At 45.2% G+C, this 123,309-nt stretch overlaps 3 protein-coding genes and 3 long non-coding RNA genes across 19 annotated transcripts; 5 read left to right on the forward strand and 1 right to left on the reverse strand.

Annotated features, from left to right (window-relative positions):
• The first annotated feature begins 203 nt into the window (after positions 1–203).
• Positions 204–47,603, forward strand: PARD6G (par-6 family cell polarity regulator gamma). 2 transcript variants are annotated; one of them, XM_072034851.1, is made up of 4 exons: positions 204–409; positions 8,067–8,289; positions 22,092–22,229; positions 44,716–47,603. In XM_072034851.1, the coding sequence occupies exons 1-4, from the start codon at positions 338–340 to the stop codon at positions 45,573–45,575; spliced, it is 1,293 nt and encodes a 430-aa protein (XP_071890952.1). In that variant the 5' UTR covers positions 204–337; the 3' UTR covers positions 45,576–47,603. The 2 variants fall into 2 exon arrangements, with proteins under 2 accessions (XP_071890952.1, XP_027307666.2); XM_027451865.3 differs by lacking the exon at positions 22,092–22,229 and having other exon boundaries at positions 207–409.
• A 999-nt stretch (positions 47,604–48,602) lies between these two features.
• Positions 48,603–54,954, forward strand: BLOC1S4 (biogenesis of lysosomal organelles complex 1 subunit 4). Its single transcript, XM_027451866.3, has 5 exons — positions 48,603–48,886; positions 49,087–49,158; positions 50,106–50,207; positions 50,952–51,086; positions 53,996–54,954. Exons 1-5 carry the CDS (start codon positions 48,635–48,637, stop codon positions 54,089–54,091), a joined length of 657 nt encoding a protein of 218 aa, XP_027307667.3. The 5' UTR covers positions 48,603–48,634; the 3' UTR covers positions 54,092–54,954.
• A 4,382-nt stretch (positions 54,955–59,336) lies between these two features.
• On the reverse strand, positions 59,337–63,024 carry LOC110354148 (uncharacterized). The gene is made up of 2 exons (XR_002405724.4): positions 62,439–63,024; positions 59,337–61,475 (listed from the first exon to the last, which is right to left on the reverse strand). It is a non-coding gene; the product is annotated as an uncharacterized lncRNA (long non-coding RNA).
• Positions 63,025–63,885: 861 nt separating this feature from the next.
• Positions 63,886–86,951, forward strand: GLIPR2 (GLI pathogenesis related 2). Its single transcript, XM_005027714.6, has 5 exons — positions 63,886–64,096; positions 74,608–74,716; positions 76,791–76,894; positions 84,281–84,358; positions 85,385–86,951. The coding sequence occupies exons 1-5, from the start codon at positions 64,084–64,086 to the stop codon at positions 85,543–85,545; spliced, it is 465 nt and encodes a 154-aa protein (XP_005027771.1). The 5' UTR covers positions 63,886–64,083; the 3' UTR covers positions 85,546–86,951.
• An 8,476-nt stretch (positions 86,952–95,427) lies between these two features.
• On the forward strand, positions 95,428–101,968 carry LOC119715976 (uncharacterized). Of its 7 annotated transcripts, XR_011807633.1 has the most exons (5): positions 95,428–100,201; positions 100,486–100,606; positions 100,862–100,958; positions 101,317–101,521; positions 101,605–101,967. It is a non-coding gene; the product is annotated as an uncharacterized lncRNA (long non-coding RNA). The 7 variants fall into 7 exon arrangements; XR_011807630.1 differs by having other exon boundaries at positions 100,486–100,958; positions 101,605–101,968; XR_011807631.1 differs by having other exon boundaries at positions 100,862–101,521; positions 101,605–101,968.
• Positions 101,969–103,230: 1,262 nt separating this feature from the next.
• Positions 103,231–109,746, forward strand: LOC140001898 (uncharacterized). 7 transcript variants are annotated; one of them, XR_011807640.1, is made up of 5 exons: positions 103,231–108,004; positions 108,289–108,409; positions 108,665–108,761; positions 109,120–109,324; positions 109,408–109,746. It is a non-coding gene; the product is annotated as an uncharacterized lncRNA (long non-coding RNA). The 7 variants fall into 7 exon arrangements; XR_011807637.1 differs by having other exon boundaries at positions 108,289–108,761; XR_011807638.1 differs by having other exon boundaries at positions 108,665–109,324.
• The last annotated feature ends 13,563 nt before the right edge of the window (positions 109,747–123,309 follow it).

Here is a 123,309-nt window from a genome sequence, read left to right on the forward strand (position 1 = left end):
TTTATTTATTGAAACTACAAAGTCCAACCGCAGAACGACTACACCCGCCCCCCCCCCCCCCCCCCCGGCTGCCAGGCTGCCATTTTGAGGGGGGCGCAGCCACTGAGGGGGCGGGGGCGGGGCTAAGACTCGAAGGGGGCGTGGCTTAGCGGCGAGTGGGCGTGGCTTGTGGTGCGGTGGGCGTGGTCTGGCCGCAAAGGGGGCGTGGCCTGGGGCGCGTCCCCGCCCCCGCCCCGCCGTTGTCCGCCGGCCGCGCGCGCGGGGCGGGAGGGCTCGGGGCTGGCAGCGGCGGCGGCCCCGGGAGGCGATCCTGCGGGGCGGCCGCGGCGCCGGGAAGATGAACCGGAGCTTCAACAAGTCCCAGACTCTGCGCTACCTGGAGTGCAGCGCCGTGGAAGTGAAGAGCAAGGTGAGAGCAGCGGCGGCAGCGGGGACCGGAGCAGAGCGGAGCGGGGCGGGCGGGCGCCACACCACCACCAGCACCGCCGCCGCTCGATCTTTTGTTTCACCGCCCGCACCCCCAGCGCTCGGCGTGCCCGGGCGGTCGGGAAAGCGCCCCCCGCGCTGCCTCGGGGAAAAACCCCAAATGTGGCCGGCTGGGGGGGGAAAGGGGGCGACTGCAGCTTTTAGGGAGCCCCCACGGGCGGCAATGGGGTCCTGTGCCACGAGCTGGGAGCGAGTTTTTAAGCGGAGGGTGAGCTCCAGGTGTGGGGAGGGCTGGTTTGGGGGGTTAAAGGGGTTTAGGGGACAGCTGGTGGTAAGGGGCCATGTGGGGGGCATCCTGCCTGTGGGAGCATCGTGCCCTGGTGGGGCTGGTGACCCTACAGCCACCTCGTCCCGCACCGGTGGTCTCGGAGCCAGCCTCTGGACATGGCAACAGATCGGATGGACCTGGAGAAACGAGCAGGGAAAATAAAATAAAATAATACAAAATAAAATTAAACCGAAATCAGCAATAAACCCAGCGAGCTGTCGTGCTGCTGTCGGTATCCAGCCCCCCCAGCCCTGGGCTGCGCTGTTTGGTAAGCGCCAGGCCTGTCCCAGCCTGCCCCAGAACGAGAAAGTTGAGTCCCAGAGCTCGCCTGGGCACCCACCCGCCGCCAAGCCCGGCCCCACAGCCCTGCTGGGCAGCCCCCGGGGACAGGGGATTGGGGTCTGGGGTCTCTGGACTCTCCCCCAGCATGGAGGAGCCCCTCAAGGTGCAAGGGTGCTGCTTTGGAGCAGCCCCTTCCCTCCTGCACAGGCATAAGGGAACCCTGTGTGTGATATTATCAGTGGGCAGTCCGGTGGGTGATGGCCTGAAAACGTGATTTTTTTAATCATTTAGATGTTTTTGACAGGATCTTACCGTAGCTGGGTGGTTCCCCCGTAAGGGTAAGCAGCCAAGCAGCTGGTGCAGCGCGTTGGTCACCAGGCAGATGTGGCGCCTCTTAAAAACTGGCCGAACTTTTTCCAGGCTCGTTGAGGATTAGCTGTACCTGGATTTTATTTCTCTCCTTCAAAGGAAAGTTCTTAAAAGTGCCCTTAGTTACTGGAAGGAGGGAGATTGTGAGGTTCTCAGTACCAGCCCGGATGAGACACTTCTTTGGCAGTCCCCGGTAGCCTTAAATCTCGTGATTTCTGATGCGTGTCAGGGGATTACTTTAAAACGTAAATGAATACAAAGGGAAGGAGCATCCTGGCAGCCAGCTCTGATTTATCAGCGTCTTTCTTGCACGGTGTGAGCTTCGTGTGTGATGGGATTACAGCTGGTGCAAATGGACTTGTACCTCTCTTGGACCGAGCCTCACCCATCACTCCAGCTGGGCATGGGGCCCTAAAGGATGTGGCTGCTCCCGATACCTCTGTCCATAGATATTTTGATGCCTTGTGATTCTCCCAGTGGGAGCATTCGGAGTGACATATTCCCTGGCTCCAAATCTTTGCCAAAAGACTAGTTTTGTGGCTCTCTGTAGTGCTTCTTGGTGTATGCCAGGTCAGCTTTTTCCTCTGGGCAAATGGAAGGTGCTTCCTGAGTCTCCTGCTCATTGTGCTGCAGTAGGTGCTGAAGGTGAAGTTGGAGCACGAGCCCTCTGCGTGCATTTGTTCTCAAGCATGGCAGTAATTGTAATTGCAATAGTCTTCTGCTTGAAGCAGTCATCTTCCTTCAGGCTCTGTGCTTTCTCCCTGCCTGTCTCCTCCCCTGAAAGCCGGCCTTATAATCAAAACACTTAAGAGCTTATTGCTGGATGGGAGAGCGGAAGGAGAAAGAGAAACCTGCTTAGAAATTGGCACATGTCATAGGAAAATAATAATTGAATTGTAATTATATCTTATCCCTTTTCTCTTCCCGAGTCTTTCTCAACAGAGTGAATTAGAAGCTCGGTTGTTATCTAGGTGTTGTCTGCATAGCTCAGAATAAATGTTTCAGCCCGTTTAGGCAGGATCTGAAGGCACATTATCTTGCTGGCTTAAAACAACTGTGTATTCTCATGTGCCTAGTGCTCCATGGCTCCCTTCCCCAGCCTGGTGACAAGAGGAGCGAGTGTCTGTTCCCTTTGAAGAAATTACCTCTAATCTCTGAAAAAGGTTTCCAGATGACTCTTTCCCTCCTCTTTACCAAGAACTCCAGAGCAAGCAGCGTGTGGGGATTTTTGTTTGTTTTACTGAGAATCTGGCATGCTGGCAGGAGATTGCAGCCCTGTTTTCATCTTCTCTCTCTAGCTCTGCAGAGAGGTTGAAGGCCCCTCTCTCCATGAGTAACCTTCCAGAAGAACAAAAACTTAAAAAACGAAAATTACCGTACATTAATGCTGAGGCTTCCTCTTTAATTAGCTCCATGCAGTCAATTTTACCTCACCCTCCTCCGATCAAGTGAAAAATAGAGAGATGATTTTCTCAATTGCATGTGTAGCTTTACGAATAGGAGGGTAACTCAGCTGAAGTGTACACTTCTTTTCCAGTCACTTGGATGCTCTGGAGTGGTAGAGGTATGAGATTCCCTCAGGCCTTTAAATGGTAGCTCTCTGACTTGGTTGTGGGGGAGTTTTTGCATTTTAAAGCTGACAGTGTTATGTTTCTGGCTTAAAAGCAGTGCAGAATTATTTTTTTTCCCTTCTACTACATTATTCCCTGTAAGGTGTATATACCAGCACGAATTAACTTTCAGATTTTCAAAAGGACTCTTGGTTCCCTCCAAAAATAGTCCTTTAAAAAAAACCACACTCTTGTTTAGTTGCTAAACCTTCTTCAAGAATGAAAACTTTCAGTAATGGCTGAGGATTATAAAAGCACAGCTACCTGACTCAAGTGCAATTTTGGATACTCGGTGGTAGATTGTGGCATTTCTGCCACATTAATAGTGTCATATTTTCTTGTATTAACAACTGATTTACAAGTTAACAATATGACTAACATCCTTCTACTATAAACAAACCCATTAAGATAAATACATCCAGTTAACTATAACCATATTTCTTGTGCTCTCTCCTCCCATCCTGTTTCTTCCCTGTTCCAGTAAGTGGTGGTGTTCGGCTGAGTGCTGCTACTGGATTTTGAATAAACTTTTGGTCATATTTCCATGGGTACAGGATATAGATGTGACAGTGGTGTGGTCCTTGAAGACAGAGGGCATGCTTGGGGTCAGCTGTGCCCTGTGCTTTTAGAAGTGCCTCACAGGTAAAATGGTGTCTTTGGGCCTTGGACATGCTGAAGCATCTCCTGACTCACACACAAGTCTCTTCCCACCTGCTTGGTTGGAGTAACAGCCAAACACCTTGTGGGTGCCTTGTCTGGTGTACAGGTCATCATGCTTCATATCAGAAGGTTAAAAATAGCCGTTTTAACCTGAAATGCCCCTTTTTTTTCCCTCCAGAAGTTGCTGATGCAGTTCAGGTAACCTTAGTGATGTTGCACATACACGTGACACTGCAGCTCTTACCTTGAAATGTGTGACACCAAGCGGTGTTTTACCTTTACCATTAATGGTAAGAGCAAACTTGCCTTTACCAGTCCCCTGCAAAGCGTTTGTAAAGCTCTGCTTCTCCTCTGCCTGGTGTTAACCAAGTGAGAGAGGTCTACAGATCATCTTTTCCAGCCTCTTGTACTTTGTGTGATTTCACTCTAACCCTGAAAGTCATGCAGGCCTTCTGCAGTTCAAGACATGTTTTCCATGTGTTGCACTCCTCAAAACTGTTTTGATGTCCTCTAGGTTTAAAAAGATGTCGTCTATTTAAGTTTCTAAGCAGTACTTTAGTTTCTTCCCAGTTCGGATCATGCTTGCCATACCTAGAACACCAGGAAAATAACTGCGGAGAAAAGCCCTGTGACCGGCTGATGGTAACCGCTGGTTTTGAGCTTCAAAACATGGATTGTATGCAAACCAAATGTGGCACGGACTGAGAAAACCGCAGTGCTTCCCCTCGCAAATGAAGGCAATATGCCACAGCAATATCGGCTTGAGTCACTCGGGATTTTTGCAAAACGTGTCAGGAGGAAGATGTCGGGCTGTAAACATTAACCTCTTAAGAGGTCTTGTGCTTGCTCTGTTCCTTCTTCTGATGGATCCCACCTCCAGCTTTGCTTTCGTAGCCACTCTTATCCTAATGGCTCGGGAGTTTCTGACCTGCTCGAAACTTCACCCAACAAGTCTGTCTTTTGGAGTCGGCTTCTGAATTTGAGCCTGGGCACACTGAAACAGCCCTAAAGGGCACTAAGCAAGGGGCCTTTAATTTGCTGAGGTGCCCTGTGAAGCTGAAAAGCTGCTTACAGGCGGAGCCAGAAAGGAATGTCTCCTCTCCGAGGTTAAAATACCTGCGGAGGCTCTGTGGGTCCGGCAGGCTGCTGGGCCAGCCACCTCTAAGGAGTTTTTCGGGGGGCAATGAATAGTGCTGTCCTCAGTAGTCCCTTATCACGCCTCTGTAAGAGGCTTTGCGGGTGCTTAATCGGGGCTCTTGGTAGCCGAGAAACACTTCCATGGACGGATTGCTCGTCCCTAATTACATTTACGATGCAGGCCAGAAGTTGAGGATGAAACCTTCCTTCTGAGCCATTCCCTGCCTCTAAGGGCCACCCAGCCCGGGGCCATCCCTCTCCCTTCCTCCCGGGCTCCTGGTCCCTGTCAGGGCTCCAGAGACAGTCGCTGTGGGACTGGGAACAGCACGAAGGAGTGCTGGGGGAGACATGGAGAGGGGAGAAAGGGAACAGCAAGGTACAGACAGAGGTGTGGCAGCAGAGCTCAAGTCCCAGCTGAAAAAACCCGGCACAAATCCATTTACCTCGCGTCTGCTCCTTCTCACCCTGATCAGGTCTGCCTCAGTCTGAGGAGCTCGCAGGTAGGCAGAAATTACAGTCTGCGAGGCTAGGAGTGTTTGTTTTTCTTTCTGTCCCCGATACTCCATGGGAGAAGTAGGTGGCTAATGTAATTCATGTTTATTGCTAAATGTTGCCCTTTGATGTCTTCTTATTACAATAGCCTAAACTCGACTCCAGCAATGAGCTAGAGGGATGGCACCTCCTGAACATAGCGCTTCTGTTTTCCACCCTGTAAAATTTCTGAAACTTAACCTTTTTCAAAAAGAACAAAAGGTCTGTTTTGCTGGCAGAGACCTCTTCCCTTTTATTTCTACAGAACAGCAGCCCTCGAGGTAAACAAACCTCAAAATCCTGATCCTTCCTCTCCCCCATCCTCTCTTCTGCCCTCCCTGCTGCACCCAGAATTTCTTTCTGAATTTCTTTTCCCTTCAGTCACGATGAGCTCTGTCAGGCTAAATTCTCTTTAAGTTCCCTCGGACCCTCCTGCCCTCTGACTCCTGCAATAAGGGGGTGCCGTATTTGCATTAGATAAATAGGTCGGAGTGATTTACTTCATGATGGAGGGCTAATCGGCTTGTTAAAGCTGTTGGTTTGTCAGGCGGCGTAACACAGTATTGTTCTGGCAGAGGCTGTTGGCAGACGCCAGTCCTTGTGTCTCTGCCTTTCGAGTGATACACGAAGGATGAACATTGTTTATGGCTCAGGAAAGCAGACGGTCGTCTTGGCTGTCTTGGCAAAGCCCTCATTGAATCTGTAGTTTCTGGAAGATCCGTGGCAGGGGTTATCTTGAAATCCCGGCTGAATACAATGCAGAGCACCGGGTCCTGAGCCGTGTGGCACTGCGAAACCTATTATCACCGCGATACTCGCTATCAGCCTCATTAGGGAGGATGAATGAACGGTCAGTGCTGAAGCATTTTGTTCCTCTTCTGAAAAGCCCCGCTGACAGTGGCTGCTGCCCTGGGTAAACTCATCAGCTACGCCAGGACTGCAGCAGGACTAACCTTTAAACAACACGGCATCAGCTGCGCTATCTGCCAAAATCCCTTTTGAAGAGGCTCCGTGTTTTCCTACAAACGAACATTTACCAGGGCACATAGCCTGGCACGATGCCGTGGTGCCTAAAGGAACCCCACGCTCCTGCCAGGCAGGAGCTGAAGCCTCCAGAGATATTGTTCCTGCCTCTTGGGTTTGCCATGTAGGTGCTATGCTTGTCACGGGAAGATAGCTTCTTCTCTTTTGAATCCATGAGAAAGAAAGCTTTAAGATATTTCTATTTGAAAACTACGTCAGCTTTCTGTTGGTTTAAAAAGTTGTCGCTCGGATTTTTATTTTTTTTTTGGAGAGGAGCAGGGGGTGGAGGACAAAGAGGGACTGTTTCTCCTCCATTGGAACCAGCTGTGGGTTGCTCAGCTTTTGTGCCTTTGGATGGGCATCCCGAATTGAAATCCAAACTGGAACCAGCCGTCAGTATCACAAACAAGCGGCATAGTTTGCCTAAACAGGCTTTCAGATGATCACAACTAGGCTTTGATGCTGAAGAGTGGGATTTTCATAACTGCAGAAGTAATTTGAGAACATGCTTGCACCCAAAGCCAGTAGGGCTTTGCTTTTTTTTTTTTTTTTTTTTCTGGTCGAAGATGTTCCTGGTGATGATTCAGGCTTTTGTTAGTCTCAGCAGAAGAGTGGCTTGCATTTGTAACTTGATTTAACAACTGCAAACCTCTAAGTGAGGTTTTATGTATATGTTGGATAAGCATGGATTTATGGATATGGTTCTTTGGGACTGAGTTAGCGTGATGTAGAGCTTCAGCTGGTGAACAGTAGATTACCAGTACTAAACCATCTAAGCTATGGAAAGAAATGTACCAGAAGGATGATTTCAGCTACCTAGTTTAACTGCCTGATTTCTCTTACATGCCTAAAAAAAAATTGAATGAAGTTTCACTTCATTCATTCCCATGGTTGGAGAATCTCATTGTTTCCTCCTGCTCTTAGTAGCCTGCTTGGTTTCTGATAGCAGAGATAAAGCTAACTGAAGTCTTTTCTGCGATCAGTTCCTGACTTAAATACATGAAGTTATTTTAAATAAAACATTTTCAATTATCTTGTGCCACCCCCCTTCTTTTTTTTAATAGTCACTTATGAAGCTTCAGGAATAACAGCTGGTGCAGTGGCAGAAGGTTTAAACCTGTAAAAACTCATTTAAAATAAGAACTTCCCTCATCCTACATGAATACAAGGAAATTCTGGGGGCATGGAGAGGGAGTGTAATTTGCTAATAGCAGCCTGTGCGCTCGCATACCACACTTCTTTAAAGGTCTTGTGGTTGGGATCCTGGTGGTATTGATAGAAAACGTGTAAAGAATTCTTATTAAGGTGGTTTGAATAGCTGAGTAATTTCTTTTGAAAGCAGTAGGGTGAACACTTCTGCTTCAAAGAGTGGTTCTGTGGATGCCCGAGATGATGGTAGTGAATGATGGAGCTTCAAAGCTAAATCCTGCAAATCCTCTGGGATGGCAACTTAAAAGGAAGCATATGCTTTAAATATTAAGGTGGCACATGGGAGCATACCTGTTGTCAAGCAGGGTGGTGTCTTGGTAGCCATGGTTTTATTCTAATGGGAGGACTTTAAAGGGTATTTGTAGACTTGAAGGCACTGATACGTGGCTGTATTTCTCATAGAAAGAGATGTGTACCACGATCAAGTGTCAAACTAGAGCTCTGGGCTGTGAAGACGTGTGATAGCAACTCTTTGTTGTTTTCTCTTGCAGTTTGGGGCAGAGTTCAGAAGGTTCTCCCTGGACCGCTACAAGCCGGGAAAGTTTGAAGACTTCTATAAACTAATTCTCCACATTCACCACATCGCCAACCTGGAAGTGATGATCGGATATGCTGACGTGCATGGAGACCTCCTCCCCATTAACAACGATGACAACTTCTTCAAGGCCGTTTCAAGTGCCCATCCGCTGCTCAGGGTTTTTATACAAAGGCAAGGTAAGACACAAAATTCACTTCAGTGCCTTGGCCAGTGCTGGGACAAGGTGAAGAGCGGATCTGTGGCCTTTATTTAAAGGCTGAGATGACACAAGAGGAATGTGGGACCCCTTCCACTTCTCAGGGTCGCAGGCTGTTCTTTCAGACACCTGAATGGTGATAATTTCTCCTCTGTCCTTAAATAAAAGAGTGCTGGTTCTTCCCTTTTTGAAATCATCAGCCAAGTGCTGGGCAGAGTTGCCTGAATGTCAAGGTGACTTCAGATTTGAGTGACTGCGTTGTTCTTGTCAAGCTTTTATTGCAGATATCTGGAAGTAGACTCTGCCTTCCCCCTAAAGGCTGTGTCTGACAGTTGCTTCAGACGAGGGTTGCTTTTTATAACGAGTTGTCTTCCTGCAGAACTCCTTCAGTCCCAGAGGAACCCGGCGCTGTGTTAACACTGCCTCCACAGTGTGTGCAGTCAGGTAGCGATTTATAGCACAGGGTTTGGAATTAAAATCTGGTCAGTGGCAGAGTCAGAAATGAGACTTGATCTGTGGCTTTGAACAGTCATGTAGCTTTTTGGGGCTGGGCTCTCTGCTGTGTGCGTTTTTGTATTGACGGGGATTTAGCAAGAGGCTCCAGCCTGCTCCCTGATAGGAGCTGGTGTAGCCTGTGGTTTGCTTCTGTGTCATCAGATACAGGCAGAGCTGTGTGGCCCTCCCCATCCAGAACATGTTGTCTGCCTCCTCCTTTTGGATGAAAATAAATGCTCGAGGGGGCAGTGGAGAAGAGGATCCAGACCAGTTTCTTTTGTTTGTGTGTCTGTCAGATGAGTGGGTACATCTGTGAAAGAGGACTTGGGTTGGTAGCTCTCCTTTCTGGTGCAGGAAACACCGAGCTGGGTGACAAGTCCTATTACATCTCTTTCCTGCAACGCCTGTTAGGGCTTGTGAGTGTTCGTGGTGGGTCAGGTCATGAGAAATTGCTTGCATGACTGTCATGCCTGCATCAGCTCAAGTTTATTCATGTGTCTCTGGATCAGTCCTGTTCCGAATGCAGCAGTCCTTGCTCCGAGCAGACCGCTGGAAGCCTTGAGTATCCCTAGTGGCACTGGGAGAGGAATTGCCACCAAACTGGTGGTCACACAAGCAGGCGAGTAAGAGAATACTGTTGGCTCCGTGTGGGGAAGATGCTCCCTCCTCTGCTTCAGCAGGAAATTGTGTGCTACTCAGGGAGGTTTCTAACTTGTAACCTTAATGGAAAAGGCGCCTTTAACACAGGACTCCTGTGGCTAATGCTTGTGGATGCTTCCAAACCACCTCGTACATTTCCTTTTTTGAGAAGAGACTTGGAGAAATTGTTCCCTTCAAAAATAGCAGGAGTTGCTGAAATTTTATCAAACCTTGTTTGTTTTTTCCTCCTGTGCTCCACCATAAACCCCCGCCCCGTGCACACACAAACACAGTTTTCCCTTTCTTCAGACTGAGGTGCTGGTCCTTCTGCTGGAGAAGGAGGGGAGCAGCCCCTTTCCCAGCGAGCAGGAAACCATTGTGCCATCCTGGGGAATGCGGCGTGTCCGCTGTGCTTCGGCTCACACCCTCAACTCGGGCTGCGGAGGCGGGAAATTAAGTCGACGGGGATGCCAGTAAAACACGAGGCCGGTCCTCCGACTTCAGTGGAGGCTGCAGGGCACGGGCTGTGCGGCTCGCTGGGCTGTAGATCGCTGCTCTTCCGTAGGAGAAGTCCTCGGGGGTGGCTGCCAGAGGCTGTTCCCGCAGTGCTGTGGAGCAGGGAGGAAACTGGGCAGAAGCGTGTGGATGTGGAACAACTGAGTAGCCCAATCTGAGGTCCTTTTCTAGCCGAGCGGGCTGCTTATCAGCTGCGTGATTAGTCATTTGGGCTGTTCTCACAGCTTATAGCTGGGCTATCCTTTCTCTTGTCAAGGGGGTTATATAACGATGATAAACCAGCTTAACTGTTTGTTACCAGGGGGACAGAACTGGGGACAATAACCAAGCAACAACTCGCTAGTTTGATTTATTTTATTTTAAATCTGAGCTTAGTCTTGCACCTAAATTCAAAAGCACTTCCCTCATTTGTCCTGAGGCTAGCCATACACCTGCCAGGCTGGTGTCTAGGTACGGGATAGCTGTCTTAATCTATGTCCTTGTTTTTTTATTTTATTTATTTATTTTATTTTCCACACCTGAGCCCCCAGATTTTCAGGATCACAGTAGCCATTCTCTCTTCCCCGCAGGGAAATGTCAGTGCTTATAAGCCAGCCTTTTTATTAAGAACTGGCTTTGCTGTTCCCAGTGTGCCTGTGACAATCACTGCAGATGCTTTTTGGGGTTTTGAGGTCTCTGGGACATCTGAGGGTTACATTTGAGCGCGCTCAGCTGAGTCAAGTTTTTATAGCTGGTAGTGATCCATCTGCACAAAGTATGTGTTGCTCTTCCTTCCCCCTCCCCTCCAACACCAAATTACAAAGCAGATAAAAATCCTAATTAGACAAGCAGGCTATAAAAAGAAAAACAAGCCAGTTTTCTTTCGACTTGCTTTCCCAGGCTACAGCATGGGCTGTGTCCTCAGCTGTTGTAAACTGATGTGGCTCTTGACTTCATTAGCACAATAGCGATTTATATCAGCTGATGCTTCCAGCCCAAGAATTTACTCACTTGGCTGTGACTGGTGTCAAACATACCCAGAACCCTGCGTGGAAGATGCCTGCTGGTGGGGAAAGGACGGATGTACCAGCGACCTCAGAACAATGCGAGGAATTATGGATGTGTTTGACTTGCTCCACAATAACTGAGCTCTTGTACTCTGGCCAAGACCTGCATGAAGGAAAGGCTTATCTGTTGATGCAGTTCTTCATCAGTGTTTCAAGACTTCGTTTGTTCTGTGTCTGTTTTAAGCTCTTGAGAGACACAGTACTTAATACAGAAAAAATTAAAAGAAAATGTAAGCTGGGAATTCAAGTAGAAACGAACTAAAAAAAACAAATGGGTCAGTATTACATAGTGTGACTGCATTACATTTTTTCTTCTATGATTAAATGGAATGACATTACTGTCAAATCTTGTTTTAATGCCTGTCTCCTGGAGGCAGAGTGTGTTCAAATCAGGCTGTTTTGGGGGCTCTGAAACAGAAGGGAGTGGCCAACAGCAGAAGCATTATGACTCCTTCATCGTAAACCTGCCTGAAATGACTCCTCAGACTTCGCGAGCAGATCATAAGGATTTAAGTGAAGGTCTACGAGACAACAGATCCCAGATTTCCCCTCTTTTGCTTGAGATACCAGCTATGGTGTGCTTAACCTAGTGAGGTTAGGAGCTCTGGGAGGTGTTGTGTGTAAGGACTGAGATGGTGCTTGTTGCTGCTGCATGCGTACAGCTGCTGATAATCTGAATCAGCAGGTGTATTGCTGTGGTTCGTAAGCAACTTCCATAAACACAACAGTAAACTATGGATGTTGGGGAGCTTTATTAAGCCTAAAACAGAATCCAGATCAAACTCACAGTCTTTCCATTAATACAATTCATTTTAAAGCTTCCTAAAGGTTTGAATGGTTATGTCAGTATCCTACAGGTAGGAAACAGGTGAAGAGCTGGAGTGTCAGATGCTGGAGCTGTATTTCTGCATGTTTCCAAGTATCAGGCTTCCTACGGGAACAGAAAAGAAAAAGAAAGCCCTAAGAAGCTGAAGAGCATTCGAACAGAGCAACTAAACCTAAAACACTCTATAAAGCTAACCAGAACAAGGCCTAACATAATAATTTAGTTAATGCCACAAATGAACTGCAGCTGTTAATTGAGGTGGCCTGAAGCTAGAGAAGGCTGGTGTCTTGTAGTACCTTTATTGTCTTGTATTTTGCAGTCTGGAAAACTGATAGTGTGTAAAAAGCCATTAAGTCCCATCTTCAGAGACTCGCTATTAAGTGTCTGCTCTTCTGTAGTTATATTTTAATAGCCTATTACTGTAACAGTAAACCAGCACATCGAACACCAGACCTTGCTTTTCTCCTGGAGTGGTTAGCGCTGCTGTCTACCATCAGTTCTCACTTAAAGCTCAGTCCAAAATCAACAGGGAGAAATGTGCGCTGACCAGGCTGCCTTTTGGATCTGGCCTTGAATTTGGCTCATTTTAATGAGTTTGGAAAAAGCTAATTTTCCTCTGCAGCGTGCAGTGACTGATGTGTTTAAAACTGCTGTGCCATGCAGCAGAAAGTTTCTTCTCTGTGTGCAGAAGCAGATAAATAGCTCTGCAGTTTTTATTTTTATTTTTATTTTTTTTTACCTGGCAAAGTTCTGTTCTGCTTGAGGTACCCACATCTGTGCTTAGCTGTCTTGTTTTAGAAAATCGTAGCAATCACAGCTATGAGTTTTAAAATAAAAATGTGCTAATGGGAATCGTGCCCAGGTCTGACTGCAAAACTGATGGTGGGTTGTTTTATTGTCTTTCATACTCTAAGCAGATAATCCTCAGGAATGGTGGTTGGCTGTCTAACCACATGTGTTAAACATGAGAACTGGCTTTGAGGCAGCAACTAAAATTAAACCTATTTTCAGCTATCTAAAACCCTTAACTCTCGGCTTAGGCTTCCAGAGGAAAAGTTGAAGTCTTCCACGTCTTTTTGGTTCTTCAGTAACCTTCCTGTTTATTTTACAGCACAGGCGTTAACTTTATCACCTCGAAAGGCTGTCCTGAACAAGAGCAGGGTGGTTTTACTGCTCTCAGAGGCACCTGATATATTAAATGATAAAGCAGGTAGCAGCACATGTGGAGGGGAATCCTGAACTGCTTCTGGTCTTGCACTTGATTGGGCTGCGCAGATTTTCAAAATGTTCTTCTGCAAATCAGAGGGAATAAAATTAAAGGTAAGGGTGCAGAGAAGGTGGCTTGAGACTTATATGCCCTTGTAGAAGAGGAGGGAGGAGAAGCCACTGCTGTAGCACTTGGTGCAGTTCATTGATGAAACAGAAGATGCAGCTCTGCTGCTCTCCGAACTGTCCTAGGGCTGCCACCGCGTCTCCTCTGCCCTGGCTTGGGTGTGACCCAGTGTCTGAGCTCTCTGAGAGAGCTCTTTGGCAGAAAACCAGTTGTTCTTGTGAGGCACCAGCGTGGGATGGGCAGGATGGCCGATTGAAGTTGCCACGAAGCCTCAGCTTCCTGGGAGGAAGCAGTTAGCAGCAGCGTTGCCTGTTTCCAAAGTCTGCAAGCACTGTAAAAGGAGGAAAAAGCTTCTTGCCTCAGCTTTGACGAGATTAGGGAAGGGTGGTAGATCTCATGCTAATATAATAGGAATTGCTGCTGGGCTTAAACCCTTTCATGATTTTTCTCAGAAACATCTCTGTGTTTGAGCTGGAGGGGTCTTTGCTTGTTAAGCCAAGTAATCTTTGTCCCACTCGAGTCCTTTGATATCTGAAGATAAGTAAAATGCAGCTGTTTGTTTCACTGAAGTCTGGCAACAAATTACTGGAGCTCCATTGCCCCACCTTTCATGTGCAAATGATGAGACTGGGTAATCTTTCAACTACTTTATTAAGCATCTTTGAAAGCATTACGTTTTATCTGGCTTGTCAGACATAAACACAAAACAGCCCTGGATTTTGGTTTTGGCATGGTTAGCAATACCTGGTGGCTGAGCAGAGCCAGCACAAGGCTGCTTCTCTCCTCAAAAACTCCCTTTTTGGAGTACGTGGATATTTGGTTTTCATCTGCAGCCAGAAGAGGTGGTGAGCAAGAATTGTAGGTGATAGGCGAGGAGAGCACGTGGAAATTGCGTTGCCTGCAAATTGGGTTTCTGGAGTAAATCTGAAACCGGTGTTTTACAGTAAAGGTTTCACTGGGCGCTGTATAAATGTTGGTAGCTGCACCATACGCTAGGGAGGGAGCAAAAGCCTTGTGAAAATGCTGCTGTGCTGTAACTGGCAGAAAAAACTTGTGGCACTTCTGTATTAAAGCTACATGGGGCTTGCTTTTAGTTGCAAAGTTTAGTAGCTTGATAATGAAAGCATATTAATAATAAAAATTATACTGTAACTGCTACAGCTGATTGCATTTAAATTGCCTTTAGCTGGCACCGGCACCACAAGCTCAGCTGAAGTTAGGCTGAAGGAACTCATTTACGGGGAAAGCTCGTGCAGCCTTTAATAAGAAACCCTACACAACTCCATGCTTGGCTTTCGCTGGTGAGCCACGTGAGAACAAGTAAATAACCAGTCTTTTCTTTCATTCCTCACCGCCGTGCGTGTTGTCTTACAGTTGCAGATTGCTGCTGTGACAGTGCTTAGAAAAACAAGACAGGACTCCCCCAGTTATTCCCAGTGATGTCTACACAAAGACAGTCTCCAGGAAAATTATCATCTTGTTTGTACTGTTACGATCTTGTTTTCTTCCTTGGTCTGGCCCTTTTAATTTGAGATGGTGAAGCTGCTCCAACAGGTGGCTTGACCGTACAAAAACATCGGAGAGGAAGGCTTGTCAGACGATCCTCTCCCGGTGAGGTCTCTGCGAGGGAATTTTCCACTATTTATATTTCCCTACCTTAGCAGTCAAAATACAAGATTCTGCTTCCTGCACATGGCTCAGGTTTTTTCCTGTCCTGCCTAGCTGTCATTTCCGTTCCCAAATGATGGAAACAAGTACGACAGCGTGCGGATAATGATGAAAGGCACTTGCCAATCTCCTCTTGACACAGGAGTTCACCTGAAGAGACCTCGCATGCTCAAAGCAGCTTTCATGTGGCGAGGGAGGATAGATAGCACAATACAGATGCTTATGTTACCTCGGGATTCAGGCCGCTGGGAAGAGGCTTTCTGTTGAATTTCTGAAGTGCTCTAAAGGGCTTCTGACAACTTAATGGGTGGGTGCACTCCTGCACCGCAAGCAAGTGTGCGGGGTTGGATGCTTCTGCGAGCTGTTCATAGCAGGCATCGAAAAGCTAACTTACCTAATTGAAAATATAACTCTCAAAACCTCAAAAATACATGCTTTTTAAAAGTGAAAGCTCCTCTTTTGTCTTCTCACTGCCTGTGTTGGGATTGCGCTTCCCCAATGTGACTGCCAGCTTTAATAAACCTGCACCAGAACTCAGGATATTCAGTTCCAAGGGGGAAAGTGGTGTGGGGACAGTTGAAAGACCTCTTTCTTGAGCCTGTCCCTAACGAAGAGCTGTTTGGATCTTATTTTTTCCTCTGTGCTATGTTTAGAGTAGCAAAGAATCCTGGGGGAATACTGAGGAAACTATTAACCTAGAAAACTTCACTGTTCTTGCTCTTCAGTCCCCTGCTATATCCTAACACCAAGTAACCTCTAAAAGCTTCACATGAACAACGTCCACACCACTCCTCTCCTCCTCCTTAATCCCTCCTTCATTTTCCTGTATTTTTTCTGTCTCTCTGGTTTCTCCCCCTTACTGTTTTTTTTTTTTTTCTTTTCCAGCTCTCTGCTTTCTGCTCCTTATCCTAGTTTTGATTTGTTCTGCAAGGCCAGTGTGTTTGTGGGGCAAAAACAGACAGGTGCTGGTGCCTGGTATTCCAAGCATTAGAAGAAAGCTTGGAGAGTGTTAGTAGCAGTGGAGCAGCAGTGACAGAGCAGGTAAGGGAATAAGAATTAGTGAGGAAAAACTGCCCGCAGTCGGGGTCTTAAATTTATTTGTTCTCTGCTTGTGCCTTTGGATTAGAAATAATAGAGAAGTTGGGGATTTAAAAATAAGCAGCATGGGACTTTGAAGGAGAACACTTATTCATCAGTGAAATAAATGTAGATAAGAAATTCTGTAGTTCCTGGTCACTGTGAAAATTGGAGAGCTGGTGGAAGGCAGTGTCCGAGCACGAAGAAGTTGTGGAAGGTCTCCAGCAGCAGCAGGCTCTGAGGCTGAGTTTCTGCCTCCTCCTCCACTGCAGGTGACCACGGCTGCTTCTATTGAAGTGGAGGTACGAGGATTTGAGAAGGCTTAAACCTGTTTTAGTCCTCCACAGGTACCAGGGAGGTGTGATGAGAGGAGGTCTGTCACTTCTGACATCTCGTTGAACGCTGATGACAACCGGTCTGGGTTGTGCCTTAGTAGAGAGTGGAGCTAAAGGTGTATAGACACACACATTGGTTTCAGAGCAGTTCTTAGCTGAGACAGAATATCAGCAGGAGATGTGACAGTCTTGTTATGCCCGCATTATTTTTGCTCACTTAAAAGTGCACTGGGAACGTGTGCAATGTAATCATTGATTTTCTGTACCCACCTCTGGCTGAGTATGGCTGAGTATTAGAGAGGAGAGGGTAGCTTACAAGGAGCCAACTTAACATTTGTGCATCAAGCCCTTGGGACGTGCTCTCTCCTCAAGCCTGAATCATCTTTACAGCTACAGAGGACCTCTTTATGGTGGATTTGACCTCTCAGAAAACGTGAGATTCTTGTTTCCAGTGTTAAACTAATCTGGATCCTTCAGTGTTGTGGCTGAAAGGCTGCTTCTTCATCCGCTAGGTTGCTTCACGAGGGAGTTAACTTTTCCATGTGGGTAACCACATCGTGTCTTCTTTTATCGGGCTGTTGTACCTCAAAGGTTGTGTCCTAAGGGTTCCCCCTAGATAATAACTGAGGCGCAAAGAGTGCTGATGACCTGCTAGCGAGCTTTACATTTGCAAGGGTAACTGAGCTAATGCTGGTCATGATTTCCATTAGGTCTGCCTAACACCTCTTCTTGTGTAAATAGGACAAGCCTGGGGGTACATCAGGTTCTTCTTTGTTTTAGTTGACTTCAGTAGTGGTGTGGCTGGTGCTTTTGTGACCTCTTGGAGGTATCTGGCCTTGCACTGGGCCATCATTACGAAAAACAGGAAACTTTGTGTTTAGCTTCACTCCTCTGTCCAGGTCTCGTGTCTTCTGCTGTTGAAAGCAAAGGTATATGAGAGTATTGCGAAACTTCCCCTTCCCCGTTTTTTGGCTGATTTCAAAAAACAGAGGGGCTTCAGAGGTTATGTGACAGCATTACCTGGCAGCTCTGGTCACACCATAGAGTTTGGGACCTTAACTTTTCTTGCATTAAACCTGTTGGTTGCAGGGATCTGTTACTGGCTTGCCCCACCTGGAGTGGAAGTTCAAGCAGCTTGTGCGTTGAAGGCCTTGCATGCTGTCTTCACCATACCTCAGAGGCATGCAGTGTAATGAAGAAATGCAGTAACTGGGGCATTATCCAGGTTCTGTGCTAGATCTCTGCTGTGCCTGTGCCGCAGAGCACTCTGAGGTGGCTTGCCATGTCATCCAGAGGGGGATGGAGAGCAGAGGGGGAGCACTGAGAGAAGCCTTGGCTGGATATCCACGGTGGCTTAGCATATGCTGCTGTGGGCACAGTGGTTTGGCAGCGCCCCAAAACCCACGTCCCCTCCCCGAAATGTTCCCAGAAGCAGCTGGCCACAGGAGCCAGCTCCCGGGCTGCAGATCGCAGGAAACAGCTTGCTGCAACAGCCGCGTCTTCCTTTGCTCAGATGACCCTCAGCAAGGGTCCGAGCCACCTGCATCATCGCTGGGAAGCGCGTGGTGTTGGCAAGCACCAGGAGGGATGTTGCTAGTGCGCACAGAGACCTGCCTAACTGTGGGCTTGCACCAGCAGCCAGCCCCAGACAACGCCGAGAGATGGTATTTGAGCATCCCTGAAACCAATTTTCCAGCCCTCCCTCTGGCTGCCTGGAGTAAAGCCGTGCAGCAACATCTTCCTGAGTGTGTAGGTTGGGATTTTTGTTTGTGTTGCCTTTTGTTTTCCTGTTTGTTTTTTGTTTTTTTCCCAGCGCCGTAGCTCGGTCGGTCCGTGGCGGCTGTGTCCCACACCCTGCTTCTCACGCGGTGCGTCCCGGGTTCCCAGGGCCGTGTTGCATCACGAGGAAGTGCTGGAGCGGCAGCGCGGTGTGGGTGCCTTTCTGCCCCGATGGGTGTCACACGGTGCGTGGGTAGCACGCTCCCTCCGGAGTCCTGTCGGTCTGGTTTATGGGTGTGGGTGCTTATCTTGGAGGATCGCAGCTACCAGCTCCATCGGTCTTCAGAAGTGGTACTGCCTCTGCCCCAGCCTTTCCGTCGGCTCCACGTGGACGTCCCCGGAGAGCTGAAGCAGAGATGTGAAGGAGGTGCTTCTATGTCCGCATTGGCAACCAGGTGTCCCTGCCTCGCAGACCTCCTGGCACTCCAGAGGCTGCCTGCATTGAGCTGCTTGTGCGTAGAAATAAGTAGCGGAAGTTGCATCCCTGCTGAGGAGGACTCACAGCAGCAGGGAACACTGTTAGAGGTATTTCTGGAGGTGTTCACCCTGCCCGAAGTGCCATGGATATTGGTCCATGCGTGAAGGAGTCCCTCTCCTCTCAAACGTGGTGCCTGTCTACAGTGCATGCAGATAGCTCTGCGAGCTGGCCCGATGTACAGCTGCCAGAAGTGGCACACGTGGTTCAGAGCAGCAGGGAGGAAGAGTTCAGGAGGTCTTGTCACCATGCAGCTGTTAACTCACACTTAAAAAACGGGCTCAGTAAGGACTCCAGTTCCAGATTCACACTCTCTGTGTTATTTAGCTTCCTAGGTCTTTTGCCACAATACGTTTTTTATATGGTTAAAACACGAATAATTTTAAACCAAAGGTGTGAGTCTGATGATTACCAAGTTCCCAGTTCATACAAGTGGTGTGTGTGCCTGCCACTGGTGGCACAGTCACTGCCACTAGCTGCTCCCGTGTAACATAGTCACCTCCGTGATAATGCGTGTGAGCTTTTGTGATGTGCAGACTTCTGCCTTCCCAACAACACGAGGCAGGTAGGCTTTCTTTTTTCTTTTTCCCCCTATTTTTTCTCTTGTGGTGGGCAAGTTATATGCCTACCTTCTTACCATCCCACTCAAAGGTAAGTGAAAAACTTCTGCACTGGCCTGATAAACTGTGCTTTGTGATATTTTGGGGTCTTAAGGACACTTCAGATCCAATGAGTCTCCTTATCCATTAAAACTGGGGTGCCGAGTTCAATCCAAACCTTATAAAAACCCCAAGGAGCAGAATAGTTCTGCCAGCTTTATTTGGAGGATTCTGCGTGCTTCTCTCTGGAAATGCTGATTTATAGGAAGGAAAGGAGTACTATATTTTGACTCTGGAAACAGTGGATTTCTGCCTTCTTTATTAGAGAAATATGCACAAGAAGTCCAGGGTAAATGCATTACCCCCTGTTGCTCTGTGGGGTAAAACTGGAGAGCAATGTCACTGTCCATAGCCACTCAGTAAGCTTTTCAGCCAGCCCCTCTTTGAAGAACTTTAATTTTTAAATGATCTTCATTCATCTAAAAACAAAACAAACAAAAACCACCCCAGTTTTTTTGCACGTTCACTAGCTTCTGCTGGGAGGTGAGATACCAGCACCTCAAATAACAACCCTGGCCTTAAGCAAGCATTTCCTAATGAAGTTGTTTGACTCACCAGCTAGTGGGAATAGCAGCCTACCTCCACTTTACTTGCAGGGAAAGGGTTCCCTGGGAGAGACTTTACAAAGGCTTAACGAAATTCTCTGGATTTTCACTAGTCTGCATTTTTCTCCGGTGGCTGGGATGTAATGTGCTGGTAAATTGGGTAAACTGGGGGCTTGAGGTCCCCTCCTAAAGTGCTCTGTGCAGCTCTGTGGTCCTTCCTCAGAAAGGGGAGAGAGACCTTATATTGGAGTGCTGCCACTGTGTCTGCTGAATCATGACCATGAAAACCGCTGAAGGGGGTCTGTGCTAAATAACAGGTGTTGTCTGCCAATGGTTATTTTTGGTGGTTTCAATTACAATCCTCCTTTCTCCAGCGACCGCACTGGTGTTTGTGTAAGTGGATGCTGAATTGCAACAGCGAAGCCACTGAGTACCTAAGCCAAATCCGAAGAAGAGTGGACACGTTTGCAGCAATGTGCCTGTTCTTCTCAGCTCCTCCAGCCCGTGACCCTGAACCTCTTCCTTGTATAAACATGGATGTAAGCAGTCAGGATATTTTTGTTTAGGAGCAACATCAAGAGGTTTAACTGGGAAGAGGCAGCGCAAAGGATGGAGCAGTGGTTAGGCTTTTGAGTCTTTGTCTCAGTGGGAAAGTATGAATGCATTTAATACTGAATTTGCACTCTTGACTGGCTGGGACCCAGCCCTGACCACAGCGCCTGCTGATGCTGCAGGGATTGCTTTGGCATTTAGCATCTGGACGAAGGAAAAGCTCTTAGGGGAGCTTATTAGTAGGCTGAGAAGAGCAACCGTGACTTTTTTTTTTCGCATCCTTTCACTCTTACCCTTTTTTTTTTTTCCCTCCCCTTTCAGCAAACTCGATGTTTAGACGTCTTGTGAATGAATGGCGGAAAGTCTTTGACTTCTGTTTTGAGGGGAAGCCAGGAGTGACTAACATTCCTTAATCTGATTTTATTGCACATTCTTGTCTTGGATATGTTTTCTCTTTCTCTCAACCAAAAGAAGAAAACAATTCCTGATGCAAGTGGTTTCTAAGCTCTGTCTTCCTGTAGCTCCACATGTGGCTTTCTGTATCCATTTGGGAACTGACTTTGTGTATTGTTTAGTTTTCGTGCAGAAGATCTGTCTCCAAATTCTGACTTGAATAAAAGCAGGAGGGAGTTCAGATGCTCAAGTCCATGATGCCAGCTGTGGCAGACAGCAGATAAATGCTGCTCCGTTCATTAGCATTCTAGAAATACCTGACTTGTCTGTTTCCTGATTAGGAGGTCTCTAGACAAATGCTTGTGTTTTTCTTCCCCCCCCCCCCCCTTTTTTTTTTTTTTTCCACAGGAAACAAAGTGTTCAGAACTTCTCTGGAAAAAATTAGGGATGCCTTTCCATCGACATAACTGTGGCATTCCTTCATTTGCACGTGTTGCTGGCCCCGGTTTGGTGGGGACCTCTCTGCATGCTGGTAGAACATTTGGCACAGAAACAAAGCGCCCTAGCTCCCCCTCTGTGCCCCCAGTAACTCTCATTTCTGCCTCTTCCTTTAATCGGCAGATGCAGGGGATGGGTTTGACAGGAGTTGAGTTGAAAATGGTGTTAAGGGGAGTGGGGCTAGTCTCATGAAACTTGATCAAAGCCTGCTATTATCACTGAAAGATGGGTGCTGTTATTGATGCGTGTTTGTAGCTCGTGAAGTCTTAGGTGCTTGTACAGCTTCATTTTGTAGGCAGATGGCTTTTAGGTAAAATAATGACTTCTCAGTGTGCTCTCCTGAAGTGAAACACCGCTTCCTTCCTTCCCCCCCACCCCACCAAAGTAAAGCTTAAAGTCTTCAGTGACCAGGAGTGTTCGATTCCACCAAAGACAAAATGTATCCTGTTTGTTTAATAAATAATCAGCTGGCTTTGATTTTTTTTGGCTTAATTTAGTCCCAGTGCCTGGGGGCGGATAGATGGGAATGCAGCCTTGGGGGTGGAGACTTTCAAGGAAAAATTCAAGGAGTAGAAAATTAAAGTAGCAGGGGATGTATCCTTCAGCCAGGCTCTGGGAGACAGCCTTGTGGCACGTGTTGTTGCTCGTAGCTTCAAAGACCAACACAGTGATTCCCGAGAAGCTATAACGTAGTTAACATGCTCCCCGTTAGGTACAGCTTCACTTGCACTATTTAGCTCTGGCAATGCTTTACGCTTTTATTCGCAAAGGCCTTGTTTCTACAGCCTGTGGTTGACTGCTGATGTGGGTCTGCAAGCCTTCCAGGTCTCCCAGTTACCAAGGAAAATCTGAGACCTGAAAACCCGAGCGGAGTATCTGCGGGCCTAGCTGCACAGATCCTGGTACAGGCAATTGCATTTTGGCTCCCTCTGTGCTCTCTTGGCAGGACATGAACCACTTTTGCTCCAGAAGCCACATAGTTGTGTTAGCGTGGTGCCAAGCTCGGATTCCTATGCCTGGTGTCTGCAGCAGGGTGGGCGCGTCTGCAGTGGATGGGATAGCCCTGGGCCTTGGTGCTCCAGGGGTAAGCTAACAGAGCTCTGTGTGTGTGTATAAATATTTTATTTGTATATATATACATAGATATAGATTTATTTTTTTTTCCTATGCTATGCCCTTTTTTGGGGGAGGAAGCGGAAGAGGGGAATTACATGGGGCTCCACCAGATACTCGTAGATACTATAAGCAGGTACTCACTGTGTACTACACCTAAATTTCTTTGAATTAGGTACTATTAATGGTTCTTTAGCAGTGTTAATATACATATCTGTGCACCATGCAGGGTCACCAGGTGACAGCTAGCAAAGGCATGCCCTTTAGGGTCACTTTTCTGACCACCTGGGGACAATGGTACAGTAGTTGCCATCAGCCTTGCGACATGTCAGAAGAGCATCAGCGACTGGGGTGAAGGAGGGAGGAGGTGAAATGCCAGTGTGTTGAGGTAAATCTGCCTCTGAAAAGGAAGAAAAGTTACTTGCTGAAGCTTTTCTACTTCAGTTTTCTACAGCAGTTCTTTGCCTGGAAATGCCTTGCGCTTTGCTGTTGCGCTACGGCCCATAAGCCTTTGAATTACAGTATGCATGCTAATAAGAATTTATTGTTTTTGTGCCCTTGAAATGAACAAAAACACTCCCACTCAGTATTAGCAGTCAGAGGGAAAGCACACAGTTGCCCTTGTGTCTTGCTCTCCCCTTTCCCAGCCACTCTTCTGTGCTGTGAGGGGTTGCAGCAGGTCGGCCATGTTGTGCTTTGTGCCAGAAGCATGGCCCCTGCCTGCCTTCACGCTGCCCAAAGTGGATTTAAGGGAAAACTGGGGAGGATGTGTACATGGGAGGGTGAAGGTGTATGGGTCTGTTAAGCTGAGACAGCAAATGAAAGTCCCGGGAGTGTTTTGACTAATGCTCACAGCTCTTAGAGGCATATAAAAGTGGAGGGGAGGGAAGGGGGAGGAATTTGCATTCTCTGCCAAAGCTTCCCACAAGTCGCATCCCTTTTTGAAAGGGAGTTTACAATGAAGGACCAAACTGTACTTTTAGACCCTGAGTACTTTTTACTTTTACACCAGCTCTGTGTGGTGTCCTCTTCCTCCTTTACCTCTGAGCCCCTGTATTGAGGGGCAGGCCGCTGCTGTGAGAGCTGCTGCTTGGCTCAGTAGTTTTGGCCCCGCGTTATCACTGACAGACCTAGAGAACATCTCAGAAAAAAGTGCTGCAACGACTGACGTGGTGGGGTGCATTCATCAATAAAATCAGCACATGGGCGTCTGAAAAGCAATCTGGCACAGGGGAGCCTCTGTTCAGTGTGTTGTGTCCTGACCCTTTGTCTCAGGAAAGAGAGGCTTGGAAAAGTCCAGAGGTGAGCAGCGAGAGGAAGAGGCTTATGAAACTTTTCCTCTGTATTTTTCCCCATGTTAAATGGACAAATCGAGGCAGGAAGAAAGGTCTGACGCTGCTGTGGGGTATAAGCACTGGGAGTTGTTAGATATGTTTGTCCTTGTGCCTTGGTTTGGGTCAGGAGGGCACTCGTGAAGTGTCAGAGCACGCAAGCCGGATTCCTTCTGCATAAAACCAGAAGCTGCTTACCCAAAGCCCACCCAACGTGCCGTGGCAAGAGACCAGGCCTCATGTGAAACAAAAACCTTGCCAGCTTTTAGTCTGATTGTTGACACCCTCGGTACTATTGCCTTACGGAGAGCCCACCTGGGGCCACCTCCAGCGTGGTGGTGCAGCAGGACAGACTGCCCCATGATGGCAAACCTCAGCCCTCTGTGGCTGCAGGCACCGCGTGCTTTCCAGTGGAGACGTGTGGCAGACTTTCACGCTCTCTGACAGCAGGTTTGATGATATACGTATATGTATTTTTAAATAGCTGCCTTTCACGCTGTCATGGAAGGTTGCCAGGGGCCCTTTTCTCATCGTCTCGCTGCTCTCCCTTCCCGGGAGATAATTGGTTTGTGTCTCACCGTGGAGGATTGCACTAAATGGTCTCTTGAGGTCCATGCATATCAAACTCCTGTACAAGTGGTATGTGGTAAGAGGCTTCCTCAGCTGTTGTGTGCTCCTGCAGAGTTATTTAGAAATGCACACACACCTTTCACAATCAGTGTATGCTTTTGTTGCAATCTTAAAATGTTTTGCCCAGATTTAAGTGCTTTGAAAGGTATGTAAGAGAAAATTAAATGTCAAGTGGAGAGGAGGGATAGGAAAGTGGCTTGCTTTTTTCCAGAAATGGGTAAGAGAGGGTAGTGTGAGGAAGACTGGAGCCACCAGAAGCGAAATGCTAGCTTTCCTCACGGGCAGTGCTTCTCTGATGTCGGTGAGGTGCAGGAGGAGTTAGTGGAGTATGTCCTGTGTATGCTGAAGTTTGCCAGTTTCTGGCTGAGCAACTTTCTTACCTGTATGCGAGCAGGTGAAGCAAAATAACAGGACAGCTTCTTTGTCCTCTATTTGGAACCGCTGGCATTTTTTGTTCCCAAACAGCCCAGTTTCAATATACAGCAGAGCTCCCATGGTGAAGTCTCCTCTGTTCTTAGAGGCGGATCTCCTGACCCTTTGCCCTCCATGTGTCTGGGTGACTTTGTTTTCAAACATGCTTGATCTAAGTATGTGTGTTATTCTGGCCCTCTGAAGTCCAAATCTACTGTTTGCCTCATGTAACAAATGAATGGCAAGCGGGAAAATGCAAGTAAACTTGTGCAGTGCTGTTGCCCTTGGATTATGAACTCCCAGATACAGTTCCCAACACCAACCATGGAAGTATTTGCTTGCAACCCCAAAGCTGTAAATCCCTTTTTTTTCACCTTTTTTAAGAGATGGGAAGAAAGGAGAGTGTATTACTTCCTCTCCTCCCCACCCACCTGTGTTTGAAATTTCCAAAGATGGGAGAGGAGGGAGCGTTTTTGACTTCTGTGAACAGTCAATACATAAAACCTTATCCAAACTAAGGGTGCAGCGTCGTAAATGGCTCTCATCTCTCATACGCTCATAAGACTGCATGCTTGGCTTTCTTGGCAAGCTCGGGAAGCCGTTCTGACTATTAACCAGCCATTAATTATCCGTGTCCTTGTGGCTGGGATGCGCGGGCATTCCTGACATGAGAGAGCAGCACATTACAGGCTCGCCGGCCGTCTTGTTCTGCAGCTCCACGGTGGATGTGTCCGTGCTCCGTCAGCCCTTGGCGTGCTCCTTCAGCCCTTGGGCACATTGGTGTTGTGGTACAGTCGCACAGCTCGGTGCCATGTTTTATCACAAGGGCTCTCCCATTACTGAATTATTTTCTTATTATCTTCTTTATCTCACCTCTTCCTAGGGGTCTTGCTGCTTGCAGTGGTGGTTGGCCGTCCTCTGCTCCATTCAGGCACTGTGAAGTAGCTGAGTGGGAGAAAAGCCTCCCTCTTTGGTGGCTAGACTGGTTTTTGCACTGGCGATGACTTCATCTTTTGACTATGCAATGTGTCTGAGACTAGGTCTGCTGGAGACACACCTGAGTAACTTTGGTTGTAGAGATTATTAAAGAAAAATGCTCCCCCTCTAGTTATAATAAAACTTCTGCCATCCATTTCCTGAGTCCTAGCACAAAGGTAGTCTCCGAGTGAACTATCACGTTACACTTTTTTTTTTTTTTAAAATTGGTTTTTCCTTTGTTGTTTGACCTGCCCTCTCTGCCAGCGTTGCTGGATCAAGTTAAGTTCAGAAGACCTAGTTTTGCTGCCTTTATTTCAGGGAAGGAAATCATATCCTAGTCTGTCCTAGAAAAGGAAATCCTCCCTGGATCGAAGCATGAATACTTATTTCTTTTAAACATGGCACATTATAGCAGGAAAGGGCTGGAGTGCCTTGAACCTGCTTGGTTTTAGACTTCTAGTTGTCCAGCCCGGTTTGCATTAACTTCTTAAAATGTTTTCTGCTGGAGTTCAGTCATGTAGGAGCCTCCTGTTCCCCTCCTTGATCTTTGTATTTAAATCAGCTATCGTGCAAGTTAAGGAATTCCCAGCAGACTCTCAATTTACTTTGGGAAGCAGAAGAGACCTCAGCAACCTACTGTGAATCTCTGGGTTAAGGATTAAATTAATCCTAAATTAAGGTTACTTTGCATTACAACCTTGTGGCCATCTGCGTTGGGTTGTGTAGCAGATGCTGCTACCCCTCCTTTGAACGAAGCATTTCCTGGCTGTCGCCTCCGTCCTCAAGCCTGTGGGCTCTGGCACCAGACAGTGTTTGTGTTCATGTACGGGGATGGAAAGGGAAAGGTGTGGAGCTCATCCTGCTTAGCAGCATCTCTGTTTCTGCTCCGGAGCCAGATGTTTTTGCATGTGGCCTTGGGTGCAAAGTCGTGTTGCAGCAGGTTGGATGGAGGGATTAGCGAGACCCAGCTGTTGGCAGGAAGGCTTCTGCTTGTCAGCATCACGGCGTGAAATCGATTGGATGAGTACAGCTCTCCTGTCTTACCAGGGGACTTTTACAAACTCTGCTAATCACTGTGGGAAATCTAGAATCAAATACTGTCTTTTCTTTTTCTTCCCCAAACTGAGGCTAAAATCCCAGGGAGTTTTGGTTTTGCTGACTGCCAAATCGGCTAAGCAGGAATGTTGCCTTGAACAATGCAGTGGGCACTGCCCTGCTGTGTCTCCACCAGGGCTAACCAAAGGTTGCTCGTTCAGACCCTGAAATTAAGTTGCAAACTTGCTGCAGAGAGAAATGGAGCACCTCACGGACTGCAAGATTTACAGGAGCCTGAGATGTCTGTGGGGAACTGCTCACAGTTGGAAAACTTCTCTTCCTGGCAAGCTCAGCTGGTGTATGCCAGCTCTTCCCCCAGGTGTTGCGGGGTGGCTGCTGGCACACATGAGGAGCTCTGCCTTTCTCACGTCTGATACAAATCAGCGTGGCAGCGTGTTGCAGAACTCTTGACCTTAGCTAGCAGGCAGCAAGACTGCGATTCATTCTGCACTGGCAAGTTTTCTCAAGATAAGACATTAAAAGGGCTTTGAAGCTGGCTTTTCAGATGCCATTTCAATAGAGCAAGGCAATGGTCGTGATGCTCGAGTACAAATCTGGCAGCGTGCTTTCCAGGGTAACTTGTTGAGTTGTGTATCCTCTATAAGCAAAATATTTTTATATGCTGCATCGAGTAAAATGAGCTAGGACAGGCCGATGCCAGGATATGACTATGGCAGAGGCAGTGACTCAGGTGGAAAAGGAGTGGGTCGCTACCCTGTGGGCTCTCCTTAACAGAGCATATTGTTTTTGAAAAGTTCTCGCATTGTGCACGCTGGGGTGTTTATCTTGCTTCGCAGTTATCAGTGATTTTCCTCGTAGATAAGTGACCAGCAGCTGAGCTGTCGGGCAAATGAGTTCATGTGTGCACGGCCCAGGCCGAGCGCCGAAAAGAAAACCAAAAACACAAACCCAGGGCTGAATGTTCTGGGGCTGCTGCGTTTCAAAAGTGCCATAAAACAATCGCAGTGGGGCTTTTCCTTTCCAAAATATCGAGACAATAGAAAACAAATCTTCTAAAGAAAGAACAAATGGAGGAGGAAGGCTCTAATTGCCCTTTAAAAACAAAATCCCTATCTTGCTGAGCCGCTTCTGGTCCAAACTTAAAACATGGGATTAATCTTTGAAGCAAAGCAAGAACCTCCAAGTGGTTTTCCTCCCTCCACCCAACACGTGCCTGGGTTTCCCACCCGCTTTAGGAGCAAACCCTTTTCCTAGGGATGAGCTGAGCTTCGCTCGTTGTTGCCAGGAGCAATGAGATGCACTCAAAAATTGGGGAGGCGAGGGGAGCAGCCCATTCATCTCCTTCCTCCTCCTCCAGAACAAATAAGGGCTGGATTTTTTATTAAAGCCATGACTAAGTTTTGCTTCTTAAATGAAAACATATGCTTTATTGACTTTTATTTTTTTCAGGCCCATGGAAGCCCTTGCTGTCATGCTCTGTTATTAAGCGTGCCCTTCTCCCCATCTCCCTGAAATCACTCACAAGCGGAGCTTTTTGATAATGAGCATGACAGTGGTGTGAGCTCTGCTCCTTCCCCAGGTGTGGCTTTATACAAGGAATATTTCCACCTGGGGTGTGGGAGGGCAGGCTGGCTGAGGGGTGGCAGCGCTCATTTGAAACTGCTCAAGCAGAGTCTTGGAGCCTTTCATGCTCAGGTCTGGTGTGCCAAGAGATATCAGGAGAGCCAAGGGGGAGAAATGGATGCTGATGCCTGGGGGCTTTTTTGGGGGTGTGTGTTTGTTTCTTTACTCCCCTTCTCATGCCCTACCTCCAGAAATGTCCTCAGAAACATGGTAAAGGACTTTATTATCTTCTGTTAGTTCCTGTGAAAGCGCAAGATGAATGTCTTCTCAATTAGATTTAAAACTTCATATTTTCTATACTTCACTGTTCTTTTTTTTTCCTGCTTGCCATTACCCTCCACTCATGTTTTCAAGCCCCAACTTGTCAGAGCACACGTGCCCGTTCTTATTCTCACTGTAGACTCCTGACTCTGGCATAGGTGAAATAATGGGATGTCGGCACTGAAATGCATCCTCTTGCAGGCAGATGCCTCAAGATGCCTCGTTCTTCAGGGTTTTCTCATCCAGAGACTGAAAATAGAAAAAGGGAGCTCATTAGATGGCAGAGACCTGGCTGTACCACTCCAAAGGTACAGCTCCTGTTGAGTCTGGTGGTGCTGAGTTAGGAAAGGCCCCTTGGGAACCCTCAGTCACGTCCGTATTTATCATGGGGCAAAGTTTTACAAAATGAGAGACTTTTTGAGTGAGTGCTTTCAGCCCCAGCCACCAGGATGGTGGGAGAGGAGCGAAATGGCTGGTTAATGCTAATCAGCCAGCTGTTAATGAAGTGCATGTTCAGTTTTTCAAATTATACAGAAGAATTTTTAAGTGGGTTGAATCCCGGACTTGAACGGGCATGTTTGGAGGCGAAGCGTTGGGTACAGTTGTGCTGGAATACCTTGTAGCAGAGGTAGGGTGGAAGATCTTTTGCCTTAATTACCTAAACAAGCTTAGGCTGGAATATGTTTTCGCAAGGCGGTGTTGATTTTTTTTTTTTTGCAGGATTAAGTCTGTAACTTAGGCTTGCTTCCTTCCCTGGGAAGCGAGTTGACCACCGGCCCTGGGTCGTTACCCCCTGCATGGATTGTTATCCCCTCTGGGGAAAAAGTGGATCAGAAGGTGCACGATAAACTAATGTGGTAGTTCGGCGTGTCTGTATGCATCTAATTCTTCCTCTCCCTTTTCACAGAGAGTGTGACTTCTTGTCGTTTGACTGAGTTGCATGATTTTAAGTCAGCTGAAGGCTCTTTGCTTCCTTCCTCCAGCCTCTGCTTGTTTCATGTGCTGTAGCCTCGCAGTCACCACTGCTGAAGAAGAAGGGATGCTTTGGGGGAGTCTGTAAGTGGGAATATCAAGGCACTGGTTATGCAAAGGGAGATAGGAATCGTTCCAGGCAGCAGCATGGCTTAGGGGCATTTTGTATGCCTCGGCTTTTCCCAAACGTGGTGTTGGCACCTCTTCCACGTTGGCCCTTCTGCGCGTATCAGCTTTCCCCTTCTGAGACTGGGAGCCTGTCTGAGTCATCCTTTGATTCTTGTCTTCCACGTTCTTTTTTTCTTCAGGGGTTCAGTAACATGCACGAGCAGTTGATAAGCCAAGTGCCTCCAGTTGCAGAACTGCTTTTACTTCCACTGCTCCCAGGAGGCTGTGCTGTGGTTTTGGGCCAGCCCTGTTCGTGTTCAGACACCTCTCGACATGTCTGTCAGGTGTGCTGTCTTTCCTCTCCCTCCCTCCCTCCTGTTTTTCTTGATAGCTGCATGAGATCATCCTTCACCAACACCACCCCCTTAGCCCTCCTCCCAGCACCTAACATTACAGTGCAGACTTTTAGTTTTTTTTTTTCTCTGTGGTCCCAGCTCTTGCTCCCTGCACAGACCTCTGCTGGCCCAGTTTCATCCCCCTGCTGCCTTGAGTAGTGTTTCTGTAGCAGTACCAAAGAGGGGCGATGTGTTTCCTGCACTTTTAAGCTGTTCTTTGCAGGCCTGCAGATGTGATGAAAACAGCAGCACCACAGAGCCCTGAGGTACTTTCCCTAAAGGTGAGAAGGACGGTGGCTTGAAGAGTTTGGGCCATCCTGGTTTCCTCAAGAACCCATTTTCACAAAGTGGGTGAGCTTGAAGTAAGCGTTGCCTGGAAGTGGATGTCCCTAGTGTTTAAGAAGCTGATGGAGAGAGAAAGGAGGAAGGATTGCGAAATGCAGTGAGGTTAATTACATGGTGAAGTGCCATCGTCAAACTGCGGCCTAGTGGAATCGCAGTGTGAATCCCAGTGCTGTAGCTCAGACCTGGCTTCATGAAAGTCCCCCCACTCCCTTAAGCGTGCTGAGGGACAGATTAGGAGGAAGATCTCAAGGCTAGACCCTGACATTGAAGGCTTGACTGCAAACAAAAGCCAGGACCCACTGTCTCCAGAGAAAACAGATAAATCCAATAGCTTGTCCAGGTGAGCCGTGGTACTGTCCCCTCTCCAGGCCCCTCTGCTCCTGTCAGTTCTCTGCAGATGGGGCCGGGGGTGCTCTGCCACGCTTAGAGCAGGATCTGTGCTGTTGCCTGTGTGTGGATCCTTCAGATGACATCTGCAAGGGCTAAACCCACAGGCCTTAACCCTTTACCCTTAGACTTGAGGGCTGTGAGCAGCCGTGGAGGCAGCAGCCAACCTTTTGAAGCAGGCTGCTGTTCGGTACCATGAGGAGCTGAGCACGTCACGCAGCCAGCGGTTTGACTTTTAAAGCTTTTTTTGTCCTATGCAGATGCATTCACGTGGAGTTCACCGTCCCTCTGATGTTAGCCACATGGCCTGGCTTCAAGACTTACTCCGCTGAGCTTTTCATTATCTGTGCCCCGACGTGTGTGTGTACGTGAATGTTTCTTTTCCCAGGAGGAGCTTGATGAGGGCAGAGCTGCTTCGCTGTCCTTTTGATCTTGGGCTCCTTTGGGATTGAAAGAGAAGCTTAAAAGGTTTATTCTGAAGCCAGGGAAGGTGGACAGCCGCTTGCTAGCTCGCTATCATTGGGATTTTTGTTAACGATCCTTCAAGTGTTTCTCCTCGAGTCCCTTATCTCCAAAGCAGAAGTTGTGACTCGATTTCCTGCGTGCTTTCCTCCGTCGGTCCTTTAGATGTGGTGCCCGTATTGTCAGGTGATAGCACCCGTGAGGTGGCTGATTGCTCTGAAGGCCTACAGAACATTAATAGCTGATGTAGAGTTGATTCAGAATTGTGCCCGTGGAGCAGGCGAGGCCCAGGCTGTTGAGTTAGGACCACCTTTACCCCTAAGGACCAATCTTTTCAGCCTGTCCTATAACGTGTTGGTCATGAGTTCATCACTTGCTGCTATAAACGTGACTCTCTGACTATCCAAGCACATATCCTGCATGAAATAATCCTGTCTTCCCAGGCTATTTCTGTGATTTTTATTTTTATTTTAACTTTGTACTCACAGAAACTTCTTAGGAAGGGAGCAGGAGGACAGCGAGCTTGGGGGGGTTGATAATTTCATTAGTAATTTTGAGAGAGGTCTGACTGAGTTGGCTTGGCCTGGAAACTTCTCCGTATTTAGCTCGGAGAACTGAAAAGTGCTTGTTAATGCGTTTGGTATCCTGTAGTTAAAGACAGGTTAGGATGAAAATAATGTTGTTACTATTGGTCCGTGGCACTGCTGGTAGCCTTGCTGTTGTTGCACTAACCGGATGAATCCCAAACCTCTAAGCTACCACAGGGAGAGGCAAAAAGCCATAGTCAGTGACCTACAGGAACTAGCAGTGACTTCCAATTGCTCAGAGGCTCCCGAGGAAGATTTTACTTGGCCACAGAAACCACTAGCCTCGCTGGAGAAAGATACAGCAGTGGGTCTGGATTGCTGTAGCAAGGCTGAGATCAAGCTGGGGTCACGCAGTGGCACGGCTCGCTGCAGCCCTGAGCACAGTGTCAGGGCCTGCCTGATTTGGCCACAAAAAACCGACCAGAAGTCTACCCAAATTCACGCTTGGGTAGAGCAGGTAAGTCTCAGGTGTGTTTCCCATACTGCTTTTTCTACCCTTGGTGGGAAGAGCATCAAAGACTTCATACCGACAGTTTTTGTGGTCGAGGTGAAATGTAAAGCTGAGGTGGGCTTTCCCTTCAGCTGCCTCTTCGCAAGCAAGACCAACAATAAAGTTCGGTCAAGGCAAAGTTGCTTTCTGAATTAAGTCCAGATTACATTTTTTTTGTTGTTGGTTTTTGTTTTTAATTCCCTAGGCCCTTTTGGCCTAGATTTGGAAAGTGTGAAATGTTTGATACCGCGTGGCTGTCTCCTAGACCACAGTGGGCTGAAATAAATGAAAAGGCGTGATCCCATCCTCTCTTGGGGGGTAACACACATTGGTTCAGTTTAGGGTAGAAAATCTTGTGTATTAGAGACTGAAATTTAAGTACTTGTTTATTTATTTATTTATTTATTTATTGGAAAAGGGAATGAGGGACTCTGTTCTGCCACTTTTCTGTGGGGAGGAAGGCTTTTAAAAAGGTGTTTTATCCCGAATCTGGTTATGGGTCCAAACCTTTGAAAGCTGCGAGCTCCATCTTTTTGTATACAGATACATATACATACATGTACATGTACACCAGTCCTCTGCAGGTATCCCCCAAGCTTAAATCTCTTGAATTTGAAGACAGAGTGGACCAAAAAAAGTGGACACAAGAGGATGTCTGTGGAAAGAGACTAGAACAGAAAGGGCAGCTGTATTAGCAGGGTGAGTCAGGTCAGTAGCTGGCAAAATATTTGGTACCCCAGGTGGTTCACCTACCTGTGGCCCCATTTTTGATTGGTGTTTATTATTTTTTCCTTCAACTTCTCTGTGTTGTGTGGAGCAGCTGCTGAAGGGCTGCTTGCATTAGTGTGATCAGCAGCGCTCGGGATGCTCCAGGCTGATAAGCAAGCTCCTCTTGGACAACGCAGTCGCTTGTCAGGATGAAAGAGACGTTGAGCAACGGCTTCCTGCCTGTGCCATTCCTCTCGCATTAGTTGCTGCTCAGCTTCTGCAATGGCTCTTAATCAACAAACTCCAGGTTAGCCTTCTAGATAAACACGAGCTAATGACTCAAAAACCGGTGGGGTACTTCAGGTGTTAGCTTGTAATTGGAAGTCCCCTCCCAAGTAAGTTTTCAAGTCGAAGGGTAAACAGGAATTCCTCCATTTTCTCCACCCTGCTGACAGCATGACTTCCTCGGATGGAAATTATCTAAGGGGTGCAATCCGGATCTTTTTTTATTTTTTATTTTTTGCATCAGAGGTGTTGACAGGTTATAACAAAGCCTGTAAATGTTAGAGCTGGAATCTGTTGACTGTGTTGCTGCCACAGAGCACATGGGACAGAGCAACAGTTTTTACGGCCCATTGGAGATGCAAAGAGTGAAAATATTGGTGGAGGAGGGAAAAAGCCTGATACAGTTGTTTTATTTTACATCTATTTAAATGCTTTTTGGGGAGATGGTCCCCTGAATCCATTTGTTTCCATTCTAACAGGAGTGATTTCTTCAAATGGGCACAGTGAGAGCGCTGTTGTACAAGGGCAGGCTTTTTTTTGAAGAGTCTGCAAATAATTGTGGTTGGTGATATGTGTGTGCTGACAGCTGGAATATCTGCACGAGCAATTAGCAGGATCTGCAACAACTGCAAATGCCAGCTCGGGACACTATCTAAGCGCTGCCCTGCGCGCTGAAATGCTGGAAGTGGGAATTTTAAAGCTAATTTAAGAAAGCTGTTTCCTCCTGGGAACAAAACAGGTTTCATAATGATGACTCGCGTTTGCAAAGACACATTTTCTGTCTACTGAGAAAATAAGGTCATTTACAAATGACCTATGATGCATGCAGCAGAGACCTAGTGTTTTATTAAAAGAAAGTGAGACCCTGGCAAGGCTTTTATTTTGTGTTTTTTTGGGGTTAGGGTGTTAAAAACGTAAGCCACCTTTGTTTCTGCCTGCTAACCAGTATCAGCAGATAAGGCACGGACTGTACACTGTGAAGGAGAAAACACGAGGATTGAAGTGCCTTAGTCAAGCTGTTCTACCTTATTTTAATGCCTTCTTAGGGCATCTATAAATCCCAGAAGAGAAAGGGAGGACTGCGTGCTGATGGTTATCTTCCTCTGTTTGAGGCCTTAAGGAAAGCAACCTGGAGACTTGCAAGAAGAGAATTAAACAGGCTAGGAAGGATGCTTACAGAGTTTTAAAGTGCCAGGGTACGTCTCCTGCTTTCTGAATCCATGTGGTAGAAGGGGTTTGTGTCCTCATTTTTTGCACGTCGGCTGTTTAAAGGCATGCAGTCGTTGCATGTGATCCTCATGCAAATATCCAGCTTTCACCATTTCTAAAGCATTTTTGGTAACAAAGGCAGTTTGCATACTCTGGAGAGAAGAAATCCTCTGGGGATAATAGATCTGTTGGAAGTAGGAAGAGGGAAACCAGCTTGAGGACCCTGCTGAGTGACTAGACTTCCTCTCAAGTGGCTGCTCGGTGGTGTTCCCAGCCTGCTAGCCAGCCTTTTGGCTGACACTTGGCCTAACTCCCCCGTGCGTGCCAGAAGTCTGGTTCAGGGCCCTCCCCTTCATGTCTGCTTCAAAGGTGCAGTTAATGCGGCTCCATTAGCCATTCTGGAAAGGAAACTTTGAGCTCAAAACGTAAGGTGCGTTAGGGTTTTTCTTTGAAGTGATGTAAGGAAGACTTCCCTAAGCGTCAGCACTTCTCACCGAGCTCAAAAGAAGCTCGGTGCTGATCCTGAGGTGGTGTTTTTCTCCAGCAGCTGGGACAGCTGTTGGAAAAGCCTGGTTTTCAGGTGCACTTACGTGTAAACGACTTCTGAATTGAGGGTTTTACGGCCTCTGAACTGGAGGCTTGCTGCTGGCCATGCTTAACTCAAAGTGCTGAGACACCGACTTGTTAGAGCTGGTAAACAGAGCTGCTGCCTCACCGGCTGGTGACATTATTTCCTTCTGGATATTCCCTGCTGCCTTGCGAGCCACTGCCAAGGTATATAGAGTGACTCACTTCTTGTAGTGCTTCCAAGGTGGAATTTCTTCAGTCTGAGCTCGGGGCTGACAATGGTGGTGTTTTTTTGCCTACTTGCTAGGTTAGGCAAGGCTTCGTCGGGGCGAGCCCAGAGGTGACACATCCCGCACCCAGCAACCCAGCAGCTGCCTCTCGTCGATGGAGCAGATCTCACTGGTGAAGCTCGCTCAGAGGGCTCAGGTTCTGGGGAGGATTTCATGCTGCGCTCCCGCAGAAAGCCCCCTTTGTGCAGGAGCTCAGGCTGACGCTGCACAAGGCGGCGAGGCTCCCACGCAGGCAGCATCCTCCCCTGTACACCACCACAGCCAGAGCGCTGGGAGCGAGTGCCTGCCGTTATTACAGGGCCAGGAGGCTCCTCCTCGCTCCCCCTGGGCTGCGCAGCACCAGAGGGAGGCTTTGTAATTAACGCAACCATCTGAAGCCGGAGAAAGAGCAGAGCTCAGCTAAAACGGCCTCCCCGGTTGTTTGGGCAAGCGGCTGATGTGAAATCTGGCCCGGGAGCTTTGCGTTGGCCTTTGGCTGATCTGACACGAGAGCAAACAGGTCGGTGGTGCTTTCCCAGGGGAGACACGTTACGAGCAAAGCTCTTGCTGCCACGGGCTGGCTTTCTGATAGCCACAATGCCCAGCTGCTCCTCAGTGCCATGCCACCCATTCAGTGTGTGTCAGTTACTGCTAGGATCAGGATTTTCCAGATTTCTTCCTTGCCCAGACAAGCAGGTGATTCATAGCCACTGCCTTTTTTTTTCTTTTTCCCTGTTTTCCTTCTGAAACTCTCAGCAATGTGCCTTAAAAGGTGGAGACTAAAGCATTACCATTACCTCTTGCAACTAACCCATCATTTCACTTGCCATGGCCAAGGGCTTGACTTGTGTAAAATGACCTAAAACAGGCAAAACCAAGGTGAGTTGTCTTGTTTAGTTCCAGCCTGGGGGTCTGGATGTTACACTTCATCCACCCAGCAGGAAAAACTGGAGCTGAGCAGCCAATAAATACGATCGGGATGGGTGAAGGGAAAAGAAACCCAGATACCTTTTTTTTTTCATACCTCTGTGTCATAAATATATTTTCCTCCACTGCAGCTCCCTGGATTAACGTGGAGTTAGCTGCCAAGCCAAGGGCAGGTGTTATGAGCTCTGAAACCTGTTCAGCCTGTCTCCTGGCTGCTCCATCCGCTCCTCCGAATGGGAGAAGTGCTCTGATTTTTGCGCAGGAGGTGTGCTGCCTTGTTTCCGTGCCCGTGAGTACTGTGCAAAACTCTCAAATTCTGCACTGCGCGTTTTTTGAAACACGTTCAGGGGGCTGAACACGAGCCCGGTGCAAACCTTGGTTCTTGACGTCCATCTCCACAGCTGCAAAACGTCATGGAGTTGATAGACTTGGAAGAAGGCGTTTTATTAGCCCATGTGCTAACAAGTGCACACCGAAATACAGCACAGCGCAGTGCTGAGCGTTTGTAGTCCTCCCCCTACCCTCCTGCCGTCCGCCCAGGAGCACCTTAGCAAAAACGTGCCTTGATCAACCTGTGAGCCAGTGTTTTTTCTGCTATGTAACCATTTGTCTTCACTCTCCACGTCCCTGGAACAGCGTGTTTTTTTTCCCTGAAGATGAGATGCATCATCAAACAAAAATGGTCTTGGTCACCGTTTGGCTCCCGCTGTGGGAATTTAGTATGGATTTAGTAATGCTGCCTGATCTTATTATTAAAGGGCTTGCCAGTTCCTGATGCTGTCTAGCAATTTAAGAGAGCGAGGTGAGGAAAGACTTGAAGAGGAACACCGGGCTCTTGTCACGAGAAAACAAAGGGGTTTTATTCGTTCTTCCTTTTGTACAGAGGGTGAGGATGTGATCCTAACTGCGAGCAGACAGAACCCAGAGGGAGCTGAAGGCAGAGGAAGGTGTCACGGTTAGGGGTGAGAAGGAAGTGGTGAGCTGAAGTTACTGGGAGCAGCTCGGTGTCTCTGGGCAAGGAGACAGCTTGCACTGAAGCTTGCCCGAGTCGGCTGCCTGTACGGGGGGATGCTGCTGCTGAAAGCATTCTTGGAAGCAAGTTAGGTGGCGTAATGCAAAGAAGCCCTAACGTACTGCATCTGTGCTTTCCTGCCTTTGAACAGGACAAATCCCTCCTCCTTCCTTTAAAGCCGCTGGGCTCTGCGTAACCTCTGATGTATTCTCCAGGCTTTTAGCTCGACCAGCGCAATGGGAGCGAAGTCTCGCTTCTATTTTCAGCTCGTCGGGATCCACCGATCAGAAGTGCTTTTTGTAATTAGGCTCCCTGTGTGGGATGCCTTTCCTTGAGCTGACTTTCCCGGAATTTACAGCGGTGCTAAATCACTCGGTGCGCACTAAAGAGCTGCACGTCTGCTCTGGCCGCAACTTAATTTTTTTTTTCAGGCACAGAAAAAAGCCCAGTGCTGCCCATGTTCTTCACCCAGAGGGACCAGGCTGGGAATACTCCCATCTTTTAGATACAGGCTAGAAGCAGGAGGGCTGCACTGCACAGGTGGTAGGGCTCTGCTGATGAAATGCAAGGAGTAAGCTGGGCTCCCCTGCAGGCGTATCTTCAACACCAATCTTCAATAAGGAGGCAAAACGTGAGCCCCAAAATGTTTCCGTCCATTCGAAGCAGTAACCGGCAGCTCCTCGTTGTTGTGTTCTGGTATCGTGGAAGCTGATCTAATTCTTTAATTTTTGAACTGTGGCTTCCTGCCTGCCACTCCCTTGTTTGTGTCATGTGCTCGGAGGAAGAAACTCCTTTTTAAAGGAAAAAGTACCGCGTCCACTAGGTCACCACGCTGAAATAGCGATGCAGCATCTCAAATGTTGTGTGAAGAAAGGAGCAAAGTTTTAAAGTGGTGTAAACCTCTCTGTATTTGTTTAATTTTCTTGCTTGCTCTCCAATTATGATGACAATAATGATGACAGTTAAGTGCTGCTTGCTTTCTGGTGATGGCCAGGACGGGGTATGGCTAATCGAACATTAAAAGTAACACATTTATTTATTTTTTTTGATGGGAATTCAGAAGTGTAACCAAAAAGGTTAGGGAAGCCTGCGTGTCTGAACTAGCTCGGGATGAATAAGGTGTTACTCAGCAAAAGAATGCATGAGAAAGGGGCAGCTTTCTGTGCCGCAGCCATTCCTTTTGGTGGCACCCGTGGATCTCACAGGTCCGATGCTCGCGGCAGTTGCATGACCCCATGGATATTCTCGCAGAAACATGATCAGCAGTTACCTCCACGCAGGATAGCAGACAACCTTGCTTGCCATCAGTTTTGCTTTTAGCTGTGGAGGGAGGATCGCTCTGGACTGAGCACAGGGGTATGTGCTTCAGGATCTGTGTGGACAGGGTGGCACTTCTCAGCAGGTTCAGTGCTGCAGCTCCCACAGAGCTGTCCCTTGGACCCACGGCTGTGTAAATAGCACAAATACACCAGTTTTATTCTGTGCCCCTTGCTGTGGTACCTTTCCAAGCTCCGTTTGCAGCTTCTTCTGAGCCTACTGTGAAGCATTTTTTTCCTTGTCAGAGGTATAAAGTTCATACTCTGAACGAACGTGACCCTTAGGTGAATTTTTTTCATTACTTGCAGTGCTTTTGCAGATGTCACAGCTGTGAGAAACACAACGGTGTGCACCCAGCTTTGCTCTTTGGTTTGATCTGTTTACCTTGCTTATCTGCCAAACTTTAGACTTCTACAGAAAGTAACTACTTCTCATACCAAAACAGTACTCAGCAAAAAATATCCACTGTGTTGTTTTTTTTTTGTCATTAATAAGATTTTTACCATAATCTTCTGAGTGAATAGAAGAGAGATTGTGTGTTTGTTACAGGTCAGAAATGGAGTGAAATAAAATAATTAAAGGCTGGCGTTTTAATAACATTAAATGGCACGGTTCATAATGCTGACTGGCCAAAGATACTGCGTGTAATTACAGGCTGGTGAGTGGTGGGGGTTGTTTTTTGGGGTGATATTTTTCCCTAAACACCTTAGAAAAGGTTTGTGGAAGGAAACAAGGGGAAAGGGACCCTTTCTGTTGCATTTTAGATAGTAGAAGTTGCACATGAAGCTTAAATAGGAAGAAGACCCTGATGCTTTTTACCTTTTCAGTGAAGATCGTACTGGGGCTGTTGCCTCAAGAAGGAAGGAAGACAGCAGACTTGGTGAAACAGCTTTAAGATCCTCACAACAAATCCTCACAGACAAGTGGCTGCTCAGTCTTGATCATCAGTGTGTGTGTGTACCCAGAACACTTCACATCTAACTACACATGCAAGATTTGGCATCTGAGAGCTGTTTTTTGGCTACCTAAGGGAGCTGTCTGCTGGGTTTGAATGTTTCTGAGGGTGAGGATCGCTCTGGGAGGTACAGACTCAGACGCTTGCTTACATTTAGTAGCATCCTCATCCTCCTGAAGTCTCTCATGTGTCATGGGGCAAGCTTGTAGGTCAAACAGCTCCTGCTGCTTCGGAGCTGTGCAGCTAGTCAGAAACAGGGAGCCTCCTCCTGAGGAGGAAGGAGGTTCAGCAAGGGAACAGTGGCCTCTGATGACAAGCAGAGGGAAGTGCAGGAGGCCACACCAGCAGCGTAGATCAAATTCCCCAGGGGCTGTCCTCATCATTCAGGCAAGTGGCCTAAAAATGTTCCTTACACATATCTGGTGTTGTAAAGACAGCCCAAATCTAATGCAATGATACTTTCCTGTGCTATAACACGTAAGATCCAGGGACAAATAATGTTCACCTTCTTGGAAGAGGGCAGAATGTGTTGAATTTATAAACAAATTGGGAAGAGAGACACATTTGTGTTGCTCAGATTTTAATCCTGATCAGAAAGCAAACACTTCCTCCATAGGAAAGCAAATTTATCTTGTTAATACTGAATTGCTGTAGAAGATTGCCTTTGAAAAACTGTGCCTTACTTGATTTTACTAGGGTAAGATGTTCTCAAATTTTCTTTCTAGCTCAGTTATTTGGTGAAATTTGTTTTGAGAGGTGTCATTGAGTTTACAGTCTGCAAAGTCCTTGGAAAGCTTTGTTTTAGAAACTCATGCATTAAGATAACCTGCTCTTATCTTAATTTGAACTCGTCCCTTTTGATCTTCTTTGTGCTTCCAAAGCACTGCTGATTATCACAGATAAGCTATGAACTGTAACATTTCGGGAGTCTTCTGAAGGGTGATGAGATTATGTCCGGTTCCTTGTGATAGAGAGAGAGAGAGGAACGAGTGTGTGCGCGTGTGCATTTACGGTGTGCTTCTGTTCCTCGACTCCTAAGGGCACGCCAGCTACAGCAGCTTTACCTGCAGTGTGTGTTTGGGGTTGGCTCACCACCCAGAGGTTGCTGGCAGCAGCTAGATTTTTTTTCAATGCTCCTGTAAGACACAAAACGCTCCGTTAGCATTCAGATAACCTTATTTTTCCCCCTGTTAAATGCTCCTCGCTGAGTGATGTTGGCACGAGGACCCCCCCAAGCCATAGTTCACTCCGTATCTGTTTCCTCCTCCATCCCTCTGCACGTGGTGGCTCAGCAGAGGCTGCCAGCTGATTGTTGTCCCACGCCTGTCGCAAACGCTTCTGCTTTTGATCTCTCCGAGGAAGGAGACGCCGAAAGCAACTCGTGTGAAGTACAGAGGCTGCCTGTAGCAGAGACATGGAAAGGTAGAAGGGTTAAACACGACACGTTCCCTCCAAATGGTTGTAGGCTGCTAGTTTGAGTGCTCGGTAATAGAGATCTGCTGGATTGAGGGGTTACCCTTCGCTATTAATGACTCACTGGCCTCCTTCCCAAGCTGCCTGAAGTGCTGCTCTCCCTAGTGGAAGTAATTTTGTCTTTGAAGTACTTTCCAGAGCTGTCAACTAATGTTCCACAGTTCCCAGAGGAAATAATAAGCCATGAGTGCATGTACACTGCAAAAGTAGAGGCTGAAATGAACTGTTCCTATAGGAGCCTGGCAGTCTGCTGCTCTGTGGAATTCAGCTTGTTTATACAATCTTATCTGGCTAAGCTTTGGTATTTCATCTGGCAGGCAATTCCTATGAAAAGCAGCTGTCCAAGCAATGGGAGTGGTGCTCCTGGTGGCTTTTTCAGAAGGTCTATAATTTCTTGTTTCATGTAAATTAAAGAAATACAATACTCTTTTGGCTGCAACCAGATGCTCTGAGCAGTTTGCTTTCCCTCGTGAATAGTCCTTCAGGTATGCTGCGCTGTGCTGAGCTCTGTGACTCAACGACAGGATTCCCAATGCCCACCAGGACGGTATCGCCTAGTTTGGAAAGTCACAGGTTGACTACAGGATTGTCGGAAGGGTATTTACCTCAAAGGTGTTAGCATGTGTAACTCTGTAGATAGGTTTTTGAAAGAAATTCTGACAGTAAAACATCCGTGCCTGGGAGTGAAAACCTCCTTTAATGGGTTTTGCTGCTGGACAAGTGGAGGTAGCTCCACAAATTAAAACAAATTAAAAAAACAACACACTGGTATGAAGAAATGCAGAGAGCTGTAGCATCTCTCTCTTCTCTAACAGCAAGGTTCTGATGGGTAAGTAGGCAGTGACAACTATTTAAAAGAAATGGGGGAAATAAAAAAGCACGAATATTAAACAGGAAGGATGCAGCTGAAATACTTAAGGTTTTATATAACTTATTGCCAGAAAACACATTGTACTGAAAAATGCAGCTTCTAGGGAGAAGAGGTGGAATGAGGCTCAGTGCCTCCAGATGAAGTGGAGGTATTTTTTTTGTGCAGCCTTGGGTTGTGGCTTCACGTAGGACAGAACTGGGGGGCTGAGGATTCCTCCAGTTGTGGTAAATGTTCTTGAATACCCAGGAATACATGACACCCTATAAAACAGAAGGCTTTAAGATCTTTCTGTTTAGATGCTCCATTTGATGGCACATCATTTCCCAGTGTGCATACAGATTTATGCAGGCTTTTTGCTCATGCTCAGCAGCAGCAGGAGAATTTGATACTGCAACAAGTGAAACATGAAAAGCCAGCTCTGTCTGCTTCATAGAGTTTATCCTTGTCTTCCCGGAGATCAAACACACCATTTTATTAGGGAAAATGGCACTCCCGCCTGGAATCCTACATGGCAAGGAAACTCAAAACCAAGTAACTGGCCTTCGTTAGCAGTGTGTCACTGCAAATTACGCTATGACACGGCTCCATTTCGCTCTGTCATGTACCACCTGAATGGTTCATCACTGAAAGAGGTGATAGATCACTGTGTGACCACCCCGGAGCTCTTAAAGGGCAGTGATGCTGCCTGACTTCTCCCACTTGCCCCGTGAGCAGGGACATTTTTCTTTCATGCATTCCATACTTAACACTTTTAGAAAACAGTTAATTGGTGTTTTTCTCCATTTCTCCAACTGATAGTAGGTTTTAATAGTTCCGCCTGTTAAAACTGGGACGTCATCTTTTTGTACGTAATCCTGTTTGGGATCTGAACTGGAAAATACTGAGTGACGATGTTTTAAAAACACAAACTGGTCAGTGGTCCAACACTGAATTAGCCCACATGACTTGCAATCTCTGCTTCAGCCTGGTTCATGTTTGGAGGCAAAAGATAACATTTTTGTGGTGAGCTGGGCTCTTTCTTATTAAAGGAGGTGGCTGTCCTGACGCTGCTCAGGGGTTAGGAATGCTGGCAGTCATCTGGGGAGGCAGATTAGTGGGCTGAGAGCAGGTGAGGAGGTCACGGAAGCAAAACAAGGACCTCTTTTGTGTGCCATTGCCCTGGTGATTGTTCAGCCCAGGGAAGCTGCTTCGGAGATGACCCACCTGTGTGTGTCAGGAGGCCCGTCGTGCTTCTCTGGCTCACCTGGGACATTCATTCTTTGTCACGACAAAGTTGCATGTTGTGAGAATCAACACTCCGGATCGTTCTTGTTGGTTTAAGGGGAAGAAAACATTGCTGGCAACAAAAAATTCACGTGTAATTTTAATTTTACCATCTTAAAAGTCTTAGGGTGAAGGCTGCCTCGGTTTTCAAGGCACAGAGCACTTCAACAGTGCTTATATATTTTGGGTGAAGAAGAATTGCAGTTCTAAACGTGAACCCCTAAGCTGTTTTTGTAGCCTTGTCACAGAAACCTGTCAGTGAGCTGTGAGAACGTAGGGTGCAAAGGTGGAGGCAGCGGTGATGGAAGAAATCTCAGGCAGACCCATACTTTGTCAGAAAAAATGGAAAGAAAAATTGTCAGAAATAATTATTGGTGCTGTGCTGATGAGGGTTAGCTGCAAGGAGACAGAGCACAGCACTTGGCAGGGCTCTGAACAACCTTTCGAGCAGAGGGGAGAGGTAGGTGTGTCTCTGAAGATGAGACCTTGCAAGAAATAAGAATAATTATAGGCTTGTTTTTTGCTAACACATTTTTTTCCAACCTTTATTGGATAGAGATTGACTTTCCCAAACATTGCTATGCAGGGTTAACTTCTAGGAGAGAAATTTCCTCGTGGCACTGTTGTAAACTGATTGTGCTTCTGCATCTCACTGCTGCCTTCGGCGGCAGAATGAACTGAAAGCCTTCGTCTGTAGCTGAAAAGTGTTAGCATGTTTAAACTCCTGGTGAAATGTTTTTCCAGCTAGTGCATGCTTCATCTTTAAAATATGCACAGTATTTTTAATGTGAGCTGCAGTGACACATTTTGTACACCAGCTCCTTCATAACTGCTTTAAGTGTTTTTCATGCAAAGCGCAACTTGAGCTTCTTCTCCTTTCAATCCTTAGCGTATGGGCGAGGCAACCGAGCACTCTCCTTCTCCCTGCTTTTATTTCTACCACGCTACTTCCACAAAACTTGGGATCTTGGCACTTTAGCACTTTTTATTTCTGGGAAGTTCATGTGAAATAAATTAAAATACTCCAAGGAGAAGAGTGCAGTACTGAGAGACACGTATTAACCTAAATCCCTTGGTGAAAACAGCTAGGCGAAAAACACACATCCCGTACCCTGCCTTCTTGTTTGCACCTAAGGTCTGCTATCAGTTAAGCCCATGTTGGATATTGAAATATTCTCCGATTCAGACTTTTAGGTTAGGAATGTGTATAATGCTTTTTTTTTTTTTTTGCACGTTTGACATGTATAAAATTACAATCTAACTCTGAAAATCTGGTGCCATGTAAGACGGTGTATCAGGCCTGCAGCTGCAAGTAATTGCGTTCTGTACGGGAGCATGGGATCAAAATGTGGAAAAAATACGGATAATTCATTGAAAGCAGCTAATTCATTCTGAATGGTGTGCTGATGGACATAGAACGAAACAAAGGTCAGGGTAAGCAGAAGAATTCACGACTTCTTCTGTATTATTAGGAATGTGGCTTCACTGAACCAGACTTAAGAGAACACCCCGTAGACTGAGTTATTCTGTGGTTGATTGACGTGGTGTTGCTGCTTCTCTTTCAGATGAAGTGGACTACAGTAATTTTGGGACCAACACGCTATCGAGGAAGAAGAAGGCTCTGGTGACTCTCCGCAACGACAATCTCCGCCGGCGCCCTCACATTAACATTAGCATGCCTCATGATTTTAGACCGGTGTCTTCCATAATCGACGTGGACATTCTCCCCGAAACACACAGGAGAGTGAGGCTGTACCGACACGGGTGTGAGAAACCCCTCGGGTTTTACATTCGCGATGGCACCAGCGTGAGGGTTACTCCTCACGGACTGGAAAAAGTGCCCGGCATCTTCATCTCTCGTATGGTTCCCGGGGGGCTAGCGGAGAGCACGGGCTTGCTGGCTGTCAACGATGAAGTCCTGGAAGTTAACGGCATTGAAGTAGCAGGAAAGACTCTGGACCAAGTCACAGACATGATGATTGCCAACAGCCATAACCTTATTATCACGGTCAAGCCAGCAAACCAGAGGAACAATATTATCCGAAGCAGTAGGATGTCTGGTAGCTCTGGCCAGTCTACAGACAGCACTGCTAGTCACCACAGCTTGCCTACATCCCACGTGCTGCAGAACTTCCACCCCGATGAAATGGAGAGTGACGAAGAGGCTGACATTGTCATTGAGGGCGGTCTGGAGCCACAGCACATTCCGAAACTGCACAGCCTTACTTCCAGTAGCCTCTCTCGAATCAATGGCAGCAGCCTTAGCCACAGACTTCAAAGGGACCTGGTGCTCAACAACAACTCTGGCCGAGAAAGCAACGGCAACATCCACAAATTACTCAGTTCCTTAAAAACTGATCCCCGGCACAGTCTGGTTATCCCCAGAGGAGGCATCGAGGAGGACGGGACAGTCATTACACTTTAGTAGCAATTCCTGCAACTCTCTTTTCAGTCTTAAGTGCCAATGAGGACAATTAAGTCTTGCAACACGTTATGCACAATTACAGAGAGCTGATATTCTCGTAGACCTCAGAGGTGCAGAAAATTGTTGCTGTCTAGGAAACGTGGCATCTGGAGTTAGACATAAGACTGTCACGCACTGCAGAATTTGTCAGGAGAATACCAGGGTGTAAAACCTGGTTGATATCCCAGCCCTGAAGTGAGAAGGCGAATTAGTTTTAGTTTGTAGAAATCTGAGCAGTTTTATAGGCCACCACTGGCAGTGCTACGTACTTGGGTTTGAATGCATGGGTGGATGTATTTATACATGCATGTATATGAATTAGGTTTTAATAGTAATAACAGACATGTCTATTTGAAGTGGAATCTGTTTTTCCTCTAACAGGAGTTCAAAAAGAGCGCTTCTTAATAGCTATCCGTTCTTCTAGCATCACAGACAGATCTTCCACTCATTTGTTTATTCCATATTTGCAATGTTATGTCTAATCCAGACACGCTCTATAAAAGGGGCGGTTTCCTGCTCTGGTGGTAACAGTGGTAGGGAGATGCTGCAAATCCATTTTCCAAATGAAAGTAGATTTTATATATATATTTTTAAAAAAGCCTGGGGTGCGGAGGTTGGAGGACGTTGACGTTATTGCTTTGAGATCAGCACCACCTGCTGGTCAGAGGCAGGCCTGCCTGCAACACGATTTTGGACTGTCCTGGAACAGAAAACCACGACACCGAGGGCTTCAAACCAGGTTCAGCACCATTATGTGTAAAATCTATTCCTTTTCTTTTTTTCGATATTTATTAGATAATACCTCTTTTTCATTTTTTTTTCATTCTGGTTTTTTGTTTTTTTGTTTTTTTTTTTCAATTTTATGGTTCATGTGAATTTTAGGGATTCATGCGAGAAGGCAAAAGTGGAAGAGTATGCTAGGACTGTCCCCTTCACCACCAAAACAGGTTCTTGCTACGTGTATGGGGCAACCAAAATCCCACAAGGTCTTTCCTTACAAAAGATTGGCCAATTGCTGTACAAGCTAGGGATGTCGACTCTCTTTCAAATCTAACCTTAGAGTAGTTCTCTTATTTTTGGACTCTTCTAGTAATCATAAAGCTTAATGTCTACACATGATTTCTAGAAACTTAGAGTGTACTGGGTGTTTGCGATGGCTGGACATCTCTACTGGATGCTGGTTAAGGGGTAACCAGCGACTGCTGAGTCAATAACCGTTCACTTCTGAAAATGCCATGGATTTATTAAAGTGGTCAAATCTAAAATATTTTGTTATACCTTGATCAGTGTAAGGAACAAAATATGTTTTACAATGTATTTTTCTACTTTTAGCTTGTGTCACTTTCTGTTTGTTTTTAACTTTGTAGTACATTAAAGCTTTTTTATATGGTGAACTAGACATTTCTTAAATATTGTATGGTTATGAAAATTCAGAAGTCTTGGTTTGAAAAAAGTTACATTCCATTTTGGAATTTGTAAAGGCTGGACAAAGGATGTTTGGACTAATTCATTACTGCTGATTAAGAATACCTGTGGAACAGCCAGTCTTCTGCTCGTTGTTAAATGTTTTGGACGCTGAACTTAGTGTGTTTCTTTTAGATTTGCTTTGAAAGTTTATTTTAAAATCCTTTCACTTATTCTAATTAAGCCTCTTCTAGGTGTCACAGCAGATATTGAGCTATCCTTATTTTTCCCAGCACAATAAGAACAGCACATTGATCCTGTTTGTCTTAAAAATGTTTGTACTTTACCAAAGGTTTTCATTTTTTTTAAAAAAATCTGACTATATCAGTGCAGTAAAAAAAAAAAAAAAAAGAGAGCTGGATACGCTTCAGTCAATCAGACCATCTTATCAGAGGATTGTGTTATATCTTAAATAAGACAACTTCTTTAAATAAGTGGATTTGTCTGGCTGAAGTTACTCATTTTGCCTTATTTAACTGATGAAATTGTGACCTCCTGTCTGCAATAAAACGTGCACTAATCTTACATCTATGCTATATCCTTTCCCCTCTCCTGAAGCACATCTTTCTGCAGAAGTGTTTTACCTCCTTGTTGAAACAAGACATGTTTTTTTGGCAACTCATTTTGTTGATACCTTTTTCTGTACTATTAAAGACTTAGCACAGGTAACAGCCAGAAGAGTGAAAATTTCCTCCCTGTGCTGCCTTTATTAAAGGGTCCAGCTACATGGATTTGTATGGGAACCAAGTAACTTGCAATACTCTTCATAGCATGACTTCTTCAGGTCTCCTGTCTTCCTTGAGTACCTCAGGTACTTCCAGAGCTTCAGAATAAGCTGAAGATACCCCTGTCGTGCTGATACGCTGCAGAGCCTTGCTTGCTTGGAGGAAGGCTCTGTGGCAGTCCAGGTGAAGCAGACAAGGCCCTTCATCCTCGGAAGGGAGAAACACGAGTTGCATTTCACACCCCAGAGCTTCAAGGGGGACGAATAAAAGCATTTCACCCTGGCTTTCAATCACAAGTTGAGAAGGGCAGAGCATTGACAAAACCAACTTTGGAGCTAACACTTTGTAACGTAACTCTTAAGGCTTGCAAATGTACTGCCCTTGTTTGCATCAGGTAAAAAACAAGAACAAAACAAAACAAAAAAAAAGCTTTTATTTTTGTATGTACCATTCTGAAAGGTCCCATGTATATATATACACACACATATTAGTTCTCTCTTTAGGATTAACTCTCTTTAGGACCCCTTTTTTGGTCTGTCACCTGGTTCTGCTCTACCAGGTGGGAGAAGCTCAGGCAGAAACCAGGGAACCTTTGGGCGTAGCGGGAAGTGTCCCTGCCCAGGGCAGGGGGGTGGACTTAGATGGTCTTTAAGGTCCCTTCCTGCCCCAAACCCATCGGAATTTCTGTGATAAAGCAGGCGGGTGGCTGAGGGGACAGAGACAGCTCCCACCTCAGGCACCCTCCACCCTCCGCTGTGGTGAGGGCGGGCGGGCGGCGCCAGGCGCGGGCACGGCCCCCTCACGTGATGGCGGCGCCTCCTCCCTCGCGTAATGGCGGCGCCGCCTGACGGGACGGGCAGCGGCGGCATGGCGGCGGCACCGGGGGGGGACGGCGACGGGGCCGGGCCGGGCCCCAGCGGGGGTAACTGGGACAGCGGGCACGTCTCCCAGAGCCACAGCAACGCCTCCGGGCTCGGCGAGCAGGAGGACGAGGAGGGGGACGCCCTGGAGGCGTCGCTCAGCGCCACCGCCGCCGCTTACACCGCCTACCTGCTCGTCGACCGCAGCGCCTTCAGCGAGCAGGTGGGGAGCGGCGACCCGCAGCGCCTTCATTTCGTTTGTTTATTCGCTTATTTATTTATTTCGGGGAGCCGTTGCATCGTCCCAGCGTCTCTTTGTTTTTGTAGTTTGTTCCTTTCTGGGCCAGGCGGGACGTAGCCTCGTCCCCCCCCCCCCGTATCCCTCCACCTCCCCATCTCCTAAGCTCAACCGTGTTTTGGCAGGTGGAGAGCCTGGAGAGGAGCCTGGACGAGCTGCTGACCAGGGTGGATGAGTTCGTGGGGATGCTGGACATGGTGCGTGGCGCTGGGTTTCAGTATGGGGTTGTATTTTGAAGTATGGGGCAGAAGGGAAGCGGCCTTTGGTGTTGGCCTGTGGGCTCCCGTACGGTAAGTCACTGGAGAGAGAACTTGTTCTGATCAATAATTCATGGATGAACATTACTGATCCTCCATGCACGAGCAAAACAATGTTCACATTTAGCTATATAACTGCTTTTGTATACGTTTGTAAGTGTACATACATGGAATCTCATTTTTGAATAGCACAGCGACAGACACTTAAAAGGACAATGTGATATTCATTCCCCTTTAATATACATACAGACATTTTACGTGGTTTTAATGATTAAAGCGTCTGGTTGGAATTGCCAGACTCCCAAAACTACACACGAGTTTAGGGCAGGCCCGCTCTTACCATTTTGTCAGAAAGACAGCTTTGTTTTTGCGTCCCCATGAGAGGAGAAGGGGGAACTCCGCGAAATGCCCATGTACAATGGCACTGGTATACAGGCCGCCTTTGAAAGCACAGTACACATGGTCCTGCAGCTGTAATCTAAGGGCAATGTAATTATGTTTTTTATTATATCAATAAAAGGCCACAAAATCTTGCTTTTTTTTTTTTTGGTGAAGATGAGGAAATGCACAAGGAGTAAAACTGAAGTTAGAACTTCAGTTCAATGCATTTGATTCTCCAGGATGTCTTGTGTCTTAATTCTAATAAGGTTATAGCAGCCTGTTTTTGATATAGCTATAAAATTATTTGCCTCTGCAAAATAAATTTTGTTCAAAGGTACTTGCTAAACTGTACAAAGAAGCTAGATTATTAGTTTTGATTTAGTGCTTTTAATCTGTTAGTTTTGATAAGTGTAATTGGAACACAATTCTAGCTTCAGAAGTGAAACCTGGTACATAATATTTTGTTTTATTAATCTCTTTCTATTATCTGTTGGAATCTTGTTTAGATTAGAAGCGATTCCTCCCAAGTCATCAATGAAAGCATACCCGAAATTTACACAAAAGCTACAGAAATGAGACAGGTATACAAGAAGATTGACAACCTAGAGGTATGTGCTTGCCATCTTCTACATGCATTCCGTTTCTCAGCAGGGGGAAAGAATCGATGATACGCTATAATCACGTGCATGTGCATGAACGTGGGGCGGGCTCAGATTCCTTCTTGTTCTTCAGTGTCCAATCCAGCTCTCTTTCCTCAGAGTGATGAAGACAAAACAGTTATGAGTTTGAGTTTTATTTCCAGAGACTGTTGATGTTCTAAAAACAAAATGCCTTTTTGTTCCTAGATTTGCTGCTCGAAGCAAGGCAACCGTCCTCTTTTCAGAAAGCAGTAGTACCACTTTTCCTTCTTTTTGTTATTGATAGCATTATTTTGATAGCGTTACTGTCTTCAAAGCTATTTTTAGACTAAAAGAAGGAGGGAGCTATTGATTTCTGATAAAACTTCAAAATTCTAAGTGATCCAGATTCTTGATCCTGCTTTTGGTTAGAAAGGCAGATAAAAATCTAAATCCTAATAAGTCCAAATTAGTTATTTGAAAAACAAACGGGAAGAGGAACAATAATTGTTTTATGAGATTTAACCTGTTTTTGTGGGCTACTAAGTATCTCATAAATAACTTTTAGCAATAGATTGGGCTTGTAGGTAGAAGGAAATAAAGTATGGAGTTTTTTGTTTTGTTTTTACTTCTCATTGTAGTAGCAGTACTGTTACCGCTGTCGTGTAATACAAAGTCCTGTTTCTATCTATTAGTGAAAAAGCTGTGCTTATTTATCCATTTATTTTCCGATAGGCTTTTGTGAAGATGATTGGAAACTGTGTGGCTGGAATGGAAGAACGGGTCACAAAGGCAGAAACAGACCTCGGAGCTTTCCCAAGCACATTCAAGAAAATCTTGCACACAATCAGCATGCCATCCTTCCTTAACGTAAGTAAGCTTTTGTTAGCATGTGTCCAGCTTAATTCTGTTTACCAGACAGGATTATTAAAATAATTGTAAATTTCTTACACCTATAACTGTATTTAAATGTAAACCTTACATACTTTATTAACACTATCGTGAAGTTCTCAGACTTAATTAAAAAAACAAAGCAAAACAAACACTCAAAAAATCACGAATTCTTAGAAGGATTTGAGTTGCATTCCAAAGGTAGTTTGAATATGTGTAGAAGAGAACATGAAGGGCACAAAAAAAGTAAAGAATGACCAAGCCTTTATTAAAGCACCTCTGATAACATGAAAGCAGGTAGAAAGAGCCTGTACAGCCTGTTAAAGGAGCATACTGCATTCATATAATCACTGACAAAATATTATCTAAAAAAGGAAGTAAAAGCTGTGCTACACAATATTTTTAAAATAAAGGTTCTATTTATACACAATCTGTGCAGTTTAGTAATTGTGTTAGCACCTTCTTAAAACTTGGTAAAAGGGGTGTGATTCTTTTCTACCTTTCCTCATGACTGTGTGTGGACTTTTTCCACTTCAGATAATGTGAAGTACTCTCTCTAGTATGTTTCAAGGAGATTCCTTATCTAGTCTTAGAACTAGTGCATAGTGTCAGTTTTTAAAATAAATTTTGAATTAAAAAAGAAAATCTTCTGGCCCTCATATGAACACCTGATGCTTCTTTGCATCACCTGCCAATACACCACACACAAGTGCTCCACCTTGCGTTTTGTCAGCACCCAGTATTGCTGCACTAGCTCAGGTCTCCATCTCATAATGCTGGGGAGAATGCTGAAATAAAGCAGGTTTGCGGAGGGGGCGAGGAAGGTATTTGTGACTGTTGAGGTGTTTGTGTTACATACTGTAACTGTGTGGTAGCAGAGAAAAATAGCTCTAAATAGAGTATGTATTGTGTTGGTAAGACTTGGTTCAGGAAAACTTTTCCCCTGCTATTTTCTGTGTAATCTTAAAGTTAGTTAACTTCCAGTTCCTCTGTAGTTTTTTTTTGTGTGTAAGTTCAGGGTGATGTTGCTTATTTTTTCTTTTAGAAAAACAGCCCTCCCCACTCCCTTAAAAAAAAAAAATCAAAGCTGCTATTTATAGGCCAATTACAAAAAAAAAATCAATCAAACAAAAAAAAACACAATGGCAGTTGTAGCTAGGAGTCTAGTAGCCTTAAACTTTGGCCTTGAAAAATATTCAACAGTATTTTCCATAAAATTAAAATCTTCAGCTGAGAAGTTTGAGAGTTCTAATAGTGTTTTTTTGCTGTTGCGTGGGAAGGCTTCGTCAGCTTATTTTTTTCCACAATCAATAGGGTGGAAAGTCTTTGAAAGAGTCAGCAAGCAGAACCTGTCACATCCAATGGTTTTGTGGTTTGGGAATGGATAGGAATATAATCAACACTCAGAACTGACTGGTATTAATTGATAAAGTAAATAAAAGCTAGGTGACTGTTCCACAGTGAGCTGAGTATCACATAGGAAAATATTTATTTTCATCAGTAAACACACTTCTGCATGAATGAAAATGCGTATAGAGATTTTTCCTCATGCTTGATGTTTAGCTAGCTTACACAATACACACGCCCTTTGGAAAAGAAGGAATCAATGTCATGGTTTTCATTGTGGCTGTTAGTTCACAGTTTCCTGCAAAAACTTTCATTCGATCAAGTCCCCTCACATTCTTCCCATTTGAATGTCCATTTCTTTACGGAAAGGGTATATTTTGTATTTCTTCAGCTGTGTGTTTGTAATCTCACCCTCAGATTTTGCCCCAAGTTCTTCCCTTGTGAATGCCAGGCAATATAAAGTACAGTACTCTCAGGCTTCTAATAGCACTAAGGATGTAGACACTCTCAAAAGGTAAAAATGTCTGCTAAGCAGCTGCAAACATTTGTAAACGTGTTCTTAGGCAACTGTGGGTACTGTGCCTGCCTGTGTATTTCTTCATTGGATTTAAATCAGCCCCTCCCTGCACACATGCAAATGCAACTTAGAGTGGTGAGCTGCAGAACACCTGTGACACTAGTTTTTCTTGCTTACAAGCTGTCTTCTTGTAGACCAGTGCAGGATAGGAAATGTTATTTTAAAAGGGAACTTTGATTTTCAAGATTGTTTTCTTCATGAGTCCATAGGAATTCTTAATGAATGAGATCTTGGCCTCAATCCATCTGTTTAAGGGCACGTACTGAAATCATACAATGGCTCTGTGTTGCAGTGCAGTATTACTTAAATGCACTAAGGCTGATGTGATAGTCGGTAGTGGTCCCTGCTGTTGTCCACCTACAGGAGACGTTTGGTATAGCAAAATAATGTACACATAATATTTAGGAGCGTATGCACTTTTCCTGAAAATTCCAAATTTACTACTCTATTATTTTAACAGCATGTCATAGAACATATATTCTAACATTTATACTTACTGAAGAAGCTCAGCAGGAGCAGCAACCTTCTTGAAAGAAACATCTGCTAGGTTTGTTTTCATATTTATTAAGCTAAAAAAAGTCTTTATGAGAACACAGGCTAGGGTTAACAGAGGGAGTGGCTGAGGAGAACTCAAAAGGCTGGAGGAGGAAAGGTAAAGGTTTGTGGGTTTGGGCAGACAAAGATTACAGTGACTTGACCCTTACATGTTTGGCTCCTGCAAAGTTGGCATATTTACTTTTTTGCAAGACTGAGTCTGTTCAGGTGATAGAATGGCAAAAGCCAAAGCCAGTTTTCTTTGGTAACATAAATAATATGCTAGACCCATCTGAGCTGTGGTTTAAAGTCACCTGAGGAAGAGGATATGCTGTTAAAACTCCTTTTGTCTTGCATTTTAGCTCTGTGGGTTTTGTTCTGAAACTTGTATTTTTAAGGAGGTGAAAAATAAACTTTATCTGATTTGCAGAAATCGTCTTCCTCACGACAACAGACCCCCTATGAACCTCCAGTCCTCTTCAAGACTGAAGACTATTTTCCGTGTCTTAATGAAGCACCTTATTGACAATTTTTGTTCTGGGATTGGAATTAATCAGCCGGAACAGAGAAAGCCAAGTGAACAAAAGAAATGCTAACCTCAAAACAGCTGCATTTCTGAGCGTTATTAATGGCATATTGCCATTCTGATTCTCATTGTCTTCCTTCAGGCAGTGTTTTCAGGTAATCTTTGTTTGTGAATATTCTTTGAAAAGTCTTCCTAAAACACAGTATACGTTTTCAGATTATATTGGGAAATGAACTTCTACAGCAGGGTTGTGTTTGTTCTGTGTTTTTTTTTTTTTATAGGGAAATAATAGGAAACATACTTTTATATTATATATCTTTTAACACTTCAGTATCTGTGCTGCTGCAAATGTAAATAGCCGTACCTCAAGGATGTCTTTTTTTTTTTTTTTAATATACTGACTGAGGTGAAAGAAAAGCTCTATGCATAAAATCATTGTAAGTTTTGGAACTTGGTCCCTGCACTGTGTGTAGACAAGCGCACCGCAGCAGGATGTGCAGGTGGCAAGGGGAGGACTCGGAAGATTGGTGAGGAGTCAAGGACATGGCTTGGCGTGTGGGATCCTGTCCCAGTTCACAACACAACATCCCGGCCCTCTGATGACCAGCAGGTCACTGTGGCCACACCTTCTAATTCCTGCAGCGTTGTGTTGATCGATGTGGAGTCAGGTGGGCATGGTATATATGATCTGCTGTCAGAAAGAAAAAGTGTGTAAACTGAGGCAGGGCTATCCCTGGGCTGAGCCTTTGTAGGACACCTGCCCTGACCTTACACTTCCCCCTTTCAAACCTCTGTGCAGTGACTGGTGCTGCTTGTGCTGACTGGAGTGGGAGTAAAATGTCAATAAACTAATGGCTATCTAACACCTGGTGTACTCTTGAATCACACCTGAGGGTCCTGAACTGCACAGTTATTTCTGAGAACCTTTTTGTTACAGCCTGCTGTAACATCCTAGCAGTTGTTAATCATTACTTGTTATGTTCTTAAAATCATTAGGCTTTAAAAACAGTTTTAATATAAAAGCAACACCTGAACTTCAACACAGAGTCTAGAACTTACACTTACATGGGAACACACAGGAAAGAGCAGACGCATTTCTATCAAGAGGAACACCCAAATACTCTCTCTCACCACTCCTTACTTTCTTCAATACCTAAGCATTTCGCTCTAGACATTCCATTGCAGCAGCAGTTGCCTTTCCAAAAGGCAGGGTACCTGTCCATTTATGTCAGAATAATAAAGGCTTATTAGTCCTTCTCAGTGAAATCTAAAGAAATGGTGTGCCTATAACTTAGTGTAAAAACCTAAGGCTGCAGTCAAATATTCTTAAGCACACCAAATACTCTCAAGCACACTGATACTGATGGTACAAAACCTCTTAATTTTAGAACCGCTTTCTAACTAATGGATCAACTGCTCAAATAACTTTTCCCGTTACTGAATGGAGCTGAATGAATTCATTGACAAATGCAAGGAGGAAAAACTGAAGTGGGCTTTTACGTTAAAACAGTTCCATGGAAAACATAATTTATTTTCAAAGAACGCCATAAACAAAAACAATGCAATTCCCATGACTCATAGTTTGTATGTTGTAAATGCTCCAGAATATTTTTAATTCTGACAATAATGGACAGAGCATTGAAGATTCACTAAAGAAATGCTATAACATGCAATGCTCCCAGGTTGGATGGGGCTTTGGGCAACCTGGTCTGGTGGGAGGTGTCCCTGCCCATGGCAGGGGGTTGGAACTGGGTGGGCTTTAAGGTCCCTTCTAACCCAAGCCATTATGTGATTCTATAAAAGTACTGATGATACCTAAGCTGTGGCTTTTTTATATATATATGGTACAGAATAACAAGGTTACAGCTGATCTGAGACCATAGTATTAGAAAGTTTAATAAACTGATGCATTTTTATAATACTAACAAGATCCACGCGTTCACTCTGGTATTGAGTGGGTTGATGCGTACTACCTTGCCCGTCTCTTCACTTGTGGTAACTCTTATCAAGCAGGAATAATGTAAAACCCAAGAGCTCACACTCAGTAAAGAAAGCTTATAGTTTCAAATCTTTTATTCTGTCTGCCATTGTTACCTTGTATTACTGTGAAACCAGTATTAGCTATATTATGAATTAAGCTTGATATTTATAATTTTCTGTACACTATTTATCTTTCTCCTGTTGCCTGGGTTTCAAGATCTGAAGCCAATAACAATAGCAATATGTTACCTATTTTTAACATGAAGAGTTCTTCATATAGCACTGATTTAAAACAACACATTTAATGAGCTGAGTTGCCAAAAGTTGGTTGTCAAGTGTATGAAACAAGCTGATGTTAAACAGCAACAGAATTGTCTACACACAAATCTTACTTTTCTTCCCTCACACCAAACGTTAACCTATCGCAGAAGAGAGAATGCTAAAAGTTTTTATATCTTTATAGTTAGGTATGGTTTGGGTTTCTATTTGAAAGTAGTACTGTGACTTGTCAAAATATATCTGCGTGCTTTAAGAGGTGTGTTCAGATATAATAAAAGCTGCATCCACAAGATACACAGGATGGGTTGAATGTCAGAGCTCCGCATTTCTCATAGCTCTTGGACAAAAATCAACGCAATCTGCCTTAACTAAATATTTACTTACATGATAAACTGTGCCTGCAGAAGGCAGATAAAGACTGACACTAGTAATTCATTATCTTGGGGCATGCATATTTTGTTCCACACTTGAGCAACACCACTGCAGGTGCTATAAAGTCTAGGGTAATTACTGCCATGAGAAGAAACAGATCTGATGATTTATCTAGACAATTAATAAATTGAGTTTTAAGATTTAAAGATGCATTGGATTACACTGATGTTATCAAAACTGATAGCAGTGCATGGCTTCTGCTGACAATAACCTTCAAGCTTAAGTAGTTTTACCTACAATGGTAAGAAATTAGTAGGAAGTTTAATTTGGATTCTGTCATGCACAGGAATTGTTTCCAAATGCTCAGATCCTGAGATTCAGAGAGCGATCCTGTGTGAAAACACCTTCCAGAATTAGAAGAGCAAGATAACTTGCATCTGTGTCTATGAAGAGCACTTTACATCTGGAATTTGTAAATGTTGCCAGGTTACCTTACAAGAAAAATAAATAAATTATGACACTTTTATACTTTCTTGTTTTTTTGTGGAAGAAAAAGAAAATCTAGTCTTGGAACTGCTACCAAGAATTTCCTGTGTGCCCTGCCTTGAAAAACCAAGATCCCTGCTGGGTTTGGCTATGGTCAAAGAAGCTGGTGTTTCCGTGGCTTGGGTCGGTAATCTCTGTAGCCACTGCAGCTAAATCATCAGGAATGAGAAGTCTTCAGCTGTGGAGATCCACAGGCTTGTAGAAGCACAGAGGGGATCAAGGAGTTCTTCAGTGAAACATCTGTCCAGGAGCTTGAATACTATATAAAAAGGATATATGGAAAACAGGATATATAAATGAAGAAAAAAAATAAAAGGGGAAGGGAGGGGAAGGGAAAGGATTAGAAAGTATAAGAAAAAAAAAAAGAAGTAGTAGCCAAAATCCCCACAATACTGTGACAGTAAATCAGAGCTCGCTACAACTGATGTGCACCTGAAATGTTTCTCTGTACATGAAAGGTTTCTCAGAATGTGAAAGGTTTGCAGAGAGCTGCAAACTGGCAGAAAAGCTAGTTCAGACTGAATCATATGAAAACAAGGAAAAAAAAATAGGAATGGTGAGACCATTCTGTAGAAGTGGACAAAGCAGAAAACAATGTACTAAGTAGAGCACCCAAGGCAAATGCCAAGAGGTAAAGCTGTGGGCCAAAGCCTCCGAAAGCATAAACAGCCGAGGGCAAGGTCCCTGAGCTGGGGAAGTACAAATGAAAATCCAGAGCGGACCTGAAATACACATGTGATTTTGCTACTTGTTTGCAGTTTAGGAGCTTAATTTTTTTTTTTTTTTTCCTCAGGGCCTGCTGCTGCCAGTCCCACAGCAGCATGAGCTCTCCAGGGAGGGGAAGAGGGGAGGCAGCAGCAGGAAAAACAATTAAAAAAATGCTCTAAACTGTGTCATCAAACAACTATCTCGTGTCGTGTTTTCCTCCGGGATTTATTAGCCTGACTTTTCCTGGATTTAGCTGTATTTCTGCAGCCAAGGGACGGGGAGCACAAGGCAGGCATGCCAGGGAAGTGTTGCCTCAGGAAAATCAGCTGGGATGTGGTTAGCACGCAGTGGATGCGCAGTGCAGCTGCGAGCTCTTTGCACGAAACAGTGAGGTGATGGTCAGCACCCAGTACTGGCCTGAACGTGAATCTGGCAAGGGATGTCAAGGGCAGCAAGGAGGGACTGTACGGGTGCACAAACAGCACGAGGAAGACCAGGGAGAGTGTGGATCTACTGCTGGATGCAGCAGAGACCTGGCGACACGGGACAGGACAAGGTACTCAGCGCCTTCTTTGCCTCATGGTGAGTTTTTACTGGGCTTCCCAGTACAAAAATGGTGCGGATGTACTGGAATGAGTCCAGTGCAGGGCCAGAAAGATTTTGGAGCATGTCATGAGGAGAGGCTGAGGGAGCTGGGACTGTTCAGTCTGGGGACAGAAGGATGAGGGGGGAACCTTATCATTGTATATAAATACCAGATGCGGGGGAGTGAAGAACAGAGACACTTCAGCAGTGTCCACTGGTAGGACAAGAGGCAATGGGAACAAAATAAATGAAATTCTGAAAAGAATTTCTGAAAAGAAAACACTTTTTTTTTTTTCACTGAGAGTGGTAAATACACATCCTAAGACAATTGATAAAATCTAGTAGTTATAAATTATTATATATTAAAGATAAAATTATTAAATACTTTTATTAATAATATTTAATATGTTAAATCCTATATTACTTTTTCCGAACGCTTCCTTTAATCCCCAGATGTGGGATTTAACACCCATCTGTGTTGTTGATCATCTCATAGATGTCTAACTTCCCTTTGCATGACCTCTTTCCCTGACTGAAGAAGTTTGGTGGGTTTGTGTGGATCTTCCATGCCCTTTGTTGCTTGTCTCTGATCTTTTTACCACTTCTGCTCTACCCTTTTGAGATAAGGAAACCAGCACTGTCCGTGTAATTCAAGGCACAAGCAAATCAAAGGTTTCAACAGTGCCACAATAACATTCTCTGCTCTGTTATTTGTTTCTCCTCTACCTCTGCCCAGTATTGGATGTGCTTTCTTATCTGCTTCTTATCGTGTAAACTGATGTTTTCAGGACCCATCATAACTGCATGATCTCATTCATGAGTAACTGCTCAGATTGACTTCCTGACTCATAAAGCGGTTCGGATAGAAGGGTATTTTAGTGTAAGAGCTAAATATATGGACATTAAGCAGGTGATTCCAGTAGGTAGAGTGATGGTTTTGCCAAAACAAAGGTGTAAGTAGATCTGGTACAAAAAGGAGTAGGTGGCCAAACCAAGACAAGGAGGCAAAGCCATGGATGCTGCGAGTCAGTGGGCTGGCTGTGGATGCTGACAGTGTGTTTGTTGTGGCTCTGTTTATATACATAGGGATGTATAGAGGCCAGCAGCCGGCCTAGTTGACCGATCCCTGTGTGCGTTTGTGCTCACCGGGGCTGGCACTTGGCTTTTGTCACAGCCACAGAGCAGCGGTCCTAAAAACGAGTTCAGTTTAACCTAGCCTGAGGTACAATGAGGAAGCAGAAAGCCCATAAGCATCTTCCAGGCACTGTGCAGGTCACACGAGCCTTGGAGGGGAGAGGTAACACTTTGCAGCACTGACAGAAACCCTCTTCCTTCTGAATGTCCTCAGAGCATTTCTGGTGCCAGAGCTCTTTCAGGGCACCATCTCCTCTGCCTCTGCACCATAACCCCTCTGTACCCTGCTCCCTGAGGATGAGCTCTCCCCTGCTCTCCCCTCACGGAGCAGCAGGCCTCCATGCCCTTCTCCATGGCACTGTGCTGGGGAAGGACCCCACAGAGGTGGGAAGTGACATGTCTGACAGAGGTTGTCCTATATCATCTTCCTCCTCCTGCTTGGAGATTGTTGAAAACAATTGGGAGTGTTTTCCTCAGGTTGGTAGCTCAACCATTCTGTGTTTCTGTAATATCCTGGGGCTGAAGTGGGCATTTCATGGCCTGGCTCTGGTGAGATTTGTGTGCAGTCGTGCTCACAGACATCTAGAGGGTCGAGGATTGAGCCTGAAGAACGTCAGCCAGGGGTGGTGCTGTCTTTCTTCTGTGCCACACTCTCCACCAGACAATGGTATCCCCACATTTTGTCTCCAAAGCCTTTGCTTTGAATCCAGCCACTAAGATTGTTGGTGGTGATTAATCATGCACTGCTTTTGTCTTGCTGTGTGTAGGAAGAAGTTAAAGTGACTGACTACTCTGCAGTGACAGTCTCCAGCTTTCTGTGAGGGTTTTATGGATGCAGCCACCCGATAACAGCACAGTGCCAAGAGAAGAGTAATGGCTTTGCTTTTGTGCTGTTGCTCTTTTCAGCTCAGTTCTTTCCATTCTCTCCAGAATCGTGGCCAAACTAGAAAACAGAGATGAACATCTCTCCTTGAAGGAAAAATAATGCCTCCAGCTGTGCTCAAGTTGATTTGTTGTGACCTGCCACACAGCCTGGATCACTGTGTTCAGTTCAGTTGAAATGGCAACACCAGTTTGGGTCCCATAAACAAAGTCTGGCAGAACTGGGACAGGAAGGATGTTTTCACGTCCTCTACCATCATTTTTGCTCCATCTTCATTTTACATCAATATGCATTTTTCTATTTTCATTGGTAGCGTGGTGCATTATTCTAGCGTTCACTCATGGTTCTTGTCACCAAGTATGATGTTATTCACAGATGATGTCTTCATATTGATACGAATACTGCTGGCCCTTAGGATCCCTTGTTAAGAGTCTCTGGGGAGAACAGATTTGTTATATTTAGTACTGCTCACAAGCTTTTTGTATGCGTGGCTTGACTTGCCGAGAAACTGCTGGGTGTTGTGTTAATAGAAAGCTGAGAGGCACACACAGCTTGGCAGGGCTTACACATGACAACATCATCATATGTCTGTCCCCATCTGTGCAAACACCTAATTGTACCTAACTCGTTCCAATTCATGCGCTGAATTAGTGATTCACAGCATTAACGATGACTGGCATTTGCATCAGCCGGGCCCATCAGAGCATGAACAGGTAAAAAGGTTCATCTCAGGCCTCCCTTGCCGTGTCTGAACGTGCCTACAAGCAGCTGGGGACCTGCACAGCCTGGCTGGCTGTTTCTTCATCATTTGTACCCCGAAATCCTCAGGCTGAAATTCACAGGGGAGATGGGTCCTTGGCTGTGCTCCTCAGATGTGTGTCCCCATACTTTTTCCTTCTAGCAAAAAGAGGGAACAATTAAAAATAACTCAATCCACACTATACTTTTTTTTTTTTTTTTTTTTTTTTTTTCCTGCATCTTTTCCAGAAACATCTAGGAGGTGTTGCTATAGGAGCCAGAGTGCTGGACCCGTGTCTGATTGTGTCAGGGCATTTCTGGTTCTGGAAAACAGTTCCTAGTGCCCACTAGTGGATAATGCCAGTGCCATTGTACTATTTTCTTTGTATAAAGGAATCATTCAGTAATTAAACAAGAACACAGTTGGGGTTGTTCTGATATATCATCAAGCAAATGGGAAATCCCATTTTTTTCCACTCAGATTTCAGTGTGTTTGATACTACCTGAAACTGGTACAGGCATATTAATGATTTACAGCTGGCAATTCTCCCTAGCAGTGGCTTTTATTTAATCGCTGCCATTATTTTCAAAGATTTGATTACATTCTTAGTTATTAGTGTACATACTTCCTCCAAATTGCCATCTGATAAGGTCAGCAATAATTTTTAGTCTGGAAATTTCAACGGGTCATGTTAAAATGCTAAAAAGCCCTGCTCCCCACTTCCTCTTTGTTGTTTGTATCTCAGCTTACATTGCTTTCTAGCCTCTGATGAGTCACCACACATATTTTGTACTGATTCTTTAAACATTTCACGACCAAGCAGTGATTTTGATTTCTATGTTTTCTGGACAGAAAAAGTGCCAGTTTTGCCTGCAGGTAACACTGGATCTTGCCAGATTGAAGGAACTCTCTTTCCCAAGCAATGATTGCACAGCATATGCTGAAAACCACATGCAGGTGACTGTGCTAACTTTTGGAGATTTTTATGACATCTGGGTCTCGAGTGCACGTCGCTTTATAATGCAGCTGAATATTATGAAGACTTAAAACATGAACAGCATAAAATATAACAGCCAATTATGAGGATATAAATGAAAATTTTAAATACCAGAGACTCTTACCTATGCAAATTTGAGTTCCCTTCTACTATTTGTCAAGGCTGTGGGATGGCACAGAATATTACTGAGTGTTGATGTTCATCCTGGGGATAGAACAACGCAGCGTTTCAGGTTTAGCAGAGCATTTTTAGAGGCTAGGGTTCACAGACTGGCCCACGGTTTACTGACTTCTGCAAACAAATCCAACAAATCCCTTTACATTTCCGTGTAGAGGGCCCTGCAGTGCCTCCTGCCTTGGCCAGTGACTGCCACTCTCAAGGCAGGGGGAGCAAGAGAGATTTCCTTGCTCACCTTCTCTGCTGTCTCCACCCTGCTCAAGCTTGCCACCAGCTGAGGGAGGTGTCAGGCAGTTGTGAAGATGGCTTTGACCTTGCAGCCTGCAGTTTCCTCCTCCAGCTGGTGATCATTCACCCCCGTATCTCACCCCCGTATCTCTTCCTAGCAATCAGGGCAGCTCGTAGATAATGACACAGGCTCAGCATGTGCTGCAGCATCACCGGTGAAGCAATCTCAAGAGGGTTGTGTTGGTGAAGGGATGTTGTCTTCCTAATCTGCTCCTGCTTTATTATTATTATTATTATTATTATTATTATTATTATTATTATTATTAGAAAATAAAATAAAAGAAATCATTTTATTCCTTTCATTTTATTCCTTTTTTTTTTTTTTTTTTTTTTTTTTTTTTAAGTAAAACCTCAAATTTTTGAAAGGTATTGTAAAGAAGAAAAAAAAAAAAAAGGAAGTATTGACCTCAGATGTTTTTCTGTGATGAAGAAAAGAAGGAAGTAGGAAGCACATAACTGACTTATTACTTGGAGAGATGCAGTACTTCTGAATTAAAAAAATAAATAAATAAAAAATAATCAGAGTAACATCTCCACACCCAGCAGTTGAAATGGTGGTTAATATTTGTCAGATTAGCGTGAGGTGTTTAGATGTACTATGAAGGTATCAGTGATACAGCCTGTAGCGTGCTTGCACAGATGAAACAAGGCATATGAACATCAAACTCTTTTCACAGAAATAAATAAACCATCATCATGATTCCTGCTTACCCTGAAGAATCCTATGCTGCATCTTACCCAGGTCTTGTACAGATTGTTTTAGCAGTGCAGAGAAACTTTTCATACTCATAAAATACAGTTAAACTCCTGTGTCACTTGCCTATTTTAACTTTACATGCAATAACTTAGTAAAACTTTAACGAGTAATCAGCTGTATGAATGAATTAACCCCGTGGGTGATGCCTGTTGTGCCAGCATAATTATTTGTCAGCAGATTATTTTTTTTTTCTCTTATCAGGAAATAGCCTCGATTACTAAACTAAATCGGTATGTGAAACCATATGGTGTTTTTGAGCTGCATGGTTACTGTGGAGGCTACGCGGCTCCTGACCCTAAACAGAATCTTTTTTAAGAAAAAAAAAAAGAAGCAGTGTCCCTGTTCCTTATAAGGCAGGGGCAGGCTTCCCCAGCGCTGTGAGAGGGGCGGTAACGGGTTATTTCAGCGGAGCTCCTCCAGCAGAAGTCGCAGCGGAGTGGAGAAGTTGCATTGAAATTACAAGCCCTTCATTGCCGAGCTGAGCAACTCCATCAAGAGAGGAGACATCAGGTGAAACAAGCGAACAAAAAAAAAGCACAACTTGATCATGGGAAAATCAGGTGAGCAAATGCTTCTGTGCAGTTGGCTGCATGTTCTTACGATAGCATGGCTCGGGTTTGTGCTCCGAAAGCCTTCCCGAAGCCTTAGTGGCTTTTCTCTCGGCAGGCTGCTTTCATTTGTGCATCTTGCAGGCTGGGAGGAGCATTCCCTATGACACAGTGAAACGGGACCGTTACATTAGGAAAGCGAGGAGAAGGAAAAAAGAAAAAGCACCCCCCAAAACCTGCAAAACGTAGAGGTTGTATTGTAAGCCTGATAGCTTTAATACTGCTTTGTGTATAGCTGCCTGACAACGCTTCCTGTGCTGCAGACAGTCTGCAGACTTGCTGGCTTGGAGAGAGAAGCTTTTTTTTATTGCCCTTTCTTTCAGGAGGATTTAGATTTAAGCTCTGGTTACACTTTAACCAAGTACAGGCTGGCTGGGCTCAAAAGTTCTTCCCCAGCTGTGCGGATTTTTGTGAAGCCTCTTGTTTCTGCCAGCTGTTGGTTGCATTATCGCCCGCTCATCTCTTGTCTGTGGGCCTGGGTCCTACATTCTGTGTTGGAGAAAACCCCTCTGAAGCTGCCTTACAAGCTGGAGACCTTAAAAAGAGAGAGCTCACGCCCCAGGGCTTGGTCCGCCCTCGTCCCGTTAGAGCTGCAAGCAGTTCCCCTTGAACAGAGACATGCCTAGAGCCTGGAAATCTGTGCTTAATTTTAAACCGCTACAAAAATGGGTAGTTTAGTCTTGTTCTTGTGGTCAGGATGTTATTTCTGCAACTAATCAGAGCCCAGTGGCATGTTATCTACCTGTCTTTTCCATAAAAGAGCACGTGTGGGACATGCTGGGTAAAATCCACTTTAAAAAAAATCTTGATAAATTCACTTAAAATCACAGGGAAACTTGAGGAAAATCTGTGTGCGGGTAACACGCTGATGGGCCCCAGCATGGGTGTGTTGAGGTTTCTTTCTTTTTCCTTTTTAAAGGTCAGCAGCCGTATGAAGTCCGAGCCATGTGAAAGTGTGGCTGTTGCAGGGCTTGCTCTTACTACCCGGCATGCGGCGGCAGTCTGACAGCCAGCCCAGGCTTAGCACCATAGCCTGCAGTCTGTGTGTATTCAAGTGGGTTAGGATTAGTAAAATTACCTTAAAACTGTTAAAATAACTGTAGTCGCTTGAAAGTGTCACGTTCAGAAGTTCCTTGCTAGTGGCATGAAAGGCACAAGTGCCAGATAAGCCTAGCACCCCCGTGCTACATTAGCAAAGTTGGTTGGGCAAAGGCAGTAGAGACTTAATGTGCCCCTCACAATCCCAAACAGTTTAAAATCTCTTAATTTTAATGCCTCTGCAAATTGCTAATACAGTTGTAAGGCAACTGCTATCTTTAGCTATTAGCCCTGCACACCAGCTCTTTGTTTCAAAATTAGGAGCAAAGGCAGACGAGAAATTCCTTTCATGGAGGCTTTTGTTTCCTTCTCCAAGAAGTTACACAAATAGAGCTTGAGATCTAAGCACATCTTAAACTTTTTTTTTCTCACTTGTGTCATGCTTTTCAAATCAATGGCAAGCTGGGTCCGGGTAGCTGCCTTTGAACTGTATGAGGTATTTTTTGGATGGACCACAATCAGAGCTCCTGTCCTGACAATCGGTTCATTGATTAAATCTGCCCTTTTCACCACCCTGAAGTCTCTAAATTCCTGTCTGAGACTGTTCAGTGTTGTTTGCCATTGAACGGGTGAGAGCAGCTATTTGGAAGAGTACAGCTTCCTCTGTGTTTTGGGTAAAACATCGCATGGTCCAGCCATGGTACTACTGAGGGCACACAGCAGGCTTAGGCGATGTGGGCAGGTTTCTCTGTACTGGGATGTGTGGAAACATAACAGGTTGGGACCGGTCTGACCTCTTGGTGACACCCAAAGAGTGCACGCTCCTCTCCTGGATCAGAAAGGCTACAGCAGAGATTACCTGCAGGCATAAATTTAGTGAATAATTCATGATTTGTGAATTAGAGCACCCCTACTTCACATAAACTGGGGGCTCTGTATTTTAGAATAAATGTCTTCAGAGCAGTTTCTTTACCTCTGTATCTTTGGTGAATTTGTCCTGAGGTCTAAGTGTCCCCAGGCAGATAAATCCCGCTGCTTATAACCTCGGTTCCTTGCAGGAACTTGGATAAAAGCTCCCCAGCAATGTGTTGCTACTAGCTGTTAGGTTGCTCTTGAAGGGGTGCTCTTTGTAAGTATTACAGCCAGCTCGCAGATGCAGCAGTGTTTTTGCTTCGCTTATTACGACTGAGCCCTGGAAGACATCAGTATCTCTGACTCAGCTTCCTTGGAAGCGGCAGGCTGCTAAAACCGAGTGCACGCTGGAACTCCCCCATCAGACTCGGAAAAATGCCTCCCATGGAGACAACTTTTGCAAACACTGAGGCAAAACACGGGGACCCCCCTCGGTCCTCCCACCGGTCTTCTCTCTTTTACGCAGCATCTGGGCTAGCAGGTGGCGCAGGCTCCCCTCCCGTGGGATCTCAGCCCCCTCCCAAAATATATTGGCGAGTGTTTTCGGCAGGAAATGAACCGATGGTGAGCTGGCTGCTCTTTTTTTTGTTGGCGTGCTGCTACGAGCCTCGTCACGGCACAGCTCTGACCCCCCTGCAGCTGTGCGCGGAGGCCGGGGTCCCGGAGCAGCCATCGCCCTGGAGGGGTTATCCACAGCAGCAGCTGCCAGCCCTCTTCAGGAAGGCAGCTGGCGGCCAGAGCCACTCCTCCGCACTGGGATGGTTGGGGAGGTGGCAGAGAGAGGCTGTGGAAAGTCTCATTTCTTCCATTTCCCCTCCGGGAAAGAGATCTCGCCCCCCCTTTGCCCTCTAAACGCCAAGCAGAGGTGATGGGGAGGGAATCAAGTGCTCTTTGACTCCTGGCCGCGGGGTGCAGGGCACGCAGACAAAGAGAAGAATGGGCTCAGTAAATATTGGGTATCTTTTTTACAGTGTTTGGTTTCCTTATTTTCTTTCCTTCCCCCCCTCCTGCCACTGCAAATGTGGGTGGGTCTCCAGAGAGGTGGCTGGGAGTTACCCACTGTGCTGCGCATTGAGTCAGTGAAAAAATAAGCAAGGGCCACGAAGGGGTTCCAATAACAAGAAGAGAGATATGAATCAAACCCAGTGCGGTTTTTCCTCATTGCCTTTAGGCTCCCCGAGAAGCATGTGCTGGTTTTTAGCTTTGAAGATGCATCTTTGGAGCAGGGGGGGAAAAAAAAAGGACGTTCAGTTGATCTTGCACTCGGCGTCTCGAGAGGAGACAGCTGTGGCAGCTCTTAACCAAGCTCAAGTATCCTAGACAAATGACCTGTTTGCTTTCTGAGAAACGTGATACTCACAGACTGACAAAATGACAATGCATTTTGTGTTGGCTGGCTTTGGAGGACCCGTGGTGATACAGGAAACGAATGCCGAAACTGCAAGTAACCAGCCCTGCATGTTGGGTAACGCCGGGGCATCTGCAGAACTTGTGATTAATGCAAGTTACTGGCGGTTTCTTTTTACATCACAGCTGAATTGGAGGAGTAGTAGGAAAAGGGCCCTTCAAAAATCAAGCTGGTTCAATTTAAAAAGCCACGCTTCTCCAGTTTCTGTGTGTAGATGATGCTAATTACTCAGTTCAAGTTTGGTGAATGGGAAGTGGAGGAAGATCTGCCAGGAAGGCATCAGGCTCTAGCAAATAATATTCAGGGCCTAATTTTTATAATCATAGTCTAGGCAGAGGAGAAGGCCAACAACTGGCCAGAGGAGCAGCAGCCACCTCTTGTAAGAGTAGTTACTCCTGTTTGCTCCTAGATTAGTCGCCTTTGCTCCTGGTGTTCAAGGCAGATAAACACCAAAACAAGCTCACAAGGAATGAGACAGAATGGGATGGTCTATATTAACAAAGACACCTACTGAGGTTTCCCATGTCGTGCTGTTACACATCAAAAAGCAGCAACCCTCCTTTCTCAAAAAAATCATTCTCAAAAATAATGAAGCATGAAGAAAACTTTTATTGCTCAAAATCATTGAAAACATTCAACACAAGACCTCGTTTTTTTTTTTTTTTAACAGTACAAAAGTTAGTTTCTATTTTGTTTGAATGTGAATTTGCCTCAGTTGCTGCGTACAGGAACCAAAAGTAAGAGAAAATGAGTCTCTTGATGGTAACTGCTGAGTCGTTCATTGCCTATCTCTGCAGGCCAGCAGAGTATTTCAGATAGCTGTTTTGGTAAAGGCCATTCTGTTCTCCAAAAGATTAGCTGAAGCATATCAACGTTGTGTTTTTACAGGCAGATATAAGCAAGTTCTGGCCAGTCTTTGAAGGTCTGGACAGAAACCGTGTCTGAGTCAGGCTGCGTGGCCCTGTGAGGAGGAGGAGGCAAGGCCAAGCCTGTGGCTAACAATTCTCGCTCAGAACTGGCCCATGTGCAAGCAGCTCTGAGCCTGTAAGAGATGGCAGTAGTCATGAGTGCTTTTGGAGGAAGACAACATGGGCCTATTTAAGGCCATCAGAATTATGTCCAATTAGATTTAAGAATATAAGGCCTTATTAATGAGAAGTTCTCAGCCTTTTTAAAGGGTTAGCAGTTTACTCACTAACTGTCTATCAAGAGTTGTGCATGTGTGTCATGATTACAGTATTAGTGGTCCTCCATAGCAGAGTAGTGGTAAAAATAATGTTTTCTGATTATCTCTCATGCAAATCCAACTCTGGCTTCTCTAGATTTGATGAGCAGTCACTTTCAGCCTTAGGCATGATGACCACACCATGACAGCAACTACTTGGTCGTTGAAGGGTTTGCTGGTCTCGTTATTTGGAGAGGAGAGGGACCCCAAGCAAAGCATTTCTCCTCCCATGCCACTCTCCCCCACAAAAAAAAAAATAAAAATGGAAGAGAGCTTTGTTTTGTCGGTGTTCAAGACTGATTAGTTTTTTTTTTTTTTTTTTAATATCTCAGAAGGCTCCACTGCTTCTCTGTGCTGTGCAGTTTCCCATTTACCAGGTGTTCCTTTTTAATCAGCGGAGTCAATTGCCTAACAGTTTATAAAAGGCCTTTAAGTGAGGAAGTAATCAACACTGTCTATTATGGCAAGAATAGGATTTGCAATCAAAGAGTGACATGACTAATGCCACTGAAACATTATTACACCGGTGGTTTCATATTCTCAGGCAATATGCCTCAAACTGGGAATGGGGGAGAGGGGGAACAATGTGTTACATCACATGGCACAGGTAATGCAAGGTTATTAAGCTGCCAGTTTGCTGTAGAGGAAACCTGGATAATAAAACGAGTGGGGAGTGTGTCCGGAGAATCTTCTCCCTGAAGTGGGATCCCCTGAACTGAGGGGAAAGCTATTTTGAGCAGACTGATTAAACACAAGAAAGTTCCAGGAAACTACTCTCATTCAAACTTATGACTAATTATAAACCCCAATTCCTTGCAAGCCCTTAAGCAATATTTTCTCTGCTAACTTGAAATAGGGTAATTCAGGTTGGAAGGGAAATAGGCTACCAACAACTATGGGTATCCCCCATAAAGGCCCACTGTATGGGATGGAGGTGTTGCCTCTTTATTCTATTCTTGGTTCAAAGGTGTAAAAGAAGACAAAGAAACCCCACCCAGGATGTAATGTGTTTTTTTTTTGGAATATGGTATCATTTTATCTTTCCTTCCCTTCAAAATGTATATATGATTTCATTTCCTCTATGTATTTCCAAGCAATCAGCCAGTTTTGTTAGAGTACGGGGGAGTTTCTCGCAGAAGGAGGTCAGTTTTTTGTGACTGGAAGTGATGCATGAATTAGTGTGTCAGATCCATGCTCCCAAGTGACATATTTAGGAATAGCTTTAAGAACCAGTCTGTGAAAACACTTTTATCCCAGACAGGGAGCAAGAAGGTGCAGTCAAATACATGGAGTAAGAAACATGAAACATTTGGTCTTTGTGGCTTCGCAGAGGTGAACCAGCATGAAACCACCACGGAGCATTTGTGTCCTCAAATCAAAGCACAGAGTCAAAATGGTGACAGAGGTGCAACTGTCTTCATTTAACCTTTCTCATGTTAATTAAATAGCCATCATTTCTCCATTGAGAAGCAGAATGCTTGTGTGAAAGACTCAGCTGTGGCTAGTTTCCAGAGAATCATTTCATGTGAGGACAAAGATGGCTAATAAGAAATATACCAGGTCTCTTAGGTCTAGGTGAGAAGGTGGTCATTGGCTTAGTTGGCTTTTACTTAAGAATTTTGTTTTCCAATCTGTTAATATACTTTGAGAAGTTTGTCAAAATAGAGTTATCCTTGGTTATCTGGGTGGGTAAAAAAGGAATTCTTCATATAAATAATTTGTAGTTCCTAAAGCTTCAAAGCAATTTTCTCACAAAGCTGTTGGGCATATTAAAAACTGTATTTGCTGCACCATCTTTCCACGTTCCATTTCTTCTGTTGGAGTAGAGCAGTTTCTCCCTGTTAATGTTCCTCCTTGTGCTCTGGGCAGGAAGGAGTGTCGAAATAATGTGCAGTATCCTGGGTAATATGAGTCATATCACCAAAGTTGTTGAGATCAGTTTCTTTGCATTTACCTCTTCCCAAAAGAGTGGGTTCTTTGAAACGTGTTTTGCATCTGCCTTCGGAAATGTGGTTCCAGCTGTTACATGACTTCCCTTCTGTTTAGTTATTTTGGGGCAAAACTGAAAGGTGAGGTCATTATCTTCGTTTACCTACAGTGCACACACAGAGTGAAAAGTGGAGGTCTATCTCATGGCTCAAAGATGAATTGAGACACATTTTGGTACGCTTCTGGGGAGGATTCTACAGGAGGTCCATTTCTTGTCTACTCTGTTATGTGTTAATTATCTTTTACATAAAGTACAAGATTGCCAGTGAAGATTAACCCATAAACAATAGGGCAGAGAGCATTGAGAAGACAATGATACTCCTAGAAATGAAAACCGTGCTCTTTCTTGAATCACTGCAATGGATACATAGCCATTAAAAACCTGTGTCTTTTTTTTTTACTACTCAAGTGTATGCTTGGCATAATGCTGTGGGCCCTGAGTTGTGACATAAGAGCTACCTGCAGCATATTTGTTGTGTAGGTACTGGGTGGAGCGGTTTTGTGTTTGTATTTTGTGAAGTATTTTACTGTTAACTTTTCCCCACCTCATCTTGCAAGCCCAGTGGAGTAGGTGGAGCTGATGGCTGCAGAGGTGATATAGAGCAGCCAGGACCGTGGAGGACGTGTTCAGATGACTTGCTTCAGTTCTGGTGGCCAAACGAAGGGGAGAGCAGAGCAGGAGAAGGCAAGGTTAAGAGAAGAGGCAGGAAGGATTCAGGCGTGAAGAGCACTTCACCTGAGAGAGGTTGAGTCGGTTGGCACTGCTTGGAGGAAGGAAAAGAATGGTGAAATATAATACTCGGGGAAATAAATCTGATGGGAAAAGTCAACCCAGATGCCTCTGCATACTTCTTCAAACAAAGTTGATCAATGAACCTGAAAGCACACCTTGCAGCCTTCTTGGACTATACTACAAGGTGGTCTATACTACATCATAGCCTGTAAATTCGTTGTCATGTGCTGTCGTATCTTAGGCAATGCTCCAGCAGAATCTAAAACAGGAGTAAATGTTTGAATAATGAGAAACAAACAACTGTAGCTAATAGTTTTAATTGTTTTATCTGTTAAGCCCTGTAATGATTCATGTCCAAAACCAACTTCCTGGCAGTAGGACATATTTTTTTTTCTAGCAGCTTAAGCAGCCTATGTGAAGGGGAAAAAAAATACATCTCCAGAGCTGCTTGGGAAGCTATTCACATTTGGGTGGGAGCCTGAAAACTCCCGTTAACTCTCACTTTTAATATCTGGCTTCTCAGTGTATGGAACATTGATTAAAATGGAAAAACTTAGCATGTCTCCCAGAACAAATCTGAAATGTATTTGGCAGTTGGGCGTCCCTCTCCACGCTTCAGAGAGCAGAGGAGAGGGAGGTGGTTAGCACATGAGCTTGACTCACTGGAGATAAGTGTTTATGTAGCAGCCACCTTTAGGGAAGGAAAAGAAAGGGAAGGGAAGGGAAAGACCCCTAAGCACTGTAGAGTGGTGTCTGGCATGGCTGGAAGAAACTGTTTTTTCCATGTTTTGTTGGTCTTTGTAGATCAAAATGTTAGCACAGAACTGGACTGTGCAATGTCTGTTAGTGGATGGACTGACAATTGAAAAAGGCTGCATTTCAATTGATTTCGAGCTTTTTTTTTTTTTTTTCTCCTAGAGTTTGAATCTTTTATTGTAGTCAAAAACAAATCACTTGAATCCAAAATTCATACTTGCAGGTCAGAGTGTTTATCTGCTATTTAATGCTGAGCAGATGAGAAATTAAGTCTAGGTGATAACAGCCACTAACTCTAAGATTGTTTTGTGCAGAAAATAGGCAGCCTGGAGTATGTAATACAAACTCTAATGCTGTGCATTTCAAATTCTTTGATTTGTGGGCTACCCTAAAATGTCCCTGCTGGAAGCATGGACCCCTGCATCAGTGAAATCACCTGTAGGCCTGCTTTCCTCAGTAACTTGTGGTAGATGTGTTAGGAAAAGGCCGTGATGCAGCAGATGAGAGGTTTACATTCCTGACTCCATAGCATCAGCGAGCTGTGAGCAGTGGCAGTAAGGATGATGGAAGAGGTTTGTTAGCAAAGGGTGTGTGGGTGCTTACACGCTGAAGTGGGGGCGCCGGTTTTATTTGAGGGTATGCGATTTGTGACATGAGAGTGAAGGCAGACCTAGGAGGAGGAATGTGGTGGGCAGACCTCATCTCCCTCAATAAGATTCCTATTGCTAAAGTCTCAGCTGTCTTATGCCAACAGGTTTTTTACCAAAAAAAAATCTAGCCTGAAAACATCTTGATGGAGAATATATTAAGAGTATGCCCACAGCACAACTTTGGTCCAGAGAAATGAACAAACTCAACTCCATATTCTGTTCGAAAGCTAAAAGGTCCTGAGAGAAACAGTTTGCTTTCTATGTGCATTTGGACGTTGAGATTACCTTAGGTCACAATATTATCTTAAAGCTGTTTTTAAAACTAGTGAAAACTCTGGCAACAGCTAAAAGTGTGAGTGTGGGTTGGGTAATTACCTTAGAAAAGCATTGCAAGAGCAGTATATGCACGCTGACAGCTACACTGTGGGAGAATGCATCACTACAAACAGGAGAACAGTGTACATGCTAATAAGGGAGGGGATGAGTGATTGTAGCTGTTAAAATCAAGCAATGAGGGAAACTTGAGAAATCTAAGGTTAATAACATGAACAGCTTTCTAGTCATGAGATCTATATGGGTTTTGAAAACATCTTACAAGGAAAGTGATGGGAGTCCTAATTAGGACTTCTGATTATTCAGATATCAGCTTTAGAATTCTATATTCTATATACCTAATATGTCAGAAATTAGGTCGCAAATTGCATTAATAAATGTAGAAACCTGCCTTACAGTAAAACTGGAGTAAATACTAAAATATGTCTCAGCCTGTTCAGAAGCTACAGCAGTACAGAGAAAGTGAAAAAATTCTTCTCTAACTATCCTAATACCTTTTTTCAGAGGTTCCAAATTTCTCTTAATGCAGGAAATTCCCCTGGCTGACCAATTCCAGGGAAGATCATTATTTTTTTTTCCTGAAACCTGAGAAAAAAACAGGAAGGCAAAAAAAAAAAAAAAAAAAAGAGAGAACATTGCCATCAAAGTGAATCGCATCTGGTTTGCCACTGTGAGTTAGCACTTTGTCCTCTGCCTACTGTTGCTGAAATTCCCAGGTTTACCAACAGTATGAATGTGAGTTTTGTTTTTGTTTTTTTAAAAAGCTTTCTAATAAATTCAGATATTTACCAAATACACTCTAGCACAGGGAATTAAAAAAAAAAAAAAGAAAAATCATTTCCTTCGTTACCACCTGCTGTTTGTGACTATTATTCGTCTTGAGCCACACACAGGTGCACCTGGAGTGTTCTGTGAATTTGTGCAATGTAGTGCCTACAAAGAATGCTGTGCGTTTCAAAGCTTTTGCATACTTCTACACATTTTAATATCTCCATTTTCTTTTGGGAGTGTCTTGACTGATACAAGTTCTTGCATACACAGATAACAATTCACATATTTACTTTGATTTCTTTGCAGTGGCTATGCATTGCATAGAGAGCTTGAAATGAGAGTCAGTCAAACTAACTTTAAATCACATTGCTGTTGAGTAAGGGAATAAGGATCAGGGTGTTTTTTTTGTTTGTTTTTTTTTTTTTTCAACCTGTAGTGCATCTGTACCATCCCACTGGGAGTGTCTCTTAGAGTTCCTGGACAGAAGGCATTAATGTTTCATTTCATCCAACTCAGAGGTAATGAGGGTGCCATGCTCCTGTCTTTCAGTCCAGCCTTCTCCAGCATCTTACTCTACAGGGTATGTTTTTCTGTCTTCACTGATGTCTGTATTTGACAGACCTTTCCAATTTTTTGATGTGATTTCAGCTTCCAAACAATTTGCTGAAGAGGTCTTGAAAGCACACAATGACTACAGGAAGAAACACGGAGTCCCCCCATTAAAACTCTGCAAGAAGTTAAACAGAGGAGCCCAACAGTGAGTTCAGTCCTTTATTTTCTTTAATGAGATTTCTGTCACTTTTATTGGCTAGGCTTGCCTATGCATACTGCAAAAAATACTTGCCTTTTGATATGCTGATATTCAATATAAGCTTGCTGGGTGGGAAGTGAAGGACCCTACTCTTTTTGTCTCCCTACCCAAATCTTTTCTTCCTTTCTTTCTCTATTGCATAACACCGGCTAGTCACACAGGCACTTCTTTGGCCACAAGTGTGTGAATCTTCCTTGCACCCTCTTCGAGACATGGGCTGCATCTGTCTACACTCGTATGTCTCCTTTGCAGGGGGTAGTTGCCTAAAACATGCTTCACCACCATCTCTGTCAGATGATGCACTGTCATCTGCAAAAGAACCTTACGTGATGACTGGCCCAAGATCAATGAAATCAAAGGGAAGTAATTTCAGATCAAATTGTCTGTCTTCCTTCCACGAAAGCAAAGTCAGTGTAACATTGTTCCCTCGTCTCTCAGGAGGGACACACCTTACCTCTTCTCCAGTGCTGAAGACTGTGCAAACTCCCTAATGTACAGTTAACATACAGTGCATCCAACTTCCTACTGCCTGATTGAAGCCTTCCTTGCAGAAATTTCAGTCCACTACTGCTTTTCCTCTTTGCAGATGTGAAAACCAGATTATTTCTTTACCCCTTACAGCAACACTTTTCAAAGCAGTTTTCATGGGATCACGGAATGGCTGAGGTTGGAAGGGACCTCTGGAGGTCACCTGGTCATCTTCAATATATTTTTCAGGCTGAGGAATAGATCTTCACAGTACAAAGGAAATACTTGAAAGGGAAAATGATGACTAAACTATTCAGAAAATAAATGTCTTCACATAATAGCTAAAGACTGGTCAGCTTGATCCCTGCAAATGTCATCTCCCTTCTCATCTTCCATTAGGCTTTCTGCCCTAACTCTGCAGAGTTCTCCATGCTGTCTGGCCAGGAACCAGAGAAGCTGTAGTGTTTCCAGAACCCAATTTATTGTCTCAGCATGGTGCCACACTCTGTTGTACAGATGCTACAGTCCCCTCATGCCCAGACCAGAAATCCCTACCAGGTGATGTGCTGTATGGTGCACCATGTACATGGCTTGTTGATGTGCCCTCTGGCAGCAATCAAAATCTAATTCGGTCCTTTTTTTCCAGTTTTTGAGGCACCACGATAACCAGATGCAGTATTTCTGGAATGCCAGTGACGCATCTGCATACCTATGTAATCTTCTGAGTTTTTCTTCCTGTTCTTCAGAGGTCTGTTTTGTTCCTGTTTTACGTGGTGCCTCCCAATGAGGAAGAGGTTTCACTGACTTGTCAGCCACACGTCTTGTCTCCTCAAACTTTTACCGATGGTTTGAACGAATCAATTTGTATGAATAGTTCAGATTATTTCTGCCAAACAGGCATCGCTCCACATTTATCTCTAAGTGTGCTGTTGCCCTTCCTGGGTATTTTTAGGTCCTTCTGGAATTCCTCACAATCCTCTCCGGTCTCAGCTGACTTTCCCCACTGTGGCGAGCAGCAGTGGGAAACCTTTGTTTGTTGGCTGCCTGTAACTTACTTATAAGTATTTAAAAGCATGTTCAGAAACCAGTGTAACTGGTTGGTGGTAAGAACCAGAAATGTTTCGTTCTGAATAGCAGACATGGAATATCAAATCTCATATTTGTCAGGACAGATTGTGCATAATCTTAAATACAAGGAGGAGCCTCACTTCTTCTTTTGATATATCTTGTATCTTTGTTGGTAAGTATCTGGTCTGTCTCTGGTTAATTTGCTCTGTGTCTCTGCTTGTATTGAAAATGGCCTATTTTCTACTATTTTCAGTCCCAAGAATTGAGGCAGGCTAAATAAATTGACTATTGGATCCCCGTTTTAGGATGACTGAGTCACCCTCAGCAGGTGCCTGTTTATCTCTGACTGTAATGAAGCATAGGGTGATGATTTCAGACACAGATCTCGTGCTTCCAACTGCCTGATCTAGAGTGAATTAATCAGCCTTTCTCTCGAAACAACTTGGCTGCGGTCTGTGACATGATGTGTGGATTCCTTTGCTAGGTACGCGGAAGAGCTGGCCACTACGAGGGTCCTCAAACACAGCTCCGAGTCTGCTAATGGAAAATGCGGAGAAAACCTGGCATGGGCATCCTATGATCAACCAGGTAAAGTTTCTTCTCTGTCTCACAGACACTAGATAAATGGCCTGTTTGCTCTACTTTGGGCTCAGGGTATGAACGAGGTGGATGTCTTGGCTGGTTGCAAGGGCACCCCCACTTCCTCTGCTCTGAAAAAGCAGCCACCACAGCCCAGCCCATGCTGTACGGGGACAGGATGCTGGTGTGCAGTCACCTGTGTGTGCTGCGAGCAAGAAACACACGCAGGCTTTGAAGGGGTAATGAACTCTGGTAGTGCTCTATGTCCATACAGAGGTAGGGCTTGGTGGCTAGGCTGCTCTGTTTGTCCCAGCCATGGTGTTACTTGTTCTCTGTCCCTGGCAGGAGGGAGGGAAGCTGCCAGTGCCCTGTTCTTCACCTTTATCCTTAGTTTGCCCTCGCCTAAGGAAGGGCTGACCACAAGCCAGCTGTGGTGAGGAAGATGGAAATGTGGCAGTTGCATACAGCACATCAGTTCCTGTTCGTGGGGCAAAAAGGCGAGGGGAAGCCAAAGAGGGAGAGGCAAGTGTATCGGGCAGCAGCATCTGGTCTCTTCTGCTCTGTCAGTAAACAGGCTCTAAACCTTTTTCCCTGCCTTTGTTTCTGAAGACAAAGCACTCCATGCAGTTTCTCACAAACATAACACACAATTGACAGCTTTCAGTTTGGGTGCCCTAGGAGCTGAGTTTTGGCCGTGCTGGCAGCCTGTGGTGAACCCTCAGAGCTGCGTTCAGCAGGCTCATCCCTCTTTCCTCCTCCAGCATGCAGGGTTAACGCCTCTGCCTGCTGAGACAGCAGGTGGTGTGTATTAAAAAAGTCACCACTTGCCTTCTTTATTGCATCCGCCCCTGGAATTCCCAGCCCAGTCTAGAGGAGATTGAAGCTCATTTCTGCAGACTGTAGGTCCCATTTTAAGGGCTTGGCAATTTTAGGAACTGAGTTTCAGACCCAGATCCCTGGGCCTAAAAGTTCCAAAAAAAGGAACTGCTAGGTTCCTTTTCAAGTGCCAGCTCTAGTCCCTGGTGGATACGTTTTCATATTGAAAAAGAAAAGCAGGGTGGAAAAATACAATTGGACCTACTAACATTTGGCATTCTGTCCATTGCAAGAGTCTGAGGCAAGACTTCAGAATAGCATGGGAAAACACAGATGTATGGCAAAATTTGCAGTGCCGATGACTCACTGGCTGAGCTTACTTCTTCCTTCTTGTTTGCGTTAATGACCTGTGCTCCTTCCCCCAAGGTTAAAGAAACAGGATTCTCTTTCAGAGAGCTGGAAACAAAACACATGAATCCTTCTACAAATTTTATAATGCCAGTCCTTTTCTGGATCACATTTGTTTTCTTCTGTGCACTGTTTCCATGCATAACTTGCCAATTTTGAGCAATTTTAGTGCTATTTGTTATCCATGGGGTTGAGTGCCTTGCTAAGAAAATGAAGCTACATCCTCTTTTGTTCTGTTCTACATTTCCTATGTAGCAGGATCATTCAGACTGTCAGAATGAGAAAACTAGTTCTTCAAAGAAAGTTGTTCCCCTAGCTGGGCTTAGTCTTCATCTCTGCGGAGCTGGTTCATTCTTCCTCTTTTTCTCATATAGTTCCCTTTGGATAGTTAATTTGTAGCCTGCTCAATGAGGCTGAAATTTGTATTAGGCATCTATTCAAGGGCTTAACAAAGGGAGTCTGTGTCTTCCAGTTTCCTTCCCAGATAAAGCAAAACTCAATAAACCTCCAGCATACCGTGTATTGTCTGCAAGAAAGTGATCCTATTGTTTATTTTGACTCTTAAGGAGTTCCGTAATAATGCCAGGAGATGTATATCCTGTTTCGGAGAAGATTTAAGCTTTACGTTATAAGGGCACTCTAGCCTGACCCTCTCCTGGCACAAGAATCTCTGACATTGCATTCAGGATTTTGGAGTTAGCCTAAAGCTGTAGCTGAAAATATGTTTATCCCTGTAATCCAAGAAATAGTCGACAGCTGTTTCCTCCCTCCAAGTCCTGCAGGAACTGCTCCGTGGCAGGCTTCTCTTTGTCTGCGTTCGAGTAAGTGAGCTGTCATCTGCCACTGCTGTGAGAGACCATGGCCTGCCTTGGCAGCTGTGGTGTGTCAGGCTTCTTAGGATGCCTCGCACCATTGCTCACGTACCGGCAGGCTGAAGGCAGGCGCTGAATGATTAAATCCTGGCTGGGATGAACGGTGTCGTGAAGAGTGTGGTGTGCTGCCCCTGAAAACACTACGGCTGATGGGGGAGTTTATAAGAGAAATTAACAGGTTTGGTTAATTAACAGGTTATCATCCAGTGATGGGAGGAACCCAGGTTTGGGGACAGATCTGGTCTAGTGTGCAGGTACCTTCTGCACCAGCCCTGAAGGCACATGCTTTGAGTCAGAAAAGTTTCTGAGCACAACTTGAGGCACCTGTGGCTCTCTATTGCTCTCCAACACCATGCTTATGCAGTACTGTCAAAAAAAGGACCTTCATGTGGAAAGCTGGGAGTAGAGAATTACTCCCTAAAACTGTTTATCTAGTATCTAGATTCCCATCTAGATAGATATTTTATTTCTGAGAGAAACTTAAACCCGCCTCTACTGCTTTCCACTCAGACTGGTGGAAGGGAGATTGTGGTAACGAAACCTAGAAAAATGATAAAAGAAAGATATGAGGTTTGGGGTACCTGTTTTTTAAAGAGATCTTGAATATGACCTGTATGTTGTAATTTTATTAGAATGTTTTTAACAATTTCCTCTGTGAGTTGTCTTGAAGATCTAAGGTTTCTTTGGTATAACGAGAGACAGTAAGGCTGGCCTCAGAGCAATTAAATATTAATGAAGCTGAATACAGTTGCCGGGCTGCCACAGCCTTGTGCCCTGAGTCCAACCAGCAGTGAAGATGAGTGTGTTCCCAGGTGTGCGCACAGACACATACACAGCTTGTACATACATATGCAGGTGGCCACACAGACCCACGCAGATAGGTGCAGTCAGATTCACTTGGAGAGCAAACAGAATGGCCATGCTCCTGGCTCTTAGCTTGAGTAAATGCTAAACACACACAGCTATGCTTATTCTGTACCTAGTATTGATCAGAATTATACTTGGCTATTCAAGGATCTTTGCACCGAAGTTTGTGTGATGTAGCTGTGCCCAGAGGGTAGTGCTACCGACAAAACTCATCACAAGACAGCCTGTTCTGAAATGAGCAGCTGGTAAGTCTATCTGAGCAGGTCATCAGCCGGCTATCATTAGGAGAAGGGTGGAGCTGAAGCACGTTTCCATTGAAAAAGTGTTGAAACTGTAAATGTGGTTAAGAGCGATGCAAACAGGAAGGGTATTTAAAGAAAGAGCGATACACTCACTGGTTCTGCAAGTGGAGCTACGGAAGAGAAGCTGCAGCACTGACTGTAGGACAGATCTGGATGATTTTGATAGAATTAAACTTCTGTCATTTCTGCTATAATCTGCAGTGATGGGTGGGAGTATGATTTCTTTTCTGTGTTTTTTTTTTTTTTTTTTTTCCTTCTTGAAATACATTTCAAACACTCATCAGCCCATGTTTTGGGGGGTGAGGGAGTGGGAGTTGTTTTCAGTGAAACATTCAAATGCAAGGTCAATCAATGGGCACTGAATATAACTGCATCATGTATCTTGTGATGGAAATGGAAATACTGTGGTCAAATCTCCCAAAACAGCGTGTCTGAGGATGCAAGTTGTTATCCAAGGGGCTAGGCTGAGTGCTCTGCTCCCCTGTGTTCTCTTTCTGTTCATTTTCCCCGCTGGGCTCATGACAGTTTTCCCATAGTGACCTGTGTATCGGCTGTTATTTTCAATGGTGGTTTATTGCTTACTGCTTCCCGGAGAACAGAAAGTCAGAATAAAAGTACATTTAATCACTAGGTACCTGCCTGTCTTCTCATATGGTAGGAGCTTTAACATAGGAACCCCCCATCTCCTGCAACATCTGACAGATACAGTTCATCCCCTTCACTTCTGAGCCACGTCTTCAGCTTGATTTCAGGGCAGAGTCTTTCACACATTTCCTGGTCCTTTGGTGACTCTCCCTCTTGCTGGGAACAAGTCAGTCTTTAATTTCTCACAGCCTCTGATGCAATGACTCTTCAATTCAAGGATGACAGCAATACTGTGCAATGATAACCCGGATCCTTCACATTTAAACAGAGCATAGCTATCAGCTTCTAGACTTTCACTGTCTGCCTGCAATAAGTTAACTGCTAAGGGACTTAACACATCATAACTTGTCTTGCATAACTGTGCCCATTGTCTTTCATGTGCAGGACTGGGGCATTCTTGCCTGATGTCACTGCCATCTTCCTTGAATTAAGGCATTACCAGATTTTCACACTATGATATTTTTTACATTAATACAAACAAGCAAACAGACAAAAAATAAAATTAAAAAAAAATGATACTACATCAGAACTTCCATGTGTCTTGCAACCTTTCCATTATGCTGAGTTTCAGGTCTTGGTGTGTGGAGCTTCTTAGAGCTACAGTAGAGAGAGTGGGGTTGACTTTCTCTTGATCTACTCTTTTTGCTGTGTATTAATGGATGGAGTGAAGTGCTGATAGCAGTGGAAATGCAGTACTACATCTGTAAAAATTCATTTATATAGTGTAGTTATTCAAGCACTTGTACATATGCTTTATAGGGTCTGATATGTCTGCTGTCACACTCTGTGCTTCTGTTTCACCCAGCTTGCCACAAACACATCTAAATTCTTCATAGCAGTCAAGCCTGGTGTGGGACAGGGTGGTTGTTTGTTTTTTATCCTATGTGTTTTTTATTTTCCATTTGAATTGTACATTAATTGGTCTTTGCAAGTTTCTCAGTCTTCATTTTAGCTTTAGTATGAGTAACAGATGAACAGATATTTTATTTGCATTAGAGACTTCAGCCATAAAACAGGTCTACAGGATTTGTTGTTTGGTGCAGGGAGAACAGGGAAAGTAGGAACCCGTCATTATTTCCAAAACATTTCCTTTGGGAATCAGGAGAGGTTTTGCTAAATTTTTATGCAGAAAATGTAAATAGACTTAGTAAGAGAGCACCATTCCTAATGAGCTGCGTGATACATGGGTAAGTTCTTAGTACTTCCACAAACCTTTCAGAGATGGCAGTTCATTCAATATTTTCTTTTCTGTGACAGCTCTGACAGCCAGATTGCCAGGTTAATGACGCCATCAGTTTAGCAGATTGCACTCATAAGCATCTGAAGTCTAAAGAGGTTAACATCTCAATGCCTGACTCCTAGAACAGTGCAAACGTAAGACTTTTTGCTGCAAAATAGCAGAACATGAGTCATTGTGGTTCTGCGGCCAGGAGTCCACCAGGGACCAGCATTTTTCATGGCAGTAGTCTTAACATCTTTGGCAGTTACGAGATGGACTGGCTTTATATCATACTTCCTGGAATGCTAAGCAGAAATTTCATTATTGATGTAGCTCAAGGAAAAACCTGTCCCTTCTTACCCCCTCCATGTTTGACACAAGAATTTCCTAAGAAGCAGTAATGGAAAAGAAGTAATGTCTGACCTTTGAGTGCACAGCATCTGCAACTCTGCTCTGAGCTTCTGCCCTCTGTGCTGTCAGTTTGACCAGATTCATTGTGGATTATCAGAATCTGCTCTTGTCTATGGGATTCCATAACGTTTCAGCACAAAACAAGGGAGGATTGTTTCTTCAGCAAATGTCACAGTTAGAGACCTATAGACATGTATTGCTATGCCACTGACCGTAGTTGTGATCCCTAAATAACTGTGGTCAGTGAATGCCTCTGAGGAGATGTGCCAGTGCTGCACGTAGGGATTTCCATGCAGCGCCAGCTCCTAGACATGTATAATTAATGTGCCTGACTGTAGGACCCTGGGTTAGAGCACCTCAAAGTAGAAATCCCCCATGGCTCAAGTGCTGAGTAAACCCCATTAAGAATAAATGCGTTTATAAATTTGAGGTGTTAAATGCTGATGAAAGCACAAAACTAAGCGATGTCAGGAGGGTCATTTTTCTTTGGTTTGCTTGGAGCTCTTCAAACACCTGGCTCCACAGGTCAGAGGCCTCCCTCTTTTGCTCGGAAAACCTGGCAAAGCTCACTGAAGTCTTTTCAAATGTGTCCCAAGAGGGAGTATCTGCTGAAAAGGTATGCAGAAACCTAGTGATAGGAGTATCCACCCAAGATGGGGGAGATGAGTGCTCTTTCAGTGACTTCCAGGCTTAAAGTTACAGACAGTTATGGACAGGAAAACAAAACAAAAAAAAACACTCAATGTGTTAAACTGCTAGACCGTTTTGTTAAGGGCTAAATGGATTTCTTAACCCTCCAGATCCAAATGCTATGCCACGCTGGTCTCTGTTGTCTGTAGGTTTTTCTAACTTCAACCCTGCCAAGTTTTAACTGCAGCCAAGAATGGGCATGTGGCCCTATTGACTGAGCTGCTGGAGGTAGTATAGCACTCTTCATTCTTTTCACTTTGTTCTTCCTTCCATGAGGATGATCAGAGGGCTGGAGCACCTCTCCTGTGAAGACAGGCTGAGGGAGTTGGGGTTGTTCAGCCTGGAGAAGATAAGGCTCCAGGAAGACCTTAGAGCGGCCTTCCAGTACCTAAAGGGGGTCTACAGGAAAACTGGGGAGGGACTCTATCAGAGTGTAGGGATAGGAGTAATGGTTTTAAAGTAAAAAAGTGCAGATTTGTATCATCTACAAGGAAGAAATTCTTTAATATGAGGATGCTGAGGCTGTGGAACAGGCTGCCCAGAGCAGCTGTGGATGCCCCATCTCTGGAGGTGCTCAAGGCCAGCCTGGATGGGGCTTTGGGCAACCTGGTCTGGTGGAAGGTGTCCCTGCCCATGGCAGGGGGCTGGAACTGGGTGGGTTTTAGGGTCCCTTCCAGCCCAAACCATTCTGTGATTCATCAGCTCCATCCTACCTGAGGAGAATGCACTACAGAGACTGCCCTGGAGTGGGATGAGCTCTTCCTGCAGCTTGCTTGAGCTTTGAGCCAGACTGTGCTGGCCACATATTTCGTAGCACTTCAGTGAAGAAACTGCTGGACTGTGTTTGTATCAAGAAGCTGAGAAAAATTCAAGTAACTGGTGTCAGGAGATAGTTCACAAAAACTTTGGACTAATTAGTAACCGTATAGCAACAGCTGGTGCAAAACAATAAATACTTGGTAAGTAACATGTGCCAGCATGTTACCTACATTTCAAAAACTTTTCTTCAGTAAAAGACTGTTTCTTCATGTTTCTAGAAGTTGTACCTTCAGTTGCACAGTTCTCACCAGCTGTTAACAGAAGATCTTGCTGGTCATACTGCAAGTGAGCTGCTTTCTTATGCTTGTGTGACCTGTCATGATTCCACATTTCTTTTGTGTTTCAGGGAAGGATGTGGCTGACAGATGGTACAGTGAAATAAAAAATTACAGCTTTCAAAACCCAGGTTTTTCTTCGGGAACAGGTAAGTTCAGACTGAGCACTTTCTCTTCAAAAGCAAAACTTTTATTTTAAGAAATTGACTGCTCTGCTTCTCTTGATATTTTTCAAAAATCTACCTTATTCTTAGGAGAAAAAAAAAAGAGAGAAAATAATATTAGAACTTCTCCAAATTTTTATGTTAGAAGCTGACAGAAGGGTAAACAAAAACTTGTGAGAAATAAGGAAGTAAGCAAAATTTTTTTTTTTTTAATATATTATATTTTTCCTCCAACTTCAAAGTTCTTAAAAGGCAACTTATATTTAAGGCAAATTAATTTGTAAATGCCACTGAATTGGAATCATGTAGATGTCTTATTAAATGTACTGTGCTGTTGTTTACATTGACACGTGTCTTCTACTGAGCGGCACCACTGCAATCACAGAGATTACTTCAGCTATAATTTGGAGATCAGCCACAGGTCACTGATTGCATATTGACAATCCAGTGTTGCATGAACATAGGAACATAATTCCTTGAATTAAGCAAGAGATATGCCCAAGATCATCTGAGATTTAAAAAAAACTGTGTTTTCTCCAGTGGTACTCATCCATGCATAGGGGAAATGACTGATAACACAACTTGGAGGTGGCTATTAGAGCTAGTCACAAGAAGCCACAAAAAAACAGTACTAGTTTCAACAGTTGCACATGCAGGCAGGATGAGGGAAGATGAGATGGTAGAACTGCTGTTCATACTGCAGAAAGTAGAGACCATGATGTCTTGGTGGAGTTTTATGTCAGATACTCATCAAACTACGTCTTTCATGATTCTCTTACTAGTTGGGAATAGGATATGGACCTGGAATAGTAGAACGAACCAGATGAAAGCAGGCTTTTTCAAGACAAAATGCTAGATGTAGAGGTTTTTTGTTTTTTCACACCTTAATTTTTCTTTCCTGTTAAAGAAAAAACAGTTTTGTCTCTTTTGCCCCACCCCCCTCCACATGTTTACAGGACTAGTTTAAATTTAGCACCTAAAATATCTGCATATATTTCTCTCTTTCTTCAGGCCACTTCACAGCAATGGTTTGGAAGAACACAAAAAAGATGGGAGTCGGAAAAGCATCTGCTAGTGATGGTTCTACATTTGTGGTAGCTAGGTACGATCCAGCTGGAAATGTAGTAAATCCAGGCTACTATGAAGAAAATGTCCTTCCTCCAAGAAAATAACTTTTTTTTTTTAAAAAAAAAAGGTAGTGTTATTGTTTAGCGACAAATGAACCTAGGTTTGGACTTAACAGTGTTTGAAATGAAGTACAATTCAATGACATTTCCTGTTGGATACTGCTGTTCGCTTCTCGTTACAGAGGAAGCAATTACATGTTGCTTGAGTCAATCTACACATTAGGTCCCTGTTGTTTCTGAGGGGGCTGCAGTTTATCTGAGGATGAAGTGTATGCAGTATTTCTGAAGGGTAACAGTTTATAAGTTTTTCTTTATTTTTCTTTTTTATTTTTTTTTAATATTTTGCATGAACTCTGTGTCAGCATGTGAGTAAGCACATGTTGGATGTCTTTTTCTTAACAAGCAAGTTTGTAGCTTTGTGTAAACTGAAGATACCAGCTTGTAATTATATCATGTATTTCAAGTTTTCCAGTAATCGTTAATAACTATAAATTCTTTGCTCCCTCTCTGTACCTCCTGCAACTGTGGGGTTGGCTCTCTACAGATGAGATAGAACATGTGCAAAGCCTCCCATATGAAAAGTACTTGTACAAAATGTAGGGCAATTCAGACCTGTATGTTTTCATTAAAAGTATCTCAGAGAACACTAACATTTTGCTGGCAAAATTGTATCCATCAAGCAAGCTATAACTAATGCATGACCAGAAAGCTACTAGAAATGTTTAAATCCTAGCTTTATGTTTTTAGGTGCTAATACTTAAAATTTATTTCAGACGAAGTGTATTTCAAGTTCAACCCTGTCCTACAGTTTACAGTATGTACATTATCTTATAATCAAATTGTTTACTTCCCTTACAGAAAAGCAAGGTAGTGCCTTTTTTCTTAAATGTATAAAATAAGTTTCTTTTGGAGAGCATCTTGGATTTTATTTCTCAGTAACTTATTTTTATTTCCTAGGGAATACCTTCTGCAGGTATCGTACTATGCAGACAACAACATTCCCAGATCATAATTAAGAAACATTTGCTCTTAGTTGTTATAATTCAATAGCAGCAGAAATGTGTCACAGGCTGGATAGATGCCTTGGGAAAAAAATAATAAAATTAATTTCTTTAAAAGAAAGTGAACACAAATTCTATGGACACTTTTTTTTTTTTTTATCCTTAAAAATGTGGACTGGACACTTTGGCCAGATTCATATACTCTAATTTGGGGTTTTATTTTTTATGTAAATGTTTCTTTCTGACTTCTGCTGAGATTCTGTATGCCAGAATTTGGTTCATGAAGAGTGCCATTGCAGAAATACTTTTTGTTTACACAGTTGTAATAAACTGCACTGTTACGGCTTGATTATATGTCACTGTGATGCTGTATATTATAAACTTTTTGCTGTAACCAAGAATTTAACACATACAATGAACATCTGAAAATTAAATATTTTTGAATATGAATTACTGAAGTCTTTGCAGTTACCTGAATCTTTGTTGGATGATCTTTGGATTTTATTTCCAGGACATTAACATATGACTTTATTAGTTATGTAAGGATATGCAAATAAACCAGCAAGTAGTCTAGTGCAAGAAAGAAAGAAGAGAGACCTTCTAAGAAATGATAAATCATAAAGCAGATCAAAAATGACCATCACCTCTTTATAGAAATTTTGCACTGACTTGAATCCAAAGGTGAAGAGTCACACATCTTTCTCTGTTGAAATCCCGCTTTGTATTTTGTTCAGTTTCTGCCACTCCCTCTCTCATTTGCTATGTTCTCAGTAAAGAACATTCACTTTGCTTCCACACACAAGTGTCTATTTAAATAAATGTGGTCTTGGGGCCTCCCCATCTTCAACCTTCACTTGAGAAATGTTAAATAAATTAATGGTATAAAAGTGCCCTATTTTTTGTAATAACATTGCTGCTATTGACTTTATAATTACTTGAATAGTTGATGTATGTATCTAGTTGAGTGAATCAGGTCAGCTTTTTTCTCTGCTGCCACCCAGTAGATTTTTAATGTCAGAACTGGTGATGTGGGTAAAAAGAGAACAAAACAAAACCAACTTAGTCATTATCTTTATTTAGAATGGCAGCAGCAAGTGTGCTTTCAGAGCTTTTTAGTAAGACCGTGGTGTCAGTGATAATCTGACATGTAAGGAACACAAGCCACTCAAATAGACCCAATACACACTTCATACACCCTACGGAGTTTTCATGCAAGTAAGCATGAGTATAGTAATTTATAAATAAATAAATAGGATCAGAAATATCCACAAAAAACAACAACAACAATCTGTCAATTTAGTTCTTCGTGAAGCCCATTTATAATATTGATGCCTTCTGTGAATGAACTGTCTGCTCAGTAAGCCACAGCATAGGTAGGAGTCCAAATGCAAAGAAAAAGGTAACGTTGCTTATGTTGCTCATCCAAAAGCCATAGGATTTTGGGGAAAAGTACTCTGAAACCTGACTTACCAGCAATCTGTATGGAAAGACCCCATGTAGGTGAAGATGTATAGCTCCACTCTCCACCACATCTTAGAGAGCTGTGGTGACTGGGAGGTGGCAAAGAAAGGTTACCTCCTGTCATGTAAGGGCAGACAAGGCATTCAAGCACACATAGAAGCCATCTTTGCCCTAGGAATGACATGAAAGTCTAATCTGACTGTCCTGATACCAGCGGAAAATATCTGTCTTGAGAGGCCTGGAGATGGTTTCTAAGGTCTTTTTGCAGAAGGAGGTAGGAAAAGGAATTCTACATTGTCTGACATTTCATTTCCAGTCTTCCAGTTTAAATAATAAAAAAAGCACATAGGCAAGAAATGGGATTGGTCTTTAAAAAGTGCCAAAAGGGAAGCCTGCCTTACACATTTTAATTTGCCAACTTCACTCCTCCATCTTCCTAAAAACCAGGAAATTGCCCCTCCAAAAACTGGAAGATGACACTGTGAAGTGGTAGAAATATTGTTAGAAGACCACAGAGCTGTTTTTACCTGAAGCTGACCAAGTTTGTTATGGTACAAAATAATTCTCTAGAACATCACCTCTGAAAGCATAGGTAACAAGGATGTTGTGAGCCTCTTGAAGGAAGAGCAGGAAAAGGACTTGGAAATTGAGTTGCAAACTTCATGTCTGGAGAAGCACTGCAAGAGGACCAAGCACTGCAGTACTGGTAGCAGGAGGGCTCTGCAACAGCACCAGGACACAGGCAGAGGCATTCAGTGAAGATTTGGGTGATGCATTTTTTTGTATTCCACCCTGAGAGGCCTTGCAGACCACTGGTACCCCCGTGTAGTTCTCTGAGATAAAGTAATGAAGCCTTCCTTCCTTGTAGCATATGTTCCTGTTTGTTTCTTTATTTTTATTTATTTTTTTTGTAAACTAACTTGGGCTCTGCAAGGATGTAACAGTTGTTTAGCCACCTGAAACAGGTAAAGTGATTTCATCTTGTAGCACATGAAGCCAAATTACCGGCTGAGCTTTCAGATCTCTTCCACAGTAGAGGTTGAAACCATGCATGCCAATTATATTTTGTGATTGCATTTTTATTGTTAGAATTGTCTAGAAGACTTTTAAGTCCAGAATCATTCATAGCTTTTCTGTTCAAATCCTGATTTGAACTGTAGGCATAATGTAATTATTTCATATTTAATGTATGTATGGGTTGGTCCATGTCTATATTTTGTGGGAAAAGCTGATTCAAAGATCAGCTGGGAACAAAAAGGTCTAGATAAAATCAGCCCACCCAAAGAAGAAAGACAAAAAAACTTATCACATGAACAAAAATAATAATAAACACATGAGCAAAAAAATGTGAGCACTTGTCTGAGATCTTACAAACTCCACTTGGAAAGACTTTCCTTCTTATGAGCTCAGCCACTCTACTTCTCTCTGGCTTCAACTTTTCAGGTGGGTTTGCTTCTAGCAAAGTGGTTAACTTGGTGGTGAGAACTATGGAGGAGTTGTGTCAGGCTGGTGGACTGCTGAACTGTAGGCTTTTGCACAGTGTTAGACAGTGCCCTAAGAATGCTTTTTAGCTTTTGTGAATATCTCTTACTTTGTTAGGCTTTTTTTTTTTTTCTTTCTTTTGTCTAATTCAATATTTAAAGATACTTTTCCGGTTGAGCAGTTTTAATGCTAATTTGACCTGTCTTTTCAGCATCTGCTTTCAGCAGTCCTACAACATCCAAGCAGCTGATTGGAAAAATAAATAAATAAAACTCAGACAGCTGAGGTATAGGACATCTTAAGTACAAGAAAATAAAACTTTTAAGAAAACAGAGTGTTCACTGCCATTTAGTTTGCTCCTGTCTCTGATAGTTGTTTTGATCTGTATTAGGAAGCTAATAACAAGAGAAAGTGAGCAAAGCCTCCTGGTATGTTGGTTACAAACATCAGTGCTGCTGGTTTTGTGGTCAGAATACAGGACACTGCTAGATCCTCTCAACCAGAGGCTTGGTGAGGAAAGGGCCATCTGTAGGATGCCACCTGGAGGCTGTTTGATGGCAAGCAGGGTCTTGAAAAGGGTCTTGAGATGGAATGGAGAAAGTCAGTGAGTCAAAGCCACTTCCTTCCCTTTTTGAACCTGGCATGACAAGCATCAGAAAGCTGCATTGCCAGAGAGAACACAGGAGAAAGTCAGGGATCAGGCTGCTACAGTTATTGCGCAGTAGGATAATGAAATGTGAAAATGGCATTATTTCTGTCTCCGTCATATAGCCTAAGTGAGAGTGTTGTGCTGTCACTGGGAGGCGCCTGCGGTGATGACTTCAGAAACAGACCTGAATGATGTCACCACAGCACTTTGGGAACAGCTGCCTCTGTGCACGTTTAGCTGGGAGGCACAGAGAAGGGTGCTGGATGTGATGAAACCACGTGAGGATTTGTGGATCTCACCTTGAGGTGCACAGAGAGGGCCCATGCCCTTCTGTAAGTGTTTTGATGCTTGGCTGGGGAAAACAGTGTGGTTTTGTTGTGAATGCTTCATTTTAGTATTCTGTAGTTTGTGTAAAGCCCTTAGAGAAGCGTCAAGTTTGGTACTTTGCTCAATGATGGAGCTGCACAGAGTGAGAACAGACCCAATGTACGGGTGAGGGCCTCTGCACGTTCTCTTCTTCCTACAGACGATCAACAAATAAGGGGAGACAGAGAAGAGTGTGCTGTGGTCCTCCCATAGACCGCAAGTCCTAAAGCATAAACAAGAGGCTTAAGAGTACCCCTGTCATGTTAAAATTCAGGACGGCAATGGACTGCACCACATGGGCTGGCCTGTCGAGTAGTGTCTCAGGCTGTGGTGTATGAAGAGGCACTCCATCTGCTTTCAGGCTAGCAATAGCAGTGGGCAAGCTGCCTGACCTGAACATTGTTCATTCCATTTTTCACCTGAGTTTTGTTTGTTCCCCACAATTCATTCCTTCTTGGTCTACGAAAATAAAATAAAATAAAATAAAATAAAATAAATAAAATAAAATAAAATAAAATAAAATAAAATAAAATAAAATAAAATAAAATAAAATAAAATAAAATAAAATAAAATAAAAGGATTTCCTTTCCATTAATTCCATGTTCTTAACTTGACAGATTTGGCTATTGACTTGGAAGGCAAATATCTGGCCAGACTGCAAGACTTGTGCTCGCAGCGTGGGACAGCTCTCGTAAGGGTGATTCAGGGTAGCTTCTGGAGAACAAGACGTCAGATCTCCAAAACAGCTTCCTTTGTGCTAATGTAGGAAGGGCGAGTAAGAGTAAAGGTAAGAGTCCAGGTACCGTAAGAAGCGGAAAGTGTGAAGGAAACTTCCTTCTGGCTGATACAGCTCCATATCTAGTTGTCAAGTATGAAGAGAGCAGTTCTAAGTTTCTTGGGGAGAGGAAAACAAAGAGACGGGGAGATGGTACAGAGAAAAAAATGGGATTAGCTATTTCAGGAAATCCTAGTAACTGGAAATAGAGATTGGAAGAGTGCTTTAAGCCAAGACAGAAACTTTTCAAAACTAAAACCTAGGAGTTGGATGAACCAAGAAATGAATCCATTTTGATTATGCAGTTGTGTCCAGTGTTATCTTGGGAAATATGGTTTCCACCTAAAATGTATCTGGGGCTTGAAGTTTTCCTAACGCCCTTCTCTGTGTATTCCCTACTGTTTGGTAAGCGCTGAGGTCACACTGCAGACAGCAGCACGTCCTCTCCCCACTACTCAGCTGTCTGTTTGCACAACATGTCTAGCAACAGAATGGCTTGGACACAACTGCGCCTAGGACCGAGTTCATTCAAGCTGGTGGACAAGGTAAAAGCTCTGGACAAGCGAAGGGGAGGGAGGGAGGGATGGACATACAATATGAACACTTTAATCTCATTTCTCTAAGAACCCTTGCCGAGAAAACAAAACAAAAGAGAACGGAACAGAACGAATGAAGCAAGCAGCCAGCTTGCTGGAGACATTGTCTGGGAAACAGTGAAAACACTTGCAGACAAAAACATACCAAAGGACTAACTCTTTGAGCTTAATTCTACTCAAACAGCATAACCTCAAAGTCCTGTTTCTGTTCATCACAGGCTGGTACAGTAACATGGCGCATTTGATGACTTTGCAGCATAGATGTCAGGAGTGCAGCTTGGGATCACCTCCTTCTACTGAGAGTTCAGTTTGAAGGGATGAGCAAGTAATTTTTCCTGGGTGGACGGAAATCTAAAGTCTGTTTTCTAACACTCTTCCAGACCCTTCTCTGTCCATCGGCCTGTCCTGCCAACTCTGGTGTGAGTGTGAAGTTGTGGCAAGAGGGGTTTCCCGTTCCTATTTGACCTGGTGGACACCAGCTTTCCTAGGAAATTGCTGATGTTGCTGAGGAGGCAGCAGTATCAAAGCCCTCGATTCTGAAAGCAGCAAAGCAAGCTAGAGGAAAACGGTATGTCCGGATAATTTTCTTTCTTTTTATTTTTTTCATTCTTCACTTGTAAGAAAATCTAAGTCTTTAAACCATTTGTTTGAAAACACAGCTTTATGGAAATGCGTGTGGGTGTGCTCCTTCCCCTTGTTTGGAACCTGCTTCACCTCGCTTCAGCTAGAGGACACCTATGCTCGAATTTATGCTTCCCATGAGAAAGCGGCGTTCTTTCGCTGTTCTCTTCTGTGATGGTTGCAGGTGAGGTTGAAAAGAGTTGTCAGTACGATTCTTCGTTTCCTTTGCAGTATCCAAAACTCCGTATCACAGCGGATCTTCTCCTCTGATCTGAAAAGCTTCACAGGCCAAAAGAGAATTGAGATGAAGAAGGAAATAGAGAATGCTGACCAGTATTTCCAATTACCACCCGTAAGTGTTGTGAAAGAATCCGGTGCATTTCTGTAGTGGTAGAAAGTTAATAAAGTCATGATTGTGCGCTTGAAGGCAAGCAATGCTATAAAAACGAAGAATGCAAGGCCCTGCTTAAGGACAGTCTTCAGGCTGCTTCTCGATCAACAGCTCATTTGGTTGTTCCACAACCTCATCTCCGCTTGCTTAGAAGTTGTGAAGGTCGGAAGCGCACTCCGTGGTTTTCATCCCCTCTGTGTATCTTTTCCCTGACAGCAACTTCTGTCTTGGCTCTTCACATCCAGCCAGAGCAGTTTCTTTGCCTCCGCAACCTGCAGGCTGTCCTCTCGTGTGTACCTGTGGTGGACTGAGGGTAATGCTTGTAACGCACACGGATGCTGTATTCACTAGCACTTTGAGAAAAGAGAGCAAGAAGCTAACCTGCGCAGCAGTTTCTTAGGTTTCTGGATATCTATCTATCTATCTCTCTGCGCATATATTTCATTACTTATTTACTTATTTAAAGATCCTTTACATATAGTAGATCCTTTAAGAAAGCTTACTTGTCCTTCTCCTTTATTTGTTTTGAACGTTTACTTTTCTAACCAATCCTTAATGTTACAACATTGGATTTATTTAGTTCTCAGTCCTCAGAAGTTCTCAAAGCACATCAGTGATTTCTCTAGTTCTCAATCTTTCCATCTGCATTGAGACCTCTTATCTCAATTTAGGTATTAGGTGAAGAAGAACACTGCAAGCAGCTGAAGCCGTATCAGCATAGATGCTTCTGTGCTAGGAAGTAATTCAGAGTGCTTCCATGGTGTACTTTAGACAGATTTCCTCTGGTCCTCTGAACTCAGCATGCCCAAGGGATATTTCAAAGCTCTCTGAAGGACCCGTCATTATCTCTGACACTGCAGTCTCCATTAGGAAGGGGTAAATAGTCCTTGCCCTTGTGCAAAGGAACTACTCAGTTAGCTGTTTCTAACCCAAATCTCTTTGTTGTCTTCTATTGACAGACACCACCCGGCTAGCCAAGCTAAACCATTGAAAATGGAAGGAGTGGGACATCTTCAAAAGCCTGCTGCTGCTTCTAAGCAGAACTGCGCTGTAGGTGGGGACACAGCAAGAGGACACGTCCAGGCCACGGTGGAACTGCAAGGCACCTGTCTAAGCCACAGAAGGAAGTCAGCGCTTCCCAGTTGGAGACTGTTGCTCGCCTAGGGACACAGCAGCTGGAGCGCTTCTGGTTGCTGCTGATGGGTTCCCGTGAATCAGCCAGGGATAGCAGCTATGAGAACGACTGAAGCAATCTGAAGATACCTGAAAGAAAGAAAAGAGGAGAGAAGAAGACAAGAGGGGAGGGAAGGGGAGGGAATAAAAGGAAGGGAGGGGAGTGGAGGGAAGGGGAGGGAAGGGGAGGGGAGGGGAAGGGAGGGAAGGGGAGGGGAGGAAAGGGCAGGGGAGGGGAGGGCAGGGGAGGGTAGGATAGGGTAGTGTAGCATAGCATAGCGTAGGGTAGCGTAGCATAGTGTAGTGTGGTAGAGGGGAGGGGAGCGTAGGAGAGTATAGGGTAGTGTAGGGGAGCGGAGTTTAGGGGAGTGTAGGGTAGGATAGGGGAGGGGAGCGTCAGGGGGCATAGGGGAGGGGAGCATAGGGTAATGTAGGGTAGTGTAGCGAAGGGGAGTGTAGGGTAGGATAGGGGAGGGGAGTGTAGCAGAGTGTAGGGACAGGGAGCATAGGGGAGGGGAGGGCAGGGGAGGGGAGGGCAGGAGAGGGTAGGATAGTGTAGGGGAGGTTAGGGGAGGGTAGGATAGGGTAGTGTAGCATAGCATAGCATAGCGTAGGGTAGCATAGCGTAGCGTAGCATAGTGTAGCGTGGTAGAGGGGAGGGGAGTGTAGGAGAGTATAGGGTAGTGTAGGGGAGCGGAGTTTAGGGGAGTGTAGGGTAGGATAGCGGAGGGGAGTGTAGGGGTGTGTAGGGTAGTATAGGGGAGGGGAGTGTAGCAGAGTGTAGGGACAGGGAGCATAGGGGAGGGGAGCGTAGGGGAGGGGAGCGTAGGGAAGCATAGGGGAGGGGAGGGGAGGGAAGGGGAGGGGAGGGCAGGGCAGGGGAGGGCCAGGGAGGGGAGGGCAGGGGAAGATAGTGTAGGGGAGGTTAGGGGAGGGTAGGATAGGGTAGTGTAGCATAGCATAGCATAGCGTAGTGTAGCGTGTTAGAGGGGAGGGGAGCGTAGGAGAGTATAGGGTAGTGTAGGGGAGCGAAGTTTAGGGGAGTGGAGGGTAGGATAAGGGAGGGGAGCATAGGAGAGTATAGGGTAGTGTAGGGGAGCGGAGTTTAGGGGAGTGTAGAGTAGGATATGGGAGGGGAGCGTAGGAGAGCGTAGGGGCGGGGAGCATAGGGTTATGTAGGGTAGTGTAGCGAAGGGGAGTGTAGAGTAGGATAGGGAAGGGGAGTGTAGCAGAGTGTAGGGACAGGGAGCATAGGGGAGGAGAGGGGAGGCGAGGGGAGGGGAGTGGAGGGGAGGGGAGGGGAGGCAAAAAAGGGGAGGGGAGGGGAAGCAAAAGAGGGGAGGGGAGGGGAGGCAAAAGAGCGGAGGGGAGGGGAAGCAAAAGAGGGGAGGGGAGGGGAGGGGAGGCAAAAGAGGGGAGGGGAGGGGAGTGCTACCATAAATAAAGTTGCCAAATACATGACATTTTGGATCTGGAGCCAAATATTTGTGTTGCTGAAGGGATGCAAGACACAGACTCCTGATGGCTCTTGAACAGGAGGCGTTTATTGCCCTTTTTCACTCCTACATGTCCTCTCCCCGTAGCCCCACGTGCTGTCCACGCGCCCGAATCTATCCCACAGTTGGTCAGAGACCCTCAGGCACGTGCCTGGAGCCAGCCAGCAATTGCCCACTGCCCAAAGGTCCTCTTTAACACTGTAGCCAATTCTGGATCTCAGCCTTGCTCAAGTTTTTGTTTCTCCCGCTTGTTTCCTCATTACCTCTAATTCAGGGACCTGTGAAGCAGCGCGAAGCCACCTGAAAATTCCCTCCCCACGCGTTGCCATTCATTCCACAACCTGATTTATCGCTGCCATCCGCGCCTTGCACAGTGCCATGAAAGGTTTGGCCTGCACAGAGCTGGCTGAGGATTTTCAGATATAACTTGCCTTAAGAACTGCATCGAGACTTTTGCTGGAAGGCAAAAGATCGGGTGATTGATTAACATAGGGATGGCAGCTGAGCAAGGGAAGCATCTTCCAGACTTCCAAATATTGCCTGTAGACAGAACTACAACTCCTCTGCTCTGCGGTTAGGAGTTTCCGTCACCTGCTTAGGAAGCAGAAGCAGTAACATGGGATTTAGAGGATCCAGCTGAAGCATCAGTGCCAGTTAGAGGAAACCAGTTAGAGGGTTTGAAGAGAGTTTGACCGGTTTTCCAAGGAACATGTACTAGTGCTGCATCTATATGCATAGAAATATCTCTACAGCTGGCTTGTATCAGACATAGAGTGGCCCTCAGGACTAGGGAAGCGGTTGTCCCTCTGTGCTTGGCTCTGGTGAGGCCGCACCTCGAGCACTGTGTTCAGCGAAGACCTCGAGGTGCTGGAGCGTGTGCGGAGAAGGGCTCTGAAGCTTGTTAAGGGTTTCGAGAACAAGTCTGGTGAGGAGCGGCTGAGGGAGCTGGGGTTGTTCAGCCTGGAGGAAAGGAGGCTCAGGGGAGACCTTCCTGTGCTCTACAGGAAGCTTCAAGGAGGCTCCAGAGAGGTGGGGATCGTTCTCTTCTCCCAAGCCCCAAGTGACAAGACAAGAACAAAACCCCTTAGGTTGTACCAGGGGAGGTTTTGGTTGGTTATTGCGAAAAATTTCTTCACCGAAAGAGTTGCTCTGGTGGGTTTATGTGGCAAGGTTTTGGTAGCAGGGGGCCATAGGGGTGGCTTCCGTGAGAAGAATCTAGAAGCTGCCCCACGTTAGAGAAGGGCTCCCCTGCTGGCCAGAGCCAAGCCAAGAAACGATGTCGCTTGTTCCTCTGTGAGAGCATATTGAAGAAAGGAGAACAAAAATAACAAAACAAAAGCTGCTTCACAGGGAGAAAGAGAGGAGAAGCAGCCCTGCAGCCCCCCAGGGGAGTGCAGCAGGAGGCAGCAGCAGTTCCCCTGCAGGCTGTGCAGGGAGAGGCCCCCGGTGGAGCAGGCTGTCCCCCTGCAGCCCATGGGTCCCCCACGGAGCAGATCTCCACGCTGCAGCCCCCCCGTGGGTGGAGGAGCCCCCGGTGGAGCAGGTGGATGTGGCCTGGAGGAGGCTGCGGCCCATGGAGAGCCCCCGCAGGAGCAGGCCCCGGGCCGCAGCTGCAGCCCCCCCGTGGAGAGGAGCCCCCGCAGGAGCAGGGGCTCTGGGGGGAGCTGCCGCCCAGCCGTGGGGGACCCGTGCTGGAGCAGTTTGCTCCTGGGGGATGGATGGATGGAGCCCGTGGGACGGAGCCGTGTGGGAGCAGTGCTTGAGGAGCTGCTGCCTGTGGGCAGCCCGTGTGGGATCAGCTGGGGAAGGACGGCATCCCGTGGGAGGGACCCCATGGGAACAGGGGCAGGGAGGGAGCGAGAAGGAGCGGCGGGGACAAAGCTTCAGGGACTGAGCGCAGCCCTCAGTCCCCTGTTTCCCTGCGCTGCTCAGGAGGAGGAGCTGGAAGAGGGCAGATGGGGAGAAGACGTTTTGGGTTTCTTTCCTTTGTTTCTCACGTGTCTAGTTTGTTGGTAGTAGGCAATAACTCTTACTATCTCCCTACGCTGAGTCTGCTTTCCCCTTTACAATAATTGTTGAGCATTCTCCCCGTCCTTATCTCAGCCCTTGAGCCCTTTGCATGGTATTTTCTCCCCCTTTCCCTTGAGGAGGGGGAGTGAGAGAGCGGTCGTGGTGGAACTCGGCTGCCCACCCGATTCAGACCAGTGCAGTTGCAAAGGACTGGAAAAGTTTTCCGAAGAAACAAGATGTTTAACAAGGAATGCATAGTTTCCTTATTAAGGCTTCCTGGATAATTGTTTTTTTTTTCCTATTCCCAAATCAGAGGAAGGGAATTGTTGATTTCACCTTCTTTTTTCTTACATGGAAATAAAAGGTGAACTGCTCTACAAGTACGGGCAAGGTATCAGAATCAAGCTCTTTTGGTCTGTAGTCCTTTCTCAAGGAACAGATTGATCACACACCTTCCACAGATGTAGGGGAGCAGGGAATAATTTTTGAACTACCCTAATTCAAGTCAGTTTGGGCATAGTGGTACTTCTCTGGCTGTTTCTGAGACATACGCGTTAGCAACAGAGAGTGTTGTGCCGTCACTGGGAGGCGCCTGCGGTGGTGACTTCAGAAACAGACCTGAATGATGTCACCACAGCACTTTGGGAACAGCTGCCTCTGTGCACGTTTAGCCGGGAGGGACAGAGAAGGGTGCTGGATGTGTTGAAACCACGTGAGGATTTGTGGATCCCACCTTGAGGTGCACAGAGAGGGCCCATGCCCTTCTGTAAGTGTTTTGATGCTTGGCTGGGGAAAACAGTGTGGTTTTGTTGTGAATGCTTCATTTTAGTATTCTGTAGTTTGTGTAAAGCCCTTAGAGAAGCATCAAGTTTGGTACTTTGCTCAATGATGGAGCTGCACAGAGTGAGAACAGACCCAATGTACGGGTGAGGGCCTCTGCACGTTCTCTTCTTCCTACAGACGATCAACAAATAAGGGGAGACAGAGAAGAGTGTGCTGTGGTCCTCCCATAGACCGCAAGTCCTAAAGCATAAACAAGAGGCTTAAGAGTACCCCTGTCATGTTAAAATTCAGGACAGCAATGGACTGCACCACATGGGCTGGCCTGTCGAGTAGTGTCTCAGGCTGTGGTGTATGAAGAGGCACTCCATCTGCTTTCAGGGTAGCAATTGCAGTGGGCAAGCTGCCTGACCTGAACATTGTTCATTCCATTTTTCACCTGAGTTTTGCTGGTTTCCCACGATTCACTCGTAGTCTAGAAAAAAAGAAGAAAAAAAAAAGAAATTAAAAAAAAAAGGGAATTGGGATCAAAATAAGAGGATTTCCTTTCCATTAATTCCATGTTCTTAACTTGACAGATTTGGTTATTGACTTGGAAGGCAAATATCTGGCCAGACTGCAAGACTTGTGCTCGCAGCGTGGGACAGCTCTCGTAAGGGTGATTCAGGGTAGCTTCTGGAGAACAAGACGTCAGATCTCCAAAACAGCTTCCTTTGTGCTAATGTAGGAAGGGCGAGTAAGAGTAAAGGTAAGAGTCCAGGTACCGTAAGAAGCGGAAAGTGTGAAGGAAACTTCCTTCTGGCTGATACAGCTCCATATCTAGTTGTCAAGTATGAAGAGAGCAGTTCTAAGTTTCTTGGGGAGAGGAAAACAAAGAGACGGGGAGATGGTACAGAGAAAAAAATGGGATTAGCTATTTCAGGAAATCCTAGTAACTGGAAATAGAGATTGGAAGAGTGCTTTAAGCCAAGACAGAAACTTTTCAAAACTAAAACCTAGGAGTTGGATGAACCAAGAAATGAATCCATTTTGATTATGCAGTTGTGTCCAGTGTTATCTTGGGAAATATGGTTTCCACCTAAAATGTATCTGGGGCTTGAAGTTTTCCTAACGCCCTTCTCTGTGTATTCCCTACTGTTTGGTAAGCGCTGAGGTCACACTGCAGACAGCAGCACGTCCTCTCCCCACTACTCAGCTGTCTGTTTGCACAACATGTCTAGCAACAGAATGGCTTGGACACAACTGCGCCTAGGACCGAGTTCATTCAAGCTGGTGGACAAGGTAAAAGCTCTGGACAAGCGAAGGGGAGGGAGGGAGGGATGGACATACAATATGAACACTTTAATCTCATTTCTCTAAGAACCCTTGCCGAGAAAACAAAACAAAAGAGAACGGAACAGAACGAATGAAGCAAGCAGCCAGCTTGCTGGAGACATTGTCTGGGAAACAGTGAAAACACTTGCAGACAAAAACATACCAAAGGACTAACTCTTTGAGCTTAATTCTACTCAAACAGCATAACCTCAAAGTCCTGTTTCTGTTCATCACAGGCTGGTACAGTAACATGGCGCATTTGATGACTTTGCAGCATAGATGTCAGGAGTGCAGCTTGGGATCACCTCCTTCTACTGAGAGTTCAGTTTGAAGGGATGAGCAAGTAATTTTTCCTGGGTGGACGGAAATCTAAAGTCTGTTTTCTAACACTCTTCCAGACCCTTCTCTGTCCATCGGCCTGTCCTGCCAACTCTGGTGTGAGTGTGAAGTTGTGGCAAGAGGGGTTTCCCGTTCCTATTTGACCTGGTGGACACCAGCTTTCCTAGGAAATTGCTGATGTTGCTGAGGAGGCAGCAGTATCAAAGCCCTCGATTCTGAAAGCAGCAAAGCAAGCTAGAGGAAAACGGTATGTCCGGATAATTTTCTTTCTTTTTATTTTTTTCATTCTTCACTTGTAAGAAAATCTAAGTCTTTAAACCATTTGTTTGAAAACACAGCTTTATGGAAATGCGTGTGGGTGTGCTCCTTCCCCTTGTTTGGAACCTGCTTCACCTCGCTTCAGCTAGAGGACACCTATGCTCGAATTTATGCTTCCCATGAGAAAGCGGCGTTCTTTCGCTGTTCTCTTCTGTGATGGTTGCAGGTGAGGTTGAAAAGAGTTGTCAGTACGATTCTTCGTTTCCTTTGCAGTATCCAAAACTCCGTATCACAGCGGATCTTCTCCTCTGATCTGAAAAGCTTCACAGGCCAAAAGAGAATTGAGATGAAGAAGGAAATAGAGAATGCTGACCAGTATTTCCAATTACCACCCGTAAGTGTTGTGAAAGAATCCGGTGCATTTCTGTAGTGGTAGAAAGTTAATAAAGTCATGATTGTGCGCTTGAAGGCAAGCAATGCTATAAAAACGAAGAATGCAAGGCCCTGCTTAAGGACAGTCTTCAGGCTGCTTCTCGATCAACAGCTCATTTGGTTGTTCCACAACCTCATCTCCGCTTGCTTAGAAGTTGTGAAGGTCGGAAGCGCACTCCGTGGTTTTCATCCCCTCTGTGTATCTTTTCCCTGACAGCAACTTCTGTCTTGGCTCTTCACATCCAGCCAGAGCAGTTTCTTTGCCTCCGCAACCTGCAGGCTGTCCTCTCGTGTGTACCTGTGGTGGACTGAGGGTAATGCTTGTAACGCACACGGATGCTGTATTCACTAGCACTTTGAGAAAAGAGAGCAAGAAGCTAACCTGCGCAGCAGTTTCTTAGGTTTCTGGATATCTATCTATCTATCTCTCTGCGCATATATTTCATTACTTATTTACTTATTTAAAGATCCTTTACATATAGTAGATCCTTTAAGAAAGCTTACTTGTCCTTCTCCTTTACTTGTTTTGAACGTTTACTTTTCTAACCAATCCTTAATGTTACAACATTGGATTTATTTAGTTCTCAGTCCTCAGAAGTTCTCAAAGCACATCAGTGATTTCTCTAGTTCTCAATCTTTCCATCTGCATTGAGACCTCTTATCTCAATTTAGGTATTAGGTGAAGAAGAACACTGCAAGCAGCTGAAGCCGTATCAGCATAGATGCTTCTGTGCTAGGAAGTAATTCAGAGTGCTTCCATGGTGTACTTTAGACAGATTTCCTCTGGTCCTCTGGACTCAGCATCCCCAAGGGATATTTCAAAGCTCTCTGAAGGACCCGTCATTATCTCTGACACTGCAGTCTCCATTAGGAAGGGGTAAATAGTCCTTGCCCTTGTGCAAAGGAACTACTCAGTTAGCTGTTTCTAACCCAAATCTCTTTGTTGTCTTCTATTGACAGACACCACCCGGCTAGCCAAGCTAAACCATTGAAAATGGAAGGAGTGGGACATCTTCAAAAGCCTGCTGCTGCTTCTAAGCAGAACTGCGCTGTAGGTGGGGACACAGCAAGAGGACACGTCCAGGCCACGGTGGAACTGCAAGGCACCTGTCTAAGCCACAGAAGGAAGTCAGCGCTTCCCAGTTGGAGACTGTTGCTCGCCTAGGGACACAGCAGCTGGAGCGCTTCTGGTTGCTGCTGATGGGTTCCCGTGAATCAGCCAGGGATAGCAGCTATGAGAACGACTGAAGCAATCTGAAGATACCTGAAAGAAAGAAAAGAGGAGAGAAGAAGACAAGAGGGGAGGGAAGGGGAGGGAATAAAAGGAAGGGAGGGGAGTGGAGGGAAGGGGAGGGAAGGGGAGGGGAGGGGAAGGGAGGGAAGGGGAGGGGAGGAAAGGGCAGGGGAGGGGAGGGCAGGGGAGGGTAGGATAGGGTAGTGTAGCATAGCATAGCGTAGGGTAGCGTAGCGTAGTGTAGTGTGGTAGAGGGGAGGGGAGCGTAGGAGAGTATAGGGTAGTGTAGGGGAGCGGAGTTTAGGGGAGTGTAGGGTAGGATAGGGGAGGGGAGCGTCAGGGAGCATAGGGGAGGGGAGCATAGGGTAATGTAGGGTAGTGTAGCGAAGGGGAGTGTAGGGTAGGATAGGGGAGGGGAGTGTAGCAGAGTGTAGGGACAGGGAGCATAGGGGAGGGGAGGGCAGGGGAGGGGAGGGCAGGAGAGGGTAGGATAGTGTAGGGGAGGTTAGGGGAGGGTAGGATAGGGTAGTGTAGCATAGCATAGCATAGCGTAGGGTAGCATAGCGTAGCGTAGCATAGTGTAGCGTGGTAGAGGGGAGGGGAGTGTAGGAGAGTATAGGGTAGTGTAGGGGAGCGGAGTTTAGGGGAGTGTAGGGTAGGATAGCGGAGGGGAGTGTAGGGGTGTGTAGGGTAGTATAGGGGAGGGGAGTGTAGCAGAGTGTAGGGACAGGGAGCATAGGGGAGGGGAGCGTAGGGGAGGGGAGCGTAGGGAAGCATAGGGGAGGGGAGGGGAGGGAAGGGGAGGGGAGGGCAGGGCAGGGGAGGGCCAGGGAGGGGAGGGCAGGGGAAGATAGTGTAGGGGAGGTTAGGGGAGGGTAGGATAGGGTAGTGTAGCATAGCATAGCATAGCGTAGTGTAGCGTGTTAGAGGGGAGGGGAGCGTAGGAGAGTATAGGGTAGTGTAGGGGAGCGAAGTTTAGGGGAGTGGAGGGTAGGATAAGGGAGGGGAGCATAGGAGAGTATAGGGTAGTGTAGGGGAGCGGAGTTTAGGGGAGTGTAGAGTAGGATATGGGAGGGGAGCGTAGGAGAGCGTAGGGGCGGGGAGCATAGGGTTATGTAGGGTAGTGTAGCGAAGGGGAGTGTAGAGTAGGATAGGGAAGGGGAGTGTAGCAGAGTGTAGGGACAGGGAGCATAGGGGAGGAGAGGGGAGGCGAGGGGAGGGGAGTGGAGGGGAGGGGAGGGGAGGCAAAAAAGGGGAGGGGAGGGGAAGCAAAAGAGGGGAGGGGAGGGGAGGCAAAAGAGCGGAGGGGAGGGGAAGCAAAAGAGGGGAGGGGAGGGGAGGGGAGGCAAAAGAGGGGAGGGGAGGGGAGTGCTACCATAAATAAAGTTGCCAAATACATGACATTTTGGATCTGGAGCCAAATATTTGTGTTGCTGAAGGGATGCAAGACACAGACTCCTGATGGCTCTTGAACAGGAGGCGTTTATTGCCCTTTTTCACTCCTACATGTCCTCTCCCCGTAGCCCCACGTGCTGTCCACGCGCCCGAATCTATCCCACAGTTGGTCAGAGACCCTCAGGCACGTGCCTGGAGCCAGCCAGCAATTGCCCACTGCCCAAAGGTCCTCTTTAACACTGTAGCCAATTCTGGATCTCAGCCTTGCTCAAGTTTTTGTTTCTCCCGCTTGTTTCCTCATTACCTCTAATTCAGGGACCTGTGAAGCAGCGCGAAGCCACCTGAAAAGTCCCTCCCCACACGTTGCCATTCATTCCACAACCTGATTTATCGCTGCCAGCCGCGCCTTGCACAGTGCCATGAAAGGTTTGGCCTGCACAGAGCTGGCTGAGGATTTTCAGATATAACTTGCCTTAAGAACTGCATCGAGACTTTTGCTGGAAGGCAAAAGATCGGGTGATTGATTAACATAGGGATGGCAGCTGAGCAAGGGAAGCATCTTCCAGACTTCCAAATATTGCCTGTAGACAGAACTACAACTCCTCTGCTCTGCGGTTAGGAGTTTCCGTCACCTGCTTAGGAAGCAGAAGCAGTAACATGGGATTTAGAGGATCCAGCTGAAGCATCAGTGCCAGTTAGAGGAAACCAGTTAGAGGGTTTGAAGAGAGTTTGACCGGTTTTCCAAGGAACATGTACTAGTGCTGCATCTATATGCATAGAAATATCTCTACAGCTGGCTTGTATCAGACATAGAGTGGCCCTCAGGACTAGGGAAGCGGTTGTCCCTCTGTGCTCGGCTCTGGTGAGGCCGCACCTCGAGCACTGTGTTCAGCGAAGACCTCGAGGTGCTGGAGCGTGTCCGCAGAAGGGCTCTGAAGCTTGTTAAGGGTTTCGAGAACAAGTCTGGTGAGGAGCGGCTGAGGGAGCTGGGGTTGTTCAGCCTGGAGAAAAGGAGGCTCAGGGGAGACCTTCCTGTGCTCTACAGGAAGCTGAAAGGAGGCTCCAGAGAGGTGGGGATCGTTCTCTTCTCCCAAGCCCCAAGTGACAAGACAAGAACAAAACCCCTTAGGTTGTACCAGGGGAGGTTTTGGTTGGTTATTGCGAAAAATTTCTTCACCGAAAGAGTTGCTCTGGTGGGTTTATGTGGCAAGGTTTTGGTAGCAGGGGGCCATAGGGGTGGCTTCCATGAGAAGAATCTAGAAGCTGCCCCACGTTAGAGAAGGGCTCCCCTGCTGGCCAGAGCCAAGCCAAGAAACGATGTCGCTTGTTCCTCTGTGAGAGCATATTGAAGAAAGGAGAACAAAAATAACAAAACAAAAGCTGCTTCACAGGGAGAAAGAGAGGAGAAGCAGCCCTGCAGCCCCCCAGGGGAGTGCAGCAGGAGGCAGCAGCAGTTCCCCTGCAGGCTGTGCAGGGAGAGGCCCCCGGTGGAGCAGGCTGTCCCCCTGCAGCCCATGGGTCCCCCACGGAGCAGATCTCCACGCTGCAGCCCCCCCGTGGGTGGAGGAGCCCCCGGTGGAGCAGGTGGATGTGGCCTGGAGGAGGCTGCGGCCCATGGAGAGCCCCCGCAGGAGCAGGCCCCGGGCCGCAGCTGCAGCCCCCCCGTGGAGAGGAGCCCCCGCAGGAGCAGGGGCTCTGGGGGGAGCTGCCGCCCAGCCGTGGGGGACCCGTGCTGGAGCAGTTTGCTCCTGGGGGATGGATGGATGGAGCCCGTGGGACGGAGCCGTGTGGGAGCAGTGCTTGAGGAGCTGCTGCCTGTGGGCAGCCCGTGTGGGATCAGCTGGGGAAGGACGGCATCCCGTGGGAGGGACCCCATGGGAACAGGGGCAGGGAGGGAGCGAGAAGGAGCGGCGGGGACAAAGCTTCAGGGACTGAGCGCAGCCCTCAGTCCCCTGTTTCCCTGCGCTGCTCAGGAGGAGGAGCTGGAAGAGGGCAGATGGGGAGAAGACGTTTTGGGTTTCTTTCCTTTGTTTCTCACGTGTCTAGTTTGTTGGTAGTAGGCAATAACTCTTACTATCTCCCTACGCTGAGTCTGCTTTCCCCTTTACAATAATTGTTGAGCATTCTCCCCGTCCTTATCTCAGCCCTTGAGCCCTTTGCATGGTATTTTCTCCCCCTTTCCCTTGAGGAGGGGGAGTGAGAGAGCGGTCGTGGTGGAACTCGGCTGCCCACCCGATTCAGACCAGTGCAGTTGCAAAGGACTGGAAAAGTTTTCCGAAGAAACAAGATGTTTAACAAGGAATGCATAGTTTCCTTATTAAGGCTTCCTGGATAATTGTTTTTTTTTTCCTATTCCCAAATCAGAGGAAGGGAATTGTTGATTTCACCTTCTTTTTTCTTACATGGAAATAAAAGGTGAACTGCTCTACAAGTACGGGCAAGGTATCAGAATCAAGCTCTTTTGGTCTGTAGTCCTTTCTCAAGGAACAGATTGATCACACACCTTCCACAGATGTAGGGGAGCAGGGAATAATTTTTGAACTACCCTAATTCAAGTCAGTTTGGGCATAGTGGTACTTCTCTGGCTGTTTCTGAGACATACGCGTTAGCAACAGAGAGTGTTGTGCCGTCACTGGGAGGCGCCTGCGGTGGTGACTTCAGAAACAGACCTGAATGATGTCACCACAGCACTTTGGGAACAGCTGCCTCTGTGCACGTTTAGCCGGGAGGGACAGAGAAGGGTGCTGGATGTGTTGAAACCACGTGAGGATTTGTGGATCCCACCTTGAGGTGCACAGAGAGGGCCCATGCCCTTCTGTAAGTGTTTTGATGCTTGGCTGGGGAAAACAGTGTGGTTTTGTTGTGAATGCTTCATTTTAGTATTCTGTAGTTTGTGTAAAGCCCTTAGAGAAGCATCAAGTTTGGTACTTTGCTCAATGATGGAGCTGCACAGAGTGAGAACAGACCCAATGTACGGGTGAGGGCCTCTGCACGTTCTCTTCTTCCTACAGACGATCAACAAATAAGGGGAGACAGAGAAGAGTGTGCTGTGGTCCTCCCATAGACCGCAAGTCCTAAAGCATAAACAAGAGGCTTAAGAGTACCCCTGTCATGTTAAAATTCAGGACAGCAATGGACTGCACCACATGGGCTGGCCTGTCGAGTAGTGTCTCAGGCTGTGGTGTATGAAGAGGCACTCCATCTGCTTTCAGGGTAGCAATTGCAGTGGGCAAGCTGCCTGACCTGAACATTGTTCATTCCATTTTTCACCTGAGTTTTGCTGGTTTCCCACGATTCACTCGTGGTCTAGAAAAAAAGAAGAAAAAAAAAAGAAATTAAAAAAAAAAGGGAATTGGGATCAAAATAAGAGGATTTCCTTTCCATTAATTCCATGTTCTTAACTTGACAGATTTGGTTATTGACTTGGAAGGCAAATATCTGGCCAGACTGCAAGACTTGTGCTCGCAGCGTGGGACAGCTCTCGTAAGGGTGATTCAGGGTAGCTTCTGGAGAACAAGACGTCAGATCTCCAAAACAGCTTCCTTTGTGCTAATGTAGGAAGGGCGAGTAAGAGTAAAGGTAAGAGTCCAGGTACCGTAAGAAGCGGAAAGTGTGAAGGAAACTTCCTTCTGGCTGATACAGCTCCATATCTAGTTGTCAAGTATGAAGAGAGCAGTTCTAAGTTTCTTGGGGAGAGGAAAACAAAGAGACGGGGAGATGGTACAGAGAAAAAAATGGGATTAGCTATTTCAGGAAATCCTAGTAACTGGAAATAGAGATTGGAAGAGTGCTTTAAGCCAAGACAGAAACTTTTCAAAACTAAAACCTAGGAGTTGGATGAACCAAGAAATGAATCCATTTTGATTATGCAGTTGTGTCCAGTGTTATCTTGGGAAATATGGTTTCCACCTAAAATGTATCTGGGGCTTGAAGTTTTCCTAACGCCCTTCTCTGTGTATTCCCTACTGTTTGGTAAGCGCTGAGGTCACACTGCAGACAGCAGCACGTCCTCTCCCCACTACTCAGCTGTCTGTTTGCACAACATGTCTAGCAACAGAATGGCTTGGACACAACTGCGCCTAGGACCGAGTTCATTCAAGCTGGTGGACAAGGTAAAAGCTCTGGACAAGCGAAGGGGAGGGAGGGAGGGATGGACATACAATATGAACACTTTAATCTCATTTCTCTAAGAACCCTTGCCGAGAAAACAAAACAAAAGAGAACGGAACAGAACGAATGAAGCAAGCAGCCAGCTTGCTGGAGACATTGTCTGGGAAACAGTGAAAACACTTGCAGACAAAAACATACCAAAGGACTAACTCTTTGAGCTTAATTCTACTCAAACAGCATAACCTCAAAGTCCTGTTTCTGTTCATCACAGGCTGGTACAGTAACATGGCGCATTTGATGACTTTGCAGCATAGATGTCAGGAGTGCAGCTTGGGATCACCTCCTTCTACTGAGAGTTCAGTTTGAAGGGATGAGCAAGTAATTTTTCCTGGGTGGACGGAAATCTAAAGTCTGTTTTCTAACACTCTTCCAGACCCTTCTCTGTCCATCGGCCTGTCCTGCCAACTCTGGTGTGAGTGTGAAGTTGTGGCAAGAGGGGTTTCCCGTTCCTATTTGACCTGGTGGACACCAGCTTTCCTAGGAAATTGCTGATGTTGCTGAGGAGGCAGCAGTATCAAAGCCCTCGATTCTGAAAGCAGCAAAGCAAGCTAGAGGAAAACGGTATGTCCGGATAATTTTCTTTCTTTTTATTTTTTTCATTCTTCACTTGTAAGAAAATCTAAGTCTTTAAACCATTTGTTTGAAAACACAGCTTTATGGAAATGCGTGTGGGTGTGCTCCTTCCCCTTGTTTGGAACCTGCTTCACCTCGCTTCAGCTAGAGGACACCTATGCTCGAATTTATGCTTCCCATGAGAAAGCGGCGTTCTTTCGCTGTTCTCTTCTGTGATGGTTGCAGGTGAGGTTGAAAAGAGTTGTCAGTACGATTCTTCGTTTCCTTTGCAGTATCCAAAACTCCGTATCACAGCGGATCTTCTCCTCTGATCTGAAAAGCTTCACAGGCCAAAAGAGAATTGAGATGAAGAAGGAAATAGAGAATGCTGACCAGTATTTCCAATTACCACCCGTAAGTGTTGTGAAAGAATCCGGTGCATTTCTGTAGTGGTAGAAAGTTAATAAAGTCATGATTGTGCGCTTGAAGGCAAGCAATGCTATAAAAACGAAGAATGCAAGGCCCTGCTTAAGGACAGTCTTCAGGCTGCTTCTCGATCAACAGCTCATTTGGTTGTTCCACAACCTCATCTCCGCTTGCTTAGAAGTTGTGAAGGTCGGAAGCGCACTCCGTGGTTTTCATCCCCTCTGTGTATCTTTTCCCTGACAGCAACTTCTGTCTTGGCTCTTCACATCCAGCCAGAGCAGTTTCTTTGCCTCCGCAACCTGCAGGCTGTCCTCTCGTGTGTACCTGTGGTGGACTGAGGGTAATGCTTGTAACGCACACGGATGCTGTATTCACTAGCACTTTGAGAAAAGAGAGCAAGAAGCTAACCTGCGCAGCAGTTTCTTAGGTTTCTGGATATCTATCTATCTATCTCTCTGCGCATATATTTCATTACTTATTTACTTATTTAAAGATCCTTTACATATAGTAGATCCTTTAAGAAAGCTTACTTGTCCTTCTCCTTTACTTGTTTTGAACGTTTACTTTTCTAACCAATCCTTAATGTTACAACATTGGATTTATTTAGTTCTCAGTCCTCAGAAGTTCTCAAAGCACATCAGTGATTTCTCTAGTTCTCAATCTTTCCATCTGCATTGAGACCTCTTATCTCAATTTAGGTATTAGGTGAAGAAGAACACTGCAAGCAGCTGAAGCCGTATCAGCATAGATGCTTCTGTGCTAGGAAGTAATTCAGAGTGCTTCCATGGTGTACTTTAGACAGATTTCCTCTGGTCCTCTGGACTCAGCATCCCCAAGGGATATTTCAAAGCTCTCTGAAGGACCCGTCATTATCTCTGACACTGCAGTCTCCATTAGGAAGGGGTAAATAGTCCTTGCCCTTGTGCAAAGGAACTACTCAGTTAGCTGTTTCTAACCCAAATCTCTTTGTTGTCTTCTATTGACAGACACCACCCGGCTAGCCAAGCTAAACCATTGAAAATGGAAGGAGTGGGACATCTTCAAAAGCCTGCTGCTGCTTCTAAGCAGAACTGCGCTGTAGGTGGGGACACAGCAAGAGGACACGTCCAGGCCACGGTGGAACTGCAAGGCACCTGTCTAAGCCACAGAAGGAAGTCAGCGCTTCCCAGTTGGAGACTGTTGCTCGCCTAGGGACACAGCAGCTGGAGCGCTTCTGGTTGCTGCTGATGGGTTCCCGTGAATCAGCCAGGGATAGCAGCTATGAGAACGACTGAAGCAATCTGAAGATACCTGAAAGAAAGAAAAGAGGAGAGAAGAAGACAAGAGGGGAGGGAAGGGGAGGGAATAAAAGGAAGGGAGGGGAGTGGAGGGAAGGGGAGGGAAGGGGAGGGGAGGGGAAGGGAGGGAAGGGGAGGGGAGGAAAGGGCAGGGGAGGGGAGGGCAGGGGAGGGTAGGATAGGGTAGTGTAGCATAGCATAGCGTAGGGTAGCGTAGCGTAGTGTAGTGTGGTAGAGGGGAGGGGAGCGTAGGAGAGTATAGGGTAGTGTAGGGGAGCGGAGTTTAGGGGAGTGTAGGGTAGGATAGGGGAGGGGAGCGTCAGGGAGCATAGGGGAGGGGAGCATAGGGTAATGTAGGGTAGTGTAGCGAAGGGGAGTGTAGAGTAGGATAGGGAAGGGGAGTGTAGCAGAGTGTAGGGACAGGGAGCATAGGGGAGGAGAGGGGAGGCGAGGGGAGGCGATGGGAGGGGAGTGGAGGGGAGTGGAAGGGAGGCAAAAGAGGGGAGGGGAGGGGAGGCAAGAGAGGGGAGGGGAGGGGAAGCAAAAGAGGGGAGGGGAGGGGAGGCAAAAGAGGGGAGTGGAGGGGAGGCAAAAGAGGGGAGGGGAGGCAAGAGAGGGGAGGGGAGGGGAGGGGAAGCAAAAGAAGGGAGGGGAGGGGAGGCAAAAGAGGGGAGGGGAGGGGAAGCAAAAGAGCGGAGGGGAAGCAAAAGAGGGGAGGGGAGGGGAGGCAAAAGAGGGGAGGGGAGGGGAGGGGAGTGCTACCATAAATAAAGTTGCCAAATACATGACATTTTGGATCTGGAGCCAAATATTTGTGTTGCTGAAGGGATGCAAGACACAGACTCCTGATGGCTCTTGAACAGGAGGCGTTTATTGCCCTTTTTCACTCCTACATGTCCTCTCCCCGTAGCCCCACGTGCTGTCCACGCGCCCGAATCTATCCCACAGTTGGTCAGAGACCCTCAGGCACGTGCCTGGAGCCAGCCAGCAATTGCCCACTGCCCAAAGGTCCTCTTTAACACTGTAGCCAATTCTGGATCTCAGCCTTGCTCAAGTTTTTGTTTCTCCCGCTTGTTTCCTCATTACCTCTAATTCAGGGACCTGTGAAGCAGCGCGAAGCCACCTGAAAAGTCCCTCCCCACACGTTGCCATTCATTCCACAACCTGATTTATCGCTGCCAGCCGCGCCTTGCACAGTGCCATGAAAGGTTTGGCCTGCACAGAGCTGGCTGAGGATTTTCAGATATAACTTGCCTTAAGAACTGCATCGAGACTTTTGCTGGAAGGCAAAAGATCGGGTGATTGATTAACATAGGGATGGCAGCTGAGCAAGGGAAGCATCTTCCAGACTTCCAAATATTGCCTGTAGACAGAACTACAACTCCTCTGCTCTGCGGTTAGGAGTTTCCGTCACCTGCTTAGGAAGCAGAAGCAGTAACATGGGATTTAGAGGATCCAGCTGAAGCATCAGTGCCAGTTAGAGGAAACCAGTTAGAGGGTTTGAAGAGAGTTTGACCGGTTTTCCAAGGAACATGTACTAGTGCTGCATCTATATGCATAGAAATATCTCTACAGCTGGCTTGTATCAGACATAGAGTGGCCCTCAGGACTAGGGAAGCGGTTGTCCCTCTGTGCTCGGCTCTGGTGAGGCCGCACCTCGAGCACTGTGTTCAGCGAAGACCTCGAGGTGCTGGAGCGTGTCCGCAGAAGGGCTCTGAAGCTTGTTAAGGGTTTCGAGAACAAGTCTGGTGAGGAGCGGCTGAGGGAGCTGGGGTTGTTCAGCCTGGAGAAAAGGAGGCTCAGGGGAGACCTTCCTGTGCTCTACAGGAAGCTGAAAGGAGGCTCCAGAGAGGTGGGGATCGTTCTCTTCTCCCAAGCCCCAAGTGACAAGACAAGAACAAAACCCCTTAGGTTGTACCAGGGGAGGTTTTGGTTGGTTATTGCGAAAAATTTCTTCACCGAAAGAGTTGCTCTGGTGGGTTTATGTGGCAAGGTTTTGGTAGCAGGGGGCCATAGGGGTGGCTTCCATGAGAAGAATCTAGAAGCTGCCCCACGTTAGAGAAGGGCTCCCCTGCTGGCCAGAGCCAAGCCAAGAAACGATGTCGCTTGTTCCTCTGTGAGAGCATATTGAAGAAAGGAGAACAAAAATAACAAAACAAAAGCTGCTTCACAGGGAGAAAGAGAGGAGAAGCAGCCCTGCAGCCCCCCAGGGGAGTGCAGCAGGAGGCAGCAGCAGTTCCCCTGCAGGCTGTGCAGGGAGAGGCCCCCGGTGGAGCAGGCTGTCCCCCTGCAGCCCATGGGTCCCCCATGGAGCAGATCTCCACGCTGCAGCCCCCCCGTGGGTGGAGGAGCCCCCGGTGGAGCAGGTGGATGTGGCCTGGAGGATGCTGCGGCCCATGGAGAGCCTCCGCAGGGGCAGGGGGACCTACACTGACAGGTGAACTGGAGGGAAATAATACAGAAAAAAACCAGACACGGGCTGTATGGATAGCATGCAGACAAGGATCCAAGACCTCATTTAAAAGAAAACTAGGAAAAGCTGCAAAGAGGTCTGCAGAGAGGAAGAGCCTGCTGATCCACATAGTGTGCCTGGGGCAGTCTGCCATGGCAAGGCTGTGCTGAGAGGTCCCCAAAATTCAGAATAAGGTCTGTGTCCTGAAAGGCTGTGAACTGGCAGAGCTCCCCTTATTGCTCATGTACTGACGAGCCAGGGTGGGGGGCTAGCTGCTGCCCACATCATCCTGGGGTGTGCAAAGATGCGGGCCAAGCAGGGCAGCACTGGCCACACAGTCAGTGCCCGTGCTGATCCTCTGGCAGGTTTTGTCGGGGTTTTTCCTCCACTTCTGCTTCACCCCAATGCTGTGCACATTTTGTCAGTCTCTCTTTGTTTTTGACGAACAGCTGCAGAAACCTTTTGAAAGGATGGATGCTTGCAGTCTTTGCCCCTGCTTTAGCCTGGACACAAGACTGCGTCAGGCGGAGCAGTTTTGCTCTCTCAAAAACTGATCAAAATCCCACTAGAAAATTGGGAAACCCAGCTGGGCTTGAAGCCCCGGCAGGTGACCGAAGTGTCCTGGTTTATGTGCGGTAGGTGGCAGCGTTGCTCTTCGCTTTCCAGCCCATCTGGGTTGAAAAACTCACAGACAGGAGGCTGAGCATCCTTTTTTTGGTGCTGGGATACCGCCAACCTCCGTACGGTGTAATGCAATTTATGCGGCGATAGTTTTTGCTCTAAGCGTAATTTTTAATATTCTTAAGCCTGTGGCTCCGTTATTGAATATATTAAAAATAATTACAGCGGTGAGTGGAATAAAGACTTTTTTTTTTTTTTTTTTTTTTTTTTTTTTGAGCTGCATGAGTTTGAGTGAAAATGTAATTCGGAAGGGATTTAGCTGAGCACGGGTAACTTTAAAAATGGAGTTGTAAAGTGATTGGACCTGTGAGCAGGTTTATGTTCTCTTATGTTCTCTCCTGTCCTCAGTGAGCCCAGAGTTTACACCAAATGTGCCTCAGATGGTGCAGCTTTGGGAAAGAAATGCCCTGCAGGAGTTGGTGGGGTATTGCTAAGAAAGGGTTCCTGCCTGTGGCAAATCACTACATAGGGTATCAGCCACATGTATTTCCTCCAGGAAAGAAGTAATACGCATCATCTTGCTTTCTTTGTGTTCTGCTGTGTGCAGGCTGAGAGTCCTGAGAGATGCATCAACAGAAAAGTCATCCCAGTGCAAGAAGCATGGGCAGGATTTTCCCCCTTTCCTTCTATCCTAGGTGCATTACCAAATGCCTCACTCTGGTCAGAGCCACGTTTTGAAAACATGGTTTTGCCAAACCCTGCCAAGGCTAATAGCACCTACGCTAGGAAGTACAGACAAAGCTTTGCATGAAATGTTTCTCCAACAAGCAAGCAGTTTCTCTCCTCTATTTGATAATTAGTGATATATCGTGTCCCTTTTGGCTGCTTGCCCATTTCCCTTGGCAAGTGCAGAGCTTGCATATAAAGCTCAAAGAATTTTATTCAATTATTTTGGTTTGTCCTCTTTCTCCCTTTCTTGGTTGCAAATTGCCAGCGAACAAAGTGCCTTCAGGCTGTAATTTCCTGTTGCATATTTTCTGAAACAACGTGAGGGATTGTTCCTGATGAGCTTTCCAGGAGCCTGCTACAAGTGAACCTGTCTCATTACCAGCCAGATATACCCTTCAGCTCCTTGCCACCCTTTTCCCTTTGCAGTCCAGGATTGCTTTATTTCCCCTTCCTGGGATTTAAATAGTTATATTTAAATAGACAGAGTCACAAAGCCTCTGAAGGTAGCTGGCACAAGATCTTCTGGGCCAGCACAGAAGAGAGGGCTCTGGGCACTGCGGGAGCTTCATAGAGATTTTATGTGGTACTTATATGCTAGGCCATGGCTGAGGCAATTCCCAAGCTGTACCCAAACCGGGGGAAAGATTCTAACTTAGGGTCAATAATGTGGAGTTGATTTGCCCACCACTGCTCAGACAGCTGCAAGGCACTGTTTTGGGGAACACCAATATTACTTCTGGAGTCTGCCTTACACCTGGCCTGACTCCGTGAAGCAGCATCTGAAGGTGCATTTCTAGGAGCTTTTGTCTTAGTGGGGTCAGCTGCTTATTCTCCCATCCTCCCAGGTGTGGGGAATCTCTCAAGAGCCTCTGGGGTTCTGCCTCAGCCTGTAAAAGGTCTCACTAAGAGGGTGATGCTCTCCTTCTTTTCAGAGGATTAGTCTAGATAAAAGGAAATTATGATACTATTTGTGGAACTGGGTGAATATCCAATAGGTAATGATGAGATCCTTCCTGGTGCAGGCAGTCCAGGTAAGAAGAACTGTGAATTATCACAAGCACTGTGGTCTTTGGGATGCACTCAGGGCAGCTGTGGTATTTATAGCTTGAGATCAAAGGTGGCTTGAAACCTCATCCTTCTTTCCTTCAGCCCTTGGACTGCTAGCTTTGTGCTGTCACAAGGCACTGCTTCATATTGCTGTGCCTTTCTGAGCTAAAATAAGTTCTGTTGGCTGGTATGCTACTTTTCACACATCATCTCTGTCCCTCTCCTCTTTCAAATAATAGGATTAATGAGCAGAACTGAGTATTTGTATTTATGTATAAAATCTCCCTTGCATTTAGCAAGGATCTGTCCAAAAGTTTTACAAAAAGAACACAAAATAAATTAAAATAAATTAAAAAAATCTTGCCTCACGCTGTCTTGTAAACTTCCATACTATTGGATGCAAGGAAAACACAGTGATTGTTTCTATCTAACTGTAACTAACATTGCAGTATGCCACTGTACTCAGTGAAACCATTATAAATGTTACTGACTGTTTCTCTATGCCCATCACAAAAGCCAAAGAGTTAAAATTGCTAATGATCTTTCCAACAGCCCAGCTATTTTTTCAGCTGCTCACCGGGGCCATTAATCAACGTAACCAAGATGCTTGAGCAACATTTACTAGCAATTAACCTATGGTTGTGGGAATATTTTTCCCTATTACGTTTCTATTCTAGTCTGCACATCAAATAAAAGATGTATCCTAACACTGCTTTTGCTAATTGAAAAGGCTCTGAAACAAAAGTTCTGAGACCTACGTGGACCAGAGAAAAGAAGGCACCCAACACACTGAAAATGTCTTACATTGAATCCTTTTCCCAGACTGCTGAATATTAACTGAGCTCTTCCTTTTCATTTGCTCTTCCTGAGGTCATATAGATGACAGAACAGATATTTAAGGTGCAGTTGGTTAATGTTTACTTTTAAAAAACTTATTCAAACACTCACCTGGGAAGAAAAGGAAATGTGTATGTGTTCCCTGATCTTCACACTACACCACTTTTTCTCTAGTCTCATTCCTTAGACACTGACTTAATCGTATCACCTCATTTTTTCCTCGCAAAATGCAGGACTGAAATATTTCTAATGTTACTTCAGTGGTGTAAGCAAAGTTTCATCTTGGGTAATCTTCAGCTCTGATGGTTTTTACTGTCTGTAAAGTTGATTTGACTGGTAAGCATTGCTGTGTGCTCTGTGAGAGCTTCTTTACTTTGCAGAAGAAAAGAAATAAGAAAGTTTCTAATTTTCTGCTGCTGAACTATCAGCAGCAATATTGCTTTCTTTGCTTGTGACCCCAAAGTTTCATGTTTGCTGTCCACTTTCCTTCACCCCTAACTAACTCCACAGTGAATGCCTTCATGCTCTCTCTCAGGTTGGACTGAAATACAGCATTGCTAATTTTTGCAGCGTTCGTCATTCAACTGTGTAATTCTAATATGCAGGACCGTAAGAGAAGCCTAAATATAGTGATAATCTTGGCCCTCACTCCTGTAAGAGACAATGCCAGTTTCTAGCCCACACAGCCGTGGGGGAAGGAGCCTTCAACGTGTGGCACAAAAGCAAACAGGAAAGATGTCTCCAAAAACACTTAGCAAAACTCTCTTGCTTTCTTTTGGAGTATGACTCATGGTTTCTAAGTGATTAGCAGAGCCACAGCTTCTCTAAAACCCTGATCAAAACCATCCTTCTACCTCTGATGAGAGAGGAGGAGGTGACTTCATTGCCAGTGGTGGCCCCTCTTCATCCACGCTGCTGTGAAAAAGCAGGCAAAAAGCGAGCAGGCCCAGGGCATCAGAGAGGGGCAGTTTCATTCCCCTGTCCACCATTTCTGAGCTCATTCAGCATCCCCAGTTTGGGCAAGTGGGATCTTTGAAGGCGTTCGTAGCAGGGCTGGGGATTGCAGGCTGAGGGGCAGGCCTCTCGGCGCAGGACGAGCTGAGCTACAGAAACCGAAGCTGACACCGGGCCTGAACGTAATGCAACCTAATTAAAATTAACAACGGTTGAAAACGTGCTTGGCTAGATTCTGCAGGCAATGAAAGGCTATTTTTCCTAAAAATGCTCTCTCGGTGATTTGCCCCATTTATATTCTTGTCTTTTCATTTATTAGTTACCTAAACCTTATAAAGCAGAGCTTTCTCCGTCCTCATGAGGCAGGTGTGTATACAAATGGCAGGTACTGATGAAATGTTTACTGAAAAGATTAGCTTGTCAATGAGGCAAAGGATGGATATTGATCCCCCTTCTATGTTTGTCAACCCGTAACCTGTTTAAGAAATGGCCTACAGCAATGAAATCCAATCAAGCACTCTCTGCAGCTCCAGTTTTCTTGTAATATAGGGAGGGGATTCAATCACAATAAAGGAAATGAACCACTTATCATATAAATGAGGATAAGGCAATTAGCAGGTTACAGGTTCCAAGTGAGGGGAGTTCAGACTGCAATACAGGATTGCAGGATGGATATTCGGGGCACTGGAGCCTTTCCCTGGTCCTTCATGGCAAAATACGCCGTGACGCTGGGTTAACGAGGTTAACAGCACCATGTCCAGTAGGTGCCTCTCCTGGCCAAACCCCTGCTTGGTGACTTCAGAACAGAAAGGTTCTCAGAGAGGTGGCCAAAATAGTTGTCTGAGCAACTAACACCGCTTGTCAGTCCTGTTGGGAAAATATGAAACCCAGTATTTTTTTTCCATTAAAATGTTAGGCCTTGGTACATCGGTGTTTTCCAGATTAAAAAAGGATGTCACTTGTAAGTATCTGAGCAATGCTTAAGCATCACCAAACCTGCATTTTCAGTGCATTTTTTCACCTTTTCTAAACTTTATTCTGCCTAATGGATGCCCTTATTACTTCAAATGTGCATCAAAATAGACTTCATTAGATAAGCAGCCTTCAGAGCAGAGCTCAGTGGAAGATTATGCATGACACACAATAAAAAGTGAGAATCTGGTGAACTAAATGACTAGGGATAGGCAGAGAGATTAACAGCCCTCAGTCCCCATCCCAGTGTGAGCTGGGCCACCTGTGAAATTGGCAGTCTGTCCTGCCTGCTTGTCTGTCCTGTTTATCCTCATTGGGTCTCCAAGTTCAAACCAGCATCCTGGCAGTGCTGAGGGGCAGAGAAAGTCCTGCTCTGGGCAGAGTTTGCAGCAGCCTATCAAGAGTGGAGGGTTAGTTTTTCTTTCAATAAATTCTGTTTTGGTGGTGGGTATTCTCGTTTTGGTAAATTCTGAAGTAGTGGTTCATCTTTCAGAAACCGTAAGTACAATAGCTATGCACAAAAATTAGTATAAACATTGAAATATTTGTGATGGAGCCAAATCCAGAAACCATAAGTACAATAGCTATGCACACACACACACACACAAAAATAGTGTAAACATTGAAATAAAGCCAAACCCTTGAAGGGTGTTACAGCATCCTCTTGCTGTGTAGGTACTGTGCTGGTACCAGCACCATCTGGTCCAGTGTTCCCAGTTGGAGGTGCCTGCCACTCATTTGTAGAACGGAGGGGCATCCTTCTCCTCTCTGGTTCCTTCTCTTCTGCTGATAACACATCCCCCAGAGACTTCCTGTCTGCTTTGTTAATGATGAAGAGCTAACTACAGAAGGGCACGTACCAAGTATGGACATATTATATTGTGTCAGAATTGAGGAGGAAGCCTCAGGCTTGTGTCCCCTGTGCCTCTCTCCAGTATTAATCTTCTCAGTACATGAAACATTTTTCACCAATACATAACCTCACTTATTACTTCCTGCCATTAAGTGCAGCAAATACTCAGACACTCTTCTGGAACATTTCCAAATGAAATCTCAGAGTCATTACATTAACCTTTTCCATTACAGAGCAGAAGGAAATTAGCTACCGGCGCACACAGAAACCCATAGAAAGTGGTACAAGATTTCACATAATTGCATTTTTATGCTTTTTGACAATGCAAAGAGTTAAACAAAAATGTTAAAAATCCTGCATGCTTCATTAAAAACTCTCAATTTCTCTATTTTCAGCAAAATAAGCCATCAGTGTTAGATTCTATAATTGACACCATTGCTTAGGGAACAAACCTATGAATCTTATTAGAGACAAATTCATTACTTTAAGTCCACCCTTAGGATGCAGAGCTCATAAAAGAAACCTCTGGAGGGTTCAGCTTAGGGGATGAGATGATTTCAGGCTGCAAATCTACAGATTTGCTGTAATTAACCTGAACTAATTATTGTCAGGCGATGGGTCAGACATCCTGGATAAAAGCCCCTGACTGGTTTTATGGTCTGCTGGGTTTTCAGTAAGAGAGCTTCTTGTTAAACAAAGAAAAAGTACTGAAAGCACAGTCCTATATATTCTTAAAGTAAAATAAATCTTTCCACTGGGAGAATATAGCAGAGTCTATTTAAAATGCACCGTCAATAGGCACAGCTGAAATACATTAATGTTTAATACTTTTGCTAGCTGGCTCACTACAGGTAACGATCAGTAGCAGTGTTCAAAAGCAACTCCTGGGTGGGCTAAACTTGACTCCATAGGAAGTGAATGGCTGCTTGCTTGCTTGCTTTTGCAAATATCCTAAGAAGAGATCCATTTAAACACATTTATGCACTGCAGATGCACTGTTACACACAATAAGCCTGCAATGGATGCTCTCCTCTCACTATTCTTCAGTTGCTTATGAGGGACAAGACAGATGTACAGGAGCACCTACAGAAACTTCTGCTGCTCACACTGGGAAGAAGGAATAAGCTAGCATGCAAAAAATAAGCAACACAAGATACCCTTGTAATACAGATTAAGTTTAATTATCAGGGGTTCAAAGAGCAGTTGCTTCAACAATCCTGTTGAAATCAGTGGCAATGCATGAAAGCATCTCAAGATACACCCATCCTTCAAGGGTTTCAAGACTCACCTGTGCAAAGTTGACATGCTCTACAGGTGTAGGCAATAGTCCCACTTTGAGTGGGAGATGATCTCCAGAGCTTGGAGGTGGAGAACTATGTCCTCTTCACCCTCTCAGCTAGAGAAGCTTACAGCTGCTCCTTGTTTGTTTTTTGTTTGTTTGTTTGTTTTTGTTGTTTTTTTTCTTTTTTTTTTTTTTTTCAGTCTAAAGATTAATTGCCATTGCTTTTTCCTTTGTAAATGTGAACCCTACCTTCCCTTTCAACTCTTCTCCACTACATATTGTTCGTGTTTCGTTTGACAGGGATTATCTATGGACTTTAGTGAGTTAGCAGAGGGGAGAGAAGTGGGGATAGTCAGTGAGCTTTGTCATGTGAGTGACTTAAAAGGTATGTTTTGAGCTTCTGTGACTCCCTAGGGATAAAAACAAACAAACAAGCAAACAAAACTGAAATCCCAGGTTCTGCTGTGTGACCTTGGGTGGCTTCCTGAGTTTCCTTCTGGAAACAAAAGATATGATTTCCTTTCTCAGAAGGGTAATGCAAGTGTAAAGTAGTCTCCCACATACTGATCTAATGGGGTTCATTGAACTAAAAAGATATTGAAATTGAGAAATTGCTGACAAGACTCTAATCATTATTTTTTATCTTCTATATATTATATCAATAGGTTTGTTATAGGCCTTCTCTCTTTGAGTCATTAGCTTTTTTCCTTCATTAGCCCTTTCCCTACTAATAGAAAGACATTTCCTAACAAGTAAAGGAGTCAAAATTACCGTGTAAATATAGCTGGAAATCTGAACAGCTGAACATAACAGAGGCATGGGAGGGATTGTTAGTGAGCATAACACAACTTTTAAGAGGATGTTTTCCATGAGATCCTCCATGGATCTGAAATTTTTAGGTGAACAGAACCTTGTAATCAAAATGCAGATGCTGGTTCAAAACTCCGCGTTACCTGAAAGGCAGATTTTAAAATGCACAAACATTAGGCAATTAAATCTTACTGACTTTCTGTGGGAATCTGTCCTTGACTGCCACTTCTGTACCTTTCTCAACCTTTGTGCTTCATGGGGACATCCTGCAAACCAAGCTTATTGAGATATCCCCTCTCAAACAATTATGAAGGTATATATGTGTATGTCGGGCCAGTAGGAAGAGCACTGCCAAGTACCAGGAACACCTCCCACCAGACCAGGTTGCCCAAAGCCCCATCCAGCCTGGCCTGGAGCACCTCCAGGGATAGGGCAGCCACAGCTTCTCTGGGTAGCCTGTGCCAGGGCCTCACCACCCTCTGAGGTGCCCTCACCACCCTCCTTGTACTATCTGTCACCGCGCTCCCTGATACAGAACTGAATAATGCTGTCATCCAAGACAAAAGAAAAATAAGAAATGGAGGGGGTCAGCTCCTTTTGCATAAAGTCATTGAATGAGCCAAATGAGGAAGGAAACAATTAGGGATTTAGATGATAGAATGGCAGGAGTGAGAGTTGCCTCTCCTTTTGTCCCTCTGTCCTGCAGCCAGCACACTACCCACTCACCCTGACCACCCTTGGCTTCAACAGCTTTCCTAAAGAGACTGCAATATAGCCAGTCCTGCAGTATAGTAGATGTGAGACTCAGTATTTTTTATAATTCTGCTATGCGGAAGAAAAGCAAGCAAACCTTTGCTTGCACATTTGGGATCAGTATGGTGTCCTCTGAGAACTGGTTTCTGCCTAACCAGCTTACAGCAAGAACAAACTCACTCTGTGCCAGTTTATGACTGGTATCACAAATAAAAACCAGTTACCTGTGAATGGAAAACCCTCACTGTAGCAAGAAAAAAACCTGCAGTTATCATGTATCACCACTGTATGCCACTGCAGACTAATTACTCTGGTACATCCCAGCAATGAGGCACTGCTACAGCAGACCCCTCAAGAAACACTTAGTTAATATTAAATTGTAATCCTATTATGTTTAGTTGTTTTCAGTGCTATTAGTCTCACATTTTCCAAATCAACAATTTAAAAACAGATTATCTGAAAATCACAATGCTATTTACCCCTTTGTGTGTATACCCTTTTTTAAGCACGGGAGGCAAGAAGAATCAAATTAACAACATATTTATATTTTCAGTACCTCACATCTTAAGAATATTCCATATGTAATTTAAAATTCATCAGAAAAGCACCAGCCATCTAACAGATTATTTTCATAAGGTATTTATGCTAAATATAAAATAAACACGAATAATCAGAAATGAAAGATCTCATTCACTGTCTTTTATAAGTCCTCTATTGGACTGGTGCAAAATTATTGTCCAATTTATACCCTTGGGTCAGAAGAAATAAATAAATTGCACTACAGAAGAATTATTATTTCTGTATCTTGAAATAGTTTTCTAGAGTTGATTTACATCCTAATAAAGTTTTTGTTAGAAATTCACTAGGCTTAATGCAAAAGATCTTTGCAACACAAACTACCAGACCCAATTAAAAACTTCATGCTGACAGAATATGAAGAACTTCTCAAGTATTTGTATATAAATGCTTAAGTGTTTACATATTTTTTAACATGTAACCTCAGTTAGTTATCCACTTCTATTGCTTGCTCCGACAGGGATGAAATCTGCAAAAATACTTTGGGGTTTGATCTCTCTTAATTTTTTGTTCTGATTATTCCCATTGGTTGATTCTGTGTCTGGTTATTAACAGATTTAAGCAAGTGCTCATTTCTTTTCTCTTTATACTTCTGTTCTTTTGCTTTGTTCAGTTTTTATTCTGGCTGCAGTTGAAACTGCATTATTTTACCTAGCAAAATCCTTGTAAAACATGTTGGAGAGGGAGGACGGCCAGGACAAGGATTCCCAATGGGTAATTATATAAATTATTACTTTGACAAAATAGTTTATTACTAGGATTTTTTAGTGTTTCTTATAGAAATTGCAGGGAATATCTCCTCCATCTCAATGGCAAATGCCAAGTAACCTGGAATTGTAGTCTCACAACGAGCAGACGCTGGGGTATTTAAGTTTAAAGCCTGACAGCCATTACTCTTGTCCATCAGCTACCCCGGGGAAATTACAGACCCTCTTGCATCACATCCTTTCCATTTCCCGGTCAGTGAGGAAGAGCAAGTCATGGAAGATGTGGGGCATGTCTCTCCTTTTATTGCTTTGGTGCCTTCTAAACTTTGAGATATGGTAACAGTAAGATAAAAAGAGAGCAACTGACAGCTGTCTTTCCTTTTCTCTGCAAAACAGCTGTGTGATAGTTAATTACCTATTTGCAAAACAGATAGGTATGGAAAGCTATGCTAAAAAGCTGAAATGACTGGGAAAAAAAATTAAAAGAAAGAAAAAGAATGAAAGTTTCTCCCTTGAAAACACATTCCTAGAAGTCTGGGAGCTGTACTTTGTCACTAAAGTCACATCTATGAATATTTTTGGTGAGGCAGGTCTTTTCAGCTTATTTGTATTTGGCAGAGCTATTGACAGTACTACTTCTGCAGCAATGCAATAGCAGTTGCATGGGGATGATACGACTTGATGTATTTTTATATAAAACCCTTCCTTGACCTCTGAGTTCCTCTAAGCACTCTGGCCCATGATGTTACCAGCACACTGGATCCCAATGTTTAGATCCAGGTATGACTTTCTTCATCTACTGAGCTATGTTTGTCTAATAACTAGTAACCACTTGGACGTTTGACATTGTACTTCACGCCTTTGTTTATTTCTGACTGTGGTGTTACATTGGCTTTGACCTCTGTAAAGCAACGGGTTACTCCTGTCCCATAACTGAGCAAACCCCTTCCACCAGACTTACCCTTTTACATTAATTATTGGGAAGAGTGGAAGTGTGGTCATGAGTCTGATAATATCT

The sequence above is a fragment of the Anas platyrhynchos genome, chromosome 2 (genome assembly GCF_047663525.1).
Source record: "Anas platyrhynchos isolate ZD024472 breed Pekin duck chromosome 2, IASCAAS_PekinDuck_T2T, whole genome shotgun sequence".
NCBI classification, from domain to species: domain Eukaryota; kingdom Metazoa; phylum Chordata; class Aves; order Anseriformes; family Anatidae; genus Anas; species Anas platyrhynchos.

What these genes read in the sequence shown, in the direction of transcription:
- PARD6G (XM_072034851.1), top strand. Translation starts at nt 338, where the DNA reads ATGAACCGGAGCTTCAACAAGTCCCAGACTCTGCGCTACCTGGAGTGC. An exon ending in GGTTTTTATACAAAGGCAAG is followed by an intron (nt 8,290 to 22,091) that starts GTAAGACACAAA and finishes CTCTCTTGGCAG; the next exon opens with GACATGAACCACTTTTGCTC. An exon ending in TGGGCCTTGGTGCTCCAGGG is followed by an intron (nt 22,230 to 44,715) that starts GTAAGCTAACAG and finishes CTTCTCTTTCAG; the next exon opens with ATGAAGTGGACTACAGTAAT.
- BLOC1S4 (XM_027451866.3), top strand. Translation starts at nt 48,635, where the DNA reads ATGGCGGCGCCGCCTGACGGGACGGGCAGCGGCGGCATGGCGGCGGCA. An exon ending in TCGTGGGGATGCTGGACATG is followed by an intron (nt 49,159 to 50,105) that starts GTGCGTGGCGCT and finishes AATCTTGTTTAG; the next exon opens with ATTAGAAGCGATTCCTCCCA. An exon ending in AGAAGATTGACAACCTAGAG is followed by an intron (nt 50,208 to 50,951) that starts GTATGTGCTTGC and finishes ATTTTCCGATAG; the next exon opens with GCTTTTGTGAAGATGATTGG.
- GLIPR2 (XM_005027714.6), top strand. An exon ending in TTAAACAGAGGAGCCCAACA is followed by an intron (nt 74,717 to 76,790) that starts GTGAGTTCAGTC and finishes TTCCTTTGCTAG; the next exon opens with GTACGCGGAAGAGCTGGCCA. An exon ending in AGGTTTTTCTTCGGGAACAG is followed by an intron (nt 84,359 to 85,384) that starts GTAAGTTCAGAC and finishes CTCTTTCTTCAG; the next exon opens with GCCACTTCACAGCAATGGTT.